Source organism: Emys orbicularis, chromosome 5, assembly GCF_028017835.1.
Source record: "Emys orbicularis isolate rEmyOrb1 chromosome 5, rEmyOrb1.hap1, whole genome shotgun sequence".
NCBI classification, from domain to species: domain Eukaryota; kingdom Metazoa; phylum Chordata; order Testudines; family Emydidae; genus Emys; species Emys orbicularis.
This window is the reverse complement of record NC_088687.1, coordinates 7,842,969-7,987,147: the sequence shown is the minus strand read 5'-3', so window position 1 is coordinate 7,987,147 and position 144,179 is coordinate 7,842,969. Positions and strand designations below refer to the sequence as shown.

Below are 144,179 nucleotides of genomic sequence, written 5' to 3'. Positions count from 1 at the left end.
ACCCAAACTCCGTCCCAGGGCCCGCCCCCCTCCTGCACCCAAACTCCCTCCCAGAGCCCGCTCCCCGTCCTGCACCCCAACTCCCTCCCAGAGCCCACACCCCGTCCTGCACCCCAACTCCCTCCCAGAGTCTGCACCCCACACCCAAACTCCCTCCCAGAGCCCACACCCCCTCCTGCACCCAAACTCCCTCCCAGAGCCCGCCCCCCTCCTGCACCCAAACTCCCTCCCAGAGCCCACACCCCTCCTGCACCCAAACTCCCTCCCAGAACCCGCACCCCCTCCTGCACCCAAACTCCCTCCCAGAGCCCGCACCCCCTCCTGCACCCAAACTCCCTCCCAGAGCCCGCACCCCCTCCTGCACCCCAACTCCCTCCCAGAGCCCGCACCCCATCCTGCACCCCAACTCCCTCCCAGAGTCTGCACCCCACACCCCAACTCCCTCCCAGAGCCCACACCCCTCCTGCACCCAAACTCCCTCCCAGAACCCGCACCCCGTCCTGAACCCAAACTCCCTCCCAGAGCCCACACCCCATCCTGCACCCCAACTCCCTCCCAGAGTCTGCACCCCACACCCAAACTCCCTCCCAGAGCCCGCACCCCCTCCTGCACCCAAACTCCCTCCCAGAGCCCACACCCCGTCCTGCACCCCAACTCCCTCCCAGAGTCTGCACCCCTCCTGCACCCAAACTCCCTCCCAGAGCCCGCCCCCCTCCTGCACTCAAATTCCCTCCCAGAACCCGCACCCCCTCCTGCACCCAAACTCCCTCCCAGAACCCACACCCCCTCCTGCACCCCAAACTCCCTCCCAGAGCCCGCACCCCCTCCTGCACCCAAACTCCCTCCCAGAGCCCGCCCCCCTCCTGCACCCAAACTCCCTCCCAGAGCCTGCACCCCACACCCAAACTCCCTCCCAGAGCCTGCCCCCCGTCCTGCACCCAAACTCCCTCCCAGAGCCTGCACCCCACACCCAAACTCCCTCCCAGAGACCGCACCCCTCCTGTACCCAAACTCCCTCCCAGACCCTGCACCCCTCCTGCACCCAAACTCCCTCCCAGACCCTGCACCCCACACCCAAACTCCCTCCAAGAGCCCACACCCCCTCCTGCACCCAAACTCCCTCCCAGAGCCTGCACCCCACACCGAAACTCCCTCCCAGAGCCCGCCCCCACTCCTGCACCCAAACTCCCTCCCAGAGCCTGGTGAAAGTGAGTGAGGGTGGGCGAGAGTGAGCGATGGAGGGAGGGAGGATGGGGGGCAGGCAGTTGTGGGGTGGGGGTGGGACCTGGGGCTGAGCAGGGGGACTTGAGGAGCCCTGACAATTTTTAAATCAAAATGGGGTCCTCGGGTTGCTTACATTTGAGAACCGCTGCACTAGAGGATAGGTGTCACATCACAAAAAAGCAGGGGCAGAATTAATCCCAACTGGCAGCCTCATTGGCACTCAGACAGACAAGAAGGGCTGCATGGGTACTGATCCCTAAAAGTAGTTCTTCCAGGCCAAGGTTTAGGCCAGCTGGTAGGTGGAGCTGTAAGAGAACCAGAGGTTTTTTTTCATTCCAGGGGCAGTTTTTTGTGGTTTTATTTAAAAAAAAACCCTTCTGTTTCAGAATAGAAACAAAAAGTTTCAAAATTTTCCATGAGCCATTTTTTTTTAAACCTATTCAGGGTCAATTAAAACATTTCATTTTCACAAAACTGCTGTTTTTTTTTTCCAATTTCAACTATTTATTAGTTAATATTATATAATATAAAAAAATGAAAAGTGATTTTGGAACAACGTGGAAACATTCAGAAAAGATGAAAACACTATTTTCAATCTTTCTTTCTAAATGAATTTTCAGCAAAGATGACAATTTCTGCAAATCATTTGCTTTCAATAAAGCACCATTTTCTGATGGAAAATGTTCAGTCAGAAAACTTCTGGTCAGCTGTCGTGGGGTGGCAGTCAGGGAGAAGGCTGCATGCTTGCTGCTAGTGCTGGACTTGTTTTATAGACAGAGAAGATGTCAGTCACCAGAGTTGCCAGTTCAGCAACTTTCGTAAGCACCTATGTTCATACACACAAGGAATGTATGTCCCTCTAATGCAATTGTTCACTTGTGTATGTAGGTGACTGACACACTGATATTTATTATTTTAATTGACTTTCATACTTAGAACTGGGTGGGAAATGGTTTTCTCACCCCACAGAAATGTTTGAAATGTTTCCCACCCCAAATTGGAATGGAAAATCAAAATTCTGAAAATGTTTGCAAACAAAAAATTCCCCCATATTTTTGTTTCAGGTTACACTTACTTTTAGTGGTTTCAAAAGGTTTCATTTTGAGATTGACCATTTTCAATGTTTTTTTGTATTACAATTAGCTTTCATTTTGAAATAGAAAATCCTTTTTTGTTTGTTGAGAAAAAGTCAAAAGGGGACACTTTGATAAATGTGAAGCTTAAAAACACTCCCAATCTTTTTTCCTGCAACATGTTTTTGTTTCAGCAAATCGGTGTTTTATGCCCCTTGTCCTCTCACCCCCTCCCATCCCCCCAAAATCCTGGCCAACTCTGGGCATAATGTCACAGATTTAGGACGTTGCTCATATGGAGTAAGTCTGATGTTCTACAGCACAGTGCTGATACACCACTGGCTGCTTAACGATGTTCATGGGAGTCAGTGTTGGCAGTAGTAATGCAGCAGAAGTGTCTATATTTGGAAGAAAACTCTCTGCAGCAATGCAGACAATAGTACTACTGAGAGCCTAGGAGCAAAGCTTTGGCCTCTGTACTGCTAACAATGAGACAATAGAAATAAAGCTAGTTTAAAAAAAGACTGCGTTCATATTTTTTTGAAAAACGGTGAGGAATTTTGCTATTTCTTGATTATTATTTTTTCCAGAATTTTGAAACTGGAAAACTTTGACCAGCCCTAATAAAATTCCAGTAACGCTGTAAATACACCTGTACTGAGCTGATTGGTTTTAGTTGAGTTCCTGTGAAAGGCAAATGGTTTTGCAGACAGCGTTTTGAGGTGACTTGGTTTGATTTTTTTTGCCTGCCGAGGGCACAGAGCCAAATCATCAAGGGTCTTCTCTTGGATTGTACTGAGGCAGAATGCAGTGGCCTGTTGAATGGGGGAGCTGGAGATGTTAGGAATATTTTGAGGCAAACCTCAAATTTTGGTTAAGCTTCTGATAAGGATCTGATCACCTGAATGCTTTTTCCAAGGAGATCTCCTGAGGTTTGCCCATGCCTGACTGGCATACTATTTCAGGGGGTTCCATTGTGTTATCTCGGATATAACAATGGCCAAAACTCAAAAGGTTTGCAGGCCTTGTTTTGTTTGCATAAGCACCCAGAAGTTCAGATGCTTCTGCAGATCTTCTCTGATCTCTATCCAGTCTGGCTCTGAAATATTGGTTAGGAAATCTCATGAGCACAGGCAAGGCTTCTAGGATCCTCTGTTTGTCATCAGTCCACAAATGCCATAAGAGCAGTTTTGCTGGTGGTTCATGGGTTACTAGAAGAATCTAAAAATTGGAGAAGTGTGCAAAAATGAACATTAATGAGGGCAAAAGTTATCTGGATTTTACTGAACTACAGAATTGTTCGGTATAGGTTCACTTTGAGTTTTGAGGAAAGATTTGGGGTCAGTTTTATGGTTGGATCCTCCTTTATTTTGTCCGGTTCCTTATGCATGCAGTAAAATCCGGCACCATTGCCAACTCATCCATGGAATGGGAAAAACATCAGGTTTGGTTTAGTATACTGCTGCTTAAAAAATCACCTCTGAAGCACTTTAAACATCCCTCTGCATTAAGCAAGTCCTTGTGTGAATCCAATTTCATAATTATTTTCCCATTCAAAGACAAGTGAAAAAGTATCTTCAGTGTCGCACCAGAGGGCGGGGTGGCGGGGGGAGAGTGATAAAGTCTTGATCTAATTGTCTTTCATTTTTCCATTCTATTACCTTTTATTCAGTGCATTTACCCCTTCACCCATTAAAATAACTGTCTGATGGTGGCATTTCTTGTTGAAATGATATAGATATACTAAGTGGAGTGTGACAGATGAATTCTATAATTTGAAAATCTACTAGCTATTAGGTAGCGAGCAGAGATTTTTGCCAGCTTTATTGACTATTAAAGCCCCATTTTATAGCACATGGGGCTCAAACGACTTGATTTTCCATCTTAAAAGCCTGATTTTTCTAAATCTAAAATAGCTCCCCTTTGGGATCAGGTGGGCTGTGTAATTCTGGGATACTTATACATCCCAGAGAAAATCTCTATTGGTGTTATTAAAACATGCGTCTCATCTACTATCTGCGTTTAACATTTTAACATTTCTAGTGTATAGGAAATCATGATCTCACTCAGTAGCACAGTATGCAACTGCCACTGGCTTCCTCTCAGACTATCTTTGCCAAAGCTACTGCTGATTAGAGTATAAATAAAGGGACCCGTTCTAAGCCTGTATAAATTAACATAGCCCTGTTGACATCGGTGGAGCTAACCTGAGTTACAACAGCTGAGGTTCTGGCTCAAAGTCTCTCTTAATTCCTGTTCTTGCTTCTGTTCCATTTCACTCAGAAGGTGAAGGATTTGTTTATCCTCGTCGATAAGTTGTTGATATCTTTTCCCTCAAAGTTGTCCAGTTTTTGTTACCAAATTCTGTGATCATCAGTTCGTCCCTTTATTTTAAGTAATGAAAGTACTAGAAGTTCATCTTGTATTTATTGTGATAGAAAGGACCATAATAACTACCATATATTTATGCATCTTATGGCCGGGGCATTTTAATTAACATTATTTAAAGCCATCCAGTTACCATGCCAAAAAAAAGTTAATTGTCAAACGTTTGGTTATTATTTTTCTGTTTAGTCCTTTACCTTGAACACACACACTTCAATTCACTAGTTTTTGAACTGGGGTTACTCTTGAATAGAGAGCTGTGAATAGATAATTTTTCAGTTCATTCGCATGTCCAAAAAAAAAAAATTACCTGAAACAATTTTCTTTTAAATTGGTCAATCAAAATTTAAAACAAAACAAAACACCATTTTGAGTCTGACCAAGCACCTTGATTTTAAAATGTTTTTTTTTTATTTCAAGCATTTGTAAAGGCTTTACATATATTTTTTTTAAAAATGAAAATGAAAAATCCAGATGAAAAAAATGAAAATGAAAAATCCAGAGACTAACAATTCAATGAAACCAGCACAAATTTGCAAAATGCTTCAGTCACACCAAATCAGGGATGGCAAGGGTCATCTAGTCTAACGCCCTGTCAAGATGCAGGATTTGTTGCATTGCCCTATGGCAGTGGTTCTCAAACTTTTGTACTGGTGACCCCTTTCACATAGCAAGCCTCTGAGTGCGACCCCCCTTATAAAATAAAAACACTTTTAAATATATTTAATATCATTATAAATGCTGGAGACAAAGCGGGGTTTGGGGTGGAGCCTAACAGTTCACGACCCCCATGTAATAACCTCATGACCCCCTGAGGGGTCCTGACCCCCAGTTTGAGACCCCCTGGGCTATGGGAACACTGTGGTGCTGGAGTTGCTGCTATTCAGGTGGGATGAAAGATTAAGATCCCGAGCACTTCTGGTCATTCAAGATTCTGTGACATCCGGTCTAAGGGGTCTGTTTGTTAGTTCTGTGACCTAACCAATGTATTGACTAGAGCAGAATTTTTGTCCTATGGGAAATTCTGATATTTTGACATTTGTGTTCATCCTGAACGGGGAAAACTGTCAAATGATCCAAACTTTCTGGAACAAAAAGTCCCAAAAGGTTTTGATTCAGAAATGTCAAAAGATTTGCTTACATATTTTCTTTTTTTACTGAAACGAAAGGTTTTGATGTTCCTGAATCAATATATTTTAGTTCCGTTTCTCAGCCTGAAATGGGAATCTTTCATTTTGGGTTGGGTTGACATTAATCTCTGTGTCCACCTGAGCTGCCACAATGCCTCATGGGATTTGTAGTTTTGGGACCGTCATGCCCCCTATAGGTCTTTCCCCCTGGCCAGATTGCATCTTCCATGATGAATAGTGGTCTCTCTGAGACCATCTATGCAGCTAAAGAGAACCCCTTGGCAGCGAGTCTCAGAACCCTGACCTACAGACTCAGGCTAGTGCTACAGTGGGGTTTCAGACCCCGAGCTCCAGCCTAAGTGAGATCATCTGCACAATTATTTTTAGCACCATAGTGTGAGCCCAGGTGTTGCTATTAAACCCCTTTTTACCCCAGAGGTGGCTGCATTACAGCAGGGAGTGAAATAATCCCTGTATCTGTTTATAGATTCCAGGGCCAGACGGGACCACTGTGATCATCCACTTGGACCTCCTGTATAACCCAGGCCATAGAACTTCCCCAAAATAATGCACGGAGCAGATCTTTCAGAAAAAAACCCCATCCAACACTGATTTCAAAATTGACAGTGATGAAGAATGCACCAGCTTGGTAAATTGTTCGAGTGGTTAATTACTCTCACACAAAAAATGTACACCTTATTTCTAGTCTGCATTTGTCTAGCTTCAAATTCCAGCCATTTGATTTGTGTTGTACCTTTTGAAGGGATTGATCCTACCAAGGCACAGGGGATGACTATCTGAGGGCAGCTCTGGGCCACCATTAGGGCTGTTAAATATGGTCCTTTTTCTTTTCTTTTTTTAACTAATGACCCAAGAAAGTGTAGCTAACTCCAGAGGAGCTGGCTGGTACCCTGGCAGAGCTAACAAGCTATCGTAAAACGGATACATAGCACAATAGAAGGGATTACTCTACGGGATGGCATTTATCAAAGGATAATTAGTAATCTGCAGGCATTTCCATGTAATATGCTCACCGTATAGAAACGCAGTTCTAAGGCAATGTAACTGGACAAAAAGAACATTAAGGAAGACAGAGATCATTTTTTTGCCTCAGAACTGTAGGCCAAATCTTGACCTGTGTTAAAGTTCATAGTGCTACACGGACTTACACCACCTGGCCCTATAATATTTGGGATTGTTTTATTGGTATGGTTTGGTTTCAGTTAAATTGTAAGGTTCATTTGCAAGTAATTACACTCTTCTTCCAATTAAGGTGAATTGCAGCTTTAATGACATAGCATCCTGGCTGGAGGTATACCTTTTTAGTGATAGGTGAACATTGTTTAAATCATGTAAGTGGTTTACTGGTGCAAAATGATGGTGAATAGCTGTTTAAAAAGGTGTGCAGTGTAAGTGTCTTTGGTGGTGGCTGCCATGTTCATTTCCTTGCCTCTCAATAAGCCAAGCAAGTTCAATTTCCCACTCAACCATACATTTCTTTTGTGCCCTTGGCAAGTGCCTTATTCCCTCTGTGCTAGAGTTGATTGGAAAATAGGTGTTTTTTCCATGGAAAATTTAGGATTTTTTGTTTTCATTTTTGTCAAATTTCCACAGAAACGTTTTACTTCAAACTAATGTGATGTCTCCTGGGAGTCGTAGTTAAGGTGCCTTCAACTTCAATTTGCCTCTATGGGCTGGGCTCCTGGGCTGGACTACATCTCCCATGATGCACCACTTTCTCATTTTTGGTGCGGGGGAAGGGGTGCATCACATGAGTCCCTACCTATGATGCATTATGAGAGAGAGAATCTGATCACAGAGCCAGGCAGAATGGAAGCATAAGGCATCCCGACTATGACTCCCATCAGGCCCCATAGCACCATTTTGAATGAAAATATTTCAGGTCTGGGCTCTAATGTTTCAGTTTTTGACCAAATATCAAAATTTTCAGTACAAAAGTAGAATCAAGGCCAGAAATTTTACAGGGACCTTGAGGAATTCTTGTACTTTTACTGAGAGGTGAAGAAATCAATATGGTAGCACAGAATGAAGGGGGAGCGGAGGTTGAGCCTGTTTTTCCATCACAGGCAATTCAGTGCTTAGCTAGTCAATGTTCAGAGGGAACTAGCTGAGTTCCTTTAAATGCAGTGAATTTGGAAATAAGATGTAAATGCAAAAAATAGCAGCCTGAAACAGATTTTTGTGAAATTTTAGCTGATTTATTTATTTATCCAAATGTATTCAGTAACCATCACCATAGCATCTGGGCACCTTATACACAGATATAAATAATAGTCACAATATGCAATAAATGAATCTCACTAATCACGTCCCCCACTTCGCAATGCATCCTTAGTCCTTTTTAGCCTGAATAGGACAGAGTGAAACACCTGATGCCTTCATACCAAGAACAGTAACAACCAACAGCATTAAGGAGTATTAAGGAGACTCCCAGCTTTGGCCAATTCATCATGAAGCTGACAAGAAGCCAAGAACCCTGACACATAGACCAGTGCTAAAAATAATTGTGTAGATGATCTCACTCAGTAAAGCGTACGGACTCAGAATGTGTCCAGTGCTTGCTAGTTGTTTGCTGTCAACAGAACAAAACAGCAAACAGCAACATGGTGAGTTTCAGGTATATGGTACTGATATGGATTGCTCAGTTTTCTTTGCTGGTAATAAACCTTTTGACCACGTCAGGAGAGCAGAACATGGAAGGAAGGCTTTAAACCAAGACTCAGTGTCTCCCTATAAATCATACTCTAGCTCAATCACAAGATATGGGCTCAATGCAGGAATCACTGGGTGACATTCTCTGGCCTGTGTCAGCAGGAAGTCAGACTGGGTGATGATCATGGTACCTTCTAGCCTTAATCTGTGTTATTTACTATAACATCGAAATGGCAAGCACTGAGTGTCATTTTCCAAAGTGCTCGTCAACTACAAGTGGGGCCAGACTTTCAAAAAAGCTTTTTGGTTCATAAACATCTCACCTTAAAGTCTCATATCTCAGTAATCTCAAAGGCTAGCATCAATTGCAGTGTATCCCATTGGGAAGCTGTGAATTTTCCCTTTCCAATGGTATAACACTTTGATTTCCAGCCCTGAAGAGTTGCAAGATATTAGTTAGACCTTAAAGCAGTCGCTGGTCTAGGATTGAATACTGCCTATTCTCCGCCTCCAACTTGGAGTACAAATTCCCCATTTGTTGGTGGAGGGAGGAAAAGAGACTCATGTCTCTAGCAGGTTGCTGGTGTGTTGCTTTTTAATGGCACTGGTTTGAAACTGCTCATGGACTTGGAATAAGTCCAGTAGAGATGTTGTCTCATCTTATCCACAGCAAGATGACTCATGCAGAGGGCTGATTTGCAGTCATTTAATAGCGAGCTAAGGCTAAACTCAAAATGTGTCTGTCTGCCTTTAAACTTTCAAACAAACACCAGCAACAAAAAACAAGTTGGCTGTACAACTGCAAAGGTGCAGTCCAAGGAATAGGCCTTTGCCCAGGTCCAGGGTTAGGACTCAGCCCTTTTCCTGTCCCAGCTTTACCCAGCACTCCTACTTAGCTGATGCAGGTAAGCCTTCTTAATCTACCTGGTGGCTCCTGATTGGTTAGTTCCTCCTGGCCCTTCTAGACCCTGGAGGACCAAGACTTGTTGGGTTTTCTAGGCTGGGAGCAGAGAAAGTCTGGTATACCTTGTCACAGTTGGATTAGTGGGCAGAGTGCAGCTCATATGCCCAAAGGTCAATAATTAATGTAATCTATTTCATGGCCCTGCAAATTATGACACAGCTTTCTCCACCACTTATATATACATTACATTGAATCCCGTACAGGTATATACATCACAGCCATGTTCTGTAGTTGCATTTCTCGGTCTACTGACCAAGAGTAATGTTGTCATTGTTGTTTTTAATAATAGAAGCTAATTCTGTTGGTTTGTGCCACACACATGGTGGCTGTCCTGAAATTTATTGCAAAACAGCCATTGCCTGAGTGGGAGCCCTTAGATTTAAAACTAAGCTGTGGAGGCGGTGAGTGACATGCTGTTCCTAATGTGTCAAGCCACAAGTGCTGCCTGTTGGCAGTCTGACTTTACATATCAGGTCCTGTCAAGGTTTCAGAGTCTACTATGGCAACTGTTTTAGCTATGTTTGTCTTTAGTGCCAAATTACTTACCACTGAGTTGTCAGACAAGGGCTAATATAAGCAGCAGTCTCTCCTCTCCATTACGCCAGTGGGCAAGGCAAGAAAATGTGTTGCTGACTTATGCGGTACAGTCAGTTCTTCCCTGCTGGCTTAGCTGAATAGCAGACAGCACTTGAGAATGCTTCCCTTTTGTATGCTTGTAAACTTTGCAAGTGGATGCGATATAACCTAGCACAAGTAAAGGGAAAATAGCTGGCAATGGAGAGTGTGGTGAGAAACGTTTCCTCCTTCAGTCATAAAGTTCGCTAATTCGGAGGGATCATGACATTGCTGGATTTGATTCTCTTCCAGTTATTGGTGCCTGCACTGAAATCCCACTCTTTCCTCAGGTTTATATTAACTCATTCTGCACTACCTCTTGGTATAAATTCATAGCATAGGATCATTTTTGTCCTTCCTGGCAAAGTGAAGTTTAAAATAAGATAATTAGGGGAGGAAAGGTGAAGACCAGGTCCTATTTCTACTTCTGCTTCCAAGGAGGCATTGTTGTCTAGTGAAAAGGGCGTTTCACTGCGAGTGGTCACCTTGTGTGGTGGGGGGTACTCACCCCTGGAGTCCCCTAGGAGTCCTAGCAATACAATTACATCTCTGCCTCAGTTTCACGTAGACGGTTTCAATTTGTCTAATGAGGTTTATGTATATTCAACAGTGACCCTTCAGAGGTCTAGTTTATTTAACCCAAAGGTGGAACATTATGCAAATAGGCCTCCACCCCAGTGTCTCTAGCTGGAGGGGGGAGGGGCTGAGTTAACTTACCCCACTTATGCCCAGGTCCCTTATTAGTAAGGCCCTCTTACTGTGGAACCCTCTTCTGGAGTCAGCGCCTCTTGTCATCAGCTGGAGGTGGGTGTCTCCTCTTGGGTCAAGGCCCCCACAGTTTTCAAACCATGATGACTCTTCCTCTGAACAGCATATAATTCCTCTGCTCTGGCTTTGCTGCTCCTTGGTGAAGTCCTTCCAGGGTGACCAGGTTCCACCGAGACTTGGCAGTCCTATCTCCTCCCTTTTAGGAGCCTCCCCCACCTAGGGGACACTTTCTTGGTTTCCTTTCCTGGTGAGCCCCCTCACCGGGTCCCCCTGAGACACCCTCCCTTTGGGAGCTTTCACTCTGTTTCTCTCCCCAAGAGCCTTTGTTCACTAGCCAGCCTCCCCTCCCGCACTGGGACTAGCTGCCTTTTATCGCGCCCACAGTACTTCCCTGCCTAACTAATGGCCTGTCAGAGGTAGGCTCAGCCCCTGACCTCCTGAGAAGGCCAGCTTCCCTCTGACACCTTGGTTCTGTTCTTAGCTCTGTTACTGTCCCACCAGGTGATCTCATCTTTGTGTCCCATCCCACACTTCATTGGCTTAGATTGTGAGCTCTCTGCGGGCAGGGCCTACTTCACATGTGTTTATCCGATGCCTAGCCCAATGAGGCCCTGGTCTCACTTGCGGTCTCTAGTTTCCGCTGTAATCTGAATAATAATAATAGTCCTGGCTCTGACACAGACTTCCTATAGAATCTTAAACAAGATACTGGAATGAAAAAAGCCCCCAGATTATGAGCTGATCGTTCATCTATTTCTAGCACACATTCAGCTCAGACTCTGACTGGGACCTGTAAGTGCTGCTTTGGTACAAATAATAATCAAGAATAAGGATAGCACCAGAGAGGAAGTAAAACAAAATCCAAAAGAAAGGTTGCTTCAGTCTTTCACAAGTGTGCCCAATGAGGCAGGGCTCCTGTGAAAAAAATAGTTTGATCATGTGTTTAAAGACATATGATAATGCATATCCACAAGGAGGCCGAATTAAGGTTGCCAAGGCAACCTTAAATCTAGCAATTCCTAACTGCCAAGTGCTTAACTTTTCAACCTTAATGTTCTTTGGTACACGTGTGCATATATAGAATCATACAAATGTACAGCTGGAAGGGACCTCAAGAAGTCATCTAAATCCATTCCCCTGTACACAGGCAGGACCAGGTACACCTAGACCGTCCCTGACAGATGTTTCTGTCTAACCTGTAATAATGTACATAGTCTTGAGGGCAAGAGTTTAGCATTATTCCAAAAAGGATTAGATATTTATATCGATCACAAGAATATCCAGAATTATAATAGCAAACAATTAAAAATAAACAGGAGCTTTGGAAGGGATTTAACACCTCCTGATTCAGGGTTTAAGGCAATCTCTAACTAATGGTAGTGAGGAGGAAACTTTCCCTGGGGGCAGGGTAGCCCAGAACTGCTACTGTGGGGTTTCTTGCACCTTTCTCTGAAGCGTCTAGTGCTGGCTGCTGTTGAAGACAGGATATTGTACTGAAGGACTCTGGGTCTGATCGAGTCTGGTGATTCTTACAGGACTCCATTGCTCACACGCCAAACTCCAAAAAGAAATCTATTCCACGCCCCTGCTGCATATAATAGTCTGATTGGAGCTGTCTAGAGGAAGACTATTCCATTTCACGAGTTTTGAGGTTTTTTTAAAAAGAGTCATACCTTTTGAATGTTTTTATGCAACAGAATTGTGTCAAAACAGCTGGTTTTGAATCAAAGACATCAGGTGTTTGATTTGGGTCTCTCTCTCTGGTCAGAAATGATCAGCAAACCCTAAACCTCAAAAATCTTCCTGGGGAAAACTTTAACAAAACAGCATATTTTGAGAAAATAAAAATGACCAGCTCTAATTCTGATTGATTGATCTTCTTTTACCCCTAGTCCCATATAAATAGGGTTGGATCTTCGAGTCCTTCTCCATTCCACTCTGTCTTGAATCGGTTCCTCAAAAACTCCACATCTAATCAAATCCTTTTGTGTAACATCTATTCATCTAAGTTTGGGCCTTCTCTTACTCTCCAATTCTAAGTTTAACACCTGTTTCCTATAGACTCTTCCAGTCTTGTTTTTGCATGCCCCCCAAACCATTCTAAGCCTGGATTCCCTTTGCTTTTCAATAACAGGTACCACGTTCACACTTCCTCTAAACTGTTCATTCTGAACTCAGTCCATCCATCTTAACATTTTCATTTCCATTGTATTCAGGATCTGCTCCTCTTTCTGTGTCCAGCATCTGGAGCTGTACAAAAGTGCAGGCCCAATTACCAGCTTGTAGATCTTGCTTTTCAATTTGATAGGCATTCTTCTATACCCTAATCACTCTGCACACTTCTCTTCATTTAGTCCTGCCTTTGCTGTTATGCTTATAAGTTTGTCATTGAATTCACCATTATCCTGTACTATGAAACCTAGGTAATTGAACTTCAGTTTTATTTATTTATGTTGCTTTTCATGCCATTTCTTTCAAGTACACATCTCAATCTTCCATCTTCTCTTTGCTCTCTCCCATGAACACTATCATCTGCAAAAAGCATGCACCAGCGTGTTCTCTGTCAGAACATCGAGCAAAAAAGGGCTGAGTGCTGAGCCTTGATGTCCTCCAACTCTGACTAGAAACTGGTCAGTTTGTCCACCCAGCCTTCCCTCTGTGGTAACAGCACCCTCGTACATGTCCTGTATGCGTCTGATTATAGTCTACTGGTATCTGTTCCATTCTCAGACATCATCAGATGACTTCTCCTGGAATATGGTCATAAACCTTCTTAAGATGTATGAATACTATGCACAGGGTTTTCCTCGTTTTTCTATATTTTTCCACAAGCAATCTTAATGCACAGATAGCATCCATTGTTGACTTGCCTGGCTTAAATCCAAACTGATTGTCACTGACCTTTATAGTCTCTTAGCAATAACTTTCTCCCAGGTCTTCACTATGTGGCATATGAGTTTTTAATAGCATGGTAGTTACCACAATAGCTTGTGTAAAGGATAGCAGGCTTTATCTTTGCTACATTGGGATAGACACATGGTTTTGTCAGTCCTACTCTGCTCCCATTTGTGGGAATGGCTTTGCATCATTGTATTTCTATTCATTATCCTTACTTGGTGGGTGATGGACTTCCAATAATTCAGTTCTTTGATCTGATCCTGTTAAGCCACAGTCCATTATCTGTTCAGGATGTGTTCCAGGATGGAGGGTAAAAAAAACAAAACAAAACAATGCTGTCAGTAAAATACTCCAATGAAAGTAAGTGAGGACATGAAGTAAGGTTACACTGACACAAAGTGCTGGATATCAGCACCTGTGCCTCATTAATCCACTCAGTCCCTCTTTCCCTACTCTGTGAAGTGGCATGATAACACACAGCCACGATAAAATACATTTGAACTTGCTGTCCGTGCTTTCTGGCCAGCTAAAAGAGACTCTCTTAGCAAAGCATCATGGAATTCACCTCAGTTTGGGCACGTGTTAGGTGCCGAGATGGGTGGAGAATTCTGAGCTAGAGCGTGCATGCTTTCCTCATGCTGCTGAGTTATTTGCACAAGTGAAGTCAACGCCACCACTCAAGGGAGGAAGTAGACATTAGCACGAGGAAAGGTTGCCCAATGTTGCCTTTTAGGAGGAGCTGAAATGAAGCCAAAATGCAGAAAGTCTGATTGACAAAGGGACTTGGTGCCTTCATAAAAGCCTGTCCAGTAACTCCCTCCTCATCAATTAAATGATTAGCAGGCAAAGAGTTTGCAGTTTAATAGACAAGGCAGGGAAAGGAAAGACAGGTGAAGTGACAGAACCACCAGGACACGTAGTCCAGTAAGAGAACCAGAAATAGAACCAATGTCTTCTCAGTTCAAGGCCTTCCCCCTCTTGACCACACTGCCTTTAATAGCCAGCCTTTCTAGCTATAGATGATTTATGCTTTGTGGAGCTGGCCTCGTCACCAGCGCTTCACTCACCAGCGTGATTTGTTGACAATGACAATATCATCCCCGAAAAGGTTTGGCAGCAAGTGTATCATGCTGACCAGCAATCCCAAATGTCACTCACTCACTGTGGAGACAAAACATCCTAGTGTTTTCTGTAGCGAACAGCACACTGGAGAGCGAGGGAGTGTGCGAGAACAGGAATCTTACATTGCGTGGGGTTCAACAGCAAACATATGGGCACTGCTATTGCAGAGGCTTTTGTGGGCCAGATGCCAACACTAGAATCCATAGGTGGGCTCGGAGATGACAGAGCCAAGATAGCAAAAGTTTGTAATGTCTGCAGTGCTCACAGCTTGGAACACAGCAGGCATATCCTGAAACTCAGCAGCAAGCATCTATTTGAGCACAGTGAGTCCTCGGGAACTTCATTCAGGCTCGCTGGGATTTGTCACTGTCTTCTAGTGCTCTCTCCAAGCTGCACAGTCCACCTCTACCTCGATAGAACGCTGTCCTCGGGAGCCAAAAAATCTTACCGCGTTATAGGTGAAGTGCAGCCGCCCCCCCCCCCCGGAGTGCTGCTTTACCGCGTTATATCCGAATTCGTGTTATATCGGGTGGTGTTATAACGGGGTAGAGGTGTATATAAAAGGGAATTTCCTCCAGCTGAGTCTGGATGCTGGGCTTTGGTGAATCTTCATTTAAACGTTGAGATACTTGCTAGAAAACAAATCAGGTCTGATCATGCTTCTCAGAGACACTATTCCTAGATTTCTCATGATGTCTGGGTGGCTCATAGAGTCCTGTGTTGTATTCATACAGCCATAGAGTCTCAGGGATGGATTAAGACCTACAGAGCCCTAGACATAAATTCCCTGACTCTGTGACCCTACCCATGTGATGTGGCCTCACTCCTGCTTGGAGCAGTAATAAGCCAACTATTGGGCTAGTGGAGGAAGGATGCCATCACCACTCCCAGACCATTGTCCGTGGGTAGGGTTGTGTTGGCAGAGACCATCCCCTTCACCTCAAAGCATTAAGTTGAATGGAGAGTTCAAAGCTCTTGTTATGCTGTCTGCAGCGTTAGGCAGATATAACTACACTGGGGTCATGTTTTCAATTTTTTCTTGCGACCATGAGGGCTAGAAACTGACATTTTAATAATTTGAGATTCAGAGGTTGTGACGGACTCCAGGCAGAAGGGCCAGGGCAGGGGCCTGTATTCAAACGGGGATACGTGTACCTCTAGGGGGACGTGAGTTCTCATCAGGGGCTTCGTGAGAAGAATCCTGTCATGGCGGACAAAGGCTTTTATTTAGTCAGACTTGGCAATCTAATCATAGGTATATTATGACCCTATCTCAGATGGGAGTATGTGGTAGACTACATTATTTGGAAAGAGGTACACAGCCTAGAAAGTTTGAAAACCTCTCTATGCCTTAATCCAGCCCTGCAGATTCCCATTCTGAGTACCACAGGGGAAGCCATCCATTGGCACTTGGCTGGCAAAAGTTTGACTGAGAGAGGCTGGCTGACTTTCACTGTGTGGGCTGATGCTTCTCCTCCTTGCCCTACCAGCTCCATAGCTCTCTCTGCACAGCAGCTTGCTGTCTTTAGAGTAAAAGGAATCCTGCTAGTGCAGGATCAGGTAACCCCAGGCAGCGAGGCAGGAGGTGAACCGTACTGCTCTTCTGACAGTAGCAACATTCATGGCCACCTCCTGCCACTTAGTACTTCCGAGTAATAGCAGCATTCAGTTAAAACATTAGTCAGATGGGGGACAAGTTAGGCCTGGCCATTGTCCCCTTAGTGGCTGTGATGTTTGGGATAGCAGGTTACCTGCAGCACTATAGAGTGCTTCAGTTTGCCAGCCTTTAGCCCCTCGGCTTTGCAGCCGCAAAGGGCAAACGTTACCCCTCACTAAAATGAACGCCGAAATCACTGGCCTAGGTTGTCAGAGGCTGGGTTCTCGGCACCCAGAAATGAAGGCAGCCAACATCGCTAGTCACCTCTGTAAATCTCGCGTGCTATATTGATGAGAATGTTGCGCCGCAGAAGGCAAATAAATAAGTTTAGGTAATTTTGCTTTGATTTGTGTAAAATTCATAACAAGTCTTGATACGTGTCTGTTTTGCCATTGTTTCATGACAGAAAATTGCCGGCTCCCTATGTTTAGGGAAGTGTGTTTATAACTTATTGATCAGTGTGGCTTATAGATGCCATGTGATATGCAGTCCTTAGAGGATATGAGTCTGTTACATGTCCCAGCTTAAGAGGTTGTTTATTTAGCTCAACCTGGTAGGACCCAGGCTTTTGGTTCAAGAGGTCCCTGGTTCAACCCCTGGAGTCACCCAAGATGGTGGCTGTCACGTAAGCAGGAGTTTGTCCAGGTTACACAAGTTTCATAAGTTCACTATGGAGTATTATATCCATATCTGCCTGCTTGTCCAGGCACAGGAGCGCATGAGGACTCAGAAATCCACCCCCTGGCTTTGTCAAATCCAAACTCTCTGTCACTGGCGGTCTTTAGGCACATATCTTCCTAGCGCTGCACTCTCTGGTATTGAACTTTCTCCAGCATCACATGAAACTAGTGATGTTACACTGCAGAATTAGCACACGGGGTGGTGATACTTCTCATTCAAGAAAAACTGCCAAGTGTAATATGACCCATTGCTGCAGACTGGCACTAATTGCAGTAACATTCAGCTGTAATTTAATGTCTAGCCATCTTCCAGCTGTCTAACATTTGTTAAATCATACATTCACACGGGGGGTGAGGGTGGAGGGGGGGGCGTATTGTGTCGAATGGCTGGCTGGCTGGCTGGCTGGCTGGCTATTGGTTTCCATTCCAATCCTGGTTTCAGTTACTCACAACTTTTCCTCAGCTGACATTTCCCTTGCTTGGTCTCTGCCTGTAGGTGACTAAATCTTGAAAAATGTTGGAACACAACCAGTTTTGCCATTTGGGCCACAAAATTAAATACATAAATAAAACCCCACAATCTCGCAACTGGAGAGAAGGTTCACAAGAGGCCCAAGATGAACAAAACCAACCCCCCGCTGCTTTTTCTGATTTACGTACGCAATTCTTGTTGAACTAGCAGGTGGTAAACCAGCAAAATTCCTGCCCCCTTCCCTTATTGCAAATTAACAGTCTGTGAACTCCCAGCAAACACTGCTCAATCAAATGGGTATTTTGCATCTAAACCCCATTGGGGTAAGCTCCAGTTCATTGCCTCAGCTCAGTATGGTGCTTCCAGCTCCAAGTCTGAAATCCCCTGCTACATGTACCCCTCAACATACCCCATGTCAATGCTGGCAAGATAGGGTCTCCTGTTAGGACCACCAGTGAAGCCAGCTGTGGCAGAGAGGTGGCACCATCTCTAATGGACACCATATTATCAAACATCTAGTCGCTGAACCCTACTGCTGATGCACGTGGGGTTAGATCCTCAGCTTCTCCAGAGCATTACTAGGACCGCTGAGAAGGAAAAAGATGACTGTGCACTACTTTTACATTGCCGGGATACCCCAAACTACGGGGAGCTGGCTTCAGCCGCAAGCATAACTTAGAGCAGCCTCGGGGTTGGTCTATGTTATGCAGCCACCATGTTCCAACTGTGTGCCTTTCTCCCCAAGCATGGTACCTACTCTTTAGCTGCTGAATCCTTGGTTTCAATGGAGCCGATTTAAGTCAGTACTGAGTGCTTTAGAAAAATCCCACCCTGAAGGGTAGGGTGGTGTGTGTGTGTGTGTGTGTGTGTATGTAAATATATATACAATTTAGACATTCTATATAAAAAACTATGGTGAAAATTGCATGGTTAAGCACTTGAAAGTTAGAAAACACCAAAGTGTTGTGCAAACATATTACAATGCAGTCTTTAATTACATAATCAAATACTAGTGCTTAAATAACACTGGATAATATTATATACCATTTTATACAACTTTAAATATATGGTATGTAGCATCTTGTGATAGTGTATATGCCTCTGCGTAGACAAGATTCTAGTAGCCTAAGTAGCTATGCACATGTACACATTCCTATCTTGATTGTTTCAAAAGTGGATTCTAGTTGTAAAGAATCAACTCACATAGCAGAATCAACAGCATTTTTAAAGTCATTAACCCAATAGCCGTACTCACTCCTAAACTCCTGGCCATGGCAAGTCAAGGGGCACACAAGCAATTTATGGCCAGCATTTTCAAACTGAGTGCATAAAGTCAGGCACTTAAAATACGTACGTAGGCACGTGAATAAAAGGGACGTAACTTATATAAAGACTAAACACATACGACTTACACCAAAATTAATGGCAGGGTCTCTGAAAATTAGGCCTTTATTTAGTTGCTGAGATATTAATTTGGGTGCCTGCCTAGCTTTAGGCTGGCATGGGAACAGCCATAATTTGGCCAATGGAATCTCTCTTGCTGGAACGGAGCTCAGCAGACTTCATTTCAGGGGCTCTCGCTAATCAAGATTCCTGTGGGAAAGGAGGAATTCTACTTCCACAATGCAGATTGGAATGTTGGTGATAAAACCGTGATGGGTGAGCTTCTGCCGACAGGAGCTCTGAGTGACAGAGATGCTGCCTCTCTGCTGCCTTAACAGCCAAATACTGTAGACCAATAGGAAATTTCCTTCACTCCAGGAGGAGGGAAATAAGAGTACAAAATATTAGCAAATATTATTAATGTTTCAGTAGCACTCAGAGGCCATAACTGACATCATTGCCCCAGTGTGCTAGACACCGTTCAAAGACACAGTAAGAAACAACTCTTCCCCACGGATCTAACTATCTACATAGACTTGACAATGGTCAGGAGGGGAAACAGGTAGGAAGCGAATTGCCCAAGGTCCCCAGGCAGGTCAGTGGCAAAGCCAGGACAGGGCAGGTCTCCTAATTCCCAGTGTGCAGCCATTCAAACCTGCTGCTTTTCTCCAGATGCTTCTTGCTAGATACATATTTGTTCACTGCAAGGAAGCGTATTAGAAGGCTGCAGAAGGTCAAAACGCCGACATCCCTTTTGTGTGTAAAATCTCAAATTGTTCCATCAGCCTGAACCTGTGGTCTGTATGCCGCCCCCCTGCATGGTGCAGAGAGGAGCAGATCCACCTGGAAAGCTGCATACAAGCTTGTGTTGCCCAACAGCCAAGTGTGGAAAGCAAACAGAGCCAGGCTTTGAGAGCAGAGGCATGACAGCCATCGCGCTCCTTCCAAACACTGGCCCGTGTGTGGCAGGAAAAGTTGTAGAGACTGGAAGCTGGTGCAAGCAGCTTTGATTCCAATTACATGCTCTTTGGCTCCTCCCAGAGTTCCAGAATGAACTGGGATCAGGGAGCCAATGGCTACTGGCCCTGCCAAACCATCTTGCCGTACAATGGTAATATCGGCTAATATTGGCTCAATCTCTCCACACAACTGCTGGGGTTCCATGGGGTTGGGGACATTCCCTTTGAGGCCTCTGGTCTTTCTGCAGTCCGCACCCCCACCAGTCTTTGGATAGGGAGCATGTGCGTGCACTGTACTGCCAATGGAGATGTCGAATTTGGCTGTTAATCCCCCACCCCCATGTGCACTTCTGCACAGGAGGGAAGCATATGGGCCTAACTATTTTACATCAAAGCCAGTGGTAAAAGACAGAGATGAAATTTAAAGGGTCAGAATAGCCCTTGACAAATGAATGGCCAATCAGCTGCTTACTGTATGCCATCTCCCTTTTAAATCTCGGGTTATCTTTTACTCACCCTATCTTTGATTATTTTTGGAAGAGTAGCTCTCACCCACCTTGTACATAAGTGATTTGTTTTCCATCCATCAGTCCCCACTCACTGCTATCAAGGGTGCTATATTCCAAGTCCTACACCCATGAGTTAAGAGGAAAAGGAGGAGATCAGATCCTCAACTGGTGAAAATCAGCATAGCTCCATTGCCTTCAAGGGTTTTGTGCCAATGTACACCAGATCTGGCCCGATCCAATTTACCACCAAAAAAATTGATATCCTATAACATTTGCTTAGCTTACCGCCAACAGAGTGTTGAAGTAATATGAATACAAAACATCTGTAGATGTTTTACTTAGTGGAAATGGATTCTGATCTACTACTGTTCATTTGTCAATATCAGATAATACAATTATGTCATTTAAATGTATCCAGGAAGTGAAATATTTTTTTCAATATAAGCAGCAAAGGTTTTATTGTTATAATTTTAAATCTTTGTATTTCATTTTTAAATGTAACTACATATGTTGTTACACTGTGTTTGCTATTCTAGTATGTGCATCTGATCTAGTCATTATTGTCGTTATTCTTTCATAGGTCTGTTATTTTCAATGTAATTAATAAACAGCTGGGAAGTTTGTTAAGATATATTTTGTATTTCATAGAGTGAGAGATTTTAAGGCCAGAAGGGATGACTAGCTCATTTAGTCTGACCTCTATAAAAATGGCATAGAATTTCATCCAATTATCCCCATGTTGAGCTCCATAACTCTTGTTTGACTAAAGCTTATCTTCCAGAAAGCCAGCCAGTCTTCACTGTGTGTTCTTCTCTGATGTTTACTTTCCCCTATTTTCATTTAGTCCAATACAGTTAACACCAATCTGTCTGCTTCCAAGTGATCTAACAGTTAGACTAAATTTTATCAGATTTGTCCATATTTGTTCTACTTGGCATATTGGCTACTCTGTGGTTGTAGTTCATGTCATACCTATGATCTGGTTTCTGAGCTGAAGGGTGGACCTCTTCATCTATCATAATGTAATTTTCCGTTGGCTAAGAACAGAGAAATATCATTTTTGTAGATTTTTTTTATTTGGGAAGGCACTCAGCTACTACTGTGCGGAGTGCTAATATTAGAACTAGATAGATAGGTAGATGGACCGAAGGATATTTTTTTCCCAGATTAACTCTTTCTATAAGCTTTAGGCTATGTCTACATTTGGAGCTAGGGGTCTGATTCCCAGTTCATGTAGACATACTTGTGCTAGTTCTCATCCAGCTACCATGCTAACAATAAGTAGCACAGGAAGTAGTGAGGGACAGCATAGGTTTGCCATACTGGATATGTAACCAGGTTCTGGCGGATTTGTACTCAACACAGCAAGACTGTGTGCTGCCCCAGTTACACTACTATTTTTAGCATGGTAGATCCATGAGTATGCCTGCACAAGCTGGGAGCCAAACCTCTACCTCCAAGTGTAGACACACTCTTAGAATTCTCCAGTTCAGTTATAGGCTGAAATTCCTTATCAACAATAACTGATAGTATGGGTGATATCCTGGCCCCATTAAATCAATGACAAAACACTGACTGACTTCAGTAGGGCTAAGATTTCATCCTATATTTATAACCTCTACCCAAAATCACATGGGTCTGCATTCCAAAATCAAGGGCCTTGTCCAAAGTTAATTGAAGTAAATGGGAGACTCACCATTGGCCACATAACTGCTTTAGCAACTAAAATGGGTTTTGTATGATGTCCCAAGTGCAGAAAGGTGCCATGACATGTCCATGTATGACATCTGGGGTATTATTACTTTTCGTCTGCTTTGATTCAGGTTAACCTCCATAGTCATATCAGCTAGGCGTAGGATCACATAATAGATCAAGTATCTCTTAGTAACGTATATATTCTTGTTATCCATACGTATATTTTGCTATTGTGTGTGCTCATTCTGTTTCCATTGAAGTCAAGCCATTAATTTCCGTGGGAGTAGGTTTAGGCCCTATTTATTCAGTTTTGTAGTCCCATATCTCTTTGCCATTTGGTTTTAACTGGTAAGGCGAGATCAGCATTATAACAGGAAAATAACGTATACAGGTCTGATCCTGCAAATACTTATGCATATGCTTAACTTTATGTACTGTGGATTGTTGTAGTCAAGCCAATTGGATTACTCACACATGTAAAGATAAGCATGTGCATAAATTGCTGCAAGATCATGGCCTTAGCCTAGAGATTTTATTTTTGGTATCTTTGCCACTGTCAATGTATTAATTTTAACGCATTCTCCTTTCCATTCTGGTGATTTCCCAGATATTGTGTAGTGCTTCTTTGTGTTCAGCAAAATAATTGGTTGACTGGTAAATTATATTTAAGTAATGGTTGATTTAAAGGTAACAGAGCCTTATTTTCAGTGCAATCGTGTTAATCCTTTATCTTGCCGATGTTTAATCGATACACATGCTGGGGTATCCCACAATGACGTTCATTGTCCATAAAACAAGCGGGATGACTTTTTCTGTGCCTACGCTTCATGAGCCATAGCTACAAGTCTGATTTTAATATGTGGGTTGAATCCAGCCCTCATTTGGTGCTCTGCCAGTAACATCCTGGAGATTGTGCTAGAAGAGAAGTGTTTATGGGAGAGAGGAGTTCCTGCCATTTAACAGCGTAAAATGGTGCAGAGTTTGGTGAGACACTTGAGATGGAAAACATCAATATGGTGCCACTGCTTTGCTCAAATTCTATGAAAAGACATTCAGTGGCAAATGCAGCGGTACTAAGGGCATGATGGAAATGTGTGTTGTTTTAACCAGACCCTTATTTATAAAATCAAGGCCTCTTTTAGTTCAGTGTGGAACATCAGAAAAAGGGCTAATACTGTATTGAACTAGGCGGGGGAAAGGGTTCAAATTACCAGGACCCAGGAAGGTTCTTACATAATCTTTAGTCCACGAAGAGTCCCATTGATTTCATTCTTTCTGAGCGTGAACGCTTTCCTGAAATGGAGCCTTGCACTGGTATAATTTCTTTGGCTTCAATGGTATTAGCATAGCTGAGGAGATAATTCTGCTCTGAATATATAATATACCGTGCATTGCATTAAATGTAGCCAAATGCCAAACCTTTTCTGCCACCAGGATATGTCAGCAGCTCTCGAGTTCTGCTGATGAAGTCCTGGCATTTTGTTGTTTTAACTTCCCCTTGTGCATTAACCAACAGCTCTAGGGTAGATGACATTTCACATATTTTTCATATATGGACATGTTTAAACACCTAGCCCAGATAGATAACTGTGGAATTCATTGCATTTCATTCCTGATTCCTTTCTGGCCCTGGAATTTCAGGGACTGACTTGTCATAGTAGAGAATCAAGATAAAGGGAGTAAGTAGGACGTGTTGTTTCAAATGCTGGTTTAAAAAAAATAAAAAAAGCAGCACATCACAATAGCAAGTTAAATATAGAAATGGATTAGAGAGCCATTGTTTTCAGTCCTGCTACATAAGACTGGACTCTCAAAATGGAATGCCACTTGACCTTTAATGTCTCATCAGTCCGTGCTTGTATTTAACTGATGCAGGGAGGACACATTTCCCCTTGGAAGTGTCCTGTGTCGACATGACAGTTGCTGCAGCTGGGTCACACAATGTTCAAGAGGCATAAACCCAGCGCTGCAGAGCACAAGAAGGACTTTGCTGTGCATGGAGCCGCACTGCCGGGGCCACAGAATGACATGAGGTCTTTTTTCAACTTGTCTCAGCTTGTACTCTCTGCTGGCCAGCTCAGATCACCGCCCATACTCAGGCATTCAAAAATCACTTACTTTGAAGTGGAAATCCTTGATGCCCAAAGTAAGAGGCAGATCTGTGTGGTGGATAAGGTGAGTGTGTGTCATTTTCGGCACACTGCTGAGTGCGTGATTCAAAAGATGCCGTTATGGTTTACTTTTTCCTCTAGTGTAATATTATCCTAACATGGATTTAATCTTGTTCATCCTACCGGGACATACTCGGAATGTCTCCTTATTCACTGTCCTTTGGTTCTTTTTCCTCATGTTCCCAAACCTTTGCAAATAAATACGTTTGGACTTTTTATACCTGCTGACTGGTCAGCAGAATCAAGCAGATACTTTGCTTAGGTTTTATAGTTTATGAGATTGCAATGTTTATTTCAGGGCCTAATACTTAAACAGGCACTTTAGAAAAGGTAATTCAGTTTTATAAGATATTTGCAAAGACTTGAATCACGGCAGTACTGTAGGTTCTTTCTAGTGTCCAAATGCATTCAGTAGAACCCCATTTATCCAAAGGGGAGCCGGGATCCAGAGTAGATTTTCACGTAGGGCAGTTTGGCTAAGAGAGATTTTTGTGTTAATGACGTACATCCTGGGGCTTAAGTTACATTCAAATTATGGACAAGTGTGGCAAAGGGATGGGATAAGATTGGATTCTACCACATAAGTAAATGCTGGCTTGAGAAAACACCTCAAGAGACTTTATCTAAAAATAAACATTTTCACCACAGATTTCTATTGCAGATTCGGAGGCTGGATTACCCATGGCTTTTGGGGAAAATCAAAGCTATTTATTAATGTTGGATAATTACAAATAGAGGGTCAGCTGGAAAAAAAAAATCAGCATTGAGTCAATGGAGCTATTCCAGTGTACACCAGCAGGCAATCTGACCTATTGTATTTTGCAAGGAAAATTGCAAAATACAGAATATTTCTTTAGAGTATAGAACATTAGCATGGCACAGCAGAATTATGAGACTTCTCATTTGGCTAAACAGTAATGGTTTATTATCTTCCCCACTGAAGATTCTTGTTCTCCCCCCCCCCCCTCCCCACACACACACACACACTGGAACAAATAACTCAGACTTCTGAAGATATTAATTTTAACATCGTTTATATGTGCAAGCTGGGATACACCAAAAAATTTCCAGCGTTCATGGTCTTTCAAAGCACCATTCTGTAATATAGATATCTAGTTTATATTAAATAAATCCATTCGTTTGTATTAATATTGCAAAATATTGAATGATCAACAAAGATATAATACATTATTTATTATTTTTTAATGTGTGATTATGTCTGTACTGCAAAACTAACTAGATCTCCTATAATAATAATAATTAATAATCAATAATGTGATTTTTGAAAATATACTGAATAAAGTCTCCAATCCAAAAAACAACCCCCCCCCAAAACGTAAGCATTTACCTAACTTTAAGTTCATCAGTAGTCCCATTGACTTCATGGAATTTACTGCAATGGGAGCAGAGTTACGCGAATGCTAAGCACTTTGAAAAATCCCACCCTAAATGATTTGTCTAAACATTACTGTGGTGTACTGGAATAACTACCAGCCAGGAGGCCTTGGTTTTAGTCCTGATACAGCAGAACCCCGTTTATCTGATCTAATTGGGACTGCGGCCACGTCAGATAATCAAAAATCCAGATAATCTGGAGATGGGAAAGTGCGAGGCTGCAGCGCTACAGGAGAGAGACCCCACTTCTGGACCTGTGTGCGCTGGTTGTTCCATTAATACGGAGCGACGAATAATGTAGGGTCAGATAAATGGGGCTCTACTGTACTGATTTTTGGGCTTCCTTGAGATAAAACCTCCCAAACTTTAGGCTCCCCCGCTTCAAGAGAGGACTCAGAGTAATTACCCACTTCATACCTGAGTGATGGTTGTGACATGCTCCATAAAAGCCAAGTAAAAAAGGCTCAGTTGCAGAGAGGGCAACTGAATTCATGGGCTTGTGGCATCTAGCCAGAAAGCCAGGGCCACCTGTGTATTGGCTGCCAGGAGCGCCTCCCCTACCCCCCTCCAGGCATCGTACAAGAGATCATTGAAAAAATAACACAAGCCTCAGATTTCCAAAGCTCCCTGAGGAGTTTGGATGTCCAATTCCCATTCATCTGAGTGTTCAAACCCCTTAGTATACTATGGAAATACCATTCCAAAGCAACTCCAAAGGCAGAGATTAATACATTCATTCTGTATTGCAACTAGAGCTCATTGGTATCAGTGCACCATATTTCTATAGTTTATTACAGCAATGAAGAGAACATTTCACTAAATTTCACATAACCTGCTGCTTAATTAAATGGAGAATAGAACAGACCTAACATGACACGTCTAATGTCTGCTTTCTATTTCTAATATAATTGCTATTAACTTCACTTCTCAGCCCTGTGTGTAATTATTTCCTGTCAAGATTAATAATAGGCGGGCACACCACGCACATATTTTAAAATATATATATTCTTATTCCGTCATGGCAAATTGTTAACAATTCAGAGTATGCTGCTTAGCAAATGCATGTGTAATATTCCCAGTTTAATAAATCTGACTGGAAAACTAAATCAATAATGACAGAGCAAGTGCCTCTTATTCTCTCACCCTTATGGAGGCTCAGGTGGAGGGAAGAGATGATTAATCCCTCTGAAGATAAGTACCAGGCACTGCTACCCAATGGGTTAGTTGTCATCATTACACTGGCACAGAAATCCCATTACAGTTAATAGAAGATCTGTGCATTCAGTAAGGAGAATCCTAGCGCTATAGACTGTATAACAAGGAAGATCGTCTTGTGGTTAAGGCACCGAGTGGGATTTAGGAGATGTGGGTTCAGTTGATCACACAGACTTCCTGTGCAATGTTGGGTAAATCACTGGATTACTCTGTGCCTCAACTTGCCTTCTGTAGAATAATAATATTTCCTTTTTCTTGTCTATGTGGACTGTAAGCTCTTTGGGGCTGTCTCTTAGTACGTGTATGTAGCATGCCTAGCACAAAAAGGGCCTAATCTTGTTTAAGCCCACTTTGTGTATTCACTAATAATGATAACGGGATACTTAAATATAGAGATGTTGACTGATTCCGTCTTTCTCTTAATATCTCTGGGGGGAAAATGCCAGACTGTAGTTGCACAAAGAATAAAGTTTCTGCAGGGAGAGGTATAGGAAAGGAGGGTTAAGAGTAATTCAGCAGTGCCAGTACCAAATATTTAAAAATTATGAGTCAGGAGTTCCACCCCTCACTCCCCAAAAAATCATGAGATTGGCTTAAAAATCTTGAAGTGTAAACACTAATAAATGTTAGGTTCTTTTTACATTGTTATGGCTTCCGAGCTTGTAGGATACACTTGCTTCAACTTTTCAGGCTTTTCTCTGAAACCATGAAGGCTAGAAATATATCTTTTTAAAGTTGAAATTCTCACAAAATCCCCTGTCTCCAGGAGCTGGGGCTTTAAGAAAAACATCTAATATTGCAAGACTTGTGATAAAATCCCAAGAGTTGGCTGCACTGGTAATACATTTTGCATAGGTGTATGTATGCCATAGATGCACTCTACACAATTAATGATAATTAATAATACCTAGCTCTTGGGACTCTGCTATGAATGTTGTTATACAAGTGAAGTGAGAGACAGATAAAAATAGCTGCACTCAAGGATCAGAGCCCCATCGTACTATGCACTGTATGCACATATTGTGAATAGACAGTCTGAGCCCCAAAGAGCTTACAATGTATATCAGATTTAGCCTGCAAGGTGATGAGCATTCAAGGATTGGCATGGACTGCACCCTCAGCAAGTTTGCAGATGACACTAAATTGGGAGAAGTGGTAGATACGCTGGAGGGTAGGGATAGGATACAGAGGGACCTAGACAAATTAGAAGATTGGGCCAAAAGAAACCTGATGAGGTTCAACAAGGACAAGTGCAGAGTCCTGCACTTAGAACGGAAGAATCCCATGCACTGCTACAGACTAGGGACTGAATGGCTAGGCAGCAGTTCTGCAGAAAAGGACCTAGGGGTTACAGTGGACGAGAAGCTGGATATGAGTCAACAGTGTGCCCTTGTTGCCAAGAAGGCTAACTGCATTTTGGGCTGTATAAGTAGGTGCATTGCCAGCAGATCGAGGGATGTGATCGTTCTCCTCTATTCGACATTGGTGAGGCCTCACCTGGAGTACTGTGTCCAGTTTTGGGCCCCACACTACAAGAAGGATGTGGAAAAATTGGAACGAGTCCTGCGGAGGGCAACAAAAATGATTAGGGGGCTGGAGCACATGACTTATGAGGAGAGGCTGAGGGAACTGGGATTGTTTAGTCTGCAGAAGAGAAGAACGAGGAGGGATTTGATAGCTGCTTTCAACTACCTGAAAAGGGGTTCCAAAGAGGATGGATCTAGACTGTTCTCAGTGGTACCAGATGACAGAACAAGGAGTAATGGTCTCAAGTTGCAGTGGGGGAGGTTTAGGTTGGATATTAGGAAAAACTTTTTCACTAGGAGGGTGGTGAAGCACTGGAATGGGTTACCTAGGGAGGTGGTGGAATCTCTTTCTTAGAGGTTTTTAAGGTCAGGCTTGACAAAGCCCTGGCTGGGATGATTTAGTTGGGCATTGGTCCTGCTTTGAGCAGGGGGTTGGACTAGATGACCTCCTCAGGTCCTTTCCAATCCTGATAGTCTATGATTCTATGAATCCAGGAAAGCTTCTCCATTCCTGTTTAACACTTAACATGTGCTACACTTGAAGCAATTTATGAATATGGGCATAGGACAGGATGGTGAAGTGAGTTCCAAACATTTTATCAATATGTGTTTGTAATGTGTGTATTATTCATGAATGTTGAAACATGAGTGTATTCTACAAATGACTGTCAGTAAAAATGTAGTCATATATTTAAATTAAATCTCAAAACACTTCTAAAGAAGATGGGGAGAAAAAGGGTTCCACCTGTAGTATCAGTGGTATTTATGGTGGGGAGAATATTTTAGTATTTTTATGTTTTTGTATTGGGGAAACTTCAGGGATTAGAGTCTGGAGATTTTCCTGAGAAATTTCAAATGGTCCTATCTCCAAAATGTTTTTGTCTGGTTTTCTTCAAAGTTTCCCCAAACTTCTCTTCTAGGAGGAGACCATGCACTCAACATTTTAGGCAGAAAGGGTTTGTTGTGAAGACATTAGAAAATTGAGGGGAGGAAAGCCCAAAAAGATGCGCCCAGGCTCAAACAGAAGTTCTGGGGTTCTGTGCGGGAATCACTGGGTGAGATCCAATCACAGGAGGTCCAACTAGATGACCATAATGGTCCCTTCAGGCCATAGAATCTATGAATCTCTTCCCACTCACTTGCTCACAGGCAAGTAACTCCTGTTCTCCTTCCTAAAGGTGGGTCACAGTCTGCAGGGGAGTGAGAAGGCCTATGATTAGAGTTGGTCAACATATTTTGTTCAAGCTTTTATATATATATATATATATATTTAACAATATCATCCGTCATCGTCCCCTCCTCCCCCCGCCCGTGCCAACATTTGTGTTAGGTTTCTTTCTGTACCCTCGCTTTTCCCATTTTGGCAGGGAAAAGGTATGGGGAGGAGGAGAGTGAAGGGAAGGAAAAAAGAAAAGGGAGGAAGAAAGAAAACCCCCAAAGCCACTCAGTATGTACCTACATGGGGAACAAAAATGTGATAATGGGCTTTTCAATCTAGCCAGAAAAGGTGTAACTAGATCCAAGGGTTAGAAGTGGAAGTAAAGTGAGGGTAATTAGCCATTGGAACAACTTGCTGGGGGTTGTGGTGGATTCTCCATCACTGGCGATTTTTAAATCAAGATTGGTGTTTTTGTAAAAGACCTGCTCTAGCTCAAACAGGAATTATTTCGGGGAAGTTGTGGGCCCTGCAGAGGTCAGACTAGATGATAACAGTGGTCCTTTGTAATCTATGCATATACAGTATGTTCTGGAAAGCTATGAAAAACTGAAAACATGTTGATGTTCAGTTTTCATCTTTTTTATCAAAACCTCAGAAAATTTCAAAATTGTTTATGAAAGTTACTTACCATTTTTCAACTGACTTTATTTGTCCTTTATTCCAAAATCCAGACATAGTTTATTTTTAAGGTTATAAATGTGCAGTGGTTTGATTTATGAACACTGTTAAATCAACTCAGCCATTTTTGTTTATGCTGCAGCGTTTGCCACATACTATTTTTTCTTCAGATTAACTTGTAGTAAAATGCATTTTCCAACACATATGGCACAGTGTAATTAATGTTGCATGAGTTGCTTTTAAGACAGAATGTGTTGTACAGCATTGTTTTGCAGGAGAACTCACCCACTGAAGAGCAAGAGAGAAAGTTTTCCTCATCAAAACCCTTCAAGCTCGGCAGTTATGTGATTCAGCATTTTGCTGGCTGAGCTATGAGCGAGGACGCACTCCCAGTCTTTTACAGGGCAGGGATTTTTTTCATGGGAACTTTCCGAGGTCTCCATAGGGAGATCTCACTTTCTAAAATGCATAGGACGGGAGCTCTGCAAACCTTGGGAAACCCTCTTTCCCTCTGCTCTGCAAACCAGCCCCCACCAATGCCTACTGCTGCCCCTTCCCCATTGCAACTCCACTCTCCACTGCCCCATGCCATTTTCTGCTTGTCCGCAATAAGCACATAAATGTTAGATGCAGCATTACCAACTGTTGTGATTTTATCACAAGTCTCATGATATTTGGGGTTTTCTTAATGCTGCTTCTCCTGGAGTCATGTGATTATGTGAGACTCTCAATTTTTTTTTTTTTAAAGTATCCTTCAGTTCCTCATGATTGGAGAGAAAACTTGAAAATTTGTACCCTAAAAGCTCACAAACCAGCAGTCAAATAAATAAGCCTTCAGATTTATTAATTATTATTATTATTTTATTATCGATCTCATGATTTTTATGACATGCTCGTGACTTTGGGGGCTGCCTCATGATTTTTGAATGCTTGAAATGCACGATATAAGACCTGTGTATTATTGTTATGCATTTATTAACATTCACATGTACAAAAATTATTTAAACTATGGACTAATCATTGACGTTTCTCTCTATCTGCTTCGATCGGAAGCTCTCTGGAGCAGGTATCATTCTTTTGTTTTATGTTTGTACAACACCTCACTCAATGGGGTCCTGCTCCATGACTGGGGTTCCCCAACATTCCTGCAATACAAATGAATAATGATCATTAGTATTATTTTTAATCAATGTAATTCTATGGCCCCTGTTGCTATATGATATGACATTGAGTAATCAGCGTAAGCCACAAAGCAACATTAGGCCTGATTTTGATTTCACTCACACCAGTTTTATATTGGTGTAACCCTCTTGGCTTAACTAGACTGTAAACTGTTTGGGCAAGGGACCATCTTTTTGTTCTGCCTTTGTACAGCACCTCGCGTAATGTGGTCCTGCTCCATGGCTGAGCCTTCTAGGGCTACCATCTTCATCATCATTAGGGGGACAGATAGCTCAGTAGTTTGAGCATTGGCCTGCTGAATCCAGGGTTGTGAGTTCAATCCTTGAGGGGGCCATTTAGGGAACTGGGGTAAAAATCTGTCTGGGGATTGGTCCTGCTCTAAGCAGGGGGTTGAACTAGATACCTCCTGAGGTCTCTTCCAACTCTGTGATCAGCAGAGTTGCTCTTATTTTATACTGGTATGAGAGCACAGTCGGGCCTCTTGTCCTTATTTTATAGAAACTAGACCCTGGTATCATATCCCACCCACAAGGAACTTCACTGATCTCCACTCTTTGAAGAGTGGAATAATAAAGTAGCTATTTTCCTCCATAGCTCAGAAGCAGCCAAATAAAGCAGGCATGAGTCAGGCATGTATAATCATCTCTAGCAAGTAAAATTAACTTCCCACACTCTGACCTGTATGTTATATTTATAAAAATCGCATTCATTTGTAAGTAAGCAATTGCTACCTTTAAAATAGGGTATTGAGTGTTCTTAAAGCTATTCCCTGCAATAACATGACATTTCATTTTACATCAGACTCTCCTCTTTGGCTCTATAATGCAGCAGTGATGGGCTAGGAGAAGTAGCATTGAACAGCTCCTTTTCTAGGAAATGTATTCAGGTTTTCTCTTAAGACAAGAGCAAGTTTTAGAACAGCTGCCAACACTCATGATCTAGCAGCGACCATCACTGGGAACAGCAGCAGCTAAACAAAACCTATATTTTCAGGACCACTAAAATCCAGATAGGATATTTGCATAATACTTTTGAAAGATCCCTTAGCCATTCTGAACACAGTCAATTCTGGGGTTTCTCCAGCTATTATAACTATGAACTGTAAAACCGTTTTCTAGTATAATTTAGTTGCCTTACAGCTATATCTGTGTGTTGGGGTTATTAGGCATATATATATATGAACCAGAGTTCTTCCATGTTTAAACTCTGTCCTTCCATATTTAACTCTAATCGACCTCAAGAGCCAAGGACAGGAATTGGAATGTGTAAATAACCAGTTACCTATTACGACCTTGCTTATAACCAGGTCCTAAGCAATAATGATGAGGTTTGCATGTTTCTAGCTGGAGGAGGGGTGGTAAACTAAGGATAAATAGAACCAAATGATTGTTTAGAGGAATGTTACTAACAAGCTAGATTTATAGCCCTAGAATGATTTAACGGCTTAAATGTATAAACATGTCTTCGGTAGAGAAGGGAGGGGGAGTAGGGGGTGGTGGTACAGGGGGAGAGAGGGGGGGCTTAGTTGTGAAAAGTATATGAGGAGAGAAACTGTTTTTGCTGGTGTGCTCGATTTGAGACTTGCCTGTCTCCTTGCACCACTTTGAGATCTCAAATAAACTTTGATTGTTTCTCCACCCCGGTATGTTTATTGGCGCGAAGCACGCCAGGCAACGAACCAGCTGTTGCTGTCCTCGGGCCTCTGTGCCTGCAACATGTGTATACACTTCACAAATGAAAAAATGCAAATAATTTCAATGGAACAACATGAACGCCAAAGGTCTTTTTAAAGGAATATGTACTTTATTAAACAATGGAATTATCAGAAACCTTTCCTCCTAGTACTTACAGTACCTTGCAGCCCTTGATTATCCCTTCGTTAATTGTCTTGAATACCTTTTAAGGTAGCTTTTCTATCCAACCAGTGATTATGTGCTAACTGTTATGTCCGTTAATAGAGCTAGGCCAATGGGTTCAGGCGAAATAAGAAACTGTATGAACCTTCAAAACAAAATGCACTTGGGCCTGATCCGAAGATCATGGGAGTCAGAAGGAAATGCATCGGTCTGGGTTGAAAGGAAGGGAGGCGAAGGTTGGGAATGGAAGAAAGACAGGTGTCAAAAGCCTCTCCTTCATCACACAAAAAGAATGAGAGACAAAGAAGGAAAAGGAAGACCTCAAATGATGTATTCAGCTAGTGGGCCTGATTCTCCATTGTCCCACAACTTCTGCAGGCATCAAGGCCAGTGCAAAGCTCATGCAAAGGGGATATAAAGTGGTACCATTGTGATCTGGTGCTGTTTTACGTGTACTTTGCACTGGTGAAAATGACCGTGCAAAGGGCAAGGTGGTGAAGAATCAGGCCCAAGGGTGGTGAAGACTCAGATGAACAGAAATGTTGGAGGACTAAATTAGGGGCTCTCATCCAGTGTAAATCATCAAATCTGCTGAGTGCCTCCCCAGTGTTTTTTTTCTTTTCTTTTTTTTTCTTTCTTCTTCTTGCAGTTGTAACATTTCCTTTGGCAGGGTTTTCCTGGGATGGCAAGCCAGCCCTCAGGAAATACACTGGGCCTGACTGAAGTCAGCACTCTAATTCCCCAGGTTTGGGTTCATGGACGATACGTCTCCCTAAAGAATCACCACCTTTTCCCTGTGGCAGCGCCCTGCCCTCCAGCAGTGGGACCAGCCTGCCTCCTTTGCAGCGACCGAGATACATGCAGAAAGCATGCACCTCACTGCACCCCCACCTACCGCATAGCCTGTGCGCTTTTGCTCTGCTGGTGGGGGGCAGAATCCCATGAGAGACCATGCAGTGGCACTTAGCCCTGCACAGCGCAGGACTCCACAACAAACGGGTGGGGACAGGTCAAGGACTGGCTGGATGCAGGCTGGAGGATCCACCACTAGTAGATCCTCTTCCCTGGAGATGGAGTACTTCTTGGCTACAGTGCCTAGTGGGGCCTGCCTTCCATGCCGCTCCCTGGGGAACTACCCCGTGGCCAAGCCCCGCTACTTAGGGTGGGTGCTGGAATAAGGATTTGGAACAAACTGCTTCAACTTCGACCTCCCTGGCTTCAAGATTAGGCTAGATAAGTTCATGGAGGGAATGGTTTGATGGGATAACGTGATTTTAGTGAATTAGGCAATAACGTGCCATCGCTGGTAAAATGAGGGTCCGGCTGGAGATTCTTGCCTGTATGCTCGGGGTTCTACTGATCGCCATATTTGGGGTCGGGAAGGAATTTTCCTCCAGGGTAGATTGGCAGAGGCCCTGGAGGTTTTTCGCCTTCCTCCGCAGCATAGGGCAGGGGTCGCAAGCTGGAGGATTCTCTGCGACTTGAAGTCTTTAAATCACGATCTGGAGACTTCAACAGCTGAGTTAAGGGAAAGTGGGTGGGTCAGCTTTTGTGGCCTGCATCATGCGGGAGGTCAGACTAGATGACCACAATGGTCCCTTCTGACCTTAAAGTCTATGAGTCTATGAACTTCTCAACATGCTGGTCTAGCAAATAGGTCACTGGCCTAGGGCTCAGATAGCTGGGGTTCCAGTCTTGGCTTGGCCACTGACCTACTATCCTGCCTTGGGCAACTCACTGGAATTTGTGCAACCCTTCCACACCCTATTTTCAATATAAGCTCTTTGGGTCAGGATCTGTCTCTTACGATGTGTTTCTATGGCATTTAGAACCATAGGCCACTGACCTGGGCTGGGGCCTCTAGGTTCTACTGCAATAGAAGTCGTAATTCATTTACAAGCATATTACAAGCAGACATTTGCAGTGTGACCTAGTGGCTAGAGTCTGGGATCAGCCTGGGACTCAGAAAACCTGGGTTCCATTTTTGGCTCGGGCACTAGGCAGCTGGGTGGTTCTGGGCAATTCACTTCACCTCCCCCTGCCTCAGTTTCCCCATCTGTAAAATGGAGATAATGATACTGACCTCCTTTGTAAAGTGCTTTGAGATCTACTCATGGAAAGGGCGACCTATGAGCTAGGGATTATTATTGTTAATTGCTTATTCAGAATTGAATTCTGCTCTAACCACTAGGTAGGGAGGGGAAAAAAAACTAAATTAAAGAGAAAACCCTACCCTGCGTAACTAGTTGAACCTTGCAAAATACCCTGCAGGTGAACAAACTCAAGTTCTATTAAACCAGAATCATTGGACTCACATCTTCCTACTCATAGAAATGTCAATACTGTAACTGATAGCTTCATGTAAAAGGGGAGATTTGCATGCATTATTTTCTGCTTGCTCTTCCCTTTTATTTCTCTTGTTCTGATGTGGTTTTGGACACAGAATACCTGGGAGCAGCCTTTGAAGCTATTGATTTATTTAGCGGAGATCAGGTTTTCTGCTAGGGAGAGAGCTGGTAACCTTGGGGCATGCAAAAGTTGGTAAAGTGGGTAATTTCAAGAATTATAGAAACCATTAAAGAGGATTCCTGCTTTAAATGATAATAATTTCCAAAGTTCGGAAGCCTCTTTTAAATGTCAGGCTTTTACTTATTCATTCCCTGCTTTAGTGAGAAGACTTTTTGGACGTGAAAAAAAATGAAATCCAAATTTTGAGGGCCTGATTCAAATCTATCCCTTTGACATCAATGGGCTTTTCATCAAGCTGTTCATGAGAGCCATCATCCTGGCTAGGAACAGTGGGTCATCTTTCCCCCTGATGTAAGTCTATGAAATTCAGAGGAGTTACAACAGGGATGGATATGCCCCAGCTGAGGATTGAACCATTATATTGAGGATAATTCATGGGTAATTGCAAGTTATGACTGTATGGTAGCATTACAATATTATAGAGGGCCTCAGATGCCATATTAGTCTAGAGGTTAATCAGCAGAACCCATGATGGAAATGTGGTTGTATGATCACCTCCTATATGTGCATTACTATAGCATTAAAACGTACCAGGGTATGATTTATTGCTACATGTTTGAGGTACTTTCTGAAATATGAGGCCTGTGGTCCTTCACAACGTACCTGAGCCATGTATTAATGGACTATAAATATATTAATACTGTAATCATAATATGACTTTCTAAGTTTAAATCATTCTTTTTTAAAACTATCTTTTAAAAAACATTCTCTCCTTTTTAATGTGCACTGTACTTCCACAATAAAAAAAAAAAAATGAGTTGAAAAGAGAATCAGCAAACCTCTTCTGTTGATAGTCTTTGGTATTGTGAAAAAATAATTGAATTTCTGACCACACCAGTTTTAGAGCTGATTTTTAATCCCTATTTTCTCCTTTATTTCCTGTTCTCTCTTGTCTCTTTCTCCAATTTTTATTTCCCGGCAAGGACCATAGGGAACTTGCTGTCAAACTCATAAGAAGGCAAAGTGCCTGCTGGGGCAATCTGTGAAGGGAACACATAATTAGAGGCAGTCCCGGCCCAGAAGAGCAATGATGGGTGAATAACTGATTTTTCAGTTCTCTGTCTGTTCCCCCCCCCCCCCGCAAAAAAAGGTTTGCATCGACCCCAAACCATCCCCCCCCCCCCGAATATTTAACAAATCGAAAAGTTGAAAAACAATTCATTTCAGGTAAAATAAGATGATTTGGTCCACCGGAAGATAAAAATTTTATTTCAATTTTAGGCATTTTTAACATTTAAAAAAATAAAAGTAAGATCATTTCTAAATGAAATATTATTTCAACGTGAAAAATTGAAATGCTTCATTTCAAAAATGTCAACACGAAACATGTCAGCTTTCCTGCATTTTGATTTTTTAGTTTAACTGAAACAATTTGCTGAACTCAAAAAAAAAAAAAAAAAAAAATCCCCAAAATTTTTCAGTTGAATTGAATCCACATTTTTGGCCAAAAAAACCCAAACCAAAACAAATTTTGGCAAAAAAATTTCTCCCAGCTCTACTGAAGATCTTACAGATTAAATAGACAAAATAAGAGAACAGGATTATTATCCCTATTTTACAGATGGGGAAATGAGACACAGAGAGATTAGGTGACTTGTCCAGTGTCACACAGTAAACCTGTGTCAGAGAAGGGAACTAAACACAGATCTCCTGAATCCTCTTAACCACAAGACCTTCCTTCTGAGCCTGCAATGTGAACTTAACCTTGGTAGTGTCCTTTCTGTACGATGCTATGAAGTGATGAGGTTTTCTCAGAAATGAGCATAGTAAAGTCAGGAACAGATTGAAAGCTTTTTAAATGTTAACAGACTTCTTTCTCTTTCCATTTTACCTTATCCCACTCCGGTGCCTTAAGTATTTTCCTGCATTATCTGTCCTTTGCTTTCAGCAATTTCCTTGCAAAGAGAGACTATTTGAAGTGCCAAGATGACACTGGGAAGGTAGAAAATAATGACTGCCCCATAGTATTCAAGTATTCTCAGTCTCCAGGTGCAAAGGGATTCTGTAACTGTGAAGGATTCTGTAACTGTCTCCTATAACATTATTAATAGTCATGCACTACTTCCACCACACTTTTCAAATATGGATTTGATTGATTCGAAGTTCTCCAGGATGACAACAACCCTGTGTTTAGAGCACCTGTGGAAATTGCTACCTAATATATTACCTAAATATAGCTACTACTATGATATCAGTCTAGTATACCTCTGGGACTAAATTCTCTAATGCTGTAACTCGGCACAGCTCTACAGAACTCAATGCATCTGTGATGATTTGCACTAGCAGAGAATTTGGACCTTCTATTCTTGATATTTTTGTATGCTGTCTGCAAGTGAAATTAATTCAGAACCACAAAGTATGTCATTCAGATTATTTTATATGTCAAAGCCAATCTGAGCACACAATTATCGGTAGTAACTTACTAATTGTGGTCAAACAATACCCAGGTAGGTGATAATGGGCATGAACTAAAACCATAGCTCTGAACATCTGTGAATTCTGGGAAAGTCTGGATCCAGATCTCAGTTTAGGGTATTTAGGCTCCTAACTTCCATAGATTTCCATACCTATGTGTATCTGAGCCTTAGTGTATAACTTCCACAGCAATCCATGGGTAAGGTGTCAAATTCCATGATAGAAGCTTTGATCACTGGCGGTTGCTGAAGATACTTTCTTACATGTAACCACTTATCTCCCATAAGCATGGGACTCTGCTGAATAATAGAGTGTTTGGAAATGATTATCATGATATTCATTCATGGCTCAAGCTCAAATGGGGTCATAGCTGGAGAGTATGTAGGGAGGATATGGACAGTGCAACATCTTTTTTAATACTCTTTGAAAATGAGCACAAAGAGGAACAAATCAGCTGAAGCTAAGTCAAAGGCAAAAAAAAAAATGAAGATGAATTAGAATGGCTCTTTCTTCGCACTGATTTTTCATCAATTCCTGCTGATAGCACAGCATGTGCCCTAGGCAAGGGCTGTATATGAAAGCAGTATTGAAGAGATACTTGTTGCATGCTTCATTTTAACAAAGAAATGGCATTCCCATTAGTTATTGTGACGGGGCGCCCGCCCACTGCCTGGAACCCAATAGGACTGGCCCTGGGAGGGATAAAACCAGCCTAGGGAGGCTGCCCAGCAGACAGCTGCAGGGGAAACAGCCAATTAGGGCGGCGGCTCTAGACAATTAGGGCGGTGGCTGGACCAGCCAATCAGGGCCCAGCTAGCCCATATAAAAGGAAGCTGCAGACCAGAGCATGTTAGTCTACTGCATGGAGCCCTAGGGAGAAGACTGGTTTTTTTTAGTGGGCTCCTGGTGGTCTGCCAGGAATTACAGGCTGGAGGCCCTGGGAATAGGGCAAAGGAGCTGGAGCCAGGGGCAGGAGCCAAAGGAACTGAGGCTCTGGGGAAGTAGAGACAGTGAGCTGGAAGGAAGAGGCAGCAGGAAGCTGCTGTTTGCAGGGCCCCTGGGCTGCCCCCCCCCCCAACCTGCTGAAGGAGCAGCCTGGTTGTGGACCGCCAAGCTGCTGTGAGGAGTGGCTGGGCTCTTGTTGGGGGGATACCAGTTGGTGACACGGCCAGAGGGCTGTGCCACAAAGCAGACACCAAGAGGAAGGAGTTGTAATGGGTCTGGAGGCGAAGATGGGAGAGGAGCAGCCACCACCACCTGAGGATGCACCTGCTAGGACTGAGCTAATTCCCGAAATGCCCAGCAGAAGGTGCCAGAGTGGTGAGTTACCCCATGACAGTTATTTATCTACTTTCTAGGCCGGATCCTCCGCTGGCGTAAGCTGACATAACTCTGCTTGAGCAGATTTATGCTGACTAAGGTTCTGGCTGTCTAATGTTAATGAACAGTGTGATGTATTGTAATTTGTACACAATTTTCAAGCCATTACTTTAAATCGTAAAGGGTTTCCTGGTCCTTCTTGCAGGCTAGGGAGTTCTGAGGGAAGTGTGTGGGGTGTGATCAGAGTCAGTCTGCAAAAAGCCAGCCTAAAGCAGGGTTGGGTGAGCTTTAGCTTTCTGTCGAAGGGAGCAGCCTGCTTCGTGTCTCTCTGGTTTTGGTTCATGTGTGTTAACGTTCTGGATTCTAAGAAATGAAGTCTTTACATTTCCACCTTTCAGTGAGTATTTCTTTAAATTTATCCAGCTTCTCCATTTGTACACCTTGAATATAACAAACAATTCAAATGGCAGAGTTTCAGACTTTCAATAGTCATTGAAAATTAGTACATAGAGGAGGTGCATAGTTCAACAGTATTGGTTTTCCACAAACTTAAAAAACTAATTAAAATTCAACTATAATAATGAATAGTAAGATCATTTATTTGTTCAAATTCTATAACTCAAATTCTTATTGACATTCTTTTAACCTTAGCCACTGAAAATAATCCTTCAGCACTAGAAAGTACGTAATTGTGTTGCATCCATCAATGGACTTATTCTCTTTCCTTGACCTATAAATGTGAAAGATAATATGAAAAAGGGACAGGTAGCATTTGTGATATCCTCTCTGTCTAAGGTACTTCTATAATAACACCCCACATCTTTCCATCAATAAATCTCAAAGCACTTTACAAAGGTGTTTGGTATCACTATCCCCATTTTACAGAAGGGGAAAATGAGGCACAGTGAGGTGAAGTGACATGCCCAAGGTCACCCAGTGCTAGATCTGGGAATTGAACTGAGGTTTCTAGAGTCTCAGTCTAACATGCTATCCCCTAGGCAACACCTTACTGTAATGACTGATCCCCTAACACTCTTCAATGTGTTTCTCTTCAAAGCACCCCGTGAGGAAGGGAAGTGCTATTAGGAGGACCTGCTCCAGCTTTTTTGCTGCCCCAAGCGGCGAAGCCCAAAAAAAAAAAAAAATTAAGCCATGATTGGCGGCACTTCGACGGCAGCTCTACCACACCGCTTCATTCTTCGGCGGCAATACGGCGGCGGGTCGAGAGGGAGTGAGTGACCTGCTGCCGAGTTGCCGCCGAAGACCCAGATGTGCCGCCCCTTTCCATTGGCCTCCCCAAGCACCTGCTTCCTTTGCTGGTACCTGGAGCCGGCCCTGGCTATTAGCCCCATGGTACAGATGCCTCCCTGAGGCACAGAGACTAAGGATGGGGTGCTTAAAAGGAGCTAAACTTCTAACTTCTTTTGAGCATTCCACCTCAAGTGAATTGCCTCATGTCATTGAGGAAATCTGGGATACTGTACCTTTAAGAAGCAACAGAGAGTCCTGTGGCACCTTTAAGGCTAACAGATGTATTGGAGCATAAGCTTTCGTGGGTGAATACCCACTGCGTCCGACGCAGTGGGCATTCACCCATGAAAGCTTATGCTCCAATATATCTGTTAGCCTTAAAGGTGCCACAGGACCCTCTGTTGCTTTTTACAGATCCAGACTAACACGGCTACCCCTCTGATACTTGTACTTTTAAGAGGCTCCTGTTATGTAATGCAGAGGGGGAAACTGAGACATTGAATGAAGCAGACCTCTGTCCAGTACCTTGTGCTCTGATGGACACATGAACACCCCAGGATACAGCAGAGAGCTGAACCCAGTTTACCCACCTACAAGCCTACTGGACCATCTTCCTTCCTGGAGGTGACACCTGATATACGAGACCATTGTGGTTTCTCATAGTGACAGGCAAGGTTGCAAAACACTTTCCACTATAACCTCGCTGTGATGTGGTGTATAAAGCCCACGCTGATGAGGACAGGGTTAAGAGGAATCAGAGAGCCCAATTAGCCCTTTCTGTGGTACCTGGAAGGGATGCAGGTAATCGAGGATTAGTCCCAGCTGGGGAGAACCAAACTGGGTGGCTCCCTATAAAGGAAGAGTCACCAGGGGAGGAGTGAAAGAAGACAGCTGTTGTAGGGATTAGCCCTGGAGGGCAGCAGGGGTTCCAGAGGGTTGACAGAGTCTAAGAGAGATCCTGAAGAAAACTCCTCAGCAACAAACTGGGAAAAGCTGCATGGAGAGATGAAACTCTAGGGAGAGAACTGGAGAGCACAGATCCATGGCAGATGCCTGCAAGCAAACCAAGGTAGGAAACAGCCCAGGCAACCAGTGAGGGTTCATCAGAAACAGACGCTAGCTACCCATCAGAAGGGCCTGGATTTTATGCTTTCGTTTGTAAAACATTTATCTCTCAGGCTGCAACTTTCAACACATAGGCCCCTATCCAGGAAAGCCCCATCTGCTTAACTTTGAGCACATGCCTAAATCCCCTAAACATCAACATATTAGCTGTTGAGTTATGCGAGGATATAAAAAATACATTTTCCAATGGTTTAATTTAAAAATCCTTCCTTCTCCCAAAGAATATGGGAGAACAGCTCAAGAATGGCTAAATGGCCAAACGTACAATGGAAGCATGCAAAGGGTTGGGTGATGTTGTTGGAGTAACGAGGCAGGAAAATGATCTTTGCATGGATCTAAGGGTAGGTAGCAAGATGGCACTTTTCATGGCTGGAAAGCAGAAGGTTTTCTTCTGACTACGTCCAAATAAGAACTGCTTTTAAAATGAAAGGCATTTCTTTTTTAAATAGCCCAAGACTGGTCTTTACTGTGTTTTGACCTTCGCATATTTAACCAGCATGAACTGGAGTAAAAGCAGGGTTATCGCCCTTCCCAGAATAATTTAAAGGGAATAAAAGGGGAGAAGAAATTATAATTGTCACAGCATATTTCAAAAAGTTTTTATTCAATTAAGTACAGTGGGTGACAAGGTGGTGTGGTGTTCCAACCTTACGATTCCATTTCAAGTTCCATTGAACAAAGAAAGGAACAAAAGATAATTAATGGAGCATGCAGAGGACATTCTGATTTGTAAGATGTCTCTGCATCGTCTTCAAGCTGATCAATATTGCAATCCATAACTTCACTGGTTGCTTTATGAAGTCTTTTTTTTTTTTTTTTTTAAGGCAGTGAGTCACAAAAATTGTATTTAATCCTTCTATAGGATGTGTCCTCCTTACCTCTGCAGGATAAAGAGACACCTTGACTCCTTAATGTCCCAAATCATCCTGAAGAGGAAAATGCCTTTTCTCCTTCTATGCTGCATAGTTCTTCTGAAGTATGGAGAAATCATTGGCTGGTAGTCAACTGACCCACAAAACAAATCTTTCTGCCTTCTAGCCTCATCAATGCTCCAGGCTCTCTCAGGTATAAAAACATAATGAGTGTGACTCCAGATCTATTAAGTAGCCTGTCCTCCTTAAGCCATAAGCATAATGGTCATAGGGCTAGTCTACACTAATGTGCTACTGTGATGCAGCTGTAGCGCATCTGGTGAAGAGAGCTCTCCCATGGGCATAAAAAATCCAGCTCCACGAGAGGCGGTAGCTATCTCGGTGGGAGAAGCTCTCCCATTGGCATAGCACTGTCCACACCAGCACTTAGGTCAGTAACTTACATCGCTCCAGGGGGTGGCTTATTCACACCCCTGAGTGACATAAGTGGTAGCCTGTAGAAGCCCATAGTTGCTTGGAAATACGCACTATAACCTCAGGTTCAATAGGTATCTCTAAATACAGACCCCAGCCCCAAGTCCGTCACTCTTCTTTAAAAACTTCAGAGCTGAGCAGTGAGAGCGTCTGACTAAATGTTTTTGGGTGGAAAATGCTGACTAAGGAAAACTGAAACTTTTCACAGGAAAGGGTTGTTTTGGTTAAATTCTTGTTGTGAAGCTTTTTCTCAGGCTCCAATTTCTGGTCAAACCACCTAAAAATTGCTTGGTTCTTAAAACGCTCACCTGCAATGCAAAAGACCCAGGTTCTGGCCCCAGCTCTGCCTGATTCATCTAGTTGGAGGTTGAACTCTCTCTTTGCAGAGGGTGGGGTATGTTATGAAAAACTTTGGAAAGTCTCTGCCCTGTCCCAGTGTGGAACAGGAAACTACTTGAACTATCAAACTTTCATGGGATGGGGAAACCATTTTCTTCAAGCCCTATCTGGAGTAAGGGTCCAACACTTAGGCCTTGTCTACACTACGAGAGTACTTCGATTTTAGTTAATTCGACTATGTGGAATCGATATTACTAAGTCGAACGTGTGTGTCCACACTAAGGACAGTAATTCGACTTTGTGAGACTTTGTGAGTCCACACTAACGGGGCAAGCGTCGACATTGGAAGCGGTGCACTGTGGGCAGCTATCCCACAGTTCCCGCAGTCCCCCCTGCCCTTTGGAATTCTGGGTCGAGCCCCAAATGCCTTCTGGGTAAAAAAATGTGTCAAGGGTGCTTTTGGGCGCCTGTCGTCGTCCGTCCGTCACTCAAGCCCTCCCTCCCTCCCTCCCTCCCTGAAAGCGCCGGCGGGAAATAATTTCGCGCGCTTTTCTGATTACTGACAGCGCGGACGCCACAGCAGTGCGAGCATGGATCCCGCTGCGACCATCGCTGCAGTTGTGGCAGTTCTCAACGCCTCGCAGCTTCTCCTCCACCTGTACCAGAGGCAGCTGCAGATCAATCATGAGAGGAGGCTACGGCACTACCGTGACGGCATGAAGTCGGACACTAGCTCCGACCTCTCTGAGAACATGAGACCCAGCGCCCAGGACATCTCGCTGTCACTGGGTCTTGTTGATACTGTTGAACGGCGATTCTGGGCCCGTGAAACCAGCACGGAATGGTGGGACCGCATAGTGCTGCAGGTCTGGGATGAATCCCAGTGGCTGCGCAACTTTCGCATGCGGAAGGGGACTTTCCTCGAACTGTGTGAGTTGCTGTCCCCTGCCCTGAAGCGAAAGGACACCCGGATGCGGGCAGCCCTGACTGTCCAGAAGCGAGTGGCCATAGCCCTCTGGAAGCTCGCAACGCCAGACAGCTACCGGTCCGTCGCTAACCAGTTTGGCGTGGGCAAGTCTACCGTGGGGGTTGCTGTTATGCAAGTAGCCAGGGCAATCGTCAAGCTACTGCTATCTAAGGTAGTGACCCTGGGAAACGTTGAGCTCATCAGAGATGGCTTTGCCGAGATGGGATTCCCAAACTGCGGTGGGGCTATAGATGGGACTCACATCCCTATCCTGGGACCGGACCACCAGGCCAGCCAGTACATAAACAGAAAGGGATACTTTTCCATGGTGCTGCAAGCACTGGTGGACCATCGGGGACGTTTTACCAATATCTACGTTGGATGGCCTGGCAAGGTTCATGACGCTAGGGTGTTCAGGAACTCTGGTCTGTGTAGACGGCTGCAGGAAGGTCTTTACTTCCCGGACCACAAAGTAACTGTTGGGGATGTGGAGATGCCTACAGTCATCCTCGGGGACCCTGCATACCCGCTAATGCCCTGGCTCATGAAGCCCTACACTGGCGCACTGGACTCAGGGAAAGAACTATTCAACTACCGGCTCAGCAAGTGCAGAATGGTGGTGGAGTGTGCTTTTGGCCGTCTCAAGGGCAGATGGAGAAGCCTACTCACTCGCTGTGATCTCAGCGAGACCAATATCCCCATTGTGATAGCTGCTTGCTGTGTGCTCCACAATTTGTGTGAGAGCAAGGGGGAGACCTATATGTCGGGGTGGGAGGTTGAGGCAAATAGCCTGGCTTCTGATTACGTCCAGCCAGACAGCAGGGCGATTAGAAGATCACAGCGGGACGCACTGTGCATCAGGGAGGCTTTGAAAGCCAGGTTCCTGACTGAACAGGGTCTCCAGTGACTTTTCACTTTGTGGACACAGATGCTGAACCTGCCCCCGTTTCTCTACCCAGTTACTGTTGACTATCCTTCCAAGTTACATACCCCCTTCCCCACCTTCCCAACAAATAAAATCTGTTCTGTTCTGTTAATGAACAAGGTTCTCTTTTTTACTGTTTTCGCGGGAATGTTTTAAACCGGGGACGCAGACTGTGGCGGGGGGCGGGCTTACTGTTTTGATGCAAATGATGCTTCTAAAGTCCGGGAATGACAGGCTCCGCAGTGCTGCATTGGTTGTTTCAACGCAGCCTGCCAGCAGTCCTGGGCGGGACTGGATGTATGTGTCGGCCAAGTGACTTTCTGGCAGGGGGCGGAGGGTAACAGATCCCCTGCTGCGTGGCTCTGTGATCCAGGATAAGGACCGCGGCATAGGATCTCTAACTGCCCTCCCCCGACACAAAGTCACAGATCAACCCCCTCGCACCCCAGAACAAGAAAACCACCTCCCAGACTGACCAGGGTAACTGGTGACTGTGCTGTGTATGTGTCCTGATGCTGGACCTGCCCCCGCCTCTGTAGCCTGCTACAGGTGACTGTCCTGTCCAAGTAACAAACCCCTTCCCCCCCTTCAGACAGAATCCCCTCCAAAAGACACTCTCGGAAACAGTACTTAACAGAAACAGATGTTTTATTACGAACCGCACATGAAAAGGGGGGGGGGGGGAAGGAAACTTGGACATGGGCTAGTGTGAGATGGGTAGGAAAGGACTTTTCAAACTTTGGAACGAGAGCCTTCCATTGCTGCAGCAGTGTGCAGTGGCCGACTGACAGTTTTAACGGCCCTTGCCGCCCCTCCTTCTTTGTACTTTTGGTGAGGGGGGTGTGGGACTTGGTGGCGGGGGAGGGCGGTTAGAGATAGACAGCAGCAGTGCTCTGTCCTCCTGCTTCCGGTCTTGCAGAACATCCACTAGGCGCCGGAGCGTCTCCGTTTGCTCCCTCATTAGTCCAAGCAGGGTTTGAGTAGCCTGCTGGTCCTCCTGGCGCCACCTCTCCTCCCGTTCCATGACTGCTCTGTGCATTTGTGACAAGTTCTCCCTCCACTGTGTCGTCTGGGCTGCCTGCTCTCGTGAGCACTCCATAAGTTCATAAAACATGTCTTCACGAGTTTTTCTCTTCCTTCTTCTAATCTGCGCTAGCCTCTGGGAGTGTGATGCCAGGCTGGGTTGGGAGACAGTCGCAGATGTGTCTGTGGGAATGGGAAAAAGGGAGTAAATTCCTGAGACAGATAAATGAAGTTGCTAACAAAGAGCATAGTCTTTCTCTGTGAACAACACCATGCACTGCACCTTTCACATGCGCACTCAGGACAAGGTCGAATTTTCGGCCCTCGCCTTATGTGTCTGGGGTCCTGCAGTTGCGATCAGAGAAGCGTTGCAGGACACCTCTACTTCTGCTGCGGGAAAACATGGTAAGCCGTAGACTTGTGGCAGCTTAAACATGTAATAGTAGCACTGGGCTCCTTTCGCACTGAATGCAAGGCCACTCTCTGCTGGCAGCAATCAGGGAAGCATGAGCTCTGCCCCTGTCCCACCACCTCGCGGCTGTCCCCGGGAAAGATCCCTGTATGCTGCCCCTCTGCCGCCTCCACCGCGTGGCTGTAAAGCAGTCCCAATACTAACATTCCCCTCCCTAATTTAAAGCAGGGCGTCATGTGTGACATAACCCTCATGAGGATCTCGGAGACCGAGAGGGGAAGGATGCTGCGTGAATGCATGCAGAGGCCTGGGCCATATGCCGCCATGCTGTGCCGCGCACTGATCCCCGACTACCTGATGGACTCATGGCGTGGGAACGTGTGCTACCACGGGGGACCAAACAAGATTGCCCTGCCGTTGAACCTCGTGCGCATGCTGGAGCGGTACCTCCAGGAGAGCTATGCGGAGCTATCCCAGGAGGACTGTCTGTCCATTCCCGGGCACATTGACCGCCTTTTCCTTTAAGTTGAGCATAACGGACTACAGAGTGGAGGGGCCGTGTTGTGGACTAATCATGAATATCCGGACAGTACTTGATTTTCTATACATAGTTAGTAGTAAAAAGTTTACTAAGCCAACTAAATCATGAACAACAAATTACTGATATAGTTATTATTCCTGTTTTGTTATAAATAAAAGTTTCTATGTTTAACTGAGTGACTGAAAAGCCCATTCTTAACAATATAAATATTCCACTTATGTTAAAATGAAATGTTTAGATGTTTAAAGCACTCACTGCTTGATCCTTCCCCTGATTCGGTGTCCGGGGTAAGGGCTGTGGACGGTTGGTAGGGGATCTCGGTAAGGGTGATGAAGAGCTCCTGGCTGTCGTTGAAATCAGCGGTGCAAGCGCTGTCGACTGCCTCGTCCTCCTCATCTCCTTCCTCATCTTCCCCGTCACCTAACATTTCCGAGGAGGAACCGGCCGTGGACAATATCCCATCCTCGGAGTCCACGGTCACTGGTGGGGTAGTGGTGGCGGCCGCACCTAGGATGGAATGCAGTGCCTCGTAGAAACGGGATGTGTGGGGCTGGGATCCGGAGCGTCGGTTTGCCTCTTTGGTTTTTTGGTAGCCTTGTCTCAGCTCCTTGATTTTCACGCGGCACTGCGTTGCATCCCGGCTGTATCCTCTCTCTGCCATGGCTTTAGAGATCTTCTCATAGATCTTTGCATTCCTTCTTTTGGAGCGCAGCTCTGAAAGCACGGACTCATCGCCCCACACAGCGATGAGATCCAAGACCTCCCGATCAGTCCATGCTGGGGCCCTCTTTCTATTAGATTGCACGGCCAACTCTGCTGGAGAGCTCTGCATCGTTGCTAGTGCTGCTGAGCTCTCCACGCTGTCCAAACAGAAAATGAGATTCAAACTGGCCAGACAGGAAAAGGAATTCAAATTTTCCTGGGGCTTTTCCTGTGTGGCTGGTCAGAGCATCCGAGCTCTAAGTGCTGTCAAGAGCGTCAACAGAGTGGTGCACTGTGGGATAGCTCCCGGAGCTATTACCGTCGATTTCCATCCACACCTAGCCTAATTCGATATTGCCATTTCGAATTTAGCGCTACTCCTCTCGTTTTCGAGGATTACAGAAGTCGAATTTAAAAGAGCTCTATTTCGAACTAAGTAGCTTCCTGGTGTGGACGGGTGCAGGGTTAATTCGATGTAACGGCGCTAAATTCGATATAAGCTCCTAGTGTAGACCAGGCCTTAGTGGCTCAATTCTTTCCCTGGGACACATCAGTGGAACGTCCACTGACTTCAGCCCAAAGAGCTAAAGTTTGGCAAAGTCATAAGTAATTGAAAGAAGGGGCTTATAAAGGGAAGTGTTTAGCACCTCAGGCTACAGGCATCAACCCTTATGCTTAGGGATGGCATTTAAAAAACGCAACCTGTCAGAAATGTTTCCTCATTTCTTCCCAACTTCAGCATGTCTCCCACAAAGTTGCACTGCTCTGAGGTCCATGGGAGCCAACATTCACTCCTGGACAAATGGTAGCGTAGAGGTACAATACCTCCTCACTAATCAGGGCTCAAAACAGGAGCTTTTTTTGGTTGAATGAGGGGAGGCAGCATGGTTATGTGGACGAAGTGCTGTCTTGACTGGGAGTCAGGAGGTTCAATTCCTGGCTATGCTGCTGATCTCTGTGCCTCTGTTTCCCTTTGTCCATTTTGATCATAGGCTCTTTGAGGCAGCAATAGTCTCAGTGTTTTGTTTGGGTTTTTTTTAGCACCTGTCCCAATAAGGCTCTGCTCTTGGGTGGGGCTGCAGACACTAAGGGTATGTCTACACTACCCGCCGGATCGGCGGGCAGCGATCGATCCAGTGAGGGTCAATTTATCACGTCTAGTCTAGATGTGATAAATCGATCCCCGAGCACTCTCCTGTCGACTTCTGTACTCCCCTGCCACGGGAGGCACAGGCGGAGTTGATGGGGGAGTGGCAGCAGTCGACTCACTGCGGTGAAGACACCATGGTAAGTCGATCTAAGTACATCGACTTCAGCTACGTTATTCACATAGCTGAAGTGGCGTAACTTAGATCGATTTCCCGCCCCCTCCCCCTAGTGTAGACCAGGCTTAACACAAGAAATTAGTGCCCGTAAACATTTAGAAAGTCAGGACTCCTCCCTTTCCAGTGTAAGAACAGACCATGAGCAGTACTGCCCTCGTCTTATGACAGGGGTGTAAACCTTTAGAATCTTGATCTGGGTCATGTCTCTGGGGCCAGAAAATAAAATGTCCAGAGTTTAGTCTGGTTTCCTGTGTTTCAGACTCTTCGTTCTGGATATACAGCACTTGCTTCTAACAGTGGGAAAGCTTCCAGATCATAAAACGTTGTGTGGGGAAAGGTATTTTTGGTAATTTTTAGAGATTTCTAAAATGTAGTCTGACCTTCCCTCTCCTTTCAAGACCTCTGCAGGTGCACTCATGTAACAAAGGGATTCTAGCCTCATATAAAAAGGCAGAGGGATACTGGAATCAGGCCAAGTCTGAAAGCTTTGAAGCATTTCTGTGTGTGTGTGTATACATTATAGGATGTATACACACTACAGGGATGGCATTTGTACCTCAATGCTACCATTTGTCCAGGAGTGAATGTTGGCTCCCTCAGACCTTCTATAAAGGTCCTGTAGGTACTCTTATGGAATGGCTTATGTACACACCAGATACAGATAAAATGTTTTCTTTTGTCGTTGTATCCACAGGGTAAGATAATGCTGGTGCTAGAACTCCAAAACAATGCCCCAGAATTCAGGATCAGACCTTCCTCTCACGTACCTGGTGTAATTTCACCGGGTGAAATCCTGGCCCCACTGAAGTCAAGAGGATGTTTTGCTATTGACTTCAGGGACTTCACCCAGTGAATTCAGTGGCGTTACAGCCCTGGCTACAGACTAACTCTCCACAATTCCAACAGACGCTGGACCTTGGCTGAGGGAAGGAAGAGTTAACTCCCAGCTAAACTGGAGAGTCACACAAATGGAGGTCAAAGGGGGACAGGGGGAACCCAAACTTTAATTATTTAAACCAGCAGTTCTCAAACTACGGGCTGGACTTCCCAAGGGAGACACGAGCTGTTTTTATTTATCTAAAAAATAAAGCCCAGCCCAGCTTGTGCCTCCAGTGGGCTCTCATACATAAATATAAGAGCTCTGGCTATCAGCCCTGGGTGGCTAGGGCTGTGCACACCCGGGATGTGCGAATAAAGGGGACAGCTGGAGCCCCGTACTCGGGCTCTCCTTCCACCCAACTCCACCCCCCAATCCCTCCCCTAGAAGTAGTGGGGCTCCAGCTGTCAGCCCTGTGGGTAGCAGCAGCAGCACAGAAGTAAGGATGGCCATGGGCTGCAAAATCTGCTGTGAAAAGTGATACTGATGAATATCACTTTTCACGTTGCCGCCCTTACTTATGTGCTGCTGCTGGCATGTCACTGCCTTCAGAGGTGGGCGCCAGGCCACCAGCTGCTGCTCTCCGCTCTGCCTTCAGAGCTCGGTGGCGATATATGTCCTTGTGGGAGATGGGGATGTAATCAACTACAGATAAAAAGAAGGGGGGAGAGCAATCAAATAAGTTTGAACACCACTGATTTAAATTAAGCACCACCCCATTTATTCCTTTGGAATTTAACGGAAACTATTTACTGTTCAACTGGAACATATGGTTACATTGCTCTGGTCTGTCAAAATCCAGACCTAGTTGACTGTCTACTCTATATCTTACTGATTTAGAAATGTTGATTTATCACTTATGTAAAAGATGAATTCATTTGGTTTCTGTATTGAGCTACAGCTGTTGGTTCTTGATCCTCTTATTTCCTTGGATCAATATTTCCCCCCATTCTCTTTAAAGTTGGCAAGAAAGGAAACCTAAGGTACTTAACTGGCCCCATTACCATGGTTTCTGAGCGCCGAACACCCCTAGGAGTTACACAAATAGTACTTTCCTCATTTTAAAGATGGGGGAAGTGAGCCACAGAGACCAAACATCTTGGCGATGGTTTCCACAGATGCTTGTGGCAGAGCAGAGAATGGAATGTGGGTCACTGGAGTGACAGGCTGACACTCTAACCACTGGACCATTCTTCCTCTCTTACAGAATTCTATTCTTTATAAGCCTCATGTAGGAAAATGCAGCCTTCTGCATACTTACTTTAGGCTTTCCATAACTTCAACCATCATAATTTAAATTAGCCATTTTTAACCTACTGGAATCCCCACACAAGACTCCCTTCTACAGCCCAAACTAAGATGATCCCACCCTAGCCACTGTATCTTCCGAGACCTTGAAGAGCAGCAGTTCTGTCCTCTTACTGTTTCACATGCATGTAGACCCATCTCAGCCAGAGCCGAATGGCCCTGGAAAGGAGGCTTGCTGTAATGATGACAAAAGTCATGTAGACAGATCTCAGGGAAGCAATGTTCCACTGGAACATCGACAACTTGCACCAGCTGAGGATTCTGTGTTTGCTTCTTTGTCTCTCTGCTTAGATGACCAAGATAGGGTGGTGTTATTTGGACCTTCTCCTACCAAGAGCTGGACTGAGAGTTTTAGCGTATCTTCCACAGGCCACCAATCCCTCATGGGCTTTGATTGCTATTTCCCAGGGCCTGGTATGAATTGTTAACCTAAGAGTCAAATTCTTTGCATCCTTCACCAATTCCTTTAGTGATCCATCTCCTTTCCCTCTTAATTTGCCGTATATCCCTAGTGTCTATCACAGATACAATGTACACTATACCTTTTAAAATCAACATGAATTGTAAAAAAAAAATTTGTTAGCACCTCAACTGTTTTTCAAAAGTAAAATACCATGATTGGATTTGTACGTGAACAATAGTGCAGAAAATAAACTACTTTAGAGAAGAAGCTACAGAAGCAGTCTGCTTGTTCCACAGGTCCCTGATTAACAGGATGACACAACTTTATTGCCCTTCTGTATCGCTAAGAATTAGAGCAATGCAGTCCCATGGCAATTATGTCCCGGCCATGTCCTGATTGTCTTCATGAGTTCTTATTAGATTGGCAGAGACTTATTATGACTATTGTGCCTAAGAGCTCAACCAAGGACCTGGACTCCAGGGTCCGGTAATAAGTGCTGTACAAACTCAGAACAAACGGACCATCCCTGCCCCAAGGAGTGTACAGTATAATACAAGGCCAATAGATGGCTACAGACAGATATGGGAGTACAAGGAAGCAATGAGACCATATTGGTCTCATTCGGCACACCAGCAATCTAAACCTTGTCAAGTGTGTGTGTTTTTTGTAGGCATCACAGCAAAGGAGAGTTGTAAGGAGGATAACGAAGTAGTTTGTCATTTCTTTATGGAAATACAGATTCTTATACCCTTGTACTGAGTAGTTCTTTACTCCTTAAGCAGGCCCTCTCGAAAACTGCCCATTCCCTACCTGTTCCTAGCGCCAAGAGCCAGATCCTGATAATCTCCCTTATAGGGAGTCGTACCTTAGTCCTCAAGGAGTCCCATTGGTTTGATCTTTGGGGAAGGGATTGTCACATGAGAAGTAGCAGCTTTCCTCCTCCACAGTTGGAATTTATGCCAGTGCTGTTTATACCGGTTACAGGCCACATCAGGCTAATCCCAGTTATAACCAAAACATTACATGGGCAAAGAGTGTTGGAGTACAAACAAGAACAGTGAAGTCGCTGCTTTGCATAGACATTGCCCGAAGCAGCTGTAGGCAAACGGAAGTGGCCACTTGTGAAATGAATGTGTGTATGTTCCCACCCCCAGACTAGAAGAGGAGGACAAAGGAGTAAAAACTAATCTGTTCCTGTCTGTTTCTCTTTCAGGTACCTCCATCATCCTCCCTCCTTGATGTAAAACATAAATTTCACAAAACATGTAAGTACTCTGGACGTCCGTCTGGAAGCATGCTGGGGGAACTTAATGCTTGGAAAAGTTTGTCAACTTCACTTTCATGACACTTCACACCAGGGCTTAGATTGGCCTGACAGCTGTTTTGGAGTAACAGTGACACCGTGGGAGTGCTGTGGCCTCCCAGACCTGTAGGAGGGTAATATAAAATACATCCAACTCCCTATAAAGGGGGAAGACTTTTCAGGTCTTGATATTACAGTAGCAACTAAAGGCCACCACAGAGCCCTGCAGTACGTTGGGTGCTGTACCACACATAGTGACTGACTGTCTTGCCTATGTAGACTACATTCTTCAAGGCAAAGGAGGTAGAGTTTAGAGTGGGTTGGGAATCTTTTGCTGAAACGTCTCCTCCATCACAATGCCAACTTGCCAAAATGGAAACGTTTTGCAGACAAATATCGGTTTTGATTAACCCTTTGTCGGGAAGGCTTCAATTCCAAGATACGATTTCTGGTCAAAGCCAGGGATGGGCAGGGAGCTGCCAGCCACCTCCCAAATAGTTGGTGGCCAAGTGGTTGGGGCACTCATCTGGGAGATAGGAGAGTGGCACCTAAGTCCCTATTCAGAGCAGGGACTTAACCTGCCTCTTCCACATCCTGCATGAGTGCTCAAACTACTGGGGCTATTGGCTATTTGGGGTGGGGTGTGTATGTGGGCTCTCTCTGGTTCGTGCAGAAATTAAAAGGTCTCGGTTTCATCCTGATGCTCAACAAAACCAAATGTCAAAACCTCAATCTTTCATGAAATGGAATTCTTGCTTTCTGGCCGGCTCTTGTAGTAGTGTCTCCATTTTACAGATGAGGTGAGGCACAGAGGTTATGTGATTTGCTCAGGGTCACACAGTAAATCTGTCACAGTCCAGAATTACACCCTCCCTTTCTAGTTCCTTTAGTATCGGACAATCCTTCCCCTCTTCTAGGATTGTTCTTCTTTGGGTCTTTTTCAGATAGTTGAGTATAAAAAATGGATCTTGTTTATTTGTAGATTATAGAGCTGGTGTAGATGTGGATTCAAGTAAGAGCAAGCTTACTTGACTCTACATTTCCCCCCCCCCCTCCACATGCACCTATAAAAATGAGTGGTGATGAAAACCTGGGAGTAAGAGCTGGGAATGCACCTAGACTCCAAAGCTTTGTCTAAAATGTCTGTGGAGAATCCTGATGGGTGTGAAGGAACTGTGGTTTGCATGGTTCTTACCTCTGTGGTATATGATGCTGTCCCTGGCTCACTTCTGCAGCATGAGCATTAACTATTTCCCAGAAGAAGTTATTTGAGGTTCTGTGTATATGTCTTCCAAAGATGAAACGAAGGAAATATTTGGCACCTAGTTATCTTCCTACTGTAATTGCTGACTGTAGAGGCAATGATGCAACATGGCTCCTCTTCCTCTGAGCTGATGGGCCAATTTTGGGAGATGGTGCATTTGAAAACAACTGGAAAGAAAACTAGTAAGTGTATTGCTCTGTAGCAGTCCTCTTATTCGCATTTCCTTTGGTTTAGCTAAGGCTTTGGTTTAGCTAAGATCCTCACTCAGATAATATCCTGATGCTTATCACTGGTGTGTGTGTGTGTGTGTGTGTGTGTGTGTGTGTGTGTATAAGCACCTTCTACATTGACATGGTCTTTCTGAAGCTGGCTATGCCAGTCTTACTGGACCGTGACCCATCAAATAAATGCCATGTGTGCTTGTGATGCCATTTTAATTTGTGCTCTTGATGTGAGAAAACAGTGATGTCACTTCAGCAACTTTTACATTGAATGGTACCTTCAGAGCCTGTCCCAAAGCCCACTGAAGTCAATGGGAAACTTTCTACTGAGTTCCATGGACTTTGATTAAAAGATATGACCCATAGGTAGCCCCACTGTTATCATGATGTACAATGGTGATAAAGCAAATATCACTATAGTCTATAGAATATAGCTCAATCCATAGGTGCTTACTGCCATATGTCCTTTTTAAAATAGGGTCGCCACAAGCAAATATACTGCAATGTCTTTTTTAATTCTGAATTGTGTCTCCAGGTAATCACAATATTTAAGTAACTTCTTCATAGGTCCTGATTCTGCCACCCTTATGCTAGTGCCTTTCTCCATCCCGACTCTCTGAGCGTCATGAGAGTAAGGTACTCCTCAAGATGAACTAATGGAAGCAGAGGTGGTCCCTTAGGATTGCAGTCATGCTTCAGACATCTGTTTGCAATTCCCATTCTTTTGAATAAGAACTCAACATGAGGAGAAGATACCTGGTATTAAAAGGCTCTTGAGTCCAGGGGAGAAAGGCAATGTAAGAACCACTGGCAGGAACTTAAAGCCAGACAAATTCAAACTAGAAATGGGGCACAATTTTTTTTCAACAGGGAAGGGGATTAACCATTAGAACAAACTAGCAAGGAAAGGGGCTGATTTTTCCATTGTTTGATCTTTTCCAATGGAGACTGGATTCTGCTCTGGAAGAGATGCTTTTGCCAAACAAAAGTTACTGGGCTCAGTACAGGAGTAACTGGGTGAAGTTCTATGCAGAAGATCAGACTAGATCTAATGGTCCCTTCTGGGCTTAATCTCTGAATCTCAGGGCTGAATTTGATTGTGAACACTTGCAGTTGATTACTTTAAACTTCCTTTATTGTGACTGCTCTTAAATTACACCTACGCCGATATAACGGTGTCCTCGGGAGCCAAAATATCTTACCGCGTTATAAGTGAAACCGCGTTGTATCAAATTTGCTTTGATCTACTGGAATGCGCAGCCCCGCCAGAGCACTGCTTTACTGTGTTATATCCAAATTCGTGTTATATCGGGTCGCGTTATATCAGGGTAGAGGTGTATTTCTTTTTTGTCTCTGTAAAGGTTTGAGAAATTTAGAACAGGAATGGCTTGAAAACTGTTCATGTTCTTGTGAAGAATGTTTGGGCAGTTGGGGGTTGTATCCGTTCAATTAAAGATGGGATTTCTTTTTAAATAAATTCACTTAAACTGGTGCAAATTCCTGTACAGACTCTTAAATTGACTTAAACTTCGTTTATATTGTTCAGACATTAATGCTAAAAATTCCACACAAGGGTGTACATCAGTTTAACTAAGATCAAGTTGGAATTTTTTTTGTTTGGTTAAACCAGTGCAACCTTGTGTGAAACCAGCCTTGTGACACCATTCATTACACCTAATAGTACCTCATTCCTCATGTACTCCTAATGACATTGATGGAGCTGTGTATGGAGTAAGTTACTCTTTAGCATGAGTAAAGGTATGACAATGTAGCTCTATATTGCCCACTGGGCAAGCTTTGTGACACAGCTTTTCCTGTAAGTTTTTGTTACCTGCTACTCTGTTACTTCTGTCTAGTCTCCCTAAAAAGTGGATTGTTCTCTTAGGGCTGGTCTACACTATGGGGGGGGGAATGGGGAGGTGGAAGGAATCGATCTAAGTTACGCAGCTTCAGCTACATGAATAACGTAGCTGAAATCTACATACTTAGATCTACTTACTGTGGTGTCTTCACTGCAGTGTGTCGATGGGAGACGCTCTCCCGTCGATTCCCTTTGCACTTCTCATTGAGGTAGAATACCGGAGTCGACGCTAGAGCGATTGGCAGTCGATTTATCACATCTATAATAGACATGATAAATCAACCCCCCCCCACACACACACACACTGGATTGATCGCTGCCCATCGATCCGGCCAGTAGTGTAGACAAGCTCTCAGTCTAGCACTTCTTTCCTACCAGTTTTGATTCACTAATTTTTCCTCAATCCAACTCTATCATTTTTGGTTTAATTTCATCCCTTTTCTCCCACTCTTATAGCTGCTAGCCTTCATGTGTGTGTGCACATGCATGGATGCACAAATGGGGCATGGGGGGAAGGCAATCAGTAAATACAAACCTTTTACGAAGGGGCAGAAAATAGTTGCAGTTGTAGAGGCTACATTTTCAATGTTCAGTCTATGTGAAATTTTATCTTCACCATAGATCACTTATAGTATGAAATATCTCACCCGCTAATTACCCTCATTCTATGGTTCTCAGACTCCGGTATTCTCAAATAAGCATGCATGTGCACCTGCTCCCTCTTCATCCATTTCCCGTTGATCACCCTTGTTAAGTTCTCTCCCTAGCTTGTAGCCTGCCTTGGTGAGCAAGTCATCTCTGTTCAACACCAATCCTTTCCTAGTAGTGATCAGGGTCTGTTTCACTGCCCACCACAATGAAGAAGGGAGTGGCAAACTGAATTATAGATTTATTTATTTTAAAGAGCACGATGGATCATGATCACCAGGTTACAACTTGTTACTGTTTTTATTTTTTTTTTGAGATTCTAATTGCAGTAGATTCTAACTCAGTCTCTTCAAGAGCTCGTAGGAACACATTCTGAAGTCCATTGTCAGTCCTCATTTGGGCAAAACTCCCATTGGCTTGACAGAGTCCCATTGAAGTCACACTCAGCAGTGGGTTATAGTTTGTTACATTGATGTGAATGGAGCAAACCTGGTCTACAGCAGCTGAGGACCAGGCCCTCTAGCATCTATGAATCAGGGAAGAGTAATTTAGGTTCAGGGTTTGGTCTACCGAATCTGATGCAAGTTGAACACTTGGGTCTTCAGGTTCTTAACCCTAGATCATGTAGGATATTCTCACATTAATACCTACTGGTTAGAGAGAGCTTTTCAGCTGTAGATCTCAAAGCGCTTAAGAAACAAGGAAGTATCATATCCCCCTTTTACAGATCTAACTGCTAGCATCTCCTTTGAGTTTAATGATTCTAGCAGGAAGTGTAGCCTAGTGGATCGACCTCTGGAGTTGGACTCAGAATGCCATTTTTCCTGGCTCCTCCACTGGCCCGCTGGGTGAGTTGGAGCAAATCACTTCACTGCCTTGTGCCTCAGTTTCCCCATCTGTAAAATGGCCATAATGATACCATTCTCCTTTGGAAAGTGTTTTGAGATAAGAACTGGGTGTTATAATGGGCCCGAACAAAATGATGAGCAGTGGAGGGTGTCAAAATCAAGCACTGACAATTAAAACATGTTATTCCTTATGTGCTTTATCTAGTGCAGTGGTTCCCAAACTTTTTTCTGCCAAGTAACCCTTTGGCATCTCACTAAATGTCCTGGACCCCTTTTACTTCCAGTGTTACTGGAATACCTATGTCAGCATGACCTCTCCCAGCCGGTATGTGACAGGTCAAGCTGTGCAGAGGGTGCCATTTTGTTCTCAAAACTGCTGGAACCCCTTTTGAGCCCTGGCTCAAGGGGCAGACCCCCTCCCTGTGACTCACAGCAGACTCTCCAGGAATCCAGGGACCCCACTTTAGGAACGACAGGTCTAGTTATGTTTATTTTGTCAAGCTTTGCTTTTCCTTTTGATAGAAGCATGGTTGGGTTAATTAAAAACAGTGACTTGGAGAGCAGGCCAAACTTTTGCGGCTGATGTCCGTGGCATTCTCTCTAACTTTTATTAGTTTGCAAAGTTTTGTTAGAGTTGGGAAAGATTCTCGAACTATAAAGTGGAAAATGTAATTACTCAAGGATCAAGGACCCAGCCTCTAGAACAGGTAATAAAATGGGGAAGCCATCCAGCATACAGATCAGGGAAAAGGATTTCAAGGTTATGGGCAGAAATTGCTGAGGAAAAATGGTTGGATCAGCAGAAGAGTAGAATAGTGGAATGAACCTGCTGGATCATAAAGCACCATAGCCAGCCAGAAGAGGGCTCCATAACCTCCCTAGGACACGAAAGGGGAGACCTGTCTGAGGTCACGGGACATGACTCAGGAGTGATCCGTGAGCTGCAGCTCTGGTTGGAGGCAGCAGCCTCTCAGTAAAGGGAGGGCTGGAGAGCAGGCCCCTCGGGAGTTGGGGCTGGAAGGCCTGAGAGCTGGACAGAGTCACTCCCTGTTGCTTGCAGGGGACTAGCTGGAGCTGCAGCAGAAGTGGAAGGGTCATTGTGCACCCCTGTGACCTTCACACCCCTAGACTGCTCTGCCCCTAGGGGCCGGGATGGGAACCGCTGGGTTTATCTGTTTGCTTTAACAGTCACAGCTATCAAGGCCAGCGTGTCTGCACCTTTCATTTCTGGCTGCCCTGGAAGAAATCTCTTCCTGGACTGAAGTATTCTAGGGAGTCTACCCTGGGCTAGACCCCAGACAGCCCAATGCTCGGTGCATGTACAGAACTTGCCTCTGGTACACAGGACACACTGCCAGACAGGTAGAGGGAAGTGGGGTCAGTTACAATACAAAACAGGTGGGCAAGAAAGATTCTGGCTGGTGCGTGTGCCACCCTGAGCACACATTGGCTATAATCTGCCCCCCTCAAGTGGTGGCTGGGCCAGCTTGTGATTGAGTCTGCTGCAGCCTTGGCTAAGAGAGATGCATGTCTCAGCACAGTCAGTAGAGGCTTATGCTTTAAGCTGAAGAGGACCCAGGCTTGATTCCAGTTGCTGCTGACCAGGGTCTGTCTGCGTTCTTGATCTAACAGGTGTTACTAGAGTGAGCTCAGCAGAGTGAAAAACAAATGAGTGGACTAAAATCCTTATCCTCTAGCTCCAAAACCTGAAGCTGCCATCATTTGAGATAAAAGATGGTACAAGAGTGCTCTTCAAAGGAGAAGTTTATGTAGGTAAATACTTAGGAGATGCAGCACCAGTAGATGATGCTCAATGATAGAGGTAGAATCAGCTGTAGGCTTTATAGGACCAATAAAACAATGTTTATGTGGGGTGTTTAACAAGGGAGATCTCCTTTAGTGCCTGTTCTAAAACCCATGGAAGCTGGTGAAAAGATTCCCATTGACTTCACTTGGCTTTGCATCAGGCCTGTAATGTATGGTAGTGTTGGGTACCCTCTCCGCTCTGTGGTTTGGCAAGCAGAAGGTAGCACCAACGACACCCACACAGACATAGGAGATCACATGGTCCTTTCCAGCAGCTCTGTGGGCCTCTATCCAGCCCCCTGCTGGCTTTTTTCTGAACATCAAGGGCTGTCTGCCAGCTCTGCTCCTTCTGTGGCTACTCTTGCTGAGCTGAGCACTGCTGAGAAGCCAGAGTGTGGGGAAGGCTGACTGCTTGGAAGAGGAGCAGCTCATTTCAAATCTGCTGCTTTCTGTTTGTATGCAAGCCTGGGCCAGGTTTACAAAAGGGGGCAAGGGGCTGTGTGGGCCATGTGAGGGAGGGGATACCTAGGGTAAAGCCTTCCCTTCCAGCAGCTGCAGTAAGGCCAGCCCCACATAGAATCCTAGAAGATTAGGGTTGGAAGGGACCTCAGGAAGTCATCTAATCCAACCCTCTGCTCAAAGCAGGGCCAACACCAACTAAAGCATCCCAGCCAGGGCTTTGTCAAGGTGGGCCCTAAAAACCTCTAATGATGGAGATCCCACCATCTCCCTAGGTAACCCATTCCAGTGCTTCACCACCCTCCTAGTGAAATAGTGTTTCCTAATATCCAACTTAGACCTCCCACTGCAACTTGAGACCATTGCTTCTTGTTCTGTCATCTGCCACCACTGAGAACAGCCGAGCTCCATCCTCTTTGGAACCCCTTTTCAGGTAGTGGAAGGCTGCTATCAAATCCCCCCCACTCTTCTCTTCTGCAGACTAAATAAACCCAGTTCCCTCAGCCCCTTCTCGTAAGTCATGTGCCCCAACCCCCTGATCATTTTTGTTGCCCTCCTCTGGACTCTCTCCAATTTGCCCACATCCTTTGTGTAGTGCGGGGACCAAAACTGGACACAATACTCCAGGTGTGGCCTCACCAGTGCTGAATAGAGGGGAATAATCACTTCCCTCGATCTGCTGGCAATGCTCCTACTAATACAGCCCAATATGCCGGTAGCCTTCTTTGGCAACAAGGCACACTGCTGACTCATATCCAGATTCTCATCTACTGTAATCCCCAGGTCCTTTTCTGCAGAACTGCTGCTTAGCCAGTCAGTCCCCAGCCTGTAGCTATGCATGGGATTCTTCTGTCCTAAGTGCAGGACTCTGCACTTGTCCTTGTTAAACCTCATCAGATTTCTTTTGGCCCAATCCTCCAATTTGTCTAGGTCACTCTGGACCCTATCCCTACCCTCCAGCATATCTACCTCTCCCCCCCAGTTTAGTGTCATCTGCGAACTTGCTGAGGCTGCAATTGATCCCATCATCCAGATCATTAATAAAGATGTTGAACAAACCGACCCCTGTTCAACAATTGAGTCAGGTGCAGCCAAAATCATGAGATCAGCTTAATAAAAAGTGGAAACTTGGTCAAAATACAAAGGATGAATATAAACAAATAACACAAGTATGTAGGGACAAAATTAGAAAAGCCAACGCACAAAACGAGATCAAACTACGGACATAAAAGGAAACAAGAAAACATTCTACAAATACATTAGAAGCAAGGGGAAGACCAAGGACCAAGTAAGTCCGTTACTCAATGAGGGGGGAAAGACAATAACAGAAAATGTGGAAATGGCAGAGGTGCTTAATGACTTCTTTGTTTCAGTTTTCACCAAGAAGGTTGATGGTGATTGGACGTCTAACATAGTGAATGCCAGTGAAAATGAGGTAGGATGAGAGTCTAAAATAGGGAAAGAACAAGTCAAAAATTACTTAGACAAGTTAGATGTCTTCAAATCACCAGGGCCTGATGAAATGCACCCTAGAATACTCAAGGAGCTGACTGAGGAGATATCTGAGACATTGTCCAGTTCTGGGCGCCACATTTGAGGAAAGATGTGGAGAAACTGGAGAAAGTTCAGAGAAGAGCAACAAAAATGATTAAAGGTCTAGAAACCATGACCTATGAGGAAAGATTGAAAAAATTGGGTTTGTTTAGTCTGGAGAAGAGAATACTGAGATGATAACAGTTTTCAAGTACATAAAAGTTTGTTGCAAGGAAGAGGGAGAAGAATTGTTCTTAACCTCTGAGTCTAGGACAAGAATCAATGTGCTTAAATTGCAGCAATGTCAGTTTAGGTTGGACGTTAGGAGAAACTTCCTAACTGTCAGAGTGGTTAAGCACTGGAATAAATTGCCTAGGGAGGTTGTGGAATCTCCATCATTGGGGATTTTTAAGAGCAGGTGGGACAAACACCTGTCAGGGATGGTCTAGATAATACTTAGTCCTGCCTTGAGTGCAGGGGCCTGGACTAGATGACCTCTCGACGTCCCTTCCAGTTCTATGTTGATTCTATGAAAATGAGACTCTAAAATCACACATTTGGGATCTTTCCATTTCCTGTCTAGGGTTCAGCCCCTTAGGGTATACCTCTTTAAGGCTTTCTCTGCAATCACAAGGACCAGGGACTTTCTTAAAAGTAGACTGAGATTCCACCTGACTCCAGGAGCTTGGTCTTTAAGGAAAGACACCAAATAGGACACGGATAACAATAAAATCATGGGAACTGGAAAAACTGCAGTTATCAGAGAGGATGAGTATTCTTAATACATCAAGTAATTCCATTTGGAGAATGGGCCTGACACTAAGCTACACAGTTCTGAGAGGTAACCCAGGCATGCTCTGGGGTTTAGTCATTAAGAGTGTCGGGAAAGAGGCCAGTGATTGCTCAGCAACGCCTTGTCTACCAGTTCGGTAGAAGCAGGGAAGTCTGATAACAGTCTTGCTAAGAACCTGCAATTCCTCTGATCTCTCCACACTGCCTATTCAAGCTGGAGTCTGAGGTGGGAGAAAGTTAATGAAATCTGTCAGTTTGGATGCCTGGAAAGACAGATCTGCACTATGAATACACCTGCTGCGGACTCAGAGGCTAAATCGTGCTATTTATGGCTCTCCCAAACCAGTTTTGTAGTCTAGGCCTGTCAATCAGCCAGGGAGCCTTCAAGTGTCACAGAAGCTGAAGAGACGCAAATAAGCTGTGTCTAGGACATGAAAGCTCACAGGGGGATCTTTCCTGCCCTCTCCACTGAGGAGAGCAGGGTTTTTATTTATATAATATGAAGGTTTTTTTGGAAGAGTGACCTGATCCCATCCTGGGGCCAGTGGCTGGGGCTGGATTCTCTCTCTGGACGGAAAGGTGGTTGTGGAGGGGACAGTTGGTAACAATTCACACATTCTCCAGATAGCTGTCTCCAGCCCGGAGCTATGACCCCAAACCATGGGCTTGTATAGGGCAGCCAGAATCCCACTGACTAGGTCGGTCGATTGCAAGGCCAATATCCATAGCGTCCAATCCCCAGGGCAGATTTACAGATAATTTGGGTTTGGCAATCACTTCCATCTGTTCTTTTCAATAAGACTTCCTCCGTCCATGTTCGTAGTAACTCAGGTGGAAACACACAATGAAGTGTGTTCAGTGGGGACAGATAGTTAAAGCAAAGGGAGTGAAGAAATACAGCAAGTTCATTTGGGCAAATTATTCATTCATCTTTGTTGACCTTGTCAATGGAAATGGTTTGATTGGGAGAAGACATTTGGAGGTTTTGTTGCAGATTAAAGATACTAATAGAAACGTGTTATGATGAATTTCTGTACCACATTAATGAAAAAACATTAAAGCTCTGTTCTAGAGTTCCTTACAATGATCTTACTGTCTTTGCTGAGACAACAGCATTACTGAGCAGGTTTTAACGAACACTTGGATGTCTTTGCTATTATAACTGTAGCATCTATAAACCCGAATTCAGAGTGGGGCCCCTTACTCTGTGTTTGTGCGAGGTGTTGTACAAAGTAAGAGACAGCTCCTGCCCCAAAGAACATACAATCGAAATGGGAGGACAGATGAACGCTTTGATATCATCGTGCCTATTTTACAGTTAGAGCAGAGATAGTAAGGCCCAGATCTACAAAAGGACTTAGGTGCCCAAGGGTCTGTCAGCATTAGAGCAGCACAGATACAACGCTGCCGCTAGGCCACTGGAGTGCCATAGTATAGATGCTTCCTACATTGCTGGAAGGTGTGTGTGTGTGTGTGTGTGTGAGAGAGAGTGTGTGAGAGCTCGGTCAACAAAATAATTTTTCCTTCAACCTAGCTGCATCTACACCAGGGGGTGAGTTTGAGCTAACTACAGCACTTGGGGTGTGAAATTTTTCACGGCCTTGAGCCATTAAGCTAGGCCAATCTAACTTCTAGCTGTAGACCAGGGCTAAGTCTGGGAGGGGGTGGGGCTTAGGAATCACCCCTCCCCTCAGCATCTGCTATTGGCTAGCTTACGTGGTGTCCCCACCCACCTCACGTAGTGTATTGGCCGTTGCCCATTCTTAAGCGCCAATTTCTCCCCATTCATTGTATGGGCCTAATTCAGGCTTTGTGGATTCCACTGAGTGGCTAAGCACGTAGAAGCTATGCATTGCCCTCTCCGCATTGCAGTGCCTACGTGATTCATTGAAGGTCTCAGAGCGGGGAACTGAGTGCAAAGCTCCACGTGGCCACCCGGCCTCTTATGCTTTGTTTTCATCCACACAGCAAGAAATATGAGGCTGCCCGATTGGTTCAGTTCTGGACACATCTGCACAAGCATGTTTGTATCATAGACAAGCGCCGGTCCGCTGGTTTAGGCTTGTGTTACCTGAACTGGTGGCTCATGTGTCCGGATAACTGAAAGTCACATGGGAAACTTGGTGTTCGTTTCATTTACTTATTAAATGAAGTCCATACAGTGGAGGGGATACCAGTGATCTTGCTTGGTTTAAATAAAAATAAAAATAAAAATAAAAAGGTAGACTGAATTATCAATTCTGAGACTTTTCCTGAAAGGCATTTTAAATGTTTAGTTCATACTTGTCCCCCACTTTGTTTGTGTCTCTTCATGCTCCTAGGATTTATCTACAACTCCTTTGGACAGGTTTGCATAGTAAGGGTCAGTGAAAGAAGGCTCCAGCTACTACTGAAGTATCACACTTGTCTGTGTGTCTCAAGAGTGTGCCTGGCGCATGTGTATAGAGAAAGGTGACATGATCACATGTCACTGCAAGACTTCATTACTCACTTGCCAGCACACATATACAGGAAGACTCACAGGTAAACACAGTCATCTGCAGACAATGGTCCTTGTTAATGGGAGTCATCAAGATTCCAAACCATCATCAGAGTTGGTAAGACAACTCCCACCTGTTCATGCTCTCTGTATGTGTGTGTATATATATCTCCTCAATATATGGTTCACTCTATATGCATCCGAAGAAGTGGGTTGTAGCCCACGAAAGCTTATGCTCTAATAAATTTGTTAGTCTCTAAGGTGCCACAAGTACTCCTGTTATTTTTGCAAGTTACCCTCCGTTTCTTTTTCATGGGGAGTTTGAATTGTGTTGGATGGAGTGATTAGGAATAGCTATTTGATCAGACTCAGAACATCGGATCAAATATTCCTAAAGTGGTGTTTTCTGCAGGTTACAAGCTGCTACTCCTCGAGAATATTTATGATTTGTGTTAACTCATGACACTGGTGAGGCAATCCTGAATTCCTCAGACAAGGAGGATGGCTTTGTGTTTCAAACTCTGGGCAAGGATTTAGGCTGTCTGGGTTCAATTCCTGATTTTGCTCCAGACTTCCTGTGTAACCTTGGGCAAAGTCACGTAGGGCAGACATTTAAAGGTATTTAGGTGCCTAACTTGAATAGAAATCTGGTACTTGGGGCCTAATCCAAAACCTATGGGAGTCATTCCACTATTTGAATGGGTTTGGATCGGGCCCTTTCTTTTTCTCTGACTCAGTTTCTTCTCTATAAAATGGGAATAACTTTCTCCCATCCTTTGCCTGTCTGGTTTAGGTCATGATCCTGTAAGGAGACTTTGGGACGTTAGCACATATTTAGAGTTAGCATGTGTTTAAGTGTTTTGGTGACTCCCAATGGATTTAAGCACATGCTTACCTTCTTTGTTGAACTGGAGGAATCTAGAAGAATGGAGATTTCTGAAATCCAAACCCTACTCTGCTGATTAAATGTTTGTGAAAAGAAAAAGACCTTGATAAACACAAAAACATTTCAGCATTTAAACCATTGATAGAACAGTCGAGATCATCGCAAAAACATTAATGCAAATGAAAATTGTTTCCTTTTTTGGCAGCTGCTGCTTTGATTTTTATTGCACTGCATTAGCAGGACTACAGATATTTCTTATGAGTAATGTAGTAATAATAATAATAAAAAGGCAGTGAATCTATTGAGACATATCTTGGAGCAGAACTGGTCCTCTTTGCTCTCTGGGACATTTTTTCCTAGCTGAGATTTACAGAGCTCTAACACTGCATCATAACGACAACCTGTGTAAACAATCTCCGAACAAATGTAAGATATCATTTAAATGCCTCATTAGGAAAAGGAAATTTCATAGATTATTTGATGTTGTTGTGACTTTTTTATTTTACTTTTATTAATTTATGTTTGCATTTGCAGGGGATTTAATTTATAGATATGCAAGAGAAACAACATAACTCTTTTCCACGGCTGCTCTAGTAGTTATCCTATTTATTATTGTAGTGCATAGGAGGCATCTGAGAATGCGGCTCCATTGTAGTAGGTGCTGCATAAACATGTAGTGAGCCCTGAGGAGTCACAGTGAAGCAGGTTCAGGCCTACAAAATGCTACCAACATCGCTTTGATTCTTTTAAAAAAACCTCCTGGACTACTTTAGACTCCGACATTCAATGTTCCCCCAGTAACAGACATTGTTAGCATTAAGGCTGTGTTCTCAGCGGGTGTGTTGGAACAAACAGTGGACGCTGGGAACAAACAGTGTAATGAAAGTTCAACAGCAGAACTGCTGAGCCAGGAGAGGAATCCTGGCCCCATTGCTGTCAATGGCAAAACGCCTATTGATTGCAATGGGGTCAGATCTCTCAATGGGCTCCGCACCCATAAATGGGCCGGATTTCCCAAAGATCTTCGCTCCCATGGAGGCACCTGAATGAGGTGAGGAGATTTGCAGAAGAGTTCAACACTCCGCAGTTCCCCGGGGGAGCTACTGAGATCTTCTGCAAATACAGCCGTATGTGACACGTCGAGTGATCCGCTGTAAGGCACGGTCCTGCAGGTGTTGATGGGATACCGAATCCCGAGAGACATGGCGATGATCTCCCCTGTTAAAAGTTAAGACAAAGGAACGATCCCTCTGTTCTGAGCTCTCACAGGGGCCTACCAGAGGAAGAGGAAATTCCGAACTGACTGTAAGGATCCTAGTGCAGCCTCTGATGCAGGCCAGAGCAGAACCGCATGAGACTCTCGGGAGGTAGGCCCAGCTCCACAAAGGCTCCTAATGTTTGTTTAAGTCAAGGGAACTTAGGAGCCTAATTACTTCTGTGGATCTGGGCCATAGTACATAACCAGCTGAAGTGCCGACCAGTCCCAGTTCCCTGCTGCTGCAGTTATTGCCAGCCTGTCCTCTGGAAACCCCCTGCTTCCAGCAGGCCAAGTAACCAAAGCTCTGGGGTAGGCTGAGACAATGGAAAATGGAGTGAGGAACAGGACAGCATGGACTCAGGACGAAGGGGCCTTGTTGGGCCACTGTGAAGGGGGTGGAGGGGAAATGTGCTGCATGATCTAAAAAATAAAAAGGAGTCATATAAAAATGGAAACTAGGACAGATTATAAAGGATGAATATAGGCAAACAACACAGGAATGCAGGGGCAAGATTAGAAAGGCAAAGGCACAAAATGAGCTCAAACTAGCTACAGGAATAAAGGGAAACAAGAAGACTTTTTATCAATATATTAGAAGCAAGAGGGAGATCAAAGACAGGGTAGGCCCACTGCTTAGTGAAGAGGGAGAAACAGTAACAGGAAACTTGGAAACGGCAGAGATGCTTAATGACTTCTTTGTTTCGGTCTTCACTGAGAAGTCTGAAGGAATGCCTAACATAGTGAATGCTAATGGGAAGGGGGTAGGTTTAGCAGATAAAATAAAAAAAGAACAAGTTAAAAATCACTTAGAAAAGTTAGATGCCTGCAAGTCACCAGGGCCTGATGAAATGCATCCTAGAATACTCCAGGAGCTAATAGAGGAGGTAGCTGAGCCTCTAGCTATTATCTTTGGAAAATCATGGGAGATGGGAGAGATTCCAGAAGACTGGAAAAGGGCAAATATAGTGCCCATCTATAAAAAAGGGAAATAAAAAGAACCCAGGAAACTACAGACCAGTTAGTTTAACTTCTGTGCCAGGGAAGATAATGGAGCAAGTAATCAAGGAAATCATCTGCAAACACTTGGAAGGTGGTAAGGTGCTAGGGAACAGCCAGCATGGATTTGTAAAGAACAAATCATGTCAAACCAATCTGATAGCTTTCTTCGATAGGATAACGAGCCTTGTGGATAAGGGAGAAACTGTGGATGTGGTATACCTAGACTTTAGTAAGGCATTTGATACGGTCTCGCATGATATTCTTATCGATAAACTAGGCAAATACAACTTAGATGGGGCTACTATAAGGTGGGTGCATAACTGGCTGGATAACCGTACTCAGAGAGTTGTTATTAATGGTTCCCAATCCTGCTGGAAAGGCATAACAAGTGGGGTTCCGCAGGGGTCTGTTTTGGGACCGGCTCTGTTCAATATCTTCATCAACGACTTAGATATTGGCATAGAAAGTACGCTTATTAAGTTTGCAGATTATACCAAACTGGGAGGGACTGCAACTGCTTTGGAGGACAGGGTCATAATTCAAAATGATCTGGACAAATTGGAGAAATGGTCTGAGGTAAACAGGATGAAGTTTAACAAAGACAAATGCAAAGTGCTCCACTTAGGAAGGAAAAATCAGTTTCACACATACAGAATGGGAAGAGACTGTCTAGGAAGGAGTACGGCAGAAAGGGATCTAGGGGTTATAGTGGACCACAAGCTAAATATGAGTCAACAGTGTGATGCTGTTGCAAAAAAAGCAAACATGATTCTGGGATGCATTAACAGGTGTGTTGTAAGCAAGACACGAGAAGTCATTCTTCCGCTCTACTCTGCGCTGTTTAGGCCTCAGCTGGAGTATTGTGTCCAGTTCTGGGCACCGCATTTCAAGAAAGATGTGGAGAAATTGGAAAGGGTCCAGAGAAGAGCAACAAGAATGATTAAAGGTCTTGAGAACATGACCTATGAAGGAAGGCTGAAATAATTGGGTTTGTTTAGTTTGGAAAAGATAGCAGTTTTCAGGTATCTAAAAGGGTGTCATAAAGAGGAGGGAGAAAACTTGTTCTCCTTAGCCTTTAAGGATAGAACAAGAAGCAATGGGCTTAAACTGCAGCAAGGGAGGTCTAGGTTGGACATTAGGAAAAAGTTCCTAACTGTCAGGGTGGTTAAAAACTGGAATAAATTGCCTAGGGAGGTTGTGGAATCTCCATCTCTGGAGATATTTAAGAGTAGGTTAGATAAATGTCTATCAGGGATGGTCTAGACAGTATTTGGTCCTGCCATGCGGGCAGGGGACTGGACTCGATGACCTCTCGAGGTCCCTTCCAGTCCTAGAATCTAAGAATCTATGAAAGGGTTAAGCTTCTGGTGAACGTTTATATGTCACCGTTCCTGTATGTCAATAGAGAAGAAGAACGGACCAGTGGTTAGGGAGCTAGCGTGGGACTTAGAATCATAGAATATCACGGTTGGAAGGGACCTCAGGAGGTCATCTAGTCCAACCCCCTGCTCAAAGCAGGACCAATTCCCAACTAAATCATCCCAGCCAGGGCTTTGTCAAGCCGGGCCTTAAACACCTCCAAGGAAGGAGATTCCACCACCTCCCTAGGTAACGCATTCCAGTGCTTCACCACCCTCCTAGTGAAATAGTGTTTCCTAATATCCAACCTAGACCTCCCCCACTGCAACTTGAGACCATTGCTCCTTGTTCTGTCATCTGCCACCACTGAGAACAGCCGAGCTCCATCCTCTTTGGAACCCCCCTTCAGGTAGTTGAAAGCAGCTATCAAATCCCCCCTCATCCTTCTCTTCTGGAGACTAAACAATCCCAGTTCCCTCAGCCTCTCCTCATAAGTCATGTGCTCCACACCCCTAATCATTTTTGTTGCCCTCCGCTGGACTCTGTCCAATATTTCCACATCCTTCTTGTAGTGTGGGGCCCAAAACTGCACACAGTACTCCAGATGAGGCCTCACCAATGTCGAATAAAGGGGAACGATCACGTTCCTCGATCTGCTGGCAATGCCCCTACTTATACAGCCCAAAATGCTGTTAGCCTTCTTGGCAACAAGAGCACACTGTTGACTCATATCCAGCTTCTCGTCCACTGTGACCCCAGGTCCTTTTCTGTAGAACTGCTACCTAGCCATTCGGTCCCTAGTCTGTAGCAGTGCATAGGATTCTTCCGTCCTAAGTGCAGGACTCTGCACTTGTCCTTGTTGAACCTCATCATGGTTTTTTTGGCCCAATCCTCTAATTTGTCTAGGTCCCTCTGTATCTGATCCCTACCCTCCAGCGTATCTACCATGCCTCCCAGTTTAGTGTCATCTGCAAACTTGCTGAGAGTAAAGTCCATACCATCCTCCAGATCATTAATAAAGATATTAAACAAAACTAGCCCCAGGACCGACCCTTGGGGCACTCCGCTTGAAACCGGCTGCCAACTAGACATGGAGCCATTGATCACTACCCGTTGAGCCCGACGATCTAGCCAGCTTTCTATCCACCTTACAGTCCATTCATCCAGCCCATCCTTCTTTAACTTGGCGGCAAGTATACTGTGGGAGACCGTATCAAAAGCTTTGCTAAAGTCAAGGAATAACACATCCACTGCTTTACCCTCATCCACAGAGCCAGTTATCTCCTCATAGAAGGCAATTAGGTTAGTCAGGCACAACTTCCCCTTGGTGAATCCATGCTGACTGTTCCTGATCACTTTCCTCTCCTCTAAGTGTTTCATAATTGATTCCTTGAGGACCTGCTCCATGATTTTTTCCAGGGACTGAGGTGAGGCTGACTGGCCTGTAGTTCCCCGGATCCTCCTCCTTCCCTTTTTTAAAGATGGGCACTACATTAGCCTTTTTCCAGTCATCCGGGACCTCCCCCGATCGCCATGAGTTTTCAAAGATGATGGCCAATGGCTCCGCAATCACATCCGCCAACTCCTTTAGCACCCTCGGATGCAGCGCATCCGGCCCCATGGATTTGTGCTCATCCAATTTTTCTAAATAGTTCCGAACCACTTCTTTCTCCACTGAGGGCTGGTCACCTCCTCCACATACTGTCCTGCCCAGTGCAGCAGTCTGGGAGCTGACCTTATTTGTGAAGACAGAGGCAAAAAAAGCATTGAGTACATTAGCTTTTTCCACAGCCTCTGTCACTAGGTTGCCTCCCTCATTCAGTAAGGGGCCCACACTTTCCTTGACTTTCTTCTTGTTGCTAACATACCTGAAGAAACCCTTCTTGTTACTCTTAACATCTCTTGCTAGCTGCAACTCCAAGTGGGATTTGGCCTTCCTGATTTCACTCTTGCATGCCTGAGCAATATTTTTATACTCCTCCCTGGTCATTTGTCCAATCTTCCACTTCTTGTAAGCTTCTTTTTTGCATTTAAGGTCAGCAAGGATTTCACTGTTAAGCCAAGCTGGTCGCCTGCCATATTTACTATTCTTTCTACACATCGGGATGGTTTGTTCCTGCAACCGCAATAAGGATTCTTTAAAATACAGCCAGCTCTCCTGGACCCCTTTGCCCTTCATGTTATTCTCCCAGGGGATCCTGCCCATCTGTTCCCTGAGGGAGTCAAAATCTGCTTTTCTGAAGTCCAGGGTCCGTATTCTGCTGCTCTCCTTTCTTCTTTGTGTCAGGATCCTGAACTCGACCATCTCATGGTCACTGCCTCCCAGGTTCCCATCCACTTTTGCTTCCCCTACTAATTCTTCCCTGTTTGTGAGCAGCAGATCAAGAAAAGCTCTGCCCCTAGTTGGTTCCTCCAGCACTTGCACCAGGAAATTGTCTCCTACACTTTCCAAAAACTTCCTGGGACTTGGGAGACCTCAGCCCAATTCTCTGCTTGACCACAGGCTTTCTGTGTGAATGTGGGCAAGTCACTCAGGGCCATGTTTGTAAAGGTATTTAGATGCCTAAAACTGCTGCTAGACACCTAGTGTTGTTCTCAAAAGCACTTAGGAACCTAACTCCTACTGCTTTCAAAAGGGACTTCCATTTGAATGTGTTTCAGTGGCTAAGGCAAAGTAGTTACGCTGAAATGGAGGGAGAATTAATCCGTGCCAGGTACAGAACTGGTACAAATTACTTCCCCCTGGAACAAAGGGGAGCTGGGTGCCTGACTCTGATTCGGAGTCATAATCTGGACCCAGATCTGCTGCTAAGGCAGCACAGATACACGCTGCCCTTCACTCCGGGCTTGTGGCAAAGCTACAATTTAGCCCTATGCTATTAGCTGGAATTAATTTTCAGTGTAGTGAATTAAACAATGAATTAAAAGAATTTAATTTACAGTATGCAAGAAATAAGGTCAATTAAAATGTACTCAGTTAACTGTAGCAGATGTTGGTGGAGCTGTGTGATGTTTGAACACTCTGCCATTATGGAAAGTGAATGAATGCATCATAATTAGATTAGAGATTAGTTTTATGCTTTAGTCAGTCAAGCAAATATGGAAATATAACTACAGTTTTACCTCTATTAATAACTGCTAATTGCCTGAGAGGTGGTGTTTTAAAGACATGGGGCCAGATCATTGGCTTTAGCCTTTCTGTGCAGGTCGGGGGTGGACTGTTAAGGTGTCTTTAATATAGCTGGACAGGAAATGGCTTTACTATTCCTCAAATATTTTTGAGTTCACATTTTTTTCTCATCTCAAATTGGGCTGGAAAATTGAAATCTGTTTTTGCAAAAGCAAAAAAATAAATATATTGTTTCTGGTCTATTGAAACATTTCACTTTAAAAAAATATTTCATTTTGATTTGTCCTTTTTTTTTTTTTTTTTTTTTTTGTTGCCTTTTTTGTCTCATTAGCTTAAATTTTGAAATGAAAACTTGCTTAGAATCAGAAAACTGGAATTATTCGCTTTGAATCGTTTCGTTGTGACAATTCTGAAACTTTTCTCAACCTTTTTAATTTGAGTCTGGAGATTTGTCAAAATGGACCTTGATTCTTCAATTCTCAGTTTTGACAAATCCGCATTTTTGATTGGGGTGAGGAATTTAGAACATAAGAACGGCCATCCTGGGTCAGACCAAAGGTCCATCCAGCCCAGTATCCTGTCTACCGACAGTGGCCAATGCCAGGTGACCCAGAGGGCGTGAACCCAACAGGCAATGATGAAGTGATCTCTCTCCTGCTGTCCATCTCCACCCTCTGACAAACAGAGGCTAGAGACACCATTCCTTACCCATCCTAGCTAATAGCCATTAATGGACTTAATCTCCATGAATTTATCTAATGTTTATCAATGTTAATCCAAACATTCCTGACCAGCTCCAATCTTTGTCACCTTTACTCCACCCCCATGCCCTAATTCTCTCCCCGTCCCCCATATTTGCTGATCCTGGGGAGCAAGTTGCAACGTAGAGTAGCCCTAAGACTACTCTGAGCTATGCAGCTGCTTATGGCATTCCAGCAGCTGGCAATTGCTGTGTGGAGACAATGGCAATCCTCAGGCAGCTGAATCCACCAGCATCGTGGCTGTTTTGAGTTGAGGGATTGGCCAAATGTCCGTGAAAGGAGGACTGCACATATCGCCATCTGAAAATATCCCAATCCATGTGGTAGGCAGAAAACAGACACTGAGTTTTTTTCTAAATCCCCCAGTAAAAGGAGCCCATGGTAAGAATTCTACTGTTTTAGGTCAGTTGGAGCATGTTTCATTAACTCTCCCACACAGCCTTGAGTGAGTGTGGAGATCATTCACCAACTCCCCGGAGGTGGTCAGCCCTGAGAATGTGCCACTTGTCAAGGAAGACAGAGAAGTCAAAGCTGAGATAGGGTTCTCTTGTCCGCGCTGAGTGTGAACTTCCCAACAGAAGTAGCCTTTCTGGGAAAGACAAGTAGAGGAAAAGGGTTCTGCCCAGTCTGATTAAATTCTTATCAGCTGTGTGTTCTCTGCCTATAGCTCTGTCCAGAGCTGCTGGGTAAAAAAATATTTCGCAGCCTTAAAAATAAATGGTAGTGTCCAAAACAAAGCTTTTTGCAGCTCTGATAGTGGGAGGAGGGCATATGCAATCAGTGTGCTGGGAACAAAGCATTATCAGAGCAACACTTCCTCACTGCAAATCACAGCAACTCTTTGTTCTGTCTGAAACTGGCACCGGTTGAAACTGACCCCAGATTTTTTTTAAAGTAAAAATAAACCTTTATTTCACAGTGTTGTTTTTGAGTCCAGGTGGGATATTCCAGTAGTTACGCTATTAGCCTAGGGTTTGAGAAAGGCGGCTTCAATCCCCTACTCTACTGTCCATTTCCTGTGCGTGGGCAAGAGCCAGACTTCCAAAGCTATTCAGTCAAAGTCAATGGGAATTAGGCACCTAACCTGCTTAGGCATTTAGGGGCATTTACAAAAGTGCCTATCTGAATCTTTAGATGCCTAAAGAGCTTTGAAAATGGGGCATTATTCTCACTGTGCCTCAGTTCCCCATCTGTACCGTGGGGATAATAGCACTGCCCATCCTCCCAGAGGTGGATTACAGATTGTCAGGTGCTCAGACACTATGGTTATTGGGCTATATAAGTACCTTTGTTTGTTCCATAGTGTGAGATCCCTGGTATTTTTGTCACACTTTGTACTGAGGTTCCATTTATAAAGGGTTAATAAATGATTAATGTCTATTATACACATGTTACAGGCACGAACAATGCGTTTTACCAATGGTTATAAATACATCCGTAGAAGAAGGTGTCAGAGATGGTCATAAGCAACCTGCTGACCTGTTGGACTCCGTAACAACTGAGTAAGCATTTGTTAAAACATCTATTACTCATTTATTGACCCGTTATAAACACATTGGAACACAGCCACTGCTCCTTGATCCCATTGTTTTTCCTAGCCCATGTGAATAGGAATCAACCTTAATAGTGGGTCTTCATCCTGATCCCTCTGAGCTAGAGAGATTCAACTTGCCCTTGACTTACCCAACAAGATCATGGTCTATCCTATTTTAGTTCTTTCCCCAGCAGGGTATATCGGCACCAACTTCATTTTCAAAGGCTTTCCACAGATGTGTAATAGGAAAGCCCGATACAACCTTAGCTACCATGGGACAGATAATCTCTGTTGTGAATGTAAGTCTCCAGCATGTACCAGCGCTGCTGTTTGAATTGTTGCTGCAGTTTCAGAGTGAGCAAAGGCAGGCCTCTGCTGAACCATTTCCATCGGTCGGGTATGCAAAGGACCTGTATCTCCGGAATTGCTGAATAATGAGGTGGCCATCAGCTGTTAGCGCTGGTGTTAGGTGTTGATTTCGCTAAAGTCACGACTCCAGCAGGCAGTGGCAGTGTTAAATGGATTGATTTATAGCTACAACCACCACTTCAAATGCCAGTCCCGTCAGAATATCTATTTTCCTGTTTTGCCACATCCCACTTTGTTTGCTATTAATGCAGTAAAAAATCATTTAAATGCAAATGCATGCCTAAAAATTCAAAATTAATTATAGCTTCTGCAGGCTACATGGAAAATTAATAATGCATGGACTTGGCTTTTTCTTTAGACTTTACAAGCCGAAAGAAGAAAATAATTTAATAACACTAAAATACACAGCTAAATGTTTGCTTTTTTTTTTGTAATCTGCTGCTGAAAATGTGGGCATCAAAAATTGCTTTTAGGGTCCAATTGCTTTACATCTAAAACAGAATACTAAACACAGAAGCGACAAACTGATAGGAGCTGCTACATGAAAAGCAGAATGTTATTTTCTGCTACTTATAACAGTTGACCTTCATCAGATCAATTTATAGTAAATGTTTCCAATAGGTTCATTATTCTTTAGCTATGAATGAACAATTTTCAATCTTAAGTATTTTTTCTTCTTCCTTGCTAACAAAGTATTAGAACTATTTTCAAATAAATCAATAGACTCTAGAGCTAAATGAACTACCATACCTGATTTTTCTGAATTTGTGGGGTCCTGGTTGGACTAGAGCATGAAGAGTCATAGATTCGAAGGCCAGAAGAGACCATTGTGATCATCAAGTCTGACCTCCTATGTAACATAGGCCATAGAACTTCCCCAAAATAATTCCCACACTATAACTTTTAGAAAAAGATCCAATCTTGATTGAAAAATTGTTAGTGAGGAGACTACACCATGACCCTTGTAAATTGTTGCAATGGTTAATTACTGTCAGCGTTAAAATTTTCACCTTGTTTCCAGTCTGTATTTGTCTAGCTTCAACTTCCAGCCATTGGATCCTGTTAGATCGTTCTGTTCTTACTGAAGAGCCCACTGTCAAGTATTTGTTCCTCATGTAGGTCTTGTGTATATATAATTGTCACCCCTTCCTTCTCTTTTTTTTAAGCTTAATAGATAGACTCAAGGAGCCCAATCACTATAAGGCATGTTTTCTAATCCTTTAAACATTCTCTTTGCTCTTCTCTGAGTCCTCTCCAATGTGTCAAAATTCTTCCTGAGAGTGATGCACGTTCATGGCTGCCCACGTGTTCCAGAATAAAGAGGGGATTAACCATTTACAATTAATTCCCATCTGCACAGTGACCTAGAGTTGTAACAGTTGCTGTCATGGCTAACCTAAGTCAGCTCCTGCTCCTATACGCTGATCTGTACAGATGGACACATGTACCTGTACAGAGCCCCACTGATTTCATGGGGCAGGACTGGCACTAAAGGGGCATCTTTGTTCCTTTGCTCACAAAACAAGCCCATCCCAAGCTCAGCAGCAATTGGCGGGAGGATCCCCCATGCCATAAATTGGGGGGTTGGCAGTGGACTCATCAGTCCAAAGTTTTTAACAGGTGCATCCACATAAGATGCCCAAGCCCGTTCTGTGCCTGTAAAAAGGCAAAGCCTCCCCCTGGTGGCTGCTTATGGCTAGACATACAGGGCCCTGTGTGTGCAGATTTGGCATTTAGCAAGTGTTCGGGCCCCTATGTCAAAGGAAGGGAGGTTGGGGAAATACAGGGCCTGCTGCAGACTTGCGTTCTGATCCCTCTTCTATCCCAGACATCCTGTGTGATGTGGGGCATGTCCCTTATACCCAGATCATCCAAGGTGTTTAGGTGCCTAACTTCCATTGGTAGCAATGATTTCAATTGGTGTCAATAGACTCTGAGCCTCAGCTCCCCACCTGTACAGTGGGGATAACACTGCCTTATCTCATGGGGATTTTATGAGGGTAAATACACTGAAGATTATGAGGTGCTCAGGTGCTGAGGGCCAGATAAGTAGCCGAGATACTTTTCGAAGCCCTTTCTGGTTTAAAAAGTAACTATGGCCGAGCATGTTTATTGTAAGTGTTCCCTCCCGGTCCCATGCTGTGTCGATACAACACTATTTTATGTATCTGCTTACTGCATGGATTGCATTGACCGGTCTCCCATTTTCAGTCACCTGTCACCATTCCAGTACTGCCAACCCAAAGGAAAACCATGAAACAGGGCCCTCAAAATAATGAGATTACAAAAAACAAGTCTCATCTTTTTGAGGCAAATAGTACATTTTGGTGCCTTGCCCCTTCCGGTTTGGGAGCCTTTAAGGGGTGCTTGGGTCACATTTCTCCACAACCGAATGGGCTAGAAAATTATTGAAAGAAGACAAGTGAGATGCTCTCATCATCCATGACTGTAGGAATTCGGATTTTCAGAAAAACACTAACCGACGTATGACACCAAATATTGACTTGACTGTACGGCTACAGTCATCCTCACACTCAGCTCAGTGACTCTGCGTGCGTGTGTAGTCTGTGCTTGGAAGGCCGAAAATAACGGGGGGTGGGGAGGGGAGCCAAGTGCCATTTTCCCTTCCTGTTTTCTGCCCAGCTCTGTCTGTGATTAACAGCAGCAGTAGCCAGGATCTGACCCTGCAGATCAAGAGCTCCAAGCCAGAGGCACTAGCCTGCTCACAGCATAGTTCAGGCCAGAACTGAATCTGACACCAAAAGAAACTGCTGGCAGTTTGCAGCTTGCCGATAATGCTCAAGTAGTCGCCATGTCCCTCCTCCAGCTATGTAAATCCCTCCTCCATCACCCACCCTACCCAGGAGGGGTGGTCACCCAGTGCAGATCCCTGTTGCTGCATAATGCCACCCACTGGTCAAATGCAGAAGCAACCATCTATCATCCACCACCCTCTAGCGTCTGTTGCCCACGTTGCTGCTGCTGTTTCCCCTTTCTCCTTTACTAGCGCTGCTCCTTGCCGGCACTGATGGTGCTGCTGGCGCCTCCTTGTTCCCTAACAATAACAGCTGTGTGGTAGATGACCCTCTTCCCTCTCAGCGGCAGCTCTTTATATATCACAATGGCGGGTGCACATTCAGCTGCAAGACCATATGCCCCCGTGTCATGTGTAGAGGTGAGTTCATATCGTAGTTCTTCCTAGTCACTAATCTAGCCTGGCCTTTGTATCTGATCACACTGCAGTACTCCATGCTGTCATTCAAGAGCTGAAACATACACAAAGTGTCGCCAAGCATGACACATTTCCATTGCTTAAACATCCATGCTTAATGCCCCGCGTCTTCCCTTCTCATCTCTCTGCTTTCCATGCTGACGTATTTATTATAGGCCCAAATTTCCAACTGATCGCACACAAGCAGACTTCAGCACCCACTGTCTTCTGGTTTAGAAGCAGCACCCTACTCCTGCACTATCAATTGTGGGATTACAGCATTTGTTTGAGAAAGCCAGTGATTTTTAAAACGTTCTCCCCATCTCAACCTGCCCCCTGCTGCTCTCATCCTCAAAGCCATCATATAACAGGGTGGAATGCAGGTCTCTTGAGTGCTAGTCTAATGCCCTATCCACTGGATAAAAGCTATGCAAAGCGTGTCCTTTACATTCACTCGTCAGAAAGGATTATGTGGTAGACAGTGATTGGCACAGCTAGAGTGCGCTAGAAGGATGTGTAGAGTGTAGGAGGTGAAACTAGAATGACCAAGCAACTAAAAAGTACAGAGAATTTTTCAAGACGTTTCAGGGCAATTTTACAGAGTTAAATTGTTGCTGTCAACCATCCACTGCCTGATGCTATGTACTGTACCATGTTTGTTGCTGAAGACTGCAAAGTCCGTTTTTCTTCTTTCAAAGATGGGTGCGGATAGTTTTAGATTGTCACAAGTAGATATTTCTCCATGCCTTTCTTTGGGAAATTTGTGCTTACGCATGCAATTAACCGGTCCTCTTGCTCTGCCCAGACAGCATTATGTAAGCACTGGAGTTTAATGTTCCCATTGCTGGATTGTAACTCTAAAGAAATCTTACTCATTGCTCTGGTCAAAGGGCCACAATCAATACTTTGGGGTAGATGCTCTGTCCTGTTTCACTCCCTTTGTACTGCTCAGGCTAAAGATCACAGCAACATAATATACAAGGCCTTGACAGAACAAGGAGTAATGGTCTCAAGTTGCAGTGGGGGTGGTTTAGGTTGGATATTAGGAAAAACGTTTTCACTAGGAGGGTGGTGAAGCACTGGAATGGGTTACCTAGGGAGGTGGTGGAATCTCCTTCCCTAGAGGTTTTTAAGGTCAGGCTTGACAGAACCCTGGCTGGGATGATTTAGTTGGGAATTGGTCCTGCTTTGAGCAGGGGGTTGGACTAGATGACCTCCTGAGGTCCCTTCCAACCCTGATATTCTATGATTCTAAGCCATCAGCTCTTAGAAAACTCCAGCTAGTACTAAACTCAGCAGCATGGCTCCTCAGCAACAGGCTGAGCAACAGCACCTCATGCATGTCCTCTGCTCCCTCCGCTGGCTTCCCATGGAATAGTGAATCAAGTTTGAGGACTTGGTCCTTATCGTCAGGATGATCCATCACATGGGCCCAGCATATCTAAAAAAGCCTAAAGAGGGATGAAGATTGGTCAACAACTCCACACCTCTGGCACAATGGAAGTTTCTACCACCAGGGTAAAGCTCGTCTGTGCAGGAGTCAGACATTGGTGAGGCGCTAGTCCAGGATCATGGACTGAACTCCACCAGGAGCTGAGGAACATCTCAAACCTCACCACCTTCCACTCCAAGTGCAAGGGGCATTTCTTCCACCTGCCTTCTCCAACATAAACACATAACAGCATGTACATCTAAAAACAAAGCAAAGAATCCCTACCAAACCAGAACCCTCCACTGCACACGCAATTCTCCCCTTGGGGAAAGGATGGGAGAGAGAATGCATGGTGTGTGACAGGTATTGACCATGTTGCTTAGATGCAGTAGTGGGGGCCCCTCAGATACTCCCGTGATGAGAGTGGGATAAGAACCTGAACAGAAAAGCAGAGAGGACACAGCAGGTACTCGGGTCACTCACGTTGGACCTGCTTCTGGGGCAGGCCAGATTCAAACACTTGCAGGGGGCATCTCAGCAACTACACTTCCATTCTGTTATCTAATACACATTTTCTTAACACAGCTGCCCCTGGCGGAGCATGATGGGTGCAACTGGAGACAGAGGGTCAGGTTTCATAAGGGAGCAAGGGTGGTGTGATGCCAGGGGCTCAGCAATGCAAGTGGAGCTCTGGCTGCTTGCCCTCAGCCTATGGAGTGAAGATCTCCCTCCTACAATGCTGCCTGTCTGCTACATCACTTCTGGCTAATGAAACACATGGAAATCATAAGTTATAGCCTCCAGGGTTGGACACTATTGGCTTAGACTCAGGTTACGTTTACACTTGGAGCTAGGGGTGGGGTCCCCAGTTTGAGTAGACGTACTTGTGCTAGCTGTCATCGAGCTTGTGTGCTAAAAATAATAGTGTAACTGCAGTAGCACGGGTTGTGGTGAGTGGCAGCATGGGCTAAGTGCCCTGATCATGTACCCACAATGTCCACATGGGTATGTACTTGGGTCAGCTAGCCCGTGTCTCCACTTCCTGATCTACCCCAGCTACGTTACTATTGTTACTATTTTGCCAGTCAGTGGCAAGCATCAGTCGCAGATTGTAGTGTCAAGCATATTCCTATTTCCTTTTATCCTTGTGCCACAGCCATGCTTTATCATGGCGTCCTTCTTGGGTGGTTGTGCTTCACTTACTGTTTGCTGCCACGAGTCTTATGCATAGAGGTGGGCGAATTTTATTTGGTGAAGAAGGTAGATTTGGCAAGACTAAAATGTTTTGTGAATTTGTGCCTGTTTCACCAAATAGTCTGTGTTGCGGGAGAGCGGGTTTATTTTTTTTTTTTGATGTTTTGAATTGAAACACCTTCGTACTGTCAATTTAAAAAAAAAAAATAAAGAAAGTTAACAATTTGAAATTGAAACAAAATATTTAATTTAGGGTTGAATGAAACATGCAAAGAAACATTTCATTCCATTTGAATTTTTTTTCATCAGTTGTTCAATTCACCGAAAATTTTGAAAACTTTCATTTTCGGGTCAACCCTAATTAATTTCTCCCCACTTTTTCAGGATTGCCGCCAACCGACAAATCAGTTACTTGGTATTAGCAGAATAAATCCCTAGGCTTTTTCTCAAAATGAAAGTGGAAAGAAGAAACCTCCAGTCATTTCAGCTGCTTTCTGTGAGCATTCCCGGCTCCATGAAGCAGTGATACTCAAACTTCCGTTCAACAGAGGACTGCGTTGTCACAATGATGATATCTTTATCTACTCCTGGTTACTCTGAAGTGTTCTTGAGAATTCTCAGATGCTCCATTCCAGCCAATAGACATGGCATTCATGACCCCTGCTGTTTAAAGGTTGCGGATGTGAATACCAACATTTGCTTAGCATTCACTTGTCATGGAAAGACCATGACACGTTTAGTTGTCAGATAAGCTGCGCGTCACCACAATATATATACACCATTGAATCAGCTACATTCCAGTCATGGGAGTTTCATAGCAGCATAACGCCAATGATTTATAGGTATTAGATCTACACCCGAGTTAGGTTACCTTGATGAGGTACATTAGTCAGGTATAAGTGCAGGGTATTTTGTGGGAAAGTCCTGTTCTATTTCTCAGCTGGTGCATCGCAATCTGTGATCATATGATGGGATGTTTATGAATTGCTCCTACTGCAGCATACCCCAGGACATCCTATGTTTCTAAGGTTTTTTTAAAACATGCTGCTGATGATTGATTATAGTAATTTTGTTGTTCATATTGTTCTATTCATATCACAGCAGGTGCTGCACGTAATTATTAAGCCTCTTTGTTATTAGAGATGCATGGGTAGTAAAATACAATCAGAAGCAAACAATTTAACTGATAATAAAATTAGCAGTTCATGGAAAGTCAGTCTGCTAAATTATCTCCAAACAGTGTCCATCAAATCCATTATCTGGTTTTTAGATGGTTTATTGCTTGAAGGAGTAACTGTTGAAGGGCTAAATTCGAGGGGAAATGCCTAATTTCACAGAGGGAGACACATTTACTATACTTTTATTTTTTCTGTGATATACATTAAGATTTCTTCCTTAATGCTGTGCAACTAATTAGCATCCAATCATATAATTTATGACCGGATGAAGTAAAGCACTGAAAGAACGTTTCTTACCTTTTTATGAAATGGTACAAAATGATAATGTTGTTCTAGGGAACCCCTCAATTACATAGTGGCTGGAAAATTCACAACACTTACCTCTGATCTTTCAAAGCACGCCGTGGGGCTTTTGCCCGGAAGCGCCCATTAAAGTCAATTGGAGTCATGTGGCTATAATACCATTGAGAGCCTTTAAAATTTTATATGAACCTTTAAAAATGTCACTAGTTCCTATGATTTTAGGCTGACTCATTTCTTGGCCTTTTTAATCCAAAAGCACACACAAGCGAGTCAATGGCATTGCACTGCTGGGAAGTTATGGTGCCTTTCTGTATAACAGACTCCTCTGGATACAGCTTAACTTTCTTGCTATTTTCTACCTGCTTTGAAATGAGATCTGTCCACACTTTGATAAATGAGTTGTATGTTTGTCTATCATCACCACAGCTCCATTAAATACATATTATTGTTGTTGTTGTTAGAGACAAAGTAAGTGAGGTAATAGCTTTTATTGGAGCAACTTCTGTTGGTGGAATGGACAAGCTTTCAGGCTTCCCAGAGCTGGAAAAGGTAACTACAGCATCTAAGCTAAATACAGGGTTTGACATATTAGTAAGTGTAGGGTGTTCATGCAACTGTAGCCGCAATTAAGCGTTAGGCAGTAAGGTGTGTTACAAATCATTGTAATAAAACCAATGTCTCTGTTAAGTCTGTGGTTTTTAATGTCCAGCGGAGCTATGAATTTGAGCTCCCAGGCTCATCTTTTGAAGGTGTTGTGCAGGTTTGTTGCGAGGATGAGAGGTCAGATATGGAGGGATTGTTTTGTGAAAACGATGGGCGATAGGGTGTTTTGTGATCTTTTACCATTTTTCGGTTTGAGTTCATTTGAGAGCATAGTGGTTGTCTGGTTTCGCCCACATAGTTGTTGTTGATCATTTGATGCACTGGATGAGGGACACCACATGTGGTGATAGGCATGTGTAGGACCCAGGGATCATGAAAGATGTGGTGTGGGTGATACAGATCCATACAGAAGTGAAGATACGTCTGCAGCTCTGGCGGGGTCTGAGTTGGAGAGTCCTGGTCTGTGGGGAGCTTGCTTCTGATGATGAGGTTGGGGGGTTGTTTGAAGGCCAGAAGAGGGGGTTCAGGGAAGATTTATTTCAGGATGTGGTCCCTATTGAGATGGGTTGTAACTGTTTGTTTAATGAAGCCCCATATGTGTTCTAGTGTGGGGTGGTAATTGACAACAAGGCTTGTGCGGTCAGGATTTATTCTGTATTGAAGCAGGTTCTCCCAGGGGGTTTGGATAGCACATTCCAGAATGTGTTCTGCTGGAGTGTCCTTGTTTAGTGAAGATGGTTTTAAGTGTGTTTAGTTGTGTATCTTAGACTTTCCCTTTGGAGCATATTCTGTGGTGCCAGAGTACCTGGCTGTAGCGAACAGATTTCCTCTAGTGTATGGAGTGGTTGCTGAGGTGTGGTGATCCGTGGGTTTTTTGTATATAGTTCTTTGTAGGGGTCCATTGTTGAAGCTGACCATGGTGTCCAGGGAGTTGATGCTATTATTATTGTTGTATTTATTTGTATTATGATAGGGCCTCAGCATGGACGAGGGCCCCATTGTGTGTGGCATTGTACAAACACAGATCAAAGAGATGCCCCTGCCCCAAAGAGTTTACAATCAAGTATAAAACAAGAGGCACCAGGTTGATACAACAGACAGATGAAGTTACACACGGATATTTCTAGACCCCCTTTTGAAATGCTAGTTGTGTAAGTCCCTAGAGCAATAACCCTTAGTGAATGGGAACACTTACCCCTCCATCTCCTGAGGCTAAGGCACTGTATCTACCTCTGCTTCTAATGGATGTGTTACATGAGATCTTTAGCCTTCTCCGTGTTGATGGGAATGAGACAGAAACTGTAAAGCCTAGAGCTAAAACTGAAAGTCCAGCTCTATAGAACCAGACTGTGACTCAGGAGACCATGAGTTCTATTCCCAGCTCACCCCTGGCCTGCTGGGTGACCTTGGACAATTCACTTCACTGCCCCCGCCTCAGTTTCCCCATATGTAAAATGGGGATAATGTTACTGACCTCTTTATAAAACATTTTGAGATCTACTGATGAAAAGTGCTATATCAGAACGAGGTATTATGCCGCAGTATATCACTCTTTGTTTGGTATGTCTGTGGGTTGTTTGTTTGACTATTCACTCTCTGTGTACAGGCTGTGTAGCTATTTGAAGTCTCTGAGAGGTTAATTGGTCTCTGTAGTCAGGGGCAGAGCTGAGCAACGCAGGTATAAAAAGTCGTTTGCTAGGCGAACTCAAGAGCTTCAGACAGAGGCAGCTAACATGAGCATTTCAGAGGGAGTTGAGAGAGGGAGTGTGAGAGGCTTTCCTTCTAGGTTCAGCTTTGTGTGCAATTTTGAGATGCCCAGCGATGGGACAGTGGTGATGACCTGCAATGGATGTGCCATGTTTTCTTTCCTTCATGACGCCAGAAGGGGACTTCCTAAGTGTGAAGTGCAAGTTGCTGGAGGAGTGTCTGTGCTGGAGGAGAAGATTCTTGGATTGGAAGGACAAGCAGAGATGCTACTGAAAATCAGAGAAGCTGAGGCGTTCCTAGACAGCCAGGTTCAGGAAACATCAATACCCCAGGTTCAAGGAATGAAGGAGCTGGCCACCAAGGAGTCAGAGAGGACTCCTGTCATTTTGTAACCATCAGAGGCAAGAGGACACACCGCTGGAGATAGACTATGATGGGCAGGCTGTGGCCAACAGAAAGGAGAGGACCTGGAGGAATTCCTCACAGCTAGAAGTTTCCAATCAATAACAAATCCTCACTGTGGAAACTGGAAGTTACGTCTCAAGATCCAGTTGCTCCAAGGGAATGGAGAGATGTATGGGACAGACCTGTGGATGGCAGCTCCGCCCAACCTGTAAGAAAATCAGGCTTGTCCACAAAGAGTTCTTCAACCATCCAAGCAAGATAGGCAATCCTTGTTGGGGATTCAATACTCAGAGGAACTGAAGGAACATTCAGCAAGGGAGAGGTGGACAACAGGATGATGTGCTGCCTTCCTGGAGAGGTGTCACTCTAAGATTGCATAGGTTTTGAAATCGATGGGAAAGGATCCATTGCTGATGGTTCATATTGGCACTAAGGACACTGCATCGCAGAACATCACACAGATAGAGATGACTTCAGGGAATTTAGAAAAATGCTAAAGAAGGAGAACGTCCAAGCGATCTTCTCTGAGATCCTTCCTTTTCCATGAGCAAAGGAAGAGAGAAGGCAGAAGATTCTTGGAAGTGAACCGCTGGGTAGGTAGGGTGGAGGAGTTTGGTTTTTGTGGAACATTGGTCCACCTTCCACAGGGAGAAGGGGCTGTTTAGTTTGAATGGCCTGCACCTCGATAGAAGGGAGACCAATCTCACTGGGGACAGGTTGCCTAGACTAGTCAAGAGGGGGTTAAACTAATAGCAAAAAGGAAGGGTAAAATAGTGAAGATCTGAGCACTCAGCACATAATCACGATGTTGAGACCAAAATTAATCAAGGAATCAAAGAACATCACCAGAAGATCCTGGGTAACAAACAAGAGGAATTGGAATTTCTCATTTATGAGCATAAATTTGATCTAGTTGGTATAACTGAAACCTGGTGCAATGATTCCCATGACTGGAATATTAAAATCAGTAGTTATAATCAATTTAGGAAAGATTGGGGGAGAATGGGAGTGGAACTATTGTGTAAAAATACCATTTCCTGTTTCCAAGTCATGGATGACTCAGAAGAAAATGATTTTGAATGTTTACAGATCAATATCCTACCAGATAGGGTGTTAGTTGATGTCTGCTATAGACCACCGAATCACACTATGGACCGGGATGACCAGCTCCTTACATACCTATCTATAATATGTTGGGGGGAAAAGCTGTGTGATCACGGGGGACTTCAATTTGAGTGACATATGCTGGAGCTCCCATGCTGCCAGTAGTAAAACATCCTTGGAGTTTCTAAATATTATAAATGAGAATCTCCTATTCAAAAAACGTTGCATCCAACACAGGGGAACTCTCAATATGAGCCCTTGCCTTGACGGATAAAGAGGAACTGATACACATGATATATACCTGGTGCTGTAAAAGTGCCAATTTCGCAAAGCTGAAAACAATTCTGAGGCAAATCAGCTGTGAGGAAGAATTTAATCCGAAAAAAATGTGAGTGATAATTGGAAATTATTTAGAACACTTTACTAGATGTGCAAAAAGCCACAATCAAGGAAGAAGGCTGTATCAGTTAAAAAAAAAAACTGGTTTGGAGGGGAAGTGGAGGTGTGTATATATAATCCAATGCAAGAAATGAGAAGTAGATAGTAATTAATATAATTCAGAAGCTAGAAATTGTATAAAATTGATAAGAGAAGCAAAGGGACACAAAGAGAAATCTATCGTCAGCAGGATGAAGGGAATAAGAGAATTTTTAAAGTATATTAGGAATAAATCCTAACATTGATCCTTTAGTAGATTGAAATGGAAGAATTACTGATAATAATGGAGAAAAGGCAGAAGTGTTCTGTATGTGGCAAAAAAACAGATATTATGGTCATATCATATGATAACATTTTTTTCCTTTCCATTAGTACCTCAGGAGGATCTTAAACAGCAGCTACTAAAATTACACATTTTTTAAATCAGAAGGTCCAGGTAACTTGCATCCAAGAGTTTTAAAAGAGCTGCCCGAGGAGCTTGTTGGACTGTTAATGTTGATTTTCAGTAAGTCTTGGAACAGTTGGGAAGTTCCAGAAGACTGGAAGAAAGCTCATGTTGTGCCAATATTTAAAAAAATGTTAATGGGATGGCTGGGTAATTATAGGCCTGTCAATCTAACATTGATTCCCAGGCAAGATAATGGAGTGACTGATATGGGACTTGATTAATAAAGAAATAAAGGTATAATTAATGCCAATCAACATGGGTTTATGGAAAACAGATCCTGTCAAACAAACTTGATAACTTTTTTTTTATGAGATTACAAGTTTGGTTGACAAAGATAATACCCTTCATGTAATATACTTAGACTTCTGTAAGTCATTTGACTTGGTAATGCATAACATTTGATTTAAAAACTAGGAAGAGATCAAGTTAACATGGCACATGATAAATGGATTAAAATCCGACTAACGGAGAGGTCTCAAAATGTAATTGTAAATTGTGAATCATCATAGAATGGGTGTGTTTCTAGTGGGGTCCTGCAGGGATCATTTATTGGACCTACACTATTTAACATTTTTATTAATGACCTGGAAGAAAACATAAAATCATCCCTGATAAAGTTTGCAAATGACACAAAAGTTGGGGGCAGGGGTAAATAACGAAGACAGGTCACTAATATGGAGTTATTTGGTTCATCTGATGAGTTGCAAGCAAACAATATGCATTTTAATGTTGCTAAATGTAAATGCATGCATCTAGGAACAAAGAATGTAGGCCATACTTGCACAATGGGGGATTATATCCTGGGAAACAGTGATTCCGAAAAAGATTTGGGGGTCAGGATGGATAATCAGCTGAACATGAGCTCCCAGTGTGATGCTGTGGCCAAAACAGCTAATGAAATTCTTGGATGCATAAACAGGGGAATCTCGAGTAGGAGTAAAGAGGTTATTTTACCTCCGTATTTGGCACTGGAGCGACCCCTGCTGAAATAGTGTGTCCAGTTCTGGTGTCACTATTCAAGAAGGATGTAGATTAATTCGAAAGAGTTCCAAGAAGAGCCGTGAGAATGCTTAAAGGACTAGAAAACAGGCCTTATAGCGATAGACACAAGGAGCTCAATCTATTTAGTATAACACAGAGAAGGTTAAGGAGTGACTTGATTACAGTCTATAAGTACCTACATAAGGAACAAATATCAGGCTCTTCAATCTACTATTGGATCGTATAACACGATCCAAGGGCTGTAAGGTGAAACTTGATAAATTCAGACTGGAAATCCGGCATACATTTTTAACACGGAGAGTAATTTACCATTGGAACATTTTACCAAGGATCATTGTGGATTCTCCATCACTGACAATTTTCAAATCAAAATTGGATGATGTTCTAAAAAATCTGCTGTAGGAATTGTTTTGGGGAAGTTCTCTGGCCTGTGCTAGACAGGAGGTCAGACTAGATGATCCCAGTGGTCCCTTCTGGCCTTGGAATCAATGAATCTGGTTAGCCTCTCCATGTTAACTTGGTCACCCACACTAATGCAGTCCGGCTCTTTGTCACCCTCTAGTCACTCAAACACCTAAGAGGATAATAAGTTTGCTTCTACCTTCGAGCTAAGGGCATTGGCTCTTCAGCCCAGGCAGTGGAGATCAGAGAACCTAGGTTCAATCCCTGCAGATGACCAACCCAGGAGCATCAAAAATCTCACCCGATTGCGTATTCCTTGGTGGTGTGTATTAGTTTGGTAGGGCCAAATCCTGGCAAAATTCCCATTTGCTGCAAGAAGGCCAGGCTTAGCTCTCACAGTGAGCTCCTCCACTGGTGCCAGTAGATGTAGCCCTATGGACTTCCATGGAGCTATGCCCATTCACGGCAGCAGAGTCTCTGACCCTTAATGTTTAAGAGGGCTAGGTAAATACTCCAGTGTCCCGATTGTACATTTGTCTCTGGAAGGTCTGTTGTTCAGATGATATGCAGGACGGATTGAGATTTTAATGGAAATAATGTTAGCAAACGGGCAGAAGAGTGAGGGCATCATTACGTTCATGGCTTCTACTGGCCTCCTATATCAAACTGAAGCTCCTGTCTTTGCCTTCCCAGCTCCTGTGTCTCTGCTGTTATCTCCATTGACTCCTCTAAGCTGCACAACAAATTGACTTCCTTCTCCAGTTCCCATATCTGAGCTTTCTTCCATGCAGCTCCCTGTACCTGAACACTCCCCCTCTACCTCCTGTCCTGACCTGATCTGTCATAAAGCCATCCTCTGTTCTCCAAGTCCCTCTCTAAAACAAACCCCTTCCAAATGCTTAATGCTTTGTCCCCCATGTGTAGGGCCAGACTGTGATTCCTTACCCACGTTGAATAGTACCTTACTGCTCAGATAACCCCTTTGGAGTAAGGTGCTATTCAGAATGGATTAGGGTATCAGAATCAGGCCCATAGAGGCAGTAGCTAATCTGATCCTAGGCCCTCAAATCACTATCCAATAATCAAATAATAATTTTTTAAAAAAAAAGGTAACTGTCAAAACACATGGTTTGTCTGTGTCATGGTTCAATAGCTTTTCAACCACTCTTGTTTTGCATGTTTAGATTGTAAACCCTTTAGATCAGTGACTTTGTCTTCATAGCTCTTTCAAGTATCTAGCATTCTGTTGTTGCTCTGCAAATAATATATAACACAAATAATCATCAGAACATGCAAAGGGGCGAAGGGAATGGAGGTTTTAAAATCTACCATAGGAACACAGGAATTGCCAGACTGGATTCAACCCAAGAACCATCCAGTCCAGTTTTCTGCCTCAAACAGTAGCCAATGCCAGATGCTTCAAAAGAAGGTGCAAGGAACTTCCTCACTTCTAGTAGTTAGAGACTGGTTTAAACCTTGAAGCCTGACGGTTAATATCCCTTCCAAACTTTGTTAGTATATTTGTGTTAGCATACACGCGTTTAATACCTTTTGAATCTTGCTTAGTTGTCAGCCTTGATGGCATCATGTGGCAATGAGTTCCACTGTCTAATTAGGTGTTGTGTGAAAAAAAGTGTTTCATTTTTGAATGATTTTTCTTATGGATGTGTGCATGCTCCTTTAGATGTGGGAGAGGTAGAGACATCCCTAGGTGGGGCAAGCTAGAGAAGGACAAAGCAACCAAACCTGCAAATGGAAATGCTTACTCCATGAGTGGCAGCATGTTGGTGGGCAGCAGTGGCTCAGTACATGCAGTAGCAATGACAATCACTTTCAGCCAGCACCAAAAGTCAGTGAGGAGTGACTGAAAAAATCATTGTTCCAAAGTCATATGCCTGAGTGTCTAAATAAAGCTACTTATTTGGCAGGAATGCACTCATGAGTTTTGAAAATCTCTCTGTAATCTCTACCTCCTTGACAAAACATGCATTCCCCAGTATGTGTCATCTGAGTGATACTGGGAAATATTTCAGTAATCAAATAAGGCCAATATTCATACTGTTCAGGAAATGTATTATTTATCTTGCCAATCCCTGATGAAATTAATACATCTTTGTAAAGGGTTCTGCATTGTAATTTTTTGTGGTAGTTGAAATTTTTCATCTGAACTTTGTGTGTGTGTGTTAAAAAATGGCTTTTTGACAAAACAGAAATTGTGATTTGAAAAGTTTTGGGGAAAAAAAACAGTTTTCGTTTTCCCCATGAAAACCTGAAAGATGTCAAAGAAAAATGGAGAAGGTTCATGTCAAAACTTTTCCCTGGAAAAGAACTCGTTTGTGACCAGCTCTAATAACTTAGCTTTTATTGTAATTCTGCTCGCCCACTGTGGTGCTTAGATTAATGTGCGTAGGCTTTTCAGAGCCCCGTACAATGAAGCTTTGGTCCATAACGGTGGCTATGAGGCTTTGCCACAATACAAATAAATATGAGAATGATTGAAGGATTGCAAAGCAGGCCTTGTAGTGATAGATTCAAGGAGCTCAATCTATTTAGCTTAACAAAGAGAAGGTTTAGGAGCGACATGATTCGTTTATAGGTACCTACATGGGGAACAGAAATGTGATAAATATAGGGCTCTTCAATCAAGTGCAGAAAGGTATAGCAGGATTCAATGGCTGGAAATTGAAGTTAGACAAATTCATACTGGAATTAAGTGGCAACTTTTTAAGAATGGAAGTAATTTACCATTGGAACAACTTGGTGGTCATGGTGGGATTTCTCCATCACCGGCATTTTTAAAATAAAGATCGGATGTTTCTCAAGAAGATATGCTTTAGTTCAAACAGGAACTAATTCGGGAAGTGCTATGACCTGTGTTATATAGGAGATCAGACTAGATGATCACAATGGCCCCTTCTGCCCTTATAAGTTATAAATATATATAAAAAAATAATTATAGTGATGAGCACACTTGCTTTGCCTAATTTTATACCCACCTGACCATCAAGGGTTAAAAGGTATGATTCAGACACACATGTTTTGGGGATTGTGTTTAGACGGTAATAGAAGGCTCAGAGGAGGAATGCTAATGAAGAATTAAATGGTATATAAAATTATGCATTGTACACGGACATCCCCTTGTAACAGATTGGAGATTGTCTGCGTTGTTCTTCCAACCCGAAAACATAACATGGGATTCTCTGTAGCTAGAATGTCTCTCTCTCTGTCTCTAAGGTGCCACAAGTACTCCTGTTCTTTTTGTGGATACAGACTAACACGCCTGCTACTCTGAAATCTCTCTCTGGAGCCAACAGAACCCCATTTGGATTAAGACTTCCTTGAAACCAAAATGTCTCCTTTCAGTTTCGACAAAAGGGCATACTTTGCTGAAATGCCATTTTTTCAAAATGTTCCTACCAGCTGTAATTATGGTAGCACCTACGAGCTAGTCATGGAGCAGGGCCCAATTGTGCCAGGTTCTGTGCAAACACAGAACCAAGAGATGGTTTCTGCCCCAAACACCTGAAAATCGAAGCAATTGACAACTCAGTCCCTGCAATAGTCTACAGCTTGTGAAGCTCCCATGGAAAACATAAACAGCTCTTCCTCGTGAAACCTGAGCAGCACAGTCAATAGAGATTAGCTGCATAGCCGAGTTAAGCCAAAGATCTTCTTGCATGGAGAAGGTGGAGTTAAAATGGTAGTCTGTTTATAAAGCAATGGTGTGCTTGGGATAATGCACTGAAATGTAGGATTACGTGCCTAAAAGCACAGTCTCTGTTTGCCCTATTGAAGATTATGAGCTGTGCCTCAAAGCACAGAATCAGGCATATTGCTTTTATTGAAACATGCAGTAATGCAGGGTGGAACAAAAATCAATTTAGCACAAGCACATCGCATTTTAGACCCCAGTAACTATTGATATCTGCTGTCCTGGAGCAAATCATATCCTCCACACGTCTGACAGCTGCTGTTTCTCTATCTTCCCTTTGTTATCTCTAATAGCCTTGAGAAAACTAGTTGGTATCTATCTTAAACTTATTTGATAGATAGGGTTTTTCTTGTGCTTCTAGCATCAGTTTGTGGATAATTCTTTCGCCTGCAGAGATCAAAGCTAAAATTGATCTGGGTCATCAGTATACCTTGTCTAGTCTAATGCCTGTATTCTGCTACTGAATTCTCTGACAAAAGTTACTTATTCTCTCTGCTGTAAAACAAGAGAGTTCTAGGCTGCAGTCTTATATTTTAGAGTCTGTGTGCATGCAACTCTGCTCTCTACAGCTTGTCTAACTGCAGGAGCAGGGTGAATAATGCATATTTTGGTTTCTTGGCTATTTTTAAAAGTAAAAAAAAAATATCTGGGGGTCAGACTGAAAATGGTAAATTTTCAGTGAATCAAAAAGTTGGAAAATAATTCATTTCAGGTCAAACAAAATGTTTCATTTGACCCAAGAGAAACATTGTATTTCAATTTTAAGCATGTTTAACCTTAAAAAAAAAATAAAGAACATTTTGAAACCAAAAAGTCATTTTGATCCAAAAACAAAGACTCTCAAAATGAAAATTTTGATATTTCTTTCAGATTTTTTTTTTCGAATAAAAAAACAAACCCTGTCAGAATCTTCATGAAACATTTCAGTGTCAGTGAATATGCATATTTTATTTAAAAAAAAAAATTGGCCACAAAACTTTGTCCAGCTCCATTTGCTTGTACATTTTTATTAAAAGCTTTGGCTAACAAGGATTTTATTTTGCTGTCTTCTAACCATTACAAAGTATGTCTCTCCAAAGTGCTCAGCGTCCATCAGTTTCAGTTTGACCAGCACCACCAATTTAAACAGCAACATAGTAACCAAATGATATTTATATCCTCCCCCATTCCTGTGTTTTCTCACAGTAAATAAATGAGAATGTTGAGTAACTTTTCATGTATGTTCACAGATGTATCACAGACGTAAAGAAAGGAATGGCTGTGTTTGAATTGAATGGACTGGGTAACTGGCTGGAAGGGAGAGCTCTTTCTACACCATGGAGCCAGTTTAAAGTCCCGGGGATTGCAGCTTTATTTTCAGAAAATTTGACTCCTGATGTGTTTGTTGTTAAAGACAGGTTATTGCTTTGGGTCCATGCTAGTGCATTTGGATCACTATTTATGCCCTTGCTGAGAGGAAGGCAAAATTACACATCTTTAAAAGACTGGCTGCTCCTTTAGGCCTTGTCTAGGAAAATAAGTTATGCTTAAAAAAATATGTTTGCTAACATGTTTCAAAACCACAAATGAAAACGAGGGTTTAACAGCTTTAAAACATGTTAGATGGTTGCGATCAACCCTGGAGGGATAGGGGGATGCAGCATTGATGAGAGACAGCTAATATGTGCTACCTATATTATTTGTCTAGACACAGCCTTAGCAAACTACCCAGCACATAAGGTTTTGCCTCTAGAGCCTGGTTTTAATTGTGCAATTGATGAGGGTGCCAACAGAAATCATCCAGAACCTCACCCATTATTTCCTTCAGAGGCCTTCTGCTTTGTTTTGCCAGTGACTTCATTGATGCATGAGGGGATTTTAACAGGAAGGAGAGAGTGTGTCTGGGTGACAACCCATGCTGGTTTTTCACCCTCAGTGAGACGGGACAGGTTTTATGTTAAAATCAATTATATCCATTGCTTTTAAGTCAGATTTCCCATAGGAGTTCTGTAATCATACTCTGGGTTGTTTAGCCTTGTTCTCCAGCCAGTCGGCCTCAGTGTTCTGAAGGCTGATCCAACCTCTGCCAGCAGACAATGGCTGAAAAGGGCTGCTGGGGATCTCCAGAGGCCAGAGGAGAACTAGATGCACCCATTTCCCCAGCAAGGTATCCTTCACCTGCAGTGGGGGAAGGGGTGGTATAGGAGCTCCTTCAGTGGTTCCATGCTACTTGATGATCCTTCTACATGGGGGAGATCTGGGGGCTGGATCAGGGGATTAGCAGCACTTTGCACTGGAGGAATGTCACAAATTAGGGCCAAAGTCCCTCTCTTTTCCTTTTCAAATAGTACAGTGCAGAGTCCCTCCCAGGTGGAGTTTGCTGGCTTGGCAGGTGGAAAATGCAGATGGTTGAAAAATTTCCATCAAAAACTCTTTTTTTTTTTTTTTTTAAATGGAAAATTGGGTTTTCAGTAAAATGAAAATGTTCACAGATGTCAGCTTTCCTCGATTTTTGTTTTTTATTTTTTGTTGGAAACCCCCGAAACTGAAAAAGGGGGTGAAAAACTGAACATTTTTCTGTTTTTAATCTGAAAACCAAAAGGATTGCAGTTCTGGAGGGGTTGGGGGGCATTTTTATCAAACATTTAAATTTTCTGCTGAAAAGTTTGGTGAGAACAAGCTTTTACTGAATTTTTCTGCAGGTGGAAAAAGAACTTTTTCCAAACAGCTCTAGTAGAAAACTCAGCTTTTTCCTTGGAAGTTGGGCGAGATATGGAAATCAAACAAAAGGCTAAAATAAACATGGACTCCTTCCCCCTCCACTCCATACACACACACACACTCCTTGGTACAATTATGCCACAAAGCTTGGGCATTCACACACACGACACTCATCTGATGATTGCACACTCGACATTCAAACTGAGCCAACCAGACAGTCTGGGGGTGGGCAGTTTCCCCTATAACCATATGTACTGTACTGCATGTTCATTCCATATTTCTACTGTATTTGACTTTCTACTATTTGACGTAGACAGTTTTATGGTCTCACGGTTCTAGCTGTGATCTAAAAGGACACTGTTGCTACTAATAAGAAATGAGGTTTAGAAGCTACACCATGAAATTAAATGTAATTCTTTATGCATTAAATAGGTCCCCAGTGGAACCCTTCCCGTATTGGCCTGCGACTAGAACGCAGTAAGTATTTATTTGGATGTCAAACCACCTACTAGTATATTACGAGTCTGTTAGCTTGTGTTTCTTCCTAACACTATTACACCATACGGGCTAAGCCATTAGCACTTTTGCTAATTAATATGTATGACTAGCTAATTAGATTTCCCCTCAATTAAGGAATTTGTCTGAGGATTTTCATATTACCCTAGCTCAGTATGCACTATCATGTCAAATATTAATATTAGTATGGGACAGCAGTTTTCAGTGTAAAGCTGCCAGTGCAAAACCACTGCCACCATCAGGAGTGGATTTACCATGAAACAAGCCGTGCAGTGGCACGGGGCCTCTCAACGACAGGGGGGCCCCAAAATGCAGGACAAATATCTGACAACCTGCCCCCTAGTCCGAGCCGGCGGCGCAGCAGGGCTCAGGCAGGCTGTCTGCATGCCATGGCCGGTGTCCCCACGCCACTCGCAGAAGTGGCCGGCTGCTGGCACGTCTTTGCGCTCCACGGGCAGGCAGAGGAGGCAGCTCTGCGCTCTGCCCCCACCCCTGGGCAGTACACAGAGACCCACTCCCACCCCCTCCTCCCAAGGGGCACACAGAGACGTGCCAGCAGCAGCGCAGCCTGGTTAAGACGGTTCCCTGCCCACTCCGCCTCCCACCTCTGCTCCACTTCACTCCCGGAAGTGGCCGGCATGTCCCTGCAGCCCCGGGGCGGGGGTGTGTGTCTCTGCACACTGCCCCCGCCCCGAACGCTGACTCCGCAGCTGCCATTGGCCGGGAACTGCAGCCAATGGGAGCTGCGGGGGCGGCACCTGAGGGCAGCGGCACACAGAGACCCCCTGTCCCCCCTGCCTAGGAGCTTCTGCCGGGGGGGGGGGTGCCGGTCACTTTGGGAGCTGCGCCGCCCAAGGTAAGCAGTGCCCCCCTCCCCCACCCCAACCCCCTGCCGCAGCCCAGAGCCCGCACCCAAACTCCCTCCCAGAGCCCTCAGCCCTCCTCCCACACCCCAACCCCCTGCCCCAGCCTAGATCCCACACCCAAACTCCCTCCCAGAGCCCGCACCCCTCACCCCTCCTCCCACACCCCAACCCCCTGCCCTAGTCCAGAGCTTGCCCCCAGCACCCAAACTCCCTCCCAGAGCCCGCACCCCCTCGCCCCTCCTCCCACACCCCAACGCCCTGCCCCAACCTAGATCACGCACCCAAACTCTCTCCCAGAGCCCGCACCCCCTCACCCCTCCTCCCACACTCCAACCCCCTGCCCTTGTCCAGAGCCTGCCCCCAGCACCCAAACTCCCTTCCAGAGCCTGCACCCCCTCAAACCTCCTCCTACACCATAACCCGCTGCCCTAGTCCAGACCCTGCACCCAATTCTCTCCCAGAGCCCGCACCCCCTCACACCTCCTCCTACACCCTAACCCGCTGCCCTAGTCCAGAGCCTGCACCCTGCACCCAAACTTCCTCCCAGAGCCCGACCCCCGCACCCCCTCCTGCACCCCAGCCCCTGCCCCAATCAAGGTACCTCATTTTATTTTCATTTACTTCCCATTACTTATAATATAGGAGGAGGATGAAGATAAAAAGGATGAAAAACGGGGGGGAGGGGGGATAAGAGAGACTGTTCTTTTTCTTGGCTGGGTCCCGAGGGGCCCGCCTGAAAATGAAGCTGCACGCAGGGCCCCACTAACTCTAAATCCACCACTGGCCACCATCATAGTTGACACCAGTCATCACCCTTCCTGGCAGCCTCAACACAAAGCCGAGGACTGAATGGGCCATTGAGACCGGCCTATGGTCTCTCTCATTTAAATAATTCTTGAGGGACATGGGCAGTGAGGGGAACTTGGACTGCCAGTGCCCAAGCTGCACCTGTGTGAATAAATAAAGGACTTCATATGCCAGTGATGTCAACCTGTATCTTTTACTGCCACTGGCTCCTTCACAGAGTAGTGGGCACTGTGTTTGCATTCATTGTCCCTCAGAATTAGCTTATCCTTGTTTTTCTGTAGCACTCCTCCTCGTTCTTGTTGAGGGATGGCTGCATGTGGGGGGTTTGGGGGCGGAGCCACACCCATGTTTATAGGGGTCAAGTAGGTTAGACCCTTTAATTGCATTGACTCTTCAGTTCTCTTCACTGAGCCATGGGCATTGTTTGAGGTGGTCTACTTCTGCATCCATGATTTTGAACCTGTGATTCATCCCTCCTTTTTTCCCCATTTTTTGTCCCCCACCAGTTAGGCGATCCTTGGTTTTCTTCGTGGCATTTCTCTTTTGTGGCAAGGGCAGCCATTATTGTTTCACCCACCGCTGGTGCCCTTTATATGTACCTGTCACCCCATGCCCCTCCCTGCACTGTTCTGATGTGTCCCAAGCGATCTGTTCCCCTTTGTCTTTCGCTTTCTTTGTTTTGGAGGTGGAAACATACCGAAGCGTCCTCAGTTGGGTGTGAGAATTGTTCGGGCTTGTGAGGGGGTTGGCCAGTTTGATGATCTGTGTGAGCAGGCCACGGTTGTTTACAGGTTTCGGCCCTTCTGAGAGCCTTGCTTCCTCACACAGAACATCAAACTGGCCAACACTCTCTCAAGCCCGAACAATTCACACACAGAATTGAGGATGCTTCGGTAAGTTTCCACCTCCAAAACAAAGAAAACGAAAGATAAAATGCAGACAGGACTACACTCTGTCCTTGTCCTGTATAAGGAACTCCCATTGAAAGGGACTTTTGATGCCAAAACGGCAAACAGAATGTGGCTCATATTTAAGGGCACCCAAACTCACCCACTGGTTTGGAATCTATCCCTATCCATACAGTGTGGCTTTCCTCATGGAGTGTTACTCACTATCCCATTGATTTCAGTGAGATTACTCTCAAGGAGTAAGGTACTACGCCATGTAAGTAAGGGTGGAAGAATCTCACGTCTAGCTTGCAAATGTTTCACAAAGTCAGAAAGAGACAAAACCCACTGTATTTTGCATTTGACAAATGCTCTACGGCCACCATTTATTACAAGCTAGATAACAGAAATATCAATAGCCTGCTGACTTGGATGATATGTAAAGACACTTGGACATTCTCCCAAAATATGAACCAAACTTTTTGGAGGTTCAAATGGTTTTGTCAGTCTGCTGTTAGTAGTATTCCAGTAGCAGCCCCACTGATGTATAAACATATAATGAGAGAGAGACTCTGCCCTGAAGAGCTTACAAGTTAAATAGACTAGAAGGACAAGGGGAAATAGATGAAGTGACTCAGCCAAGGTCACACAGGAGGTCAGTGGCAGAGCTGGGAACCAACCCCAGGTCTCCTAACTTTCAGTCCACTGCCTTATCCACTACTTCCTAAAAAACGATATTACCTTCTCCCCAGCTGTTACTATATTCTGTACATGCTGGATTCAGCAGGAGTAGAAGCTGGTGCTTGGAAGTACAGTGAGAAAGGCTTTCTAAGCCCAGACTCAAAAAGTCTGTCTAGGTCCAAGAAGGTTGACATAGAGATCTTGGGTTATGGGAGCTTGTCCAAACAGAAGCTGACTTCCTAATCTCTGCAGTTCCACCCATCACTAACTACCACTGAGCATGAAAAAAGCAAACATTTGACCAGAAACAGTTCAGGGATTCAGAGACGGAGACATCGTCTCACATGGTGCCTTTCTGTTAAACCTTCTAAGGCATGATCTAAAACTGCTTTACAGATGGGTTTATGCAATTCTGAACAATAAGTCCCTTTATAGAGTAGATGCACAGGAGTCAACCCCATAACAACTGTTGTGCGTTGCTTCTCAATGCAGTGTCATCTTCACACTTGCGTCATCGTGAGGATAACATCTAATACAAATCCTATGAGCACTACACGTAGAGAGTAAGAACTGAAAGCACCAAATACATCAGAAAACCAGTGGTTTCCCTTTCACTTCAGGCCCAGTTCATGGGGTGGAACGTGAATTATAACCATTGCTTAACTCCTGTGTGTCTTGCATTTTATGCTGAGTCATTGCAGGGGGTGTATTATTCAAACCATTTGGTCTTGCTTCTTTGTCATTCTAGATGGGCCCTATTTGAAGGATTCCGTTAGCATTCAAAGCTTGGCAGTTTCCTCCATCATTACGCTGTATTTTACAGATCTGGGTCAGCAGGTCACTTGGACCACAGTAAGTATGTCCTTGTAACAATCAACACGATAGATCTTAATGTAAAACACATTTAAGCTTCAGATTGCTTCCACTCCCTTGGCCTGTCCTTCTCTATGTCAAATTGCATCATTATTTTATCATCCCTCAAACCCGAATTAAGTGATAGTCAGCCAAGTTGTCAACCTAGTCACTCAGACATCCAATTAAAGATTAGAGGATGGACATAACAATAGTGCCTGAGGGGAAAAAAATCAATTTTTAAAAACAATTTTATCTTATCTTAGGCTAAACATACCTGTGAAGGACCTTTGACCAAAGATATTCATTTGCTGCACAGGCTCTTTGGGATTCAGAATGAAAGGACATAGATATAAAACTTTACTAAAACAGGAAGATAATCTGATTGTAGTAGCTCAGTGCATTACCCATCAGTTCACCTGAAAGGGGAATAGGAAGGATCTAGCTATAGATTACATTATGAAGCTGACTAATGAGGCTAAGGATTCCAAGGTATTTTAACCTCTTTGATATGGGTTGCCACAATGACAGAATTAATTTGCAATAGATCCTGAAATTTACTTTATGAAATAGCAACGTAGTTATATTACAGTAGTGCCTGCTGGAGCTTACTTACCATTGTGCTAAGCACTGTACTGATACATAGTAAACGGCAGTCCTTGCCCCAAAGAGATTAGTGTCTAAATAGACAAGACAGTTAAAGGGTGGGAGAGGAAATAGAGATATACAGCAGGTTGGTGTAGAGGTGGGATTAGAACCCAGGTCTCCTGCACTCAATCCAGTGCTCTGTCTACTCGATCATGCTGCCGTACCCTGTGGCTTTTTTGTAAGGTCTGAAATGTGATTTTTGGGAGCCCTAGACCCATCAGCAAACAGAGCTTTCGGGGGAGGGGAGGGGAATTCCAGGTTTTTGCATGCGGAAACGTACGTTATTTAGAGTCGCTTGGTTTCTGAAAGCAATAAGAGGAAGTATGTAGTCGTTCATAGCAATTAACGCTCTCTGTAAATTACTTACACTTCTTTTAATGTTGCATTTGAATTAGTTTTTAATGGCCATCGAGGAGGAAGGACCGGATTCTCACAGCCTTCCCCATACTGGGTATTCTACTCCTTAGCAGTCAGAGAGTCAGAATTAAAGCCCTTCTCAATGGGCTGGGTGGAGCCATACTGCATGAGGGGCAGCGTGGAACTCCTGCCTCCCAGAGGCAGCCCTGGGATGGAATTGTGACTCCGGGAGCCGCCCGCCTCTCGGACAGGAGGGCCTGAATGACCGCAAGTGTTACAAGGGAACAGCTTCCTCTGCGCTTGTGCCTAGGCAGCTCCTCTTGACCCTCTCCCAGCCTCCTTGTTGGGACAAGAAAGCAGGGCCTCCGCTCTGCACCAAGCCAGGGATTGGGCAGGCAGGGGAATGTGACTGTCCTGCTCACCTTGAGCATGGCCAGGGCCAAGTCTAGCCCATGGTGAGGAAGGCTGTGAGAATCTGGCCCTTCGTATTTCAATTTCTTGGTCAGAATCAATAGGGGAAGGTAATTTGAAGCTAATTTGCATGTAGCCAGAGCCCTGCCACGGGGCAGGAGAGCACTGGGAAGATTCCCACCTTAGAGAAGCAAAATGTCTCTTAGAGCTGCTCGCTTGCACTGTGGGAAATTAATCTATGACACCCCCTCCAGGGACGCAACACACTTTCCCCCTCCTCTCTCTGGCTGTGCAGCTCCACAGGCTAGTGCACAGAGTGAAAGAGGGCTGAGCCCTGGCTCCACCCACTTTCTGGCCTCTTTCCAGTGAGTTGCTCCCAACCAGATACTAGCCCTTGTGCTCCCTGAAATATACGGGCTGCCGTTCCGGCTAGTCCTTACAGGGTAAGTCTTCGCTGCCAAGCCTGGGCTAGCTTCGTACGCGTGGAGCATCCCCGTTGCAAAGTGCTACCTGTGCCTGGCCCATGTAACTGCATCCAGGGTTCTGTACTAGCCCGTGTGCTGGAATGGATTTCTGGGGGTATAGCCCATGGTTCTTAGCGGTGCATTAAAGTGGGCTGCTCTGTTCATTCATTCACAGGGCGCTCTCTCTCTCTCTCACCTCGCAGGGAGCTGCTCTCTGTGGCAGGGACAGGGGACAAGGCTTTATGAATATAATCTCCAAGTGGGGTTACTCATTGTTTATGCAGATAGTTCTGAAGGTGAAAGCAAACAGCATTTGGCAGCAAGAGCTTTTAATGAGCATGTCATCCAGGAACTCAGTTGGCAAACCACCAAGTGGGCCATAGCGCGCTCCACTGACTTCTCTACCTCTCCACTTAATTCCTGTCCACCACGCTGAGAAGTGGATCTTCACATCACAGCTTCCCCAGGGGGTGGGTTTGAGATTCTGGACAGCTGACAGGACGATTTCTTGGATGGCATCTCTGTATGCTGCACTTCCACAGCCTTTGAGCCGGCAATGGTTGGGTTAAGCCACAGTGCAGAAACAGGGAACAGTTAGACAGGAATCTACAACCCCAGTGGAATTGTGGGATAGCACTGAGGACTAACAGCACCCACGCTTGATTCGCGTGCATTCTCACCGCAAAGTAGGCATGTTCCCCGCCCATGAAGTGGAATTCCAGCTCAAGCCTACACCCCCAGCTGTCCCTGTTAGCTCGGGCTTAATGCACCCTCCAGCCTGGGTGCGACGTTTTCCTGTGTGGAGAGATGGGAGAATTAGTCTCTAGCTGGGCTCACTCTGTAGTGAAGACATACCCACACAAGCTGTGCATGTGTAGTGGCTCCTCAGTGCCTCCCCTGCACTGCTGCTTAAGGTGTAATGGAGCAGGGATATGATCCGCCCCTCAGTAATCCGGGTAGGCAGCAAGCACTGCGCATTACTAACCATTACTGCAAATCACTTACACAACAGACCCGTTTTAACTGTGCCTCAGCAATGAACTAGTGCTTTGCAGACACACTGGCAAAAGGCTCGTTCCTGCCCGACTTTGGCCTGGTCAAGGGCAGCTTCCGGGTCAGAGCTGCAAGATGGCACATCTCTTCCCTGCAACTTGTGATGATCTTACAGTCCTTGCCCTCTAGGCTCTCACCTGTAGGCATGTGTAGCTGTCCTGCCAAATGAATGCCACCTAGATCTCTGCTTACCCTGGAGGGCAGAAGGCAACACCCTGAAAGATGACTTCTTGGAGGTTGAACTCAGAATCGCAGGAGCATCTGCCCAGTACGCCCTTCCCTTTCAGTGTCTAGTTCCACCACTTCAGCCAGATCCTCAACTGGTGTAAATCAGCGTAAGTGTGTTGACTAGGGTTGCCAACTCTTCCCCCCCCCCCCAACATGACGTAATGTCATTTTCTTAAAATATCCTATTAAAATCTCCCAGATTGCTTCAATAGTCACCAGGAGATGGATGCTGATTCCGGGAGACTCCAGGCCAATCCTGGAGGGTTGACAACCCTAGTGTTGACTTCAGTGGCGTTAATTCAATTGACCATATATGGCCCATTGACTTCCATAGATCTAGGCTGATTTACACCAGCTGAGGATCTGGCCCCTTTTCTTTTCCAAGTATCCCACTCATGGGAAGGAATTGTAGAACCTCCCTGCAAAGTGAAAAGTGCTTCTGGTGCTGTTTCATGTTTGTTACAACTAAATAATCTGCAATAACCGTGTTTAATCTCTTCCTTCCCAGTGGTTTATGTCACCTAAAACAGTAGCATAACCAAAGCTTAATTCCCCATTGTAAATAATGAATTTATAGCGAGGCATCAGTACCACAGGCGGTAGCATCTTTTACTATTTAATCCATGTGTAGAAAGTCCTCTCCCTGGATTTCTCAGTATTCATCTTACCACATTGTTTTCCATAGACTAAACTGTCTCCGTTCTCAGCAGGAGGAATATTCTTCCTCACTGTGCCATTAGTTTAAATATTCAGAACTTTTATGGTAGGGTTATTCTATAACAATATAGTTACAGTGAATGAACTATTGTATTGTACAATAAAAGGCATTTAAAACTTTTATTTATTTAAGGTTTATGGTTATTAATAATTATAGTAGTACTCCAAGGCCCCAGCCAAATGAGGTAGAGTAGGGATTTGAGCACCTGAGTGCATTGGCCACCAGGCTTCTGGGTATTCTGCAGTGGGTTGGCCCCCTCTGTTGGTTTTTCATGAGAAAGGGCTGTCTTGGTTTGGGCACCCCGCTCCCGGAGAGACTTCATGGCTGAGAATCCCAAGCCGAGATGGCATCTCCCTTCAGACCATCAGTCAGTCATCTAGAGGGCCAGATCCATGGGAGTTAGCCACCTTTGTGAATCTGGGCCCTAAACCCCATCTCTTCCCTCTGCATGTCAGGCCTTGTGAGCTTAGGCAGATCTCCACTCCGCTGCTTGGCTTCTGAGCATCCCTCTCTCTAGGCACCTAAGTCTCCCCATGCGTGGTATGGGAGCCTGGGCACCTAACTTGCAGCTGAAATTTCCACTTGGCCACAGGGCACCTACAAGTTAGGGGTTGCAACTCCTAAGCCACTTTTTGAATCTAACCCCAAGTGATTTAAGAGCCTAAGTGCCATTTTCAAAAATGACAAAGGCGCTTAGGACCCTAAATCTCCTCAAAAGTCAATGGAGCTTAGACTCGTAAGTGCTTGTCACGTGACGTACTGTGACGGGGTCTCGCGGGGTTCAGCCTCCTGGCCCCGCTCCCCGATGAGTCAGGACCAGTTCTAGCTGGTGCAACACCCATGCTCTTTATTCCAGTGCCTGGTCTCCTCCTCCTGGTCTCCATCCCCCTGGGCTCACTTCCTCCCAAGCTTTTAGCCCCTGTTAACGAGGTGGGCAGGTGTGGCCAGTTTCCAGGCCAGTCCTAGCTAGTGGCCAGCCTCTACCCATTTCCCCTGATTGGGGCTGGAGTGGCAGGAGCTGATTAGGGCTTCCCCTGCAGTGCCCTGCCACCAGTACTCAACAACTAACCTTCCCACTGAGAACAGTTCTTCCCCACAATCTAGTCTCAACAGGTGCTGGAAATCTGGCCAGTTGATTTAGATGCCTAAATGGGCACTGAGCTCTTTCAGAAGTTGGCCCTATGTGTCTTCCAAGCAACTAACATACTTTTGATCACTCTACAGCTACTCTTAGGGTAGGTCTACACTTACCCGGTAGTTCGGCGGCAAGCAAATCGAACTTCTGGGTTCGACTTATCGCGTCTGGTCTGGACGCGATAAGTTGAACCCGGAAGTGCTCGCCGTCGACTGCGGCACTCCAGCTCGGCGAGAGGAGTACGCGAAGTCGACGGGGGAGCCTGCCTGCCGCGTCTGGACTGAGGTAAGTTCGAACTAAGGTACTTCGAACTTCAGCTACGTTTTTCACGTAGCTGAAGTTGCGTACCTTAGTTTGAATTGGGGGGTTAGTGTAGACCTGCCCTTAAGAGGTTTCTTCTGTTTGATTTGGAACCAATTCCAAAGCAATTCCCCATCATAGATAAAAGTGAATAATTATCAGACCAGGAGAATTTTGCATACCAGAAAGAACTTTTAAAGTGTAACCAGTGTACATAAATAATATAAAATTAATAATTTGTTCTCCCAGTTTATACAGTAATATTCCTTTAAGAAATGTTGGGGGGAAATTGTTCTCTTCCAGCTGTCTCTTATAGGTGCTGGGTGGATGAGGTAATATTTACTAGACCAACTTCTGTGGGTGAGAGAGAGAGAAGCTGTTGAGCTCCATTGAGCTTTTTGTAAATTTGTCTACTGAGTTGGTCAGAAGATGGATTATCTATCCCTCAAAAGAGTTTGAGATCTGTTTATCTGGAGTTGTTTAAAAAAATCACTTTTTTTTTAACAAAATGAAATTCTGGGGGAAAAAATTGGTTCAGGTCAATTATTGGATTTTTTTTTTTCTTAAAAGATCTGCTCTATGAACTATTTTTGAGAAGTTCTTTGCCCTGTGTTAAGCAGGAGGACAGACTAGATCAGGGATTCTCAAACTGCGGGTTGGGACCCCTCAGGGGGTCATGAGGTTATTATGTGGGGGGTCACGAGCTGTCAGCTTCCACCCCAAACCCCACTTTGCCTCGAGCATTTATAGTGGTGTTAAATATATAAAAAAGTGTTTTTAATTCATAAGGGGGGGCGCACTCAGAGGCTTGCTATGTGAAAGGGGTCACCAGTCGAAAAGTTTGAGAGCCACTGGACTAGATGGTCACAATGGTCTTTTCTTGTCTTAGAATCTGTGAATCAAAACATTTTATTCCAATGTCAACCATTGTTTTAGTTTTAAGTTTGTATATATACAAGTTTTGAAACAAAAAATCAAACCCTTTTATTCTACAAATGTCGAAACAATATTTTCAAAACCTTTTTCAACATTTTCCTGAAATAAAATTTCTTCATAATTGATACAATTTTGTAAAACATTTCAGTTTAATCAAAACGGGTTTTTCTTACAGGAAATGCCATCTCTCGTCTCTTCCCCTCCTGGTTTCTTATGGAACTAAAATTAGCACAAATGTGTAATTTACTTCTGTGCAAGCACTGTTGGTTGTTTTAGCGAAGCACTGGGAGTAGAAATGGTTAGTTTGCTGCTGCAGAGATGCTAGTGGGAGCTGAGTTCACAGATCATTTTTATATGGCTCCTGTAAAAATGCTATCTTGATGGGTTTGAATGGGGCATTGGGGCTTTGTTTAATCTATGACTAATTTTGGGCCTAATCTAGATGGCAGAGACCCCTTTTATATATCGCCTTGTTGTCTGGCTGACAGATACACAAGTCTCTTATTGTAAATCAGCCTCAAGCCACTCCTCTGTCTATCTAATTCAGGTGTTTGTTAAAACTCTCCTTATTTGGGCAGTGATTGCACAATCAGGTTTAGCTGGGTCTGTTATCTAGCCACTAAAAGTGTCAGGCGCCATCATTATCCTCATAGTCAGAGGTGAAGAAAATATGATAAAAGCCAACTCAAAGAGGTGAGAATAAAGCTTTATTAATTTGAGGGTTAAATCTGCCAATTTAATGAGGTTGTTAAGACCTGAAGACAAAACTTCATTTAGGCTTCCATTCAGCAATGTATTTAAGCATGTGCCTAACTTTAAGAACATGAGTGCCGTTGACTTCAAAGAGATTATGCATATGCCTAAAGGTAGGCAATTTCATAAATACACCTCTACCTCGATATAACGCTGTCCTCGAGAGCCAAAAAATCTTACCGCGTTATAGGTGAAATCGCGTTATATCGAACTTGCTTTGATCCACTGGAGTGCGCAGCCCCGCCCCCCCAGACCGCTGCTTTACTGCATTATATCCAAATTCGTGTTATATCGGTTGCGTTATATCGGGGTAGAGGTGTACCTTGCTGTTTGGGGGAATTAAAATGTTTGGGTTAACAGCAGAACTGGAACACTTATTTAGGGTTTGTCTATACATGCCACTCAGGAAAGTTAATTTGAATTAACTAAAGGTGTGAATTTAAAGTGGATTAGTGAAACTAAGTTAAACCTCTAGGTGTATGCTTTTATTCTGAAATAAAGTGGATTTCATTTGATTTAGATTAATTCACTTTTTAATTAAAATAAATTAGATTAAGTCCAATTTAATTCTGAATAAGAGCATCCATGCAGGGGTTCTGTGTGATTTAATTAATCCACTTTAAAGTTAATTCAGATTAATCTTTCTGAGTGTCCCCATGTCGATGCCTTAGATTGTAATGATTTAGATTATAAACTCTTGTCTTTTTGTTCTGTATTTGCGCTGTGCCCAGCACAATAGAGTCCTGGACCAAAACTGAGGTTCGTAGATATTACTGCAACACAAGTCATTAGTAATAATCAGTTACACTGTTCTAAGTGCAGGAAGACTTTCATTCTCTAACTTGACTTACTACTGCACACTGCAATGGATGTCTGTAATTATAAATAATACTGTTGGTTGAAAACGGGAATTATTTTAGATGGGAATTAAATTCTGTTGATCATTTCCCATCAAAAAAATAATTTTTGATAGAACACTGAAACCCATTTTTTTCCATTTTTGAAAATTGTTTTTGTTTTCAATAAAAAATATTCAGCATCTGAAAACAAAGAAAAAATCAAAAAAACGTTTTTACCAAAAAATGGGGAAAAATACAGAAAAATTTTAGTTTGGTCAAAGAAACAAAGAAACCTACAGTCTCAAATAATGGAAACATTATTCAGTTTGGTCCAAGAAGCATTTTTTTTTTACTTTGGCAAAAAAATAAAAATAAAATAAAATAAAAAACACCTACAGTCTCTAATAAATAATGGAAACATAATGAGGATGATAGCACTTTTTCTCTTAAACATATTTTCCAAACTAATCAATCTACACCACACGCTTTTGGGGCAGATAAGTAATGTTATTCCCAATGTAGAAACATGGGAAACTGAGACAGAAACATTAAATAGTTACAAAATAACAAAGTATAATAGCTGTAAAGCTATCCCTCTCCTGCCCCCATTCATGTCTGGGTAACGCAACACCGTGCAGGAGGAGAGGACATGGTTTATAGAAAGGATCAGGTATTCCTGTTCCCTCAGAGAGGAAGAGACAAGTCACCTGGTTCTTCTCTTGCTGAGCATGCACTCTCCCCTGCTAGTGATGGCTAAGCTGATGAGTGTGCTCCAGCCTTGGTTAATGGGGTGGGGTTATTTAGCTCAAGCAGGCTTGTGTTTCATGATTCTGAGTTCCCAGGTTCAGTGCCCCCTGCCAACAACAACCCATCCAGGTGAGTGGTGGTACACTGGTGTAAACTGGGAGTAATGCCATTGAATAAAGACATGTGAAAAGTACTTCACTTAGGAAGGAAAAATCAAATGTGTGACTACAAAATGGGGAATGACTGAGTAGGCGGTAGTACTGCTGGACAGGATCTGGGCGTTATAATGGACCACACACACAATATGAGTCGTCCATGCATTGAAGTTGCACAAAAGGCTAATATGATTCTGGGATATATTAACAGTAGTGTTGTATGGAAGATACAGCAGGTACCTGTCCGGCTCCACTCAGCACTGGTGAGGCCTCAGCTGGAGTACTGTATCCAATTCTGAGCACCACAACTTAGGAAAGATGTGGAGAAATTGGAGAGAGTCCAGAGGAGAGCAACAACAATGATAAGAGATTTAGAAAACCTGACTTAGGAGGAAAGGTTAAAAAAACTGAGCATGTTTAGTCTTGAGAAAAGAAGACTGAGGGGGGACCTGATAACAGTCTTCCAGTATGTTAAGGACTATTATAAAGCAGGCAGTGTTCAATTGTTCTCCATGTCCACTGAAGATAGGACAAGAAGTTATGGGCTTAATCTGGAGCAAAGGAGACTCAGGTTAGATATTAGAAAAAACTTTCTAACTCTCTGGATAGTTAAGCTCTGGAATAGCTTCCAAGGGAGGTTGTGGATTTCCCATCATTGGAAGCTTTTGAAAACAAGTTGGACAAACTCCTGTCAGGGATGGCCTAGGTTTACTTAGTCCTGCCACAGCGCAGGGGGCTGGACTCGATGACTTCTGGAGGTCCCTTCTAGCCCTACATTTCTATGATTCTATGAAGTCTGTGTAATGAAATTGGGGTATGTAAGAAGAGAATCAATCTCCAAGCCCTTATGTTTCAATGTATTGTGAGAGGAAGTTGCCAAATCACCAAAGAGCAGCGGTTCTCAACCTTTTCCATAAGAGGACCATCTCCTCCTCTCTAGTCCAGACCTGTTCAGGACCCCTCTCCCAATGTGACCATATGGGAAGATACCTTGATACTTGTTTGGGAACTCCTGGGGCAGGGCTGCTTTCCACAGGTTGAGAATCTTTGCCATAGAGAAAGCAAATTATTTGGCTTGGACTCAATGTGAGATTGTGAAAGAGGCCAGGGAATGGGCTGGTATACAATACTGCAGTCCAGAGGCCATCATTTGGTAAGAGGCAAGACAAATGAAGTACACAGAGTATGGGGAAGTAATGGGGGAATAGGGGTCCCAGCAAATTTGTCGTCAGTGTAAAGAGGAGAAAGAGAGAGCAGTAAATGAGATGCTGATAGGATCAGTGAATAGGAGAAAATGTGAGTCCAAGATAGAATAGGTGAGCTGAAGAGTGGATCATATATGAGCCTAGGTCTGTGGATTCTGTGGCCAATTTGACTACAATTATGTGGCCAGGCCCTCTGATTTCTGTAATGCACCACCAAGGAATTCTGGGGTAAATTGAAAACTCTGCAGTAGTGACAATAGCAAAAGAACATACCATTTTATTAACTAGTTCTACATGCTCAATGTCCTTAGTATACAATTGTCTTAATGCTGACTAACGCATGAAGGTATCATAAAGCCACATTTTGACAAAGCTTTCTGATTTGTTACACCCATTTACATCACTTGGGAATCTGGTCCCAGGAAGTAGATATGCTGAATAAGAAGGTGGGTTTTTTACAGTCCCTTTTCTGACCATAATTTCGAGACACAAGTGACCTCAGATCTAAACAGACTTGGTTCATGGCTGAGATTTCTGATTCAATGCATAATATTACGTATAATGCATGTTGCTTTACATTGGCACAACTGGACAAGCCATGAACTAATGCGTGTCAACACTGTGAACTTTGAAAATGTTGTAGCCTTTTGCAAAGGCAAGCTGTACACACATGGTTGGTTTTGTTCTTTAGTTAATTAAGTCAAATAGTTTTCAACTTCCAGAGCTATCAACAAGGAACAGATTGAGTTTGCCTGACACTGTGCCATGGTATAATGTTGTTTAGGCCTTTCTTTGGCCCACATATATTCTCGGCCCTTTGTTATTGCCCAGCGGCTGCAGTGAAATCTACTGATAAGGGAAGCAGGGACCTTCCTGCTGTTGAAATTGGCCAACTGGCTGATCATAATTCATCAGATGCCACTGCTAATAAGGCCAAGTAGAATGCTGTGATTGTTTCTCTCTCTGTCTCCGGAGCAAAAGCCACAAGCATATGACTAACCTTGCCAGAATGTCAGTTCTCCAGGAAGCAGCTGGGAGCATAGTGAATTTTAGGAGAGGCGAACGTTTTATGTTCTGTTGAGCATAGCACATGTGGAAGAATGGGTGCATACGTATTATAGACCTTCCCCTGTGGGTTGTTATTGTTGTAAGGGCATAGACAATGTAGACAGAATTCCAGGTAACTAAAGTAGCCAAGTCATTTTCCTAATTGCTAAGTGCTGATTTCTATTCCCCTGACTCAGAGTAGTGCGTTACTCGACTGAAACCAATGAGATTACTGGGAAGGTGGGGTGCTACTCACTTTGAGGAAGGCTGATAGACCCTGGCCATCTGACCTGTCTATATTTGGATCATTTTGTAGGAACTGTGGCTCAGCAGGGTGGATTTCCAAAAAAATGTTCAGTGCTGGTCTACCTCTGGCTCCTGTTGATGTTGATAGTTTTACTATTCATGTCATTGGTAACAGAGGTAGGCCAACGCTGCGTCCTGTTGGAAATCCCACTTTAAAGGTCTCTTCTGGGCTCTTATGGAGGAGGAGAAACTGGGCCCTGCTCAATCAACATCATACAACTTTTGAACAGTGGAATGTGGAGTTGACAGACACACTAGCTGGTAACTCTTAGATGGCTGCCCAGTCCAGGTGTTGGTCCAGGTCCAGGTCCTGATCCCACTCATTCCCTCAAGATATATGGGTGGTCTCAATGAGAGTTTTAGGTTAGTCGGACAGGATAATTTAATCTATATAACAAAATAGCAAACATCTTTATGTAACACATTGAATATGGCACTCAGGAGAGGTTTGTGCCTTTAGAAGCAGGGGTCCCATAGCTAATCCCAGCTGCCCACGATCTACCCAGAGGCGTGGGCATGTGTAACAATTATATAAATAGTATTACTGGCTGGGAACCCCCAGTTGCCTAAGGGATCCAAATCCCATTGAATTCCTTCTTGGAAAATCCCATTCTCATACTCGCGAACACATTCTTAACTGTAACGAGCTGTATGCACCACAGTATTTTCCATGTTTGTATAATTGTGTGGGTTAGATTCTCGTTACTGTTGATTCTATACAAAGTCCATGTAGAACGTAGAACGTTAGACCTGAGGAGTGCTGCGTGACTTCTGATTTATGCAGCAGAACGGCAATGGATTTTGCACAACATGTTCACTGATCAGAAGATGGTTGGATTACCTTGAACGCCGTGATTCTTTGTATTGTAGCAGAGGAGTGCCATGAGGCTGGAGGAGTGATTGGGCATGCGAGGGTGTGTGTACTATTTATTAACAGTGGCTTGTGACCGCCCACAAATTTGAAATTAACAAGAGGCTGCAAATAAACTGTCACTTTCTCCCACGCTCTCCCCAAACATCCTCTCTGCGTTCTGGCTGCAGAGTTGGAAAGCCATTTGGAACAGCAAGCTACTGGCTTCTAATCATCTCTGTGTAACTGGAGTAGAGTCACATCGAGACCACTGCTCTGGCCTGGGCTGAATTGACTGTCGGTTTGGGAGTGTCGTAAAATGCTAGTATTAGGGATGTGAATAATACAGGGCCAGCTCCAGCATTTCTGCCTCCCTGAGCAAAAAAAAAAAACAAAAAAAAAGCCGTGATCGGCGGTGGCAGTTCAGCGGCAGGTCCTTCGCTCCTAGAGGGAGTGAGGGACCTGCCGCCCCCGAATTGCCGCAGGTGCCGCCCCTCTCCCTTGGCCGCCCCAAGCACCTGCTTGTTAAGCTGGTGCCTGGAGCCGGCCCTGGGTTAATAGATTCTTTAGATCCTCAAACGTGTGCTCTTGTGTCTTTTGTCCCAGATCCATGGAGTCCATTTTATACAGTTCAGAAAGAGCTTGACTGTTTAAGGACAGGCTAGGTAGGAATTTAGCCCAAGAAGTTATTGTACTGAAGAACTGATCTATATTTTAGGTTTAACTATGGCCATTTCTCAAAATGCTCAGCACCAGATGAGCCAGATTTCCAAAAGACCTTAGCACTCAAGCACCTTCCATTTAGGTCGCTAAATAAGAGAGGCAGTGTTGCCTAGTGGATAATGTACTGGACTGGCACTTGGAAGATTTGGGTTCTCCTTCTGGTGACCTCAGGTAAGCAGCTTAACCTCAGTTTGTGAAATGGAGATAACCCTCCTTTGAGACCTCTAGATGAAAAGTTCCACGGACATGCTACTCACTGTTCTAAATGACCAGGTTTTCAAAAGGGCCACTTCATTTAGGTGCCTACAGGGGAGCGGATGGGTGCTGAATTCTTTTTGAAATCTGGCCCACAAATACACCCGGTGCCCCGTAACTGCCAGTCATTCTGTGTCCAGGTTGGAGTTAGGTTGCAGATGGGTATGCACATGTGTCACCTGGCTTGTGCCTGAATATAGACAAAGCTATAATAACTGCGCACTAATTTACAATCACTTGTTTTTTTCAGGGGCTGGCAGGTATGTGTCCTACTGAAGTGGCAGACAGCCTTAGGCCTGTGCAAGGAATGGGGAGGGCTAGTGGCATCCAGCATCCCAGGACTGGGGGGAGAGAACCTGGGCCTGAGGCTTTCCCTCTCTTCTGTCCCGTTTCTCTGTTCACTGCGGGGGGGTACTGACTGAGTCCGGCAGAATTCCTCCTCGAATGGCTGCTCCACCTCAGACACTTGCAGCACAAGCCAGGATGCAGCCTTAAATAGCTAGAAATGCTGCTTCGCTGTCACTGCAACCCCAGGCCAAGAAATACTGGTCTGGGCAGACCCTGTCTGCAGGAATTAAAATATAGCACCACGGATTGGGGGAGATGTTCAGGAGTTGGGAACAAAAGAGTTGTCTGACTATCCAGCACTGCAGGACTTTACCGTCCGCTGCCAACCTGCCTCCAAAATCCTTAACAACCGTTGAGATAAAAGGCCAAAAATAGAGATCATTTGAAGATATCGGCAAAATGGCGCCCTGCCGACTTTCCTGAGGTTGCAGAAGTATGAGTGGGGGTAGAAATTGGCCCAGAAGCTAATGCTGTATATTAAGATTTAACACAGTAATACTTGGAGATGGGATTTTTCAAAGGAGTTTAAGGGAGTTAGGCATTCAGTGCTGTAGGATTTGGGTGCCTGTGGGTGTTGAGTGCCTAACTCTCTTAGGTTCCTTAGAAATCCCAGCCATTATCAACACACACACACAGTAATGGTCTCTATAAGGTATATAAATACAAGATATGCAGTATCATATTGTCTGTGTGGTATGCACTGTATCCATTTGGCCTAGACTCAGGGTTGTACACCCAGCCACCCTCTGTCTTTCATTTGTCAAAAAACTAAACTCAGTCCTTTAGATAACTAATATACTGCCGCTGTGGTTTTTTGTCCACATGATTGCCCCATACATGCTTAAAATATGTCATAGCTATTGCTTTGCTGATAGCCTCAGGCAATGACCCAAACTCATTGCTCGTAGCAAGGGTGTTCTCTCAACCACTCCCATCAGCTCCCCTCCCTGTGCGCACAGTACCTTGTTAGCAGCTCTCACCGATGGAAGTGTCACCCATGAACTGGCAAACTAGCCTTACATGGCATGGAAAGAGCCATGGTATGTAGCCAAGAAAAGAGCAGCAGGGAAAGGTTAAATGGCCTCTCTGGAGTTCCATCCCACAGCTCACCATAAATGAAATAATACTAGACTATTCCAAAACGCAATATGATCCGCACTGGGGTCTGTTCCATGGCAGGATAGAAAGGGCACGTCAAAAGTGTTATCTAGAGGAATCAGCTAGTATATTCTCATAAAGACGTATTTATGACTCTGTGGGCTTCTAGTTTATATGTATGGGGTTTTTCATGCTATTTCTTATTACATCAAAATAATGTTTCTGCTTTGTCCTCCAGGCTCCAGTCCCCCCTCCCCCAATTTATCTTCTTTTTATCTCTTTTGATTTAACTCGTGCATGCAGTGCTATTAACAGGCATTAGAAATCCCGTGATCCCCTCTGGTGGTCCCAGTGGGCTCATGTCAAAGCTCTAATCCAGCTGCATCAACCAGTCAGATAAATTGTCTCAGCCACATTCCATCTGGGTTACAAGCAATGAATAACTTTGAGGAGCTCCTTTCACCTCCTCTGAAGTCATGTCTCCTAAATATACTCACTGCCTCATGCGGTTTGGGATTATAATCCCTGACCTGATTGTTATTCAGGGCAGTCAGGCTTTATTGGCATGACACACAGTACAAATGCTACCAAGGGGTAAATAAAATAAAAGCCAGACCCCTAGGGACCTGTCAGAGGTAGGAATAATCTGATCCAAGCAGGATGAATGAGGGATCAGGCTGTATATGAGGCTTCCTCCCCTGTGTCCCTTTGTCATTAATCTCCATTAATGCTGATAGAATTAATATGCTAGGGGCTACTATTGTTCTATAATCTCAGATCACTTTTTGTGATATTTTTAGTAGGTGCTGTCAAGTCAGAAGTTACTGACTAACCCATTAAACGTCTGATGTTCAGACATACTAAGTGTCCAGCAGCTCCAGCTGAGACCAATCCGAGCTCTGGTTCCTCTGAAAATCAGGCACTGAGCAAGTGTGCCATTTTCAGAAGTGTGTTGCACCTGCTGGCAGAGAGTGGCTCTTTGTCTCCTCTTAGTGGCCGGACCACAAGTGGACATTTATGAGTCTGCAACTTCCTCCAAGATAACTGGTGTGGTCTTGTAGCTCAAAGTGTACAGGCTTTAGCTCCAGAGCTTCCAAATTCAGTCCCTGCAGCTGACCCCTCCTGTGGCTTTGTTATAAGTGAACCAAGGCATTGTTTGGCCTTTTATTTTCATAAAAGGAACTAGTGGTTTGAAAAATGTTTGAAAATAAAGAGTTGACTGGGGAGCAGGGGGAGAAGATAGCCTAAATGACCTCTTAAGGTCCCTTCTAGTCCTATATTTCTATGGTTCTATGCACATAGAATTGGAGTGTTCCCACACAACCAGTTGTGGGCTACACATCTGATTGTGCCAGTGCTTAACCAGGCAGTGGGAGATGGTGTGGGCAGGGAGAAATAGAGGCTCCTCTGATGGACCAGTGAGTAAAGATGCTCCTAAGCACCTGGTGATGAGCTCCTGCTCATAATGGTTTTGCCAAAAAAAAAAAAATAGACTTCTTCAATGCCCCCAAGAAAAAGGGACAGTTGGGGGGTACAGTGACAGATTTGCGGGATACTGGGAGGGAACAAAAAGGGAAGGCAGCTATCCACTGCATATGGGATATGAGATGAGAAACTCATAGTGGGGACGGACAAAGAGGGTATGTCCCTTCTGAGAGCAGTCCACACTCCTACAGAGCAGCACACACTGTTGTACGGGTGTCACTATAAGTGTCCCCGGCAGAATCCATGTCCAACACAGGAATGTTTGTTGCAGAGCACTCTCCCTACTGTAATACTAACTATAGAGCGAGTCAACATTTTTAGTTGAAAAGGGATTTCCCCAATTTTTTTTAAGGCAAACTTTTGCAGAAGAAAATCATTTTCAATGATGATTGTTTTCCAGGTTTTCAAAGACTAATTGTACACCAAACATTTTCTTGGGCAAAGATTTTCAGTTTTTGAAAACTGATTTTTATTTTTATTTTTTTGTGTCCAAAGTGGTTTTCAGAAACCAAAATGTTATGGTTTTTGGTTTAAATTTCTCATTGAAAAACTCACTTTTTGAAGGAAATTTCAACAAAAAATGAAAAAGAAAACCTGAATATTTTCTGGAAAAAAAGGTATTTTTATCAGCACTAAATAATAATGCTGCAACTGATTCCCAGCACTTATCCTATGTGCTGCCCCATGCAGCGATCCAGACATAATATCTCCCTGCCACCCCAGACCTCCTTTGATTGCAAGACTGATGACAGGCTCCTGGATCATGTGCCACTAAAGTCTGCAATGAGGTGTTTTGCATTGGAGATGATGGATTACATGTAACCCTTCCCTGTCCCTATAGACCACCTTGGACAGGTGGAGCTTAGTCAGTGTCACAGACCTATCATGACTTGCTGCTGGTGTGCGAGGTGGCTCCTTGCGGTGATGTGTACAGCATGTGCAGCTCAACTGTATCTCTGAGTGGCTTGTTCCTCAGGCATATGGAATCAGCTAGCCCACAGCTTGTATATTACTGCTGCTTGGGCAAAGTCAGGCTGTGCTCCATCCACAGGGCTCGCCTGCTTCTCCTCCTCCTGTTTGAGTCTGAAATTGACCAAAGGGTCAGGAGAGAGCATGTTTCTGCTGCAGTGCCAAGTTGCCATAAACTGCTGTCAAATACTGCTTCTCTGTCCCTGGCTACTCCCCACAGAACAGCTGCTGTGAGCTCGCTGCCTAGTGCAGGCAATTACCAGCTTATTTTTTTGGTGCACACCTTGGATACTAGTGCAGAGAGGCAGTGAGATCTGTTCAGTAAGGCAATGGGCTGGGATTCATGCGGGGTGATCTTAAGCAAGCTACTCACCTCTCTCTGCCTTTCCCCTCTCCCACCCTTTGTCTATTTAGTGTATATGCTTTTCCTGGCAAGCACTGTCTCCTACTATGTGTTTGTCCTGCACTTAGCACAATGGGACCCCCAGACTGTTAGGCATCACTGTAATATCACTTATAATCATTCTCACTTGCACCTGGGCAGTCCGTGGTGAGCCTGGTTTTTTAAGGACGCTTTGACCCCTCACACTCCATACACTCTGGCAGCCTCACTTCACTTGGGGAGGAAGTGGCATGTAAGAGGTGAATAGCCCTCACACTGGCCTCTCTGAATAGCCGTGAAGTTGGAATCATAGAATATCAGGGTTGGAAGGGACCTCAGGAGGTCATCTAGTCCAACCGCCTGCTCAAAGCAGGACCAATCCCCAACTATTTTTTCCCCCCTAGATCCCTAAATGGCCCCCTCAAGGACTGAACTCACAACCCTGGGTTTAGCAGGCCAATGCTCAAACCAAACCTCCCTCCCCCCAATGCTGTGCCCTCCTTTACAGAGACACAGTTCCCCCAGCTGTGCCCTCCTTTACACAGACACAGTGTTTTTCCTTCTTTCCTTCCCCCCCCGCCCCCCCGGTCTACTGACAGCCGGAGTTAGGGAAACACTTATTTGGAGAGAGGGAAATTGCGCACAGGCCTAATTCAATGGAGCAAAACTTTCCAAAAATTGAGCCTTACATTTATCAGCGGAGATTTTCAAAGCCACCACATAGAATAGGATGCTCAGTTGGAACGTTAGTGGATTGACACCATCAGAGAATTTGTCCCATAGTAGCTAACAGAGGAAAAGGGAAGAGTTTTAATGTCCCAAAATAAAAACCATCTCAATTTAAAGACTAGCTCTCAAGGAAAGTCTCTCTGTTGCAGTCATTTATAAGCGCTGCTAAAGATAGATTTCAAAAACAGTGCATGGGGGAGGGGGTCCATTGATGGATTGCCAAAGCACTATTTGGAGAAAGCTATTCAAAATTAAATTGATTTAAACCACAAGCATTTAACATTTAGATGTAGCTAAATAGTTGATTCGTTATGAATATATATCCCTTAAACTCCTTTCCACAGTGTTATGCACTTGAGTTACAATTTGCTCATTACAATCTCTTGTAAGTATCTAGTCCTACATAGTTTTAACCCTGGATTTCATTCCAGAGAGGCTAGACAATCAGATCCAGGCTCCATGTTGTTCTGGTTACATTATATTTCCCCCGCAGGGATTCTCTAAAGCTTTGTGTCAATATCAAAGGAAAGCTGTTTTCCATGAGCTGGACTGTAACTTTACAATCCGCCGTGAGAAAAGGGTGATGCATAGCTGCATCGCCCAATGGGGAGACTAGAGAATGGAGTCTATGCTAGGAAATTAGGCTGGTATATCTTTGTTGCTTAACGGAGTGCTGCAGTTAAACTGACCTAACCCCCAGTGTAGACAGAGCTAGGTCAACGGGAGATGTGTCCCGGCAGCCTAGCTACCGCCTCTCGGGGAGGTGGAGAACCTGTGCCGATGGGAAACCCCCTGCTGTTGGCATAAGTGGTGTTAACCCTGAAGTGATACAGTGGCACAGCTACAGTGTTTTCAGTGTAGACAAGCCCTCGGCGTCCCAATGACTTCCCGGCTTTCCCCTTGCTGTGGGGCAGGAGTAAGGCCTGGTCTACATTTCAAATGTAGACCAGCATAGGTGTGTCAGGCAGGGGTGTGAAAAAAACAAACCAACCCAGCGACATAGCCGTGCTGACAAAATCCCCAGTGTAGACGCAACTATGCCGACAGAAAGTGATTTCTGTCGGCATAGCTAATGTCGGTTGGGGAGGTGGAGGTTCCTACGTGGCAGATCTTCTCCTTCTCCAAGGATGCCGTGTCTACACTGGGGGCTCTGCCGACATAGTTATGCAGGCACAGGCTCTGTAATATACCCATAGCCTGAGGGCTGGTCTACACTGAACACTTACCTGGGCATAGCTACATCTCTAAGCGGTGTGGAAAATCCACACCCTTGAGAGACCCAGTTATGCTGACTGACCCCCAGGATAGACAGTACGATTCTTCTGCCAACCTAGCTCCCGCCTCTCGGGGAGGTGGGTTAGTGATGGGAGAACCCCTCCCATCACTGTGGTGACTGTCTACACTGAAGCGCTACAGCGGCTCGGTGACTTCACCCAGCTTTGTGGAGTAGCTTACTTCCCCTCTGTGCGCTCAGGCAACTACGTGGCTGGTGAGTAGGCAGAGAGGGGACAGAGCCAGGACTCCACTGTTCACTTGCTCACAGTGGGGATAGAGTCGTGGGCAAGCAGCCCCTGCTCTTCCACCCGTGGCACAGTGTGAGTGGGGCTAAGGAGGATGGGGCTCACTTCATCTTACTGCCCCCAGGAGCTGAATAATGGCTATGACCATGTATCTACTTTTCTGAACGTCCTTTCCTCTTAATATTGTGGAGCTATGTCAGCAGAGCCCCCTAGTGTAGACACAGCATACTCTGAGAGAAGGAGGAGTTATTTTTCTTTGGGAAAAGGTGCTGTTCCTTATATACCTCTATTGACTGTCTGTGTACATTTCTCTCCAAGGCTTGGGAGTGCTATCCCTCTTCAGTGATTTCCGTTGGAGGCTGTCACTGAATAAGGACTGCAGGATGGGCCCCAGACTTCATATGGCAATGAGCTATAAATGGCTAGTTGAAGAATGTTGTAATAACTACTGCTGGGTGGGAAAGAGTTTTCCCATCCTGCGACAATTGTCAAGATATCAAAAACTTGTACTGTCCCGAATTAGAATGCAAAGTCAAAATCATGCACATGTTTATGAAGCAAAAATTCAAAATCAGATTTCAGGTTGGGTCAGTCAAATCACTTTGTTCCAATTTCAACCATTTTGGAGGGTTTTTTTCCCCATTTGCTTGTATGATAATTAGCTCAAGTTTTGAAATGAAAAGTTATTTTTGAACTGGAAATGAAACCTTTTGACAATTTTGAAACTTTTTTCAAAATTTTTCCACTTGAAAGAAATGGTCAGAACTGATCCCAAGACTTGAGGGATGTATATTCCCAGCTTCTGGCAACATAGGCTAGGGACACCCTCCCTGCCCATCCTGGCTAATAGCCACTGATGGACCGATCCTCCATGAACTTATCTAGTTCTTTTTTTAACACTTTTATAGTCTTGGCCTTCACAACATCCTTTGGCAAAGTGTTCCACAGGTTAACTGCGCTTTGTATGAAAAAACACTTCCTTTTGTTTGTTTTAAACCTGCTGCCTATTAATTTTATTTGGTGACCCCTACTTCTTGTATTATGAGAAGGAGTAAATAACACTTCCTTATTTACTTTCTCCACACCAGTCATGATTTTATAGGCCTCTATCATATCCCCCTCTAGTTGTCTCTTTTCCAAGCTGAAAAGTCCCAGTCTTATTCATTTCTTCTCATACGGAAGCTGTTCCATGCCCCTAATAAATTTTGTTGCACTTTTGTGTACCTTTTCCAATTGCAATATATCTTTTTCGTGATGGGGTGACCAGATCTGCACGCAGTATTCAAGGGGTGGGTGTACCACTGGCCCCTTTGCCATGGCAGATCAAATACTTAGGTCTGCCTAAGAACTATGAGTTCTTCTTATTATTATTCCCTTGTTGTTCAATTCCCCACCCTGAGAAGTCTTTTTCATTTCTAGGTTTTTCTGACTGAATACAGCGGGCCTCTACTAATCTACTTGCTCTTTTACATTCGTCTCTCAAGTATTTATGCTGAAGAGGAGAGTATGGAGAGCTTCCGCCACCCAGTAGTTCAGTAAGTGCATGAACCAAAGTCATCCAGGATGGTAAGCCATTAAATATTCCATGATGAGACTCTGTTGTTTCTTAATGCTCTCTGTTGTTTCTGTAATGGTAGAGCCCAGAGAGGGCTTGACCCTACATTCCTTCCACATCCAAACCTCTCCTCTCTGAAGTCAATGAGAGTTTCAGGTTGTTGTGATTATGAATTATTATTTGTACTACAGTAGTACCAAGCGGTCCCACCCCAAAATGGAGCCCTGTTGCATTAGGCATTGTGTGTGGGTGGGTGGGTGCGTGTGCACAGTGGGAGACAGTTCCTGCCCTGAATCGTTTATATCTAAATAGACAAGCCAGACAAAAGGTGTGATGGGAAACGCAGGTGGGAAATGACTCACCCAAGGTCACACAGTATATCAGTGGCAGAATGAGGAGTAGACTCCCGGACCTCAGTCCAGTGCCCCCTATCCATTAGACCAGAGTACCTCCCTCAAATGAATTCAGGATCAGGACCACAGCATAAAGGAAGGTATTATAAGATTAATGGCATCAGTCTTCAGCAAAGACGATACCCAGATCTGCTCTTTTCAGGTAGTAAAGAAGAAGCATTGTCAGAGACCGGGGTATCAGAAGAGAACATTCAAAAACAAAGTGGTGAATAAATGGAGAGTTTTTCAAAAGGATCTAAGAAATTTAAGTTCAAGGCTCTGATTGAATGAGGCCCGTGCTCCTAAATCCTGAAGGTGCTTTTGAAAATCTCACTCTAAAAGTTCAACCTGGACCAGATGGGATCCATCCAAGAGTCCTGAAGGAGCTTAAGAACAGTTGCTGAGCTACTAATAAAAATATTCTCTTGCCGTCAGCAGTCCTTTTGTGTGCTATCGGCTGTAGGATCGGGGGAACCTAAATAGACAAGCCAGAGAAAGGTTGGGAGAAAGGAAGTACTATCATAGACTGGGAGGGAGATGGGGAAATAAGACGCGGAGAGATTGAGTTGGGAGAACTGTGCATAGAACCCAGAATAATTCCTGAGTAATACAGTGCCACAAGACCACCCTTCTCCTATGGGTTGCACATTTAACAGGAGATAGAGGGTTTTAATAGAAGAGAGGCAAAAATATCTGCATTATTTATTTGGGGGCTGGGACCCAGAGAGTCTTTCTGCTGATCCCTTTAAAGCTGTTTTGTTGTGGTCCCTCATGGAAGCCAAATATTTTTAAAATCCCTGACAAGAAGGGAAGTGTGATTCAGCCTTCTGCACAGTCATTAATTACCTGATTTGCCTAAGCTCAAACCTCAAATTGTTTAATCTTTGACTTTTATTGGGCATTTTGTACGGTGGCCAAAGTATTTGAAACTTCACACACTGAAAATCACTTTTCATTTATGTCTCATAATTGGCTTTCAATGAGACAGGCACAGCTAGTACGGTAAATACAACCAAGATAAAATGCCGTCATGAATCACTCTTGACATTTGTTTTTTAAACCCAATCTTTATGAGCTGCGGCTCGTTCTCTGAAGCAAATCAGAAGTGCCGGTTGTTGTTTCATAATCCTCCTCAAAAGGGAATCAGTGTAATAAATTCTATAACAATTATCTTGTTCCATTGTAACTTGGAACAAAAAAGCCATCGCAATGGATTCACTTTTGCAACAAAATCTCATTTGAACTCCACAAGGAAATGAAATACAAACTACCTCTGTGTAGCTACTGTACTTATTAAAGGACAAGCGAACCATTCAGAATGTTTTCAAATGTCAGACACATCCTACGAGAGCATTAAGATATCCCTAAAATGTGTGAGACGTCTGTTTGAAGCATCGCAGGCGTCTGCTTGTATACACAGCTGTACTGTTTTAATCGACTGTCATAGCTGTACATTACATTCTGAACATGCTGTGTCCTTTTTAATTCAAGGTGGGTAAAATATGTTGCTTCCGCCGTAAAATGGATACAATGTTATATAACTCTGTGAGAACGATTCCATTCTTCTCAGGATTCAGTTGCTTTAGCTAAGGCAAAGTCTGTGCCCAGAGATTTCAAGCATGACTCTTCAGTTCTAGACTATTAGTCCTTATTCTTTATGTGAAAATAAAGTGTGATGTATCAGAAAGTGCATGTGTGGTTTTTGTTGTTGTTTTGTTTAAAAAAAGACAAAACCGACCTCACCCCCCATCTTTCATGTACCTTCATTCCCCTTTTTCCATTGTTTTTCCAGCTTGGCCTGCTTCTGTCATTGTTTACACTATGTCAGGCATCTTCTGGAGACGTTATTTGTTCACAAGATTTCCGGAGGGCACACGCCTCTGAAAAATATGATAAAGGTGACCATTATATTTATTATTTATTTATAATTATATTTATCATTGTATCCAATATAGAGAAGGACCTCATGCTAACGGGGCCCAGAACGATGACAAGAAAAGAAAATTCATTTGTTTTCCAGGCCCAGTAATTATGTTCCCTTTACAATATTTAAAGTCTCAGGGCCAGATTTGTAGATGGTGTAAATCCATTGACTTCATCCGAGCTGTGTTGATTTTTTATTTACGCCACGTGAGGATCCCGCCTTCAGAGGGCGTAACATTTCTCTGACTGAATGGTATTGATTTGCCGTTATTATCTGTATTATGTTAACAACTGGAGGTCAAAACTGAAATCAGACTCTACTGTGCTATTTTCTGTGCAAACATATAGTCAGAAACACTTCCTGCCTTGAAGAGGTTACACTCTAAAGAGACAATGCAATTGAAGGATTATTATCCTTGTTTTAGAGATGGGGGACCAAGGCAGGGAGAACGTCATGTGACTTTCCCAAAGTCACATGGGGATGCAGTGGTAGATAGATGAATAGAACCAAGGTCTCCGAAGCATTTGTCTGGCACCTTAAGCAACAGTCCATCCTTCCTCGTGCTCCAGTTGCTTTATTATGAAGTAAGCTGTAGGAGAAATAGGGAACGTTAAACGAAATGTCTTTCAGATATGTTTAAGCTTTGTAGTCGAGAACAAAAGGTTTGGCTCTGCAGACAGACCCCTTTGATCCAAGCAAGAAAGGAGATAAGATTTAGTGGGCATGTGCTGAGGAGGCTGCTAACTTTCAAATGAGGTGTAAAACAGAAGTCTTAATAAAAATAACACCTCAAAATAAGAGATAACATTCTCAAAAGCACCTGTAATTTCCAAAGGGACTTAGGAACTTGGGAGGAACACTGATTTTCACTGTCATTTAGGCACTTATGAGAATTGGATCCTGTGGTAGTTTTGGTAAGAAGTGCATTATTCACCCGGGCATCTATGCAAGATTACAACTGGGTTATTATACGGTACCCTCTCTTTCACCCCCATCATTTCAGTTCAATGGGGTTTTCTTCAGTCTCCGTCAAGCAAGTGCCATGCTCCAGCCACAGAAATGGCTGTGTCTCATGGGTGGGTGAAGTGATGCTGAATACATAGGATCAGGTACTGTGCAACTGAGTTAATTTCAGTGGAACTGCACCTGCCCCCATCAGGGCCAGATCAGATCCATAAGACCCAGTCCTGCAACAAACTCCATGTGGGTTGCTCCTCATTCCTACACCAAGTCCCACTGACTTCAGGTTGCAGGGAACCTCCAGAATGGAATTAATTACCCAGTAAAGTGCTTTGGGGTCCTTCTTGTTGAAAGAAGTGATATACATCTAAGATAGCATCAAGAAAACATCAGCTATAGATTAAAGGTCTTTGAGGCCGGGACTGTCTTTTTCTTTTGTGTTTGTACGGCGTCTAGAACAAGGGGATCCCAGTCCAGGGCCAGTAATGGTCATGCTACTACGGCAAGACAAATAAATAATAATAATTAATAAATGTTAACTCAGTTCCACAAAAATGTGTTTGGGAGATTTAAAATGCAAATGCATTTTACCCAAAGAAAACATACATTTGCTGAATAAGGGACGCTACAAGAGTTACTGATGTTGGACGAATAGCACACACAAAGTTTTGTCACAACCGGTAATACTTTATCCAGGAATAATATTCCACCCAGTGTAGTCCCCAAAAGGGAACTTATTTGCATATGTACTTCTCTGTGACTTGCTTTTTATTGCCTTTGAAGTTTTACCTCTACATGACCATTGCTATCTCAGTTTGGAACATAGGATTTGAAAACAAATTACAGATTGACAAGTTGAACCTATCTACGAGCATCTCTTACAAATAGATTTTAGATCTGTATGAGTCAGAAGGAATATGCCTGTACCATAGTGGAGTCCGGCTAAATTGCACTCTGATAAAGTGACACTCCTTTCATAGGGCTAGATCATTGATTTACTGTGATCCCTTGGTAAGGGAAAGAACAAAAGTTGTGCTGCTCTAGGAGCAGGCCAAAAGTCATTTAACTCACTGTTAAAAATGTGCCTCTAATTTCCAATTTGGACTTAATAATGACAATAATTTTGAAGAGGGAAGAATATTATTACTTTTTATTAATGACTCATTTTAAAAAAGCACTGTAGTCATCTGGACTCAGAGCACTGCTGCTAGAAAATGTATATGAAGTTATAGATTTGAATTTACCTGTAATTTTTCCTCCTAAAATGTATCTCCTTTTTTTCCCATTCCAGGGCTGTGCCTTTTACTGGGGATTCACTTCTTGGATTGCTTACTATGTCAATCACCCCCGATACACTCCACCATGTATGTACCATGAAAATGACATTGTTTTTTAAATCTTTCTGGGCCCAACCTTGCACTCACTGAAGTCAGTAGAAGTTTGGGGCTTCTCTTCAGTGGAAGTAGGATCAGAGATTTTGCCTGCCCAAAGCATAGGCATAGGCTTGCATTATTTGTCAGTAGAAAGATTCATGGAAGCATCACTCTTGTACTATGGCTGTGAACATATGTTACCGTTTAACCCAGTTTAATCATCTCCAAGTTTTGTGAACATGAAATATTAACCAATTGAAAGAAACAGCGTGATAAATATTATCCTCACCTCTGCAATATGTTTCCATTAAAAAATATACAAGGGGATCAGAGCTGGATGGGTATTTTCAAATGAGAACATTCTTGCTTGGTATAGAAGCTGCCTTTTTATGAAAACTAAAAGATTTGTGAACCCAAGAAGGCTTTGTTAAATATTTGCAGCAACGTTGGGGGGAAAAAAAATCTTCATTTCTCCTTTTCTTTTTCATGTACAGTCTTCATTCATCATGTTGTACTTTTATTTTTCTTGTGTTCCATTGTCGCACCACTAGTCTTTCTGGGTGTCCTTTTTTGTCCAGTCATTGAACTTCCCTTTTTTCTTTTTTGAGTTCAGTCGTAATCATCAGAGTTTTCTTCCGTTCATGGGCTTGGTTGTCACACCTTCCTTCGGCTATTTCATTATGCTGGCATTCCATCTTTGTACTACTCCTTTTTATTTTATTTTATTTTTGTTGTATGTGTGTTGTCAGGGCCCTGTCTGTGGGTTTGGGGAGAATACAGGATTTGCTCTGCCAATTTCAATTGCTCATATGAGTGTCACGGTGGGATATTTAAAACAAAAAAAGTTTAAAAATGGCATATTTTCAATTTTAAAAAAATCATCACATTTCATTTTGAAAAATGGCATTTCCTCAAATGACCTTTTAAGTTTGTGTGGAAATGGCAGCAGTGGATTCAACGTCTGTTTGAAAACGAACTCTTAGATTCTGGATCATTGAATCAGCATTAGGGCCGGCTCCAGGCACCAGCCGACCAAGCAAGTGCTTGGGGCAGCACCTTAGAAGGGGCGGCCAATGTTGGGGTGGCGGGGGGCGCTCACGGTGTTTTTTTTGTTGTTGTTCGGCGGGGCGGCGCTCGAGGGTTTGTTTTTTTTGTTTCGGCCGGGCAGCACGGGGGGTGTTTCGGCGGCGCGGCGCTCAGGGGGTTTGGGCAGCCCAGCGAGGGTTTGGTTTTTTTGTTTCGGCCGGGCAGCACGGGGGGTGTTTCGGCGGCGCGGCGCTCAGGGGGTTTGGGCAGCCCAGCGAGGCGCTCGGGGGGGGGCGGGGGTTTGAGCAGCCTGGTGTGGCGCTCGGGGGGGGGGGTTGGGCAGCCCGGCGAGGCGCTGGGGGGGGGGGTGTTACGGCGGGGCGGCGCTCTTCTTTTTTGCCTGGGGCAGCAAAAAAATTATAGCCGGCCCTGATCAGCAGGCACTGAACACAAGTATTTGTTTGAAACACATGTTTTTTCCCCCCTTACAATAGGATGAGTATCTAATGCCAAGGCCAGCCATTTTGTCTATTCCTTCTATATTTCTCAGTGGAGGTCATCTCCACGTTGGGTGCTCTTATTCCTGAAACTAATGCTCTTGAAAATGCTGTAAACCTCAGTGAGCTGGATGGTACGATACTCAGATGGTTCAGCGAAGAATGATATGACTGTCAGCCCCTTCCTTTTGGGAAATATCCATGGGCAGACCCCTGAGTCTCAGACCCAGAGACAGTGTCTTTGGTGACACATCGGTGATTGGGGAATAGCATGCAGGAATAACAAGTTGAGCTAGGTTGAAACGGGAACATTGAAGAACATCTGATTAGCAGCTACATGCTCAGCAGTGGCTGAGCATGGCATGGCATGTCACCCTTGCCCAACTGAGGAGCTGCGTGTCAGCCCGAGTTGAGACGAGGTGGGCTTGGGAAGGAGGAGAGGCAGGACAGGGGAAGGAGCTGCAGAATCAATGACAGTGAGCATGCTCTGTGCGCCTAAAAACATGATTGAAGCTCTGGAGGAAGACTGCAACCCTCTGAGATGTTCATGGTGTAACACCATCATGATGCATGGATACCAAAGGGATAGGGAAATGTAGGCTTGGGTAGCTGAACATTTTAGGGACTAAATTTATTTATTGAGGTGATCTGGATGAGTTGCTGGTACTTGATATATGATGCCTTAGTGCTACAAAAAAGGAAGGGCAGGATACAGCTCAGCTTCCTTAATAGTGGAGGCAGTGTGGACTAGTTGATTAAAGCACCTCTGTTGGAAACAGAAGATCTGACTTCTAGTCCCACTACTGCCATTAGCCTTTGGGTGACCTTAGGCACGTCTCTGTGCCTCACTTCCCCATCTGTAAAATGGGGAGAATGATGCTTGCCTCCTCTGTAAAGAGTGGTGAAATCTATGGGTGAAAGGCACTCTATGTATCACTATTAATTAGTGACAAAGAGACCAGCATTGACCCAAACACATTTGTTATTTGCATAATGCTCAGACAGTGTGGGTGCAAAGTCCCCGAGGGACATAAGCATTTCTAGCACTCTGCACCAGGGTGAGCTTCACCTATAGTGAACTGTGCACATAGACCAAAGTGTAACTTATTATTTCCTTCTGTTTTCTAGCATTTGGCAACAGGCAAGTTATTTTTGCTGCCCTCGCTTTTCTGGTATGTACTCAAATAAAGTATTAAGGATGCTTATGGGATAAAACAGACACATTATTTGTCAAGAGGAATAACCTTGTGTGAGTGAAGATTAATGCCTGGTCTTGCAGACCTTCAGCATGTCACTCGTCTTTATTAATGTTAATGGCGCTATTGAGCTTTCTGGGGCAGGAACAGTCCTTATGTTATTTGTGTGTATATTGTCTGCTATGTTGGGGCCCTGTTCCCTGTCTGAGATCCTTAAGTGTTACATCATGATGATAATGCAGAATTACGTCCAAAGTTGAAGATTTAGGCAATTGCTATCACTTACCCTAATTTCTCAAATGCTGTGATAAAATCATATGGAAATATATCCCATCCTGGCTTTTCAATAAAGTTGTCTTCCCTAAATAACATGCCTGCTATCACCTGGTAACAGATTTTTAAAAAATACGTGCATCTATGGATGAAGAATGGCGAAGATTTGTTTCCTCACCTAGTTTTCACCTTGTTTTTCCATTGACGGGGCTGCCATCTTCCCAGTATTTATGTGCTTGGGTGCTATTTTTACAGATAGAAATATCTCAGTGCAGCTCCTTTGGCAAATCAGAAAGAAAGGCCTGAGCTCTGTAATCACAACAGGAAGGAGATCCTGTCACGGGGGCTGGTTTTGTAGCATAGCATTAGCTCTGCGCCCCATGGGGGGCTAAAGTTCCGAATTACATATTTCTGAGCTGATGATTTTTCTCCTCTGGGTCTCATCCACTCACAAATACAGTGATTTAGGAGCAGAACGGGATTACAGTGCCGAGGTCTCTCCAGGAGAAAAGCTTCTAGGAGTCAGGAGTTAACACAGAGCCCAATTCTTTCCTCAAATACAGCCGTACATCTCCCATTGAAGTTAATGGGAACTGTACATGTATATCTGACTGTACAGTTGGACCCATACGTACTAGCATAGCGGGTCCATATATTAGTGTCTACTAAGTGAGATGGAGTGGTCCAGGGATGTATATGAATGCACTAGTGTGAGAGCGTAGAACTCTGAGAAAGTTGAATATGATGCTTTGATTATCACAGCAGGAGCACTGGGGATCTAGTTAAACAGAAGAATGCTCATGGAAGCTTATTTTCTGTCCCACCGGCCTCCTATTCAAAAGTGCAGAGCATCCACAAATACCATCAAAATCATAGGCAGCTAAATGTGCTTATCCCCTTTGAAAATCAGGCCACCTGAGTGTGGGCGGGATTCCAGAGCTGCAACAGGAAAAGAGGAGCGTGACTGATTTAGACTGATCCTGGAAAGCCACCTAATCTAGGAAGTGCTTCAGCATGTACTTAACATTAAGTAGATGTGTAAATGCTTCCCTGAATCGGAGCCATTAAGATCACAATTTTGGCAGTGTTCAGATCCTGGAGACTCCACTACAGCCCACGTTTTCCTGACCAGACCCAGGCTAGCGAAGTAGAGCCGGAGAGGAAATAGTTTTCCCATCCATTGAAAATCTTTGAGATTTCAGAATATTGTCTGTTCCTCAGGGAGATAAAATCAAGACCTTTCCATTTTTTTCCACAGAAAAGTCCGTAAACAAACACAGAGACAAGAACAGGCGGGAAGTTAAGGCACTCACCGGGCACACAGGAGTCCTAACTTCAATTTCCTGCTCTTCCTAATAGGGAGTAGGGATTTGAAACTGGGTCTTCTCTAGCCCAGGTAAGTGCTCTAACCCCCAGGCTTGACCAGAAGTTCCATCCTATACCTGAGAAACCTTCCTGACAAAAGTTTTGTGGAAACTTTTCTCATGGAACGCTTTGGTTTCGATGAATCAGCATTTTTCAACAATAAAAATTGCATTGAAAAATTTCCAACCAGTTTTCTAGCAAAGACAGACAGTATACTTATGTGAAGAAAGAACTTCATGTAGTCACTGAAACCCTGAGGCTGAAAGCAGTAAGTGCTTAACTTAGTGTGTTGTGTCTCCAGGGGATTGCGTATTAATCCAGTGATGCATACAGTATCTTACTGCCATCACGACTATAGCAGTCTGTATCTCAAAGTCAGTGGAAATGGATTACAAATGCAGTTTATGTTAACAATAAAAATAGTACTTATCCAAAGGAACAACTTAGTAAAAGCAGTCCAACTTAAGTGGAATATTCTTTTTCTCATCTTTTATAGTTGATTGCATGAAGAAATGGTTTTTAATGTTTTTTTCCTGCAAAATATTGCAGACAGCGGTCAGTCCAGCGACAGGACCAGGTTTCAGGTCTGAGATCCAGGACATTTACACCATTGAAAAGGGAGCCATCTCCCCAGAGACAAGTGCTTGCTTCTAGTCTTAGCAGGTTCTCAGACACTGAAGCCTAAAATTGCAATATGTCTGAAAAATCTATCTGAGGTCATTTTTAAAGGGTCCTAAAATATATGACTAATGTTTTTCTTTCTTCATGGCTTGTCTTTATCAGATACCTCTGATTTGTATTAAGTATGTGCTTCTACATTCATGGGAAACAACAGCACGGAGTAATTTAAGGAGCTCAGCAGGCCTTTCTGAAAGTTGTTTCTATTTGAAGATATAGAAGCAAGCCAGCCAAGAGATAAATTTTCACATAGGGTGCATTTGAAATTTAAGATGAAAAAAATGTATGTACAACTCATTAAGGAGATAGAAAATGGTCACACATTGAAAATCAGAAGTTTTGCAAATTCCCAGATTTAAAATGTTTAAGACATTAGCTTAAGGGCTGGTTTATATTTAGCTATACTTCTCCATTTGGAGGATTACAAGCCAAATTTTAAAGAGGGAGATAAAAGCTAATTACAGCTGACTGCAGCGGCAGCATCAAAGGTAAGCTAATAAGCATCCCGGCAAAAATGCCCCTAACTTGCTTTTACTTACAATTGATTACAGAATTAGTAGGTGTTAAGTATAATTTATGAATGGGTGGTGCTGCACAGTCATGTGTGTGTAACATATTTGCATTTGCAAAGTGTTTCAAGTAATTACTTTTAACTTTGAAAATTTGTGTGTCTATTGTTTTGTAAAAGAAAAAAAAAGCTGGGTGCTTATTGTGACAAAGTTCCTCCTCCTCTATCTTGGTGGGTCCTGCGCTTATTGGCGGATTTTCTTGCCTCAGAGATTCACCGTGTGGGTTGGGGAACAGCCCAGAGACCTTCCCCTCTGGAAGAACCCACAGTCCAGGTCAATTGAGAGGTTTGGGGGGAACCGGCCCTCTACTCCAGGTTCCAGCCCAGGGCCCTGTGGACTGCAGCTGTCTATAGTGCCTCCTGTAACAGCTGCATGACAGCTACAACTCCCTAGGCTACTTCCCCATGGCCTCCTCCAAACACCTTCCTTATTCTCACCCCAGGACCTTCCTCCTGGTGTCTGATAACGCTTGTGCTCCTCAGTCCTCCAGCAGCACTCGCACTCCCTCTCCCTCTCCCTCTCAGCTCCTTGCACCTCTTGCTCCCAGCTCCTCACACTCCCACCACAAACTGAAGTGAGCTCCTTTTAAAACCCAGGTGCCCTGATTAGCCTGCCTTAATTGATTCTAGCAGCTTCTTCTTAATTGGCTCCAGGTGTTCTAATTAGCCTGCCTGCCTTAACTGGTTCTAGCAGGTTCCTGATTACTCTAGTGCAGCCCCTGCTCTGGTCACTCAGGGAACAGAAAACTACTCGTCCAGTGACCAGTATATTTGCCCTCTACCAGGCTCCTGTACCCCACTGGTCTGGGTCTGTCACATTATGTATTTTTTTAAATATTATTTTTGTCTGGAATATACCAATTGTAGCCACTTTTATAGTATTTTGGTTGAATTTTTCCTCTTCTATCGATTGGCATTTTTGAGGTGCAGAGGTTTTCCATTTTTTATTCATCATGGGTAAAATATGCAGAAAAAAGAACTGGGTCTAATCCTGAAGTTCTTACACAGCCAAAATTAAACTTTTAAATAGATCTGATCAAAATGCCCCAATGAAAAACTTTTCTGCTGAAAAATGGGGTTTCTTCAAAACTGATTTTTTTTCACGTTTAAATGCCTTTTTTTTTACATTTTTAAATTTTTGATGGAAAATTTCACAATGAAATGAAGCAAACTCTTGCATGTTGTTTAATTTCAAATTGAAATTTTTGTTTCATTTTATTTTTGAAAATTGAAATATTTTTGAAATTTCAGATTTTTGGTTTTTTGCTTCTCTCCTCCTTTTTCTTTTGTTGCCACTGAATATCGCAGAATAAAAATGTCTAGTTTGTTAGTTTGTTTTCCCTTCCTTTTCCTTTCCTTTACCACTGTAACTTTTTTAAAACTACTCCATCGTAAAAGTTAGAGTATTAAAAGAAATATGAAATAATGTAAAGGTGTAACATTTCAAAAGGTGAGGAGAATTTTTCAGTTTTCAAAAACAGATATGAAACAATTTCAGTTGAAATTGACATGAAAATTGTGATCCATTTTGTTTTGATATTTTCTTGTGAAAAACAGAAAAATTGCTAAGAAAAAAAAATAGAAATTTGTTGTTGTTGCTCCTGCTCAGAATTTTTCACTGGAATTAAATGTCCTTTAAAACAAAAAAAAACCAGCACCAGTTTTCAATAACAGCAGCATTTTGCTTACTATTACTTGTATCGCTGTAGCAGTTCAAGGCCCCAGTTGAGATTGGAGCCCCATTGTGCTTGGTGCTGTACAGTCCCTGCCCCCCAAGAGTTTACAATCTAAATAGAAAAGATAAAGTGGGGGAGAGCAAGCAGAGATGAAGTGATACAGCCAGTCATTGGCAGAGGTGGGAATAGAAAACCCAGGTTTTCTGAAGGCTGATCCATTGGATCCATTCACTGCACCACACTGCCCTTCATGGAGCAATTCCTTCTGAGTAATATTTGACAAATACATTATCTAGCCCGTTTCTTTTCATTGTGTAACTTATTCAGCACATGTTTTTTGTGATCCTTGATCAACACAAAGACGGTCTTGAAAACATGGAGGAAGAATGGGCATAATGTCTGACAGTGAGACAGGGAGTTCATCGCTTAGGTCCTGATTCTGCTCCCACTACAATGGCTGAACTCTCATCAGCTTCCATGGGGCAGGATCAAGATGTCATGGACTCACAGGTTGTGCCCAGTCTTGGCCCTGTATGGTCCTGGGGGGAACCCCCTTCAGTGTGATAGCCCTTCTCGGGGGTCCACTGTCTCCCGGAGGTTAAGCCCCTCCGCCTCCAAGAACCGCACCTCTCTGAGCCTTAGCACTCCTGTCTCTCGCCATGGGCCCCCTCAGGGAGTCCACTCACTCTGGACCCCTGGGGCCTCCACTCCCGAAGGGAATAGTGCAACCCTGTTCTCTAGACTGGAGCGACTCTCAGCCAGCGTAAAACATGAGGGTTTATTGAGCGTCTGAACACAGCATAGGAAACTCTCAGGGCCCTCAGGCCTGGCCTCCCACAGCACATCTAAGTCTCCCCTGCATCTAGGTGGGCTCTGCCTGCTCTCTCTCCCCAGTCCAGAGCCCCTGTGCTTTCCAGCTGGGCATCCGATATCACCACCCCCAAGCCCCGCCTAGGTCCATTCTATCCAGGTAAACAGGGTCGCCTGGGCCTCCTCTCCTCTCAACCATCCTTTGCTCCCCTCTGGCTGGAACCAGCTGGTCAGGTCACCGGGGTCCTCTCTTCACAGCCCATTGTCCTCCCACTGGCCGGAACCGGCTGTGACTCCTGAGCTGGGCCTCCCAGTCACCAGGTCACCAGTCGCTGGGGTATCCATTCTCCAGGCCATTGGCCGGGGTCCCAAGTTCCGTTGCTGGTCCTCTGTAACAACAAACTCCCTCTCCCATCACCTCGTTAAACCAGTAACCCCCAGGGAAACTGCATGCAAACCATTGAAAAAAACAAGACCCCCCCCACACACACTTTGTCACACAAGTCCACAGCCAGGAGATGATGGTGGAGCCAGAAATTTGTCTTGCAAAATCCCTTCAATCAGCCTATTGTGGATGATCCCAAGGCTGTCTCTCCTGTGAGGTCAAAGAGTCTGCTGCTACCTTGCAGGATTACACCTACACTTCTCTCTGGAACCAAGGGTAAAACCCTGGCCCGCTGAAGTCATTGGGAGCTTTGTCATTGTGTTCAGTGGAGCGAGGATTTCACCTCAACAGTTCACCCAGTGCATGGTTTTCTGGGGCATCTGGGCTCTCACAATGAGTATAACATATTTCTCTTTGAATGGGTTTCTCAATATTTTTTTTAACGCTCTGCTATTCTTTTGAATGCAGAGTTTAATCCTATTGCTGGAATCAACCAGTCATGCAGTTATCTGGTAACATCCAAAATGTGTAACAGGGACCATGCTTTAATTTGTTTTGCAGATGTGTGAAGCTGGAAATCATTTTATCAACGTCGCTTTAGTCCAACAAAATCACTCAGGTTTGTCTCCCCCTTACTTTCCCCCCACCCCACTTACTTCATACTGAATTGCACTTTATTTATGGACCTTTTCCTGATATACTGTAACCTCTACGTCTGTCTACAAAATAAAGAAAGATGAGTGAGATATCATGTCATTGTTATCACACCTGCTAAATAAATGTGGTGATATTTGTAATATTGCTGTTCTAAAGCTTGCAGCAAATTTGTCTTCATTATAAATATCCACAGTTCAGTTTTTGATTGGAGTGTTTAAATGTATTAAAACATGCTGTTGACTGACAATGAAGGATTTAATTTTAATGAAGATTCAACAAACATTAAAATAACTAATTTGCATAGTTTTCTGCTCTAAAATTGGAGTGTGCGGAAATGTGCTGTTAAAATGTGCTCCACACCTCTCATTTTTGCAGAGCATTTTGGATTTAGGGCAAATAATTATAGCTACAGCACATTTTCTAGAAAGAAACATGTATTGCACAATAATCATTGTTTTTCTTAGCATAGTCCCCATTTCAAGAAAACACTTATTCACATGCTTAATTCAATCTCTATGCAGTAAAGCAGTTAAGCATGTGCTTAAAGTTAACCATGTGCTTAACAGGGGCCACAATGTGCAGTAGAAGCAACAAATAAACTTATTTACACACACAACCTCATCTCTAAATACCATTACAGTGTCAACAACATTATGGCCATTGTGAGAGCTGAAAGGTATTTGAATCAGTCTCACGCGTTGCATTTTGTAATAGCTACATTAGCATAATGGAACGAAAATGTCAGGTTCTGGAATATAACATTATCTTATTGTATTATTGTTATTTTATTTTATGATTACTGCAATGCACTTTCTTTCTGAGTTCTAACTATTTTCCTGGGAAATTCTGTTACTATGACATGAAAATTGTTTTTTAAGAAGGCTGGAATTCCAAAGGGGCCTACGTGATGTAGGCATCCAGTTACCATTGACTCTGAGAAGCTCTCCCCAGTACTCTTCCCCTCTGAATGCCATTAGTGCCCACATGGGAGCCCCATTGGGTTCAAAGCACCAACCAGTAGTGCTGGGCTGCACCTGAGCAGTTTTCCAGCACTTCTTTTGAACCCTAGAATGGATCCCAATAGTCCTAACAGGTGTGCAACAACGGGGGACTCTTGGCCAGCAGCTTCTGCCTCCCCTCCTGACCATGCCCAAGACAGCCCGTACAGGAGGAAATTGGCCTACCACTGGGGGCCTGGGTCATAAGTGCTGGAACATACTGAGCTGAAGGAAGCACCGGGATTTGCTGAGCCTGGTACCACTGCCAGAGCAGGGCACAGCCTGGAGAGTGCAGCGAGAGGTACCACAGCCTCCCAGTGCCCCTGCTCCACATGGAAAGTCCCTGCATTCAGTCTGCAGCTCCTCTCCCCTCCCCACCACTGCTGCCCCACCCAGGGCAGGGGGCTGGGGAAAGCACCAGGGCCTCCATACCCAGCCTACTGCACCAGAATGACAGCAGGGGCTTCCCCACTGGGCAGGGATGTGGGTGCCCCAGCCTGCTTCCTCCTGCATGGGTGGCCTTGCACTGTTGTCTCCATCACAGCCAGGAAAGGAAGCTGCAACCTCCTACTTTGTTGCACCCTGTCCCTGCCTCCCCTATGGCCAGACCCCCTTCTTCTCTCCTTTTACCACTCCACAGGCCTAAGGGTCCTGGCAGGAGTATAGTGCCCCCACATCCCTGTTTGCTGCCTGTGGCCAAATTGATCTGGACCGGTGTCAGCAGGGCTCCCATGGAGAAGTGAGTATGGCACTTCTTTTTTCAGGACTCAAGCACTGGTGCCAGCAGGTTCTGTCAGTCCTATGGTTACACCTGATGGCAACTTCAGCCACTAGGCGTGAGCCTACTGGTTCTACTCTGAGGCGGTGAACGGTCCCATGCTGAGAGCAGTGTCTCTCTGCATGTTTGTAGGGTGTATGCGAGACCCACTGGTCAGCGTGTCGTATTGGTCCTCTGAGCCCCAGAGCACAGGAGTCTGCTGCAGCCCCAGCTCGCGCTGTGGGGACTTGTGCTTTTAGCTCTGGAGGTTCCTTCCTTCCTGTGCGTCAGTGCAAACGGTAGCCGTCGTATGTGCAATGAGGTCGGTGATCCCTGCTGTACTTACATTGTGGATTTGTTTGTGTTTTCTTCTTTCCCAAAGGGAATAAAGCCTCTTTTCCAAGTCCAACTTACAACCCCTTCACATGGCTATTCACACTGGTTTCCTGTCCCAACTACACATACGAGGTATGCTGTTTTCGTCTCTGTGTGGGGGAAGGGCAGCCCAGTCAGGTCACAGCCCAGGATGCGCCAAGCGTGCTCACAGTGAACATCCCTCCTCTTTAGTGCAGTCTCCTCAACTCCAGACACCTCACAAAACCTCACCCACCCCCTCCTATAATAGACCCCTAGCTTCTGGCTGAGTTACTAAAGTCCTCAAAGCTTGATTTAAAGACTTCAAGTTACAGAGAATCCACCATTTATACTAGCTTAAATCTGCCAGTGACCCATGCTGCAGAGGAAGTTGGACCCCTCCCCCTTGGGTTTCTGCCAATCAGACTTGGGGGGAAATTCCTTACAGACCCCAAATGTGGCAATTAGGTAGACCCTGAGCAAGTGGGTGAGACCCACCAGCCAGACACCCGGGAAAGAATACATTGTAATATATGGAGATATACCTATCCTATCTCATAGAGCTGGAAGGGACCTCGAAAGGTCATCGAGTCCAGCCCCCTGCCTTCACTAGCGGGACCGAGTACTGATTTTTGCCCCACATCCCTAAGTGGCCCCCTCTCAAGGATTGAACTCACAACCCTGGGTTTAGCAGGCCAATGCTCAAACCACTGAGCTATCCCTCCCCCTCATGTAGCAGCCATCTAGTGTCCCATCACTGGCCATTGGGGATTTTTGCCACTGGCAGTCACTGATGGTCCACATGCCATTGTAGGCAGTCCCATCATACCATCCCCTCCATAAACTTATCAAGCTCGGTCTTGAAGCTAGTTAGGTGTTTTGCCCCCACTGCTTCCCTTGGAAGGCTGTTCCAGAACTTCCCTCCTCTGATGGCCATTTGTATATATGCATTTGTTCTTGTGTCCACATTGGCGCTTAACTTAAATAACTCCTCCCCGGTATTTATCCCTCGGATGTATTTATAGGGAGCAGTCATCTCTCCCCTCAGCCTTCGTTTGATTAGGCTAAACAAGCCCAGCTCTTTGAGTCTCTTCTCATAAGGCAGGTTTTCCATTCCTCGGATCATTCTAGTAGCTCTTTTCTGCGTCCTCCTCCCCAGAACAAATGCTCCAAGTGACCCTCAGAGTCACCCCCAGGCTCCCGTGCAGATGATCCCCTCACTCCCGTCTGACGCATTGGATGCTCACCTTTTATCCAGCCACCCAACTCATTCTACCTCCTATCCACAGTGCAGTAAAGACACCCAACCTTCTCTGCTTCCAGTGGATGGCAGTGGGAGCCGTTGTGTACAGAGTACAGTTAAAACCTTGCCATAGACAGGATTAACAATTCTTCTTTCTTCATATAGGTTGGGTCTTGGATTAGTTTTACGGTGATGACACAAACACTGCCAGGTAAGACAATCGCCAACTGGAAGCAAATGAGATGTAAATGCGTGACTGGCAAAAGTGAGTTTTGTAAACCTAAAACCACCCCAAAGAATAATTGTTGGACTATCACCACCAAATCGTTCTTTGTACCCCTAGCACATTACTCTTCAAAGTGTCAGCTTTAGGAAGCTGGATACCTGGTGGAGCTGGTCAACATTTTCCAAAAAACAGTTGTGGTGGTGGTTGAAAACTTGCCTTTTTTGAACATCAGTGACTTGTGTGAAAAAATATTCTTTTAAAATATTTTGCAAATAAAGAAATCTGAAATGTTATAAAAAATTCTATAGAATTTTTTTCATTTACCATTCATCATTTTTTCAAGTACACCTCTATCCCAATATAACGCGATATAACACTAATTCGGATATAACGCGGTAAAGCAGTGCTCCGGGAAGGCGGGGCTGCGCACTCCGGTGGATCAAAGCAAGTTCGATATAACGCAGTTTCACCTATAACGCGGTAAGATTTTTTGGCTCCCGAGGACAGCGTTATATCAGGGTAGAGGTGTATGACGTTTTCTGTTTGTTTGTTTTTAATTGGACTTTATTTAAAAGAAATTTCACCAGGGAACAGATTTCCAAAGACACTGAGGGCACCTAAAAATGCAGATAGGCGCCTCTTGGGATTTACAGAAGTGCTTAAGTGAGTTAGGCACCTAACTCCCATTGAAAGCCTGCGTAGGATCTTTTGAAAATGCCACTAGGGGCCTATCTGTGTCTTGAGGTGTCTAAATTCCTCTGGAAATCTAGCCCCATATGGCTAAGCTGACCAAAAAAATCATGTTTTGTTTTTGTTGTTGTTACCAGAAAATAAGAAATGCTACACATACAATTTTGCAATGAAAATAGATACTTAAATAAAAGTGATTTCAAGACTGGATGAAAATTTTCATGACAAACTAACTGAAAATGATTTTTTTTTTTAAATTATCACAATGTAAACAAAACTATTTTCCAAACAGCTTTATACATAGTTACTATAGGAAAGACGTGAGTGTGTAGCGAGGGTCATGGTGCTATTGAGTTAAGAGGCAAGTAACAGAATGAGCTGCAGGATAATTATCCTTCCCCTGCTTGCCCTGAGGTACCCCAGACAGCTCTCAGCAATGCTTTTTGTTTTGCTAAAGGATGCCGGAGAGTTCACGTCTGATGCCCTGTGCTGTTCTAATTCTTCTTCCATTCATTGTATTCTTCCTTGCAACACTTTCTACTCTCTTGCCTTGTTAGCGCCTAGTATATTGTGTTGGAGCACTTTCTGGAAGCCAGATTAATGAACCTGCAAAACCCTCCTCAAAGTGGCTACCTATTCATATAGATTAAAATTGATTGGTGTAGTTTGTGGCAACGTAAGTGTACCTTGACTCTGGTATCTCTCCACCACTACAATGTGCTAATGTTTCTAATACCTTCCACCTTGTTTGATGTACACTTAGGGTATGTCTCCACTGCAGTCCGTGGTGTGATTGCAGCATGGGTACACAGACCTGTGCTGGCGCAGCTCAAAGCAGCAGTGTAGACATGATGCTTGGGCTTTAGCACAAGCTGTACAAGCATGCCGGGAACCTTAGGCACAAATGTTACTAGCCCGATGTCCATGCCCCCACGGCTACACTATTATTTTGGGATGTGCTGGCATAGGTAAAGCTAGTGCAGGTATGTCTACCCATGTTGCAGTTACCCCTTGGACTGCAGTTTAGGCATACCTTAAGGTCTCAGACTTTATACGCCGGGTAGTAGGTACCTTTATCAATGCCAATGGTCTTTTTTTTTTTTTCTGGCATGTTACCTTCTGATTGTGCCTTTAGGGCCTGATTTAGCACCCACTGAAGTCAATGTGACTGTCTTCTTTCACTTCAATGGGCTTTGGATGAGGGCCTTAAAACAAGAGCTTACCCCTCAGAGAGGCACATTTCCTCCTTTCAGGCAGGAAAGGTAGTAACTTGCCACACCCCTTGATGGGTGAGAATTCTTAGCTTCAAGCACGTGAAATCCTGGCCCCAGTGAAGTCAATAGCAAAATCCCCATTCACTTCAGGAGGGTCAAGATTTTACCCCACGTGTCTGTTCACATGCTTAAAAATAAGCAGTGTTTTTTTTTTTATTTATTTTTTTTCCTGGATTAGGGCCTTGACATAACTGAAAAACAGAATGAATAGCCCAAATTATATTTGAATATAATCCACAATCAACGAACCAGAGAATTCAACAGCTCACATCAACCTCCCCCTGTAATAGTTCCCATCCAAATTACATGGCTATTCAAAATAGTAAGGAAGAATTGTCCAGTGTTTAGGGCATTAGTCTAGGACTTGAGTGACCTGGGCACAAGCTCTCTCTCAGCCACAGACTTTCTGTGTAACCTAGGGCAAGTCACTTAGCCTCTCGATGCATCAGTTCCTCAACTCTACAATGGGGATAATAGCCCTGCCCTACCTTACAGAGATATGGCGAGGATAAGTACATTAAAAGACTGTGAGGGATGCAGATACTACAGTAATAGCGCTGGTCATGAATTTTTTGATGAAATATTTTTTCATCAGAAAATGATGCTTCTCAGAAACCAAAACTTTTTGCAGGAAAAGGTTGGTTTTGATGAGTTTCCCATTTGGAAATTGTTTATTGGGGGGGGGGGGGGGGGGAATAAAGCTTTGAAATTGTCAAAACATCCCATTTCAACATTGGCAAAACAAAATTTCTGATTTTGGTGTTAAACAATTTTCTGTTTCAAATGTAAGTTAATTTACAGTGAATTTTTAAAAATGTAAAAAAGGTTAAAATCAAATGTTTCAATGGACCCAATCCAATTTTTTTTTCGATGAAAATTTTTTAGATTTTTGACTTTTCATCCTAATTTGAAACACGAAATATTGTTAAAGTCTCAAAAATTCTCCCAGGATGGGAAAACCATTTCCCACCCAGCTGTAGACAACGATGGGGGTATGTAAGATACACAGATGTGCTTAAGAAATGTAATTTAAAACATGGTAAATATGAATGTTGTTGACACACATTTTCTTCTTTGCAGTTGGAATTTTTGCTTTCCTGATGGCCATCCAGATGTCCCTCTGGGCCCAAAAGAAACACAGGCTCTACCTGAAGAAATATAATCTGGGTGCGCTTAGGAAAACAGCCATGATTCCATTCATCTTCTAAGCTCTTCAAGCACTAGCAGCCCATATTCACTGAGAACTGATTCTGGAAACAAATGAACCCTTTCATTTAGTAACCAAAGAAGGCTTGGGCAAGAATTGTTGAGTAGCATTTTCAGACAATTAACATCAGAATGGGGCGTTTTGAATTAAGTGAACAGAATCTGGCTTTGAACCCTCGGTTTGTGTTAGATGATATGATTTAATTAGATTTTGTGCAATGGAGCTAATCAGGAAGACAGGAAACTCTGTCTTGTGAATGTTGGGCCAAATCATCAGCTGGTGTAAATGGGTGTTGCTCTGTTTCAAGCCCGTGGGGTGATGCTGATCTACTCCCTGTGAGGAGCTGGCCCTTTTAAGGTTCAATAGCAAATGCAGATCAGATTCTGAGTGTTTTGCATTGCAGGAAATGCCACAGCTTTAACTGTGTTCAAAGCAGCATGTTCTGTGTAAATCTGTCTAAGCTGTACCACCAAACAGTGTTGGTTTATACAGTATTAATTAGGGCAGCTTTGCAGTTCTGTTTTACTGAACCAATTCCTGACTACTGGCAAGTTGTTTGATGATGCAAACTGGCTTAAAGTCAGCACTGTGGAGAAGTCTGTTTTTTTCCAGGAGGCAGCATGGCCTAAGTGGATCGAGTGAGTATCAGGCGAATGAAGTTCTAATTCCAGTCTTATGAACATAGGCGCTACCACAATGGGTCAGACCAACGGTCCATCTAGCCCCGTATTCTGTCTCCAACTGTGTCTGGTACCAGAGCGTCAGGGGGAGTGCTCAAAACAGGGCAATTATGGTGTGATCCATCCCTCTCTTCCCCTCCCGGCTTCTGGGTGTCCCAGGTTTAGGGTCACCTCAAGTATGGCCCACCTTGCCATTTATGGGCTCTGTTGCCATGAGGAAATCACTTGACTCCAGATGATGACACCATCTCTCATGCCGAATTAATCACAACAGATTTAATGGAACTGTTTGTGCAGTAAGTTTCTACTCAGTGTGAGTAATGGGATCACAAATTGGTCTGTAACCTCTCAGTGCCTCAGACTTTCCATCTCAGGCTAACACTTATCCTCTGTTTATAAAGCACTTTGAGATCCTGAGATGTAACCTGTACCTAAATACCAGTTATTACTGGAAGGGAGAGGATCCCCACCAGAATTCAGGGCCTATCTTGGTTCAAACATGTCAGGACAGGTACTCAGCTGGTGCAAATGGGCAACACTTCATGGATCTCGTTTGGCATCGCATGCATCTTGAGGTTGCTTTTGGAAATCAAGCCCTGGTTTGAGTTGCTTAGTCAGTTTTTTCTTTGATTTCTTTTTTGAGTGTCATCATTCTTTTCAAAGGGAAGGTCTTTTATTCAAATCCCTGGAAACACTACATAAATTCATATGCAGGGCAATGACTCCTTTAGTACGGAGTAACACAATTTTTAGAGGCAAGGTATGATGGAATTGTAGTAGCTTTGGAGAGCAAAGGGGCCAGAGTTGCCTCATGAAGCATTGATGCACGAAACCCCACATCTTCAGTTCTTCATTCTATTTATTTGGCACCTTAATAGATGCTTCTCACATCCTCATGGCAGGTTAAAAAGCCTGGCTGAAAACTTCAATGATTAGCGTAGAACCAAGCTACAGTAGCAAAGCAGGACAAGTTCAGGCTCTGAGAGAAACTGTTCTCTTGCCTAGCGGCACTGTGCTCGAGTGCTCTAACAAAGTTAATTTATCCAATAAATTGGGTTCATATCCCTCTTCAAATGTCTAATCTACAGGCTTGCAGTGTTTATCCTGTTAGCAAGACAAGCAACAATTTATGTGTGTTGACTGTAGTGTCTGTTATAAATATTCAAGTGAAATAGTAGCCAAGACACATTGTAGTTTCAGCAATTCTGCTAGACTGGTAGGTAGAGTGAAATATGTTGTTTTAAAAACTTGGAAAGGAAGAAAACAACTGAGTTTGGTTATATGGCGAGGGTAAGAAAGAGAAGGGTTGACTTGAAAATTGTTTAAGGTAATGATGAAAGGGAAAGGCATATATGAATTTTTGCCTATGACAACATCTTTGGTGGACCCATAAGTCCTGGGAGATGCATATATCTTAGTCCTTTCAGTAAAACACAGCGGATTACACTGAAACAGATTAGAAACGTGTGGTGACATGGTGCGTACCAAATAAATCCTGTGTAAGGATGATGTATGTAAAGAATAATTGCATTTAATTTTGGTAATGTAAATACATAATTTCCCATATATTTTTTTAAACCGGTGAGCTGTTAAGACCTG

The 144,179-nt window shown here is 43.9% G+C and overlaps 1 protein-coding gene across 1 annotated transcript; it reads left to right on the top strand.

The window, feature by feature from the left end:
• Positions 1-24,148: 24,148 nt before the first annotated feature.
• Positions 24,149-141,901, top strand: TECRL (trans-2,3-enoyl-CoA reductase like). Its single transcript, XM_065405552.1, has 12 exons — positions 24,149-24,382; positions 53,411-53,462; positions 95,979-96,023; positions 100,052-100,155; positions 121,236-121,351; positions 123,556-123,661; positions 125,939-126,011; positions 128,672-128,715; positions 135,056-135,113; positions 137,289-137,374; positions 138,669-138,714; positions 141,774-141,901. Exons 1-12 carry the CDS (start codon positions 24,149-24,151, stop codon positions 141,899-141,901), a joined length of 1,092 nt encoding a protein of 363 aa, XP_065261624.1.
• Positions 141,902-144,179: the final 2,278 nt, after the last annotated feature.

What these genes read in the sequence shown, in the direction of transcription:
- TECRL (XM_065405552.1), top strand. Translation starts at nt 24,149, where the DNA reads ATGTTCAAGAGGCATAAACCCAGCGCTGCAGAGCACAAGAAGGACTTT. An exon ending in AGATCTGTGTGGTGGATAAG is followed by an intron (nt 24,383 to 53,410) that starts GTGAGTGTGTGT and finishes TTTCTCTTTCAG; the next exon opens with GTACCTCCATCATCCTCCCT. An exon ending in GTCCCAACTACACATACGAG is followed by an intron (nt 137,375 to 138,668) that starts GTATGCTGTTTT and finishes TTCTTCATATAG; the next exon opens with GTTGGGTCTTGGATTAGTTT.